Source organism: Blennius ocellaris (genome assembly GCF_963422515.1).
Source record: "Blennius ocellaris genome assembly, chromosome: 17".
NCBI classification, from domain to species: domain Eukaryota; kingdom Metazoa; phylum Chordata; class Actinopteri; order Blenniiformes; family Blenniidae; genus Blennius; species Blennius ocellaris.
In genome coordinates, this window is record NC_137666.1 from 9,688,920 (window position 1) to 9,829,483 (window position 140,564).

Genomic DNA, 140,564 nt, shown 5'->3' on the forward strand with positions numbered 1-140,564 from the left:
ATTCCAAATCGAAAGGAAATCGCAGAAATATAGATACTGAACCACACCTTTTCCTCGGGTCCCTGGAGGACATGCTGTTGCAACACTGTGGTGACTTAAAATCACAAAATTGTGATTGTCTGTGTGAAGGTGTAGCAAGTGTTTTAACAGATGCATGGGTTCATAGTTTGGAATCTGTCGCTTCAGCTAGATATAAGCTGAATTGTTGAACTTTTAATTCATACATTTTCTGGGCAGAACATTGGCCAGATAAACTTTTAGCTACATTTGCAACCATCGCTTCAGAAAGAAAGAGTTTAATCACTAATGTGACGGTTTGTGTGGCTTTCAAACCTCTAAGTAAGGTAACCATACATGAATCCAAATCCCGCTCCTATAGGATGGATTAATGCAGGGACAGACAAGAAGGACTTTTAAAGAAAACTTAGGTTAAAATAGCTACAACAACTAATAAGGGCTACAAACAAAAAAATATTTAAAACCACTAAAACAGTTTCATATTATTAAAATGTTGAGGGACAATAAGGCTAGACATGAAAAAAAACCTCGCTTGAACATCTCAAATGGTTACAATGAGCTCAAAATGGCTTGGAAGGCTCAAAATAGCAACAAAAAAAATTTGTATATAAATACAGCGGGTTCTAATCAATGTATATTGTAATGTAAATCACCATGTCGGTATATACGCCAAGTTGATTATAAGATATGTTGTCTTCACTTTTAATCCATGGGGTTTTGTGGCTTCAGAATATTTTTCATTGATAGAAATTTGGTCATAAAGCCTGCAGACCCCTGCACTATACACTGAGTATTCTCAAATGATGGGTTATGAGCATTGTTAGTTATGTTTATTCTACTGATATGAATCCAGCATTGTATGCAAGTGACACGCTCTGATGCAGAGAGAAGAAATGTGGGTTTTTTTCCCCCCCGTCCGTTTATCAGCGTGCATATGAAGAAGCATCGTCACATTCACGCAGCCAAAATCAGATCCAACAAAGGCTTGCCGATAAACCCATTCTGCAGGCTCTCCGCGTGTGTGTTTGCAGGTGTGAGCACAGTGAAGCAGGAGCGTGACCAAACGTGTGAGACTGAGGCAAAATTGTATAAATCGAGCCTCCGCGGTCTGCTAATGAAAAGGCCCGGGTTTAAAAAATTGCCTCGAAAATGTTGCAGATTAATAATACCTGTGGTAAAACACACACAGACGCGCTGTGTTCCGAGAACACGGGCAATTTTTCCCGCTTGACTGCACATCAAGAGACAACACATGGAGGGTCCACACGTCCAAGCCACGCAAACTTTATGCAGGCTTCCCAGACGTCCCAGCCGCCGCGCGTCCCTCAACGGCCAGGAGAGGGACAGAACATTTCAGCAAAAAAGCTCAAAGCGATAATCTGTTGATCCTGTCAAGCGCTCGTCGCCAAATAGCCGTGTATCCACGGAATTCCAGTGTGCGCCGCCTGATTAAAAACCTTTCTCTACAAGATACCATGGGACCGCTTTGTGGGTGTCTATTTAATCACGCTCTTGATCTGTTGAACGGCATTGTGTTTGATGTTGGTTAATGCGCTTCCTTTGTGCCGCTGCGTAAGTGGCTCTCTTGAGGGAAATTATGTGCATATTTTCGCTAAAGGTGACATTTCCTTGCTCGCGCTGTGAACTAAACCAGCGGCGAAGGCCGCATTGCTCGTGTTTTCTGACCGAGTCGAGAGGAGGCCCGTTTTGGCCATCGCCAATGCTATCCGCTAATGGGGTTTGGCTGCACTGCCACAGTAGCATTTATAGCGTGCCATTAATTCATTAAGGAACTGCACAGTCCTCTCGTTTCAACTAAAAGAAGGAGAAGAGCAGGTGAGGGGGGGGGGGGAAATGAGCGAGACAGCTTGCATTTGGGAGGAGTGTCATTAATCCCAAAAGGCCCGGTGTCAAGGACAAATGGTGATGGCGCGGAAGTACAGTATGTGTGTGTCACTGTGAGGTTGCACCTGTGTGCTCAGTTATAGCTGCTGACTGAGGGAAGGGGGGGTTGGCTAATTTTAGCTCGGGTGAAAGAAACAAGGTGGGAGGAAAGAACAATGATGGAAGAAGCACAGAGTTAAAAATCCACCTTCAAAAAAACAGAAAACCTAAAAAAATCAAATAAAACTCCAAACAGGCACGAAGCGAGGCAGGATGACAGACCGCCTGACTGACAGGGCCCAGCGAGACGAGCCCCATCGATTAAAACCACAGCGGCCTTAGTTTATCGATCAAACAGCGTGTAGACCTGCAGAGTGAGAGAGCGGGAGGCAGCGCGCAAACAGCAAGAGGGAGCTCAGGGAGCGGGTCAAAAACAGACAGAGTGAGACGGGCAGTTAAAAAGAATATTTGACAGGGTGTCAGTATCAATACCTGAAACAGATTCATCACCTTAAAATCACAGTAATCCTACCAGTTTGTGCATTTCTCTTCTAGATATTTCACTGATTGTGTAATTTGTAACTTTAGGAGCATTTTTCTTGCGGTTTTCTTGTTGTTCCCGATCGTAATACTGTATTACCAATTTATAATGTATAAATTGATAATACAGTATTACCAATTTATACATTATAGATTAAAAGCAGAACATTTCTCTGGACTTTTTTGTGTCATGATGGCATTTTCCCTTGTACCCAATCATGAAAATATGAAATAGTGTGTAAACACAGGTTTAAGTTATGAAATTCATTATCATCTACAGCCTATATGTCATTGAATAAACAGCAGGGGCATGTGACATGTTTATCAGACCACATGAATCACATTTCTTACACTATATTTTAAAAGACCGCCAATAACTGTGAAAGGTATGTTACATATATTACAAATGATTTTGAGAATGTGTAAAAAAAATAACCCATCAACACATATTCAAAAGAGCTGCATTGAGGATCGACTGGGCAGAAGCGACTCGCTGCTTCATGTAGTAAAGTGACATTATTAAAATCTCATGGCATTTAATGAGTCAAACTCAAAGACAAAGAAATGGGCATAAATACCTTTATATGTTTAATGAGTGTGTGACAGCCGCATCACTGCGACTTCTTGGCTGCGAAACTATGTGCCAAGCTGCTTGTTATAATCCTCACAACAATTTTTAGAGACCATTTTTCTTTCACGCAAACACATTTAACGCGCCAACCTTTACATCACCCCGTACATAAAGTGTTTGGGATATAACCAGCATATCTGCTTGTTTACTGTCTGGGGTCTTGGTCTCTCATGCAGCGACAAGCTTCAAGAAAGAAAAAAATAAATAAGTAAAGGAAAAAGCAAATGATGTCTGAGCAAACATTTGTGTAATTATTAAAAAATAACAGACAGGAAGCAACATTGGTGTTAATTTGGAGTCGAGTTTCTGGGGACGAAGCAAATCCAAGTTTAATATTTACCATCCTTTTTGTTTCGGTCTCGTCCAGCTCCGGAGGGGAATATTGTTAACACACTATTTGCTTCACTGTGGTGTTTACCAGCTTTGCACAAACACTGTCTGAACTCCATTAGGTATCTGCTGCCGCCAGAAAAGATGCGGATTAGAGTGGGCAGAGAGGGGAAACCGAAGCATTGTCAACGCTTGAACAATGAACTAAAAGATTTGTCTGAGCCGGACCGCAGAGCTTCGTGATCACTTTCTGTGGATTTGTCACTGCAAACAACACCTTCCACATACACTGAGTCACTTGAGCCATTGTCGGTATGAAAACGTTGATCGTAAGGGTGCGTCATCATCATGAGCAGAACTGGAGCAACGAGACTCGCATTGCAATAAACAATTAAATGTCCCTGGAGAGTCTCAATGACCAAATAACGTTCGTGCCTGATGTGGGTCTGCAATTGCAATGATTGTGCAAAATTTGTGATTGTGTGTGTGTGTGTGTGTGTGTGTGTGTGTGTGTGTGTGTGTGTGTGTGTGTGTGTGTGTGTGTGTGTGTCTCACATTAAGCAGGCCTAAGCAGAAATCACTGTGCAGCAGTCCTGGCAGCTCTGACCACGATTCTTCAGCGTAACTGAGGGCATCATTAGAGCCAAGAGCTTGAGGCAATGCAGATGACCGCTGTTTCGAGCAATCGTGGCGTTTCCTTAAACACTTTTACCTCGTCGGTGGTGATTTCACTTTTATTGTTTACGTTTAACCTGTGGCCAAGACTCTCATTACTGCAACCTTATAAAGAGACTCTCTTCCTTTGCACCAGGCTCATACCTCCGAAGATTTTAAAGCTTCGGGTCGCACCAGGAAGCGTTTTGACAGATTTGATGGCACCCACCATTTCAAGTTTTAGAGTTTATGATCATTTCAAGGCATCACAGGACTGTTACGCGAGAGTTTCAATCTGCTGGCAGGTGAAAAAAAAAAAAAAAAAAGCACAGACTCACTTGAAAATTAAACTACAGATATGAGTTCACTGTGGAAATACTCTTGCATGTCTTTCCATGCTTTAAGCTTGAGTCTGACTATAAAGCTCAAGAGACACTTGCTGAGCATCCATTTATTTTCAACTCCTTGACTGATATTATCTAGAACCCAGCAATGCAATTACAGGTGCCCTGCCATCAATAGAGGGTTTCTGCAGCGCAAGCGTGACAGAAATCCACTTATTCCGTATGGTATTGATGTCAATTTACTATTTCATTATGACTGGAGCTTAGAGAGCAGCGTGATCACAGCTCAAGGAGCGTCGTATTATGGTACCTTAAAGCTAAAAGTCTAGACCTACCGTGGATAAATAATGCAGCAGACACAATGCATAATCATGCACAGACGTTTACGGAGATTGCAATAGACTATTTGTGAGAACTTTGTTGAGATGCATCTGCAGGAGCTGCAGAAAGCAACTGCGGCACATTTATACAGTAGTTTCATGTCTACCAGCTCAGGTCTTACTATAGATTTGGACGAATCTTTGTGACATAACAAGAATCCTGCTGGACGTACCTTTTGTCGAGGAAAGAGAAAATCAGCAGCTGGTAGCATGACACTCAGATAGTACTAAGGAGGCTCAAAAGGGGCCAAGAAAATATTCTGCACATCCAGACACCATCAGCAGCTCGAACTACTATTATAAGACAGAATCGATCCAGGCTCCATAGTGACACTTCTAAGTGTCAGCAGAAATCTCTCGTCAGACCTGGCAACATCTTTCCAATCCGCTGTTGGGGAATTATGATGTAACTCATCTACATCCGTGTTTGACATTAACAGACACGTTTCTGGATACAGTACTCTGATTGTTAAAACTGGTTATGAACATTCTGTTCCGGCAGCAATCACATTCTATGTGGTTGTTTGTTTACGTCTTCATTACTTGATATGAAAAAGGTATGCAAAGTTTGCAAAACAAACCTATAAACTAAAGGCCTTTTCAAAATTAAACCCACATTTTCTGAATTGCAGGGCACAAAGGGGGTATTTCTAGCACATGTTTAGCTTTTTAGTGGTTGTTCATACATCCAGCAAATATTAATCAAAAAATCTGCTTTATTTCCATTTGTCAAGCTGGTAAAATTGCTTTAATTATTTAGATTGCTTAAGAAACTTGAACTCTTTCTTTAATTTACCCATCGAATGGTAGCACAACATTTGAGCACTGCAGGGAAGTTGACTACAATAAGATGGTATCATGGACACACGCATTTCACTGGACTTGTCCAACAGTTCACTGTGTTTTTCAGAGAAGCTATAATGTTCCGTTTCGTTTTGTTACAGAGGTTTGTAGTAAATTCTTTAAAGCTGTCATCTCGGTCTTTTGATGTATTGGATTCCTTTGTGTTATACGCATTGCTGTGTCTCCCCTCTTGAGGCTTTTCTTTCGAGCCGTCGGCTCACTGCTCGTGTCTTGCAGAGTTTGCTGCAGTTCGATGATAAATGAGGAAATGCTGGAATTGTTTTTTTGGGGGGGGGGTTGAAATTGAGAAACTGCGCGAGGCTTATTGATTAGGGAAATGTCTGCGTCAGGTGAAATGCTCGCAGATACACCAAACTCATCCTCTCTAATTTGTGCTCTGGCTCCGAGTCAGTCCAGACGTATTGAGTGTTGTGAGGCCTGTTGGAGTGTAGTTGAGTCCCTGCTGCACCCCCAACCCCCCCCTTGTTGTCCCTACCCCTGAACCGTATCTGCCGCATCTTGTCTGCATGTTATTAAAAACAGGTTCCGCATTTCCTTGAAATTATCCTGTAATCCTGACCTCGCATCCTTTTGCTGTGCTCCCAATTTATTTTTATTTATTTTTCCAATACCCCAGGTGTAACACTGTCTTAAGCCTGAGGGGGCAGAATGCCGGAGCAGAGCAACGACTATCGCGTGGTGGTGTTCGGCGCCGGGGGAGTCGGGAAGAGCTCCCTGGTTCTGCGCTTCGTGAAGGGCACCTTCAGGGACACCTACATCCCCACGGTGGAGGACACCTACCGCCAGGTGATCAGCTGCGACAAGAGCGTGTGCACCCTGCAGATCACAGACACGACGGGCAGCCACCAGTTTCCAGCCATGCAGCGCCTCTCCATCTCCAAGGGCCACGCCTTCATCCTGGTCTACTCCATCACGAGCAAACAGTCCCTGGAGGAGCTCAAACCCATTTACCAACAGGTGGGGAGTGTTCGCGTGTGTTTGCAGATGTCCGTGCTGATCGTGAGCGATCGTGTACAGTTCAGGGAGAGGATACAGTTGAGTGTATTTTATTTATAGGTCTATTTATGGTGAGTTACTTTGCAGCTGCAGCTTATGCGGTATGAACGTTCTGCTGATTTATTCTACTTGTATGTTGTATTGAATTTGAATAGGTGAAATGATGACTTTGTGCCAGGGGGTAATCTTTATAAGCTTCATTGAAGGATTTTTTTTTTTTTTTTAATTGATCCATTGAAGTGCAAGTCTTTAGGTTTTAAGCGTTTTAAACAGGGACATTTAAATCACAGAACAAATAAGCAAATAAGTATGTCCTGTTTCGGGCCTTTTTTGGGGGGATTCTGTTTTGGGATTTTCTTTGGAACTTGTTTACTTTCTGTGCTGCCAACAGAGACGCTATATAGAAAAGAGACATTCTACTGTTCTCATTCTCTCCAGGTCTTGGCCATAAAAGGCAACGTTGAGGCCATCCCCATCATGCTTGTTGGAAATAAGAGCGATGAAACCCAGCGAGAGGTGGAGACCAAGGACGGGGAAGCCCAGGCCAACCAGTGGAAGTGCGCCTTCATGGAGACGTCAGCCAAGACCAACCACAATGTAACCGAGCTCTTCCAGGAGCTCCTCAACCTGGACAAGAAGAGGAACATGAGCCTCAACATTGACGGCAAGCGCTCCGGAAAACAGTCCCGCGCCGAGAGACTGAAGGGCAAATGCAGCGTGATGTAAATTGAGTGGAGGAGGAGCGGGGGAGGTGGAGGTGAGAGAGAGAGAGAGAGGGAGAGAGAGAGGGAGAAGGAGAGGGAGAGGGGAAATACCAAGAGATAAAGACGGAAGACGAGAGAGACGAAAGACTCCTGAGGTGAATCAATGAGAACAAACAAAAAAAAAACGTTTTGAAAGGGTTGGGAATCATCATCCATGTCCTCCTCCGTTCGCAAACACAGCTCACATACAGGCAAACATTCCAGCTCGCAGCGTTCATCCATGTGCAAATCTGCTTCAAGAGGAGCGACGGCCGAGTGGGACGGGAGATTGAGAGAGTGGCAGAATATGGAGGAGCAAATAAAAAAAAAAACCAAGAAGCGTCCGAGTCAGATGGATTCAGAAACGGCGAGGGATGCGGGGATGCGGGGATTCGCGCGTCACCCGAGTGCCAAAAAAAAAGCAAAAAACCTGGCCGAGGAGCTCCTGGGAGAACTTGGACGAGAGTGAAGACCACAGACTGCCGCAGTCCTCGGGGGAAAAAAAAATAAAAGACCGAGCGTTTCTGATCAGCGCTACCCATTTAATATCCTCTCTCACTTCTACACCCTCCCTCTCTCCCTCGTTTCCTGCTCCGCTCATGCCTAAGCGCTCCTCTCAGCATCCCCCACCCTTTGCATACCCCCACCCACCCCCCCTTATTATAACAACTATAGAGAAATGTAATGTACATGTAACAGAGTCGACAATGTTAGCTAAGCTCACTCATCTGGTAGAAACAGTTTTAAGAGACTGAGGTGTCTGCCATGCTTGTACACACAGGACTCGGAGGTTTGTGACTGCTGGCATGAACAATACGAACTACAGCAGTTCAAAAAAATACAAAAATACAAAAATAAAACAATTTACAGCCACATCCTAGAGCCGCTCACTGGGAATCTCGTGTAAATACACATGGGACATTTGATGATGTTCCGTCTCGTCCAGTCGTTCCCCGTCTCAGCTAATAAACCAGAAACCGAGTGAAGACGACTCAAATCCGACGCGCTCGTGCTCACGTTTGCGGCTCGTCGGAGAACTTCATCCATCCGCTCCACATCCTCGCCCCCTCTTCGACGATAAATAAAAGTCCCTCTTTTTGCATTTATCGCGACATCGGTACGTTGAAAAGTCATCCGCGTTCACCGCCATGTGTCCTCGTCCGAGGTGGAACGACGTCCAGCGGCAGGGTATATGCACACGTGCCACTGGAGTGACGCAACAATCCTTTTAAGACTCATTAAGTGCGGGAAAAACAAAACAAACTCTGAATGAAACGAAACTGGACTCTCATGAAAACAGATGTACGTGTCTACATTGCCTACGCGGAGGTTACACTTGGATAATCACGACCAAGTTGTTAAAGATGTGAGGAGATGGTTTTTGGCTCTGAGGTCAGGAATGTCAGTTTGCTTTTGGCACTTTTCAAATGAAGGTTTCTATTGGGTTTTGTTTTTTTTGCCTTTTTCTTTTCTCTTGTTTTTATTTTTCTTTATGATGCTTTTATTTATGTCATGTGAAGGTAAAACAAAACAACCCTCCTCAAACAAAAAGCACACAGGGGGAAAACAATTAAAAAAAAAAGTCAGGTTGGGGGGGTTAGTCGATGTAAAGTTGCTCCATGCAGATTATTCCCCACAGTTAGTAAATCTGTTTCCTGTTTTTTTGTTTAGGTTTAGGTTTTTTTTTTTTTTTGGCTGTTTGTTTTGTTACGTTATCTCTCATATGTTTATTCAGGCACACATGAGTATACACACTCAGCATGCCAGCATGCATCCATGCAAGTGACACACAGACACACACACACACACACACACACACACACACACACACACACACACACACACACACACACACACACACACCCTCACATTGCACTTTATAGCATAGACAGCACGTACACACAAACTTTATTTTGCCATATTTCTGCCAACACTATGGTAACGCTTGGAGAATGGGGAGCTGCTGTCCAGCTCCACTGTATGTCCAAAGTGCATGGATACACATCTTTCCCAACACAGGAGCTCTTAATATTGTACAGAGTGTATACAGGACATCCAAAAGCACAATACTTTTTACCTACATATCTACTTGTACTTGTTTTTGTATTTTGTTTATGTTGTGTGTGTGTCTTTTTATACATATATTTCATTTTTGTTTTGTTGTGCAATGCCATCTTTTCTATTTATTCTCTACTGCTGTACGTGGAGGAACAACTACATGACGATATATATATATATATATATATATATATATATATATATATATATAGGTAGCTGTCAGTCTTGAAGCAGATGTACGGTGTTTTTGTTTGTTTATTTCCTCTGGTACATGGCACAATGAGGTTGTGGCTCTGCTGAACAACAGGGTATTGTGATGTGACCGGTTAGCTGTGGTCACGCAAAGCGTAAATGTGACGTAACCCCCGCAGGATCGCAGGTCATAGGACGGCAGAGGAGAGGCCAGATTGTTTGTCTACTTTTCTCCATCACTCAGGCGGTTTTAACGACGAATTTGTGTGGAGAGTAATCTGCTCCCCTACTGTTAAACCCAAAGACACAGACGATAACCCCTTTTAACTGTGTGTCCATCTCTCTCTGGAAAAGATAAAGCACAGCAAATGTCCTCGTCTGTCTCCCCCTCTGTGTTTATGTGTGCAGCAGGATCAACAACTGGGCACTTTAGGGTGACATTTTACTTGAAGACTTGCTTATTAATCAGCTATGCCTCATTTATAAGCACCATGTAAAATGTCCCACTTGCATTATACATGCCCGTAGACATACGCCACAATACTATTTCCAATGTGTAGGTATTGTAAATAAGCATATTGTACATCAATAAAATAGTAATCAGAGCTTCAAGTAAGATGTTACCCATGTAAAGAAATACTGTACCCACTGTCTTTCTGGGAGTAAGCCCTTTGTAACCAGGAAATGTTGTTACAGTAGAAGGTTTGGTGTTGCTATGTACTGTAATATACAGCTTAATGGTATACTGTATTTGACACATCCACTCTTCGGATCTATCGATAAGATAATACTAGCAAAATGTGAATATGTAACTAAAGGTTCCTCTTCATGGCTGTTACTTTTGATTTATTTTGTTCTTGAAGCTGAATTGTTATTGCTGTGTTGTACTTTGCACTAATGTGAGGTCCTGTTAAACTCAAAAATCTGCATTGTAAACATACCCTTTACCTATTAGATGGCAGGGATGCTCACTTGTACTCTTCTTCTTTTTTTAATATGTTAACTTGGAAAACAAATGTGTAAAAAAAAAAAAGATTTAAGTTATATTTGTTTCTCCTTATTTATTTTTTTATTAATTTATCTTTTGTTTGTTTTGATGCCAGATCGATGGAGTACAGCCTTTGTGTTGTGGCCATATGAAGTCCTGAAGTGAAAAGAAAATGCTTTAAAAAAAAAAAAAAAAGGGTTTTGTAATAAGTTCCTGACTGAGCTCTGATCGGATGTATAGCTGTCAGCGGTGGTGCACACACTGCATAAATATCAGCCTCACATATCTGGTTGCTCCACACAAATGCCAGATTGCGTGCGCATGTTTATGCAATCTGTTGTTGTGCTGACGTTAACGGGAGGCTGTCATTCTTCATGTCCCTGCACGGAATATGATAGAGCGGGGGGGGGGGGGGGGGGGGAAACAACAACAAAACAAAAAAACAATGAGGCGGTGGCGGCAGCGTGCGAGAGCGTTATGGACATCAAGCCGGAGTGAGGGAGGGAGCCGTGCTATTTATAGACGCCGTGTGAAAAGATGAAGTTCAACTGCAATTGTCATGGCCTGTATATGATTCAGCTTGTGCGTGTGCGAGAGACGACGAGGTGCGTGTAGAGCGTGTGAGCTCTGGTCTGAGTGAGTGAGACGCTGGGCAGGAATCAGGACGGACACCGCTGCGCCCGTCCTCCTGCGGCTTGTCTCGTCTCATTCATCGATAGAGCGGATTCATTGCTACCGCCTGTGTGTGCGTGTGTGTGTGCGTGCGTGTGTGTGTCTCTGTGTGTGTCTTTTTTTTTGCATTCCTTCACTCTGGCCTGCACGGGTGTGTGTATGTGCATGCTTGCGTGTTCTTGTTGTGCCATCCAATGACGCGTCCGTCAGATGTTTGAAGCTTTCCTGTTGAGAATGCCTACACATTCTGCATGAGTCATCCTTCACACAAGACGCCACTTTTAGACGCACATCTATACACGACGGTCGACAAAAATTGGCGAGATGAGGCAGTCGGCATGCCCTCGGTTGCCCACTTAACACACAGAAACAGCAAACTGGAACACATTTTACATTCACACAGGCCTTGTCGGTGAAGCCTCATTCTCTCACTGGCTGTTTTTGTGCTCTGCGCTGTTGTACAGTCCCCCCCTGTCAGCAATCACTCCTCTATAAATCTCCTGTCCACCCCCTCAAATCTCAACTTCATCCCATAGCCATCTTTTTTTTTTTTTTTTCCCTGTTTTTCTTTCTCACATCTTTTTGTACGTGTGCAATTGTGAGCCGGTTGCACTTGAACAGACTTAAAACCGACCTTGCTCACTTCCGACTGTAGATAGTTGTAAATAATGTTCAAAGGAATTCAGATTTTAGAGACGTGAGAGGAGAGCGTGCGGCGCGAAGGATGCTGCGGTGGCGTCACCTGCATTTTCCTCTTATTCTTATTAAAAACTAAGTTCAATCAGAGGCAATGACAGCAAACGTAAAGGTTTTTGTCACGTGAAAGCTATTTTGACTTTTTTGTTTGGACCTTTCAAAGTACGCCGTGAAAGAAACGCCCCGGAAAGACGAATGTTACATGTTATGAAATGAATAACAATGGAACTATTTTCAGACTAATGTGTTAAAGAACCATGAATTTGGAATAAATATCCCAAAAGTGCTGCAGGAGTTATTCATGAAATTAACCTTTTTGAGTCAATAACACCGATTTTATGTTTGATTGTTCATGGGTAAATGAGTAAATGATGTATGTCGCCCTAAATTAGCATGTTATTCAATTCCTATTGTAACAACCACCTATTAAATATGGCTGAGGAGCCTCCATTGGACATTTGCACAGGCACACAGAAAGATTTCACTGCAAACTTTGTTTGCCGCCAGTGAGGAAACAGGGTACTTACTGGTCATGTTGCATAAGAGCGAGTGTGGTTCACATGTGTTCTCCCATAGCAGGATGGAAAATCGAAACAAAGAGCAAGGAAGTTATCAAAGGGGGGGAGGGGGGGGGGGGGGGGGGAGCTGTGGGTCATTTCTAGCATCAGAGAGCAGGTCACAGTCACATCCAGTCACACTTCATGTCCGAGGATCTGAAACGAATCGGTGCCGGACGATGGAAACGTGGAAACGCCCCCACTAAACCTGCCAAACTCTCTGGCTCACCCTTTTACATCTGATCTCCTCTTATCCTCATGGGCTGTTTTCTGCAGACTGGGTGGGGGGGGGGGGGGGGGGGGGGGGGGGGGGGGGTAACGGGGGCATCCAGTCTAGACTTTGTGGGTGAAGCAGTTTGGTTCAATCCTGTCGCTCTGGCCCTTCATTCCTGCATGGTCCCTATTGGTGTTTCAGCCAGCATGAGAACAAGGACACAAACTGTGAATCATATTTGTATTTTCTAAATAAATTCCTCAGCAGCATTTACGGCTTCAGTTTTGCAAATGGTTTGTTTCTTTTACGCACTTATTTGTTTTGTATATGATTCTCTCGTTTTCTTTTATTCTTGGTTGGAACTTTTTTTTTATTTATTTAACTAATTATGATGTATAGATATTTATTCTAGCAATAGTCTTCCTATTAAAATATACTGTGCTGATGCATCCTCTGAATAACTGAAACTAATAAATATATATATATATATACATATATATATATATATATATATATATATATATATATATATATATATATATATATATATATATATATATATATATATATATATATATATGACAATAATCAGATCTGCAAAATGATTTTCCTAATAAAAGTGTGAACTGAGGCATGTTTTCTGTCCTTTAAATGTTCCACCTTCTGTGCAGCTGCTGCATTCAGAATCACCTCTGCACATCTACCCTGGTGTCTTCAGTCGTACACCCAGACACTCAAGGCATGAACTAATCCATTAACATAGTTGTTGAATACTGTTCCCGTTCTGCAATTTACAAACACATGTTATTACTGTTTAGCTTTGCTACATGCCACAAACATTTGCCTTTCTAAAACATGTGTATATTCATCAGATCAACTGCACAAATACAAAAGGAAGACTTTTAGCTGCTTTGTCCCTGCAGTGTTTTTTGTAGTTCTTTAAAGATGCAACTGTCAGGGTTTTAATTTTTTCATTTACAACTTAAAAAAAAAAAACAACAACTAATAAAGCAAGATAACTGCTCCGACCACATTGAGATCAAACTGGTGTGTATGGGGTCCCTAAATTGCAAGGTTTAACACTAAAATTTAATTTGCGCAAACTACACGTATTTCTTAACTTCAGTGGCCAAGTCAGAAATGATCAGCATTGAAGAGTTCACTGAAAAGCTGATTAAGAAAAAGTACCGTTGTGACTTGTGGGGGAAAAAAGCTGTTAAATAATATCACAGTAAAACTACCCAGAGGATCAAATACATTTTTAATAGAAGTTTCGTTACTGTATAGTTTTATTTAATGTAACTACATAAAATAAATGAGACAAACCTGTGCTGTTAATAGAAGAGATTTCACTTATTTAGGTGTATAATATATCTATGATCAAAGCACAATTCTTAGACGAACTATGGAGTATAATAAATATATATAATGGTGATCAAATCTTAATATAATAGAGGGATTTCATCTTTTTAGATAACAGACCAAATGTTAATCCACGTTGTTGCATAAATAAGTGCTATAAACTGCACTTATGTATGACTGAAACTACAAACTCAAAAAAGATCCTCACAGTGCAAGCAGCCTATATTGGTGTCTATAATTTGTTCTTGCAAATGAATGATGCCTTCCCATCATAGAGTATTGAAAATTAGCTTCTGTTACACTGCGACGTAAGGAAAGTCGTCTTCTCCTAACTACTCTAAGTATTTGATACTTTGTGCCGTATTAATTGCACAGCAATAAAATCCCCTTATTTGTAATTTCTCAGATAAACAATAAAGTATAAACAGGTAAAACTTGTAAAGAACTTGCACCATGGTTTAAAAAAAAAAGTGCACTGTAACTAATGTTTTTATAATTAATACACATGTGGGCCTACAGTAAGATGAGGGACAACAGTATACCTGCTTTTAAAACAGCGTCATCTCAGTGTTTCAAATGGGGAAAGTGTTTCTTACGAAGGCTGCAGTGACTGTACAGACCATTTTACAGTAGCTGAATTCACACCGAGATGCCGGCTTGGCACTTCCCCCCCCTCCTCTTCCTCCTCCTCCTCCTCCTCCTCCTCCTCCTCCTCCTCCTCCTCCTCTCTCTGAACCCTCTAACATCTGCTCAGGGATGCTGTGCCTGGTGTGGTTGCCATGGAGACTGTGACGTTGACGACTGTTGTCGCATCAGTGTGGTGTGACCCTGGCGGGGACAGAGATGCGTTACGACAGGCAGAGGTCTCCCAAACTGCTGCTGGGGCCGCACGACACCCAAAACTTTGCCACCCTGGACCTGTCAGCTGGATCCCAACGAGATAACCACAGACTCACACACACATGCACTACGTATGAGAATATCTGGAGGTCTGTGGGTCAGGGATGAAAAAGTGTGTGGGTGTTGGAGGGGGCTGCCACCTCTTTGAGCCCGGGAGCATCTTTAATAAACGGTGACTCATGGGCTTCCACTGCTGATTTCTCTGCTTCTGATCCACTGTAACCTGCTGCCTCTTCACCAGCACAGACAGGAGGGAGGGAGCGGGTTTGACATGGGAGGAGGAAGTGAGACAAATGAAGAAGGGAGGGGGTGGGTGGGTGGTGGGGAGATGGAGCTAAAAGGTGAGGAAATTAAAGTGAAATGTACTGTATGTGAATCAGCATGATTTCCCACGTCATTGGGAACGAGGCCAATGCGGTACTCTGACAGTTATAAATAGCTCTCCAACGGTTATAATAAGCAGCCAGAAAAGATGCATAGATGTATAGGCTATGCGTAAATGGTTGAATGCGGCTAAAATCCCACACCAACCTCACCATTTTCTTTCTTTCTTTCTTTTTCTTTTTTTTTTTTTGGTCAAAGATGGGGAAGTATCCTACACATCAGACCTCTTGTGCGCAGCGCAGCCGGTCCAAGTTCAGCCAATGATCGCGCAGCAGATGCGGTTCTTTTAGCTTCGTGTGGAGGAGGACTGGACTCCAGCTCTGTGGAAACGGAGCCTGCCAGGAATAGAAGGAGATGAGGGGAGAGGAGAGGAGAGGAGAGGAGTGGAGAGGCCCACTCCTCCCTGGAGAAGTGGGAGCCAGCGCGTGGAGCAATAGCGCCGCAGCGTGGCAGCATGATGCGCTGCCCTCGAATTGGGGGGGAGGGGGGATCCCGCTTTTTACGGTAAAATGCACGAATCCAGATGTGCATACGTGTTGTCTCTGAACTGTCTTTGAATCGACAAGATAAAGAAATACATTTGAGCGCACCGCGAGTTGAATTGGATCAACCGGACGGCAAGTATTTCATTAAAACACAGTATGCAAATCAAGTTGAATGCATTTAGAAGTCGTGCCTATAAGTAGAATATGTCTGCAACATTTTTAACAATGGAATCAACATTGCATTATGAGAAATACAAATATTTTTGAAAAAAGTACGGATTTTATGGCAGTTTTATCCAACATGAAGGCTGGAACCGAACCATTGATGTTCTGTGGGAGGTGAGAGCAGGCTTCCCCTGTTGCACATCGTTTACCTGATTTTGCTTGGAAACAAAAATGAATGACCCCGAACAAGCTTTCAGATTTTACCACGAGTCCACCTCAGAACTGGTGATTCACTTGGAGCCTGTTAGTTTTTGGGATTGTAACTGGAAATGCGTCCATTTCAACTGTGTCTTTTGGTTTGACGTGGCTTGCAGACCTGATGTGTGAATGTTTGACAATGTTTATTTAGGAGCCCCTGGGTTGAAGCCGCTGTCACCGAATCGGATGGAAGGAGGAGGGGGGAGGGGGGAGGGGGGTGGGGAGGAGGGGGGTAGAGGAGTGGACAGACACTGGTAGCGGAGGGGGAGGCGTTTGGCTCGGTGAAGACGGGGAGTGAACGAGCGGCGAGGGTGAGAAACCAGCGGATCTGGCCCTTTAAATCACCAATACAGCGCAATCGGAGGTGAGTTTGGAGATATTCGGCTATTTTTCTCACCCGTGTGTGATAATTCGAACGCATCTGTGCGCCCCTGTGCAAGCCCGGCTTCTCGTCACCGAGGGCGGCCGCGGCGGAGAGAGGGGCTTCATCAGTGTCACGAATCCGGATTCCCCCAGCCCTTTGCCGGCAGAGAGGGTGGGGAGGACCGGGGACAGGGTCAGTGGAAGATTTCCTCCTGCTCGACTGGACTCTCAGGACGCAGAAGCCACAGCTGCTGGCTCTTATATGCCAGAGTAGGCCGTTTCCCCACCATCATTTTTTCTTTTTTTTGCATAATCGCGGAACATAATGGTATGCGCTCCGGTCTTGTGCCCATTGCCGCTGGACGGGTTTATATTGGCTGTTGGAGCCTGCCTCCCTCCAAACATGTCACCACCCAGCTCCCACGACTGACAATCGGGGCCTATTTGCAGAGCTTGGAACAGTGTGGTCTGGTGTCTGCTCGGGAAAATATCTTTGATATTGTCCACAAGGTCTGCCTGTGCTTGCGCGCCCGTGCGTATGCGTGTGTATGTCGGCGTGTGTGCTTGTGTGTGTGTGTGCTTGTGTGTGTGTGTGCGCGCGGTGCGTGGATAGCCATGGGAGAGAGAGGACATGCTGTTCTATCCATCAAAATGCCCGCATTGTGTTTTCACACGGCAGAGCAGCGAGCAGGGCCTATAGCAGAGGACATGGCCCCGTACCGGAGGCCCGATCAGCGCTCGGGAGCCGCTGGGATCAATAAGGATTGATGCATATTTGCGCGTCTTGAGAGAGGCTCAGTGGGCTCCCTGGTTGGTTGGCTCCGCTGGTTGGACGGAGGCCTGTCTGGCTCTGCTTGATGTTTTCTGGTCCAAGCAGATAGAAGCCACTACCTTACTGTATATATTTGGGTTTTGTGCGCCTTGCTTTCCAAGAAGTGTTTTCCTTTTGGGGTGCCGGAGAGGAGAGCAGTGATCTGAGGCAGAAATTGGTGCTTCTCCTGTTTTCTGTGTTTTGATCTTGTTGGGATTATTATTTTAGAGAGAGAGTAATGGCTTTCTTCTCTCTGGTACATTCCAGAAAGTTTGAAAAATCAACAGGCTGAATAAATCACAGCACTTGTGAACTAGTAAGTGGTTTAGCTGTGCATGACCACTGCCCACTGACTCCACTGTATCCGGTTGTCAGTGTTTGGAAGCACTTTGTTTACTTCTGTTTCATGGAGCATGTTACATTGTGCATGCTGCACATCAAATGCAAGATAAGCTCACAGTGTTCACCTTTTGTTGTGGGATATACACACCTGCTGGGTTTCTCAGTAAAGCCACACGAGGGGTGAATTCGGGACATCCAGTGACGACTGACAAGATAATACAGGGTGTGTGTGTGTGTGTGTGTGTGTGTGTGTGTGTGTGTGTGTGTGTGTGTGTGTGTGTGTGTGTGTGTGTGTGTGTGTGTGTGTGTGTGTGTGTGTGTGCGTGCACTGATGGGACATCCATCCCTTCTCACACTCCAAAATATTTGCACTCATAGGAAATATGAGGGATAAAAGTCCAGTCTGCACAACACTGTGGGGTCAAAGCTGGTATTGTCAGGATTGGTCACAGTCAGGTCTGGGTCAAAGGTTAATATAGGTTAATATCATCCCTAAAATATAGTACCATCTGAGTAAACCCCAAATGCCGCCACGTTTCACTACTGATAATCTTATGTTGCCAAATATAAACACTCTGTAAATGTATGCGTAACATATGAGTCTTTTAGTCAAGCATGAACCTGATGAAGGTTCAAATGTAACCAATTAATTTCAACAATATCAAAACGCCATCCTGTAGTCAGACGGAAATATGAAATGTGTCTAGATCTGCATTAATTGGCGGGGGGGGGGGGGGGGGGGGGGGGGCAGTTGTTTTGAAATCTGGGATTGAGGTTTGAGTTGCAGGGCAGCTGAGTGGCTGAGTGGCCAGAGACAAAGTTTATGTCAGGTATTTGTCATTTGTACCGGTAACTCTCTCTCTCTCTCTCTCTCTCTCTCTCTCTCTCTCTCTCTCTCTCTCTCTCTCTCTCTCTCTCATGCACACAGAGGCACCGGACAAAAGCCCTAATTACTGACATGAATCCTCGAGCTACTCCACAGTCGGAGTAATTAAAGCAGGACTCTCCTCTGGAGAGAGAGAGAGAGAGAGGGGGGGGGGGGGGTGACAGACAGAGTGACACAGCGAGAGACAGAGCTGTAATACACACATAGTGATGTATGCGAGGTGTATTTTGATCATATGTGCTGACTTCTGTGTTTTGCTGAAGAGAGTCGAATGCCACTGTGTCCCCTAATGAATGAATTTTCCTATATCAGATTAGAAAAGGGGTTCTGGGTGGTGTTGGGTAAAATGAATTTATGGTGATAGATGATGGATAATGGGGGTTAAGATAATCGTTTAGCAATGACACAAATATCAATTTTTATCTGAGAACGAAGGCAATTGGAATTGTATTAATTCCCTCTTTCTAATGCACACTGTAATAATGTTTTGAAAATAGTTTTCTAATTTGAGTGTTATTGAAAAAAAAACCGTTATTGTTGTTTTCTCTTAGCAACCGCTCATCTCATTAAATTCGGGAATATGTGGAGCATGTTTTGTTTACATTTTGGACTTCCTCGTGGTTTTCACATTATAAGAGAAGTTGGGTTCCATAAAAACCACAACTCTTCAACTGCTGGTTCGATGCTTCTAATGCAAAATAGCTTGTAGGTTTTTATATATTGTCCGTCACTGCCGCAACTGCTCCATTCTTCGGGATTTGCCTTGAAGCCAGTTTTCTCATTTTGATTTGTCACAATATGCATATGTCAGATTATTCCTGCAGTTTCCTCCCTTCTTTTGCAAACTCCAGCATTAAACCATTAACGGCACAGAAAAAGATTTCTCATGTGAACATCTTTCAATTGAACCTCACCTGCTCTTCTCTCTTGCACAGAGACAAGCCGATGTAAGCTCGGCCGCCGCCCGGCTCCGTCATTCTGACTTGGCAACTGTGCTCCTGTTGTCCCTGCGTTGCTGAGGTCGTCTTCTCCATCCATTCATATTAGTGTTCAGAGGGAGTCCTGTCTGCGCACCATCAGTCAGGTAATGCTCTGTTTGTTGTGCCCACTGACTCATCTTTCATCTTCTCTTTCCATTCAGCCTGCAGAGCAAAAGTAAATGCAACTTTTCTTCAGCAGCGTGAAACATGCAGCCCGTGGGCTCAAACCGACCCACAGGAGGATCCAATCTGGCCCCCAAAGTATCACCTTATGATTTTATTTTCTTTTTTTCTTCTTTTTAACCAAAAATAACAGTTGTTCACAGGTTATCCACTATCACACTTCATAAGAGTGGGGTTTATGATGCAAAACAATCTGATAGAAACAGTCATTGTAATTGTTGGAGCATTTAAAGCTCGTACATCACATGAAGGTGAGTTTTTTGTGTGTGTGTTTAAAACCTGCACACGTTAAATCCTGCAGTCTGAGAAGCAAGAAGCTTTTGCCTGCATTAGTCGCAAAGAAACACTAAAGTTGATCAGATTTCATATCATATCTTGTGTTTTTTGAACATTTCAAGGACGCACTTTTATTAAAACTGATGGAAAAAGTTATTGCTCTTCTTACTTGTCCGAACCGTTTGAGATTAAACACAGGTAAATGTGGTCCCTGAACTAAAAAATAATTTACAACTCCATATTTAGATCCCCCCCCCCCAAAAAAAATCCATCAAAGGCATATTATTAACTTAAAGATGCACTTTTCCATTATCAGTCATGTTGTTTTCTATCCAGACGAAAATCACCAACAGCTTAAAGTAGTTTTACAAAGCTTCTGTATCAACTTCTGTTCCAATCTAATTCCTCAATATACTGTCAATTTATTTAAAAAAATAAAAATAAAAAAACTAATACAAAATAAAAAAAAAATAAATAAAAACAACACAGTGGAAACAAGGATGCTACAACGTTTCACAAATGATTTGCACCGGCATGTAATCTCCTCACAGTGGCGCTGTCGCTCCATCACTGTTGTTCACAACTGACCCTCACTGACTCAAAGTCTGATAAAAACGTTCTCGTTACTGTACTTTACTCTTCATGAAGCTCTCAGTTAGGGAACGTTGAAATATTTACCCACAGGGTGGGTGTTGGTAAAAGTTATTTTAAAACTAATCTAGAACTTTCAAATGTTTATTCTTTTAAATGCTGGTGTTAGAGTGAAATGCACAAAATGTCACTTACAATAGTGCTATAGTTTCTACATTTTTTTTCCCCAATATTTTTTTTTTTCAAATAGAGTTACACCTATTTGAATACAATCTATATAAGGCCATCTAATCTACTATCTAATCTAATCTACAGACAGACAGACAGACAGCGGTAAGCTGCCGTAAAGGGTGTTTTAAATCCTGATTTAAATCACAAGTCATGCTACTAAGTCACTAAGAAGTATTTCCATGATGTGTGATAGTACTTGCTTCCATCTTTCATCTCATCTGTTCATTTAAAAGAAGAAACCCCCTGATTTATACCTAAATCATGGCTTTAGTAGTGTTCCAGGGTAAATAAATCAAATGCCAGCAATAAAATGTTAACACAGTAAATTATAATAAGTAGTTTTTGAGAAGAATACTTTGAGCTGAAGAAATCAATGAGTATGACATAAATTATGTAATAGAAGTATTTGAGTACAATTACAGGATAAAACTCAGTGTTTTTCTCTTATTGTTGCTGTTTCCCGTCCATGTTTTTAGACCCAGCTCATTCTGCTCTCATCATGAATTGCACTCTGCAGTGTGAGAATTTTTTCCCCCTCTCTTTCTCACCCAGTTTTCTCCTGTGTTGGCGTATTCTGATGGATCAGTATGTCTACCACTAATAATATCGCCCAGGCCAGGAAACTGGTGGAACAGTTGAGGATTGAGGCAGGGATTGAACGCATTAAGGTAAGACACTCGCGCTCAAACCTCCAGTCGCATTTATCTGTCCTGCTCTTATACATTTATCATCACATCTTTCACTTCTTTTCTCCTTTCCTTTTTTTTTTTTTTTTTTTCAAAATTTACCCACCACACAACTGTTTCTTTGCCCCCTTCTCTGCCGCTTGCATCCCTTTCCTTCATTTATTCTCGCCCCCTTCGTCCCACCAGGTGTCCAAAGCAGCGGCAGACCTGATGAGTTACTGTGAGCAGCACGCTCGTAGCGACCCCCTGCTGGTGGGGGTCCCCACATCTGAAAACCCTTTCAAGGACAAGAAACCCTGCATCATCCTATAGCTGCACCCTGCTATTCCTGTCCTGCCCCCCCAACTACCCCCCCCACCCCCACCCAACACACACACACACACCCACACCCACACACACACACACACACACACACACACACACACCCACACACACACACACACAGGAAAAAAAAAAACTTCAAGCGGCCTAATCTGATTTTAAATGGCTGTGTCCAGTATTCACACATGCAAAAATACATACACTCCCAAATTGGCCACTCTGGAAAAGCGCCGTGTCCCAGAGCAGCAGCCAGAGGCGAGGGTGTCTTGTGCTCGCGGTGGCTGAAACCAGTATATCACTGAATATGATCCAAGGTGCTTTGGTAATATTCATATGTGCTGGTGAATTAACTACAAGTGTCATCTTAACTTGAAAAGGGATTTGGACATTAATGATCGGCAGGAAACTGGTATACATTTTTTTTTCTTCCTTGTTTTGTTATGAAATGACTTGATGGGGGAAGCATGGGCAGCCGTGCCATAGGCAGGGAGTAGGAGGATGCATGTGGGCAACAGAAAAGGAACGGTAGGCGCTCGGCCAACCGTGCCAAACACGAACTGGTATCCCATTAACAGCTCAGTAAATGCTCTCCTTTTCTTCTTCTTCTTCTTCTTTATATTTGTGGGAGTAAAAAACGTCTCAGAGCTTTGTCCTCGAGCCCGTCAGTGTAAATCACGGCAGGTCTCACTTTTGGAGCAAGTGGCCGAAGCCCCTTTGCCTTTATTGGACTCCAGCATGTTCCCACCCAAAACCTGTAACAGACCTTCTCTGCCTGTGGCCTCACGATGGCTGTCCTCAGCCTTCGGGCCAAGCCTCCAGCTGTGCCAACCTGTACAAAACGATCCCTCTGCGTTGTGATCTGCTGCCACTGACCACTGCTGTTGGTTCGGGATCACTCAGATCTGCACCCGTGAGAGGAACACAGTGAGCGGTCCACACTGAAGCTGTTAACCGCGGACGTTTACTGCGTTTTTCTTAAGAAATACTTGTTCGTGAACTCAATGTATGTTTGGATATTTTTGTTGACGGATAAAAACAATACTGTACTTTTTTCTTTTTTTTTTTTCTTTCTTTCAGTTTGACTGCACTTGGGTGTCGCACCTGGCTGATCAGGTTTGTTTTCTCGCTTGTGTTCATGAAATAAGAGGAGATCCGGTTGTAAGCCAGGCGTGACACCTAAACAAAGGTTTCTACAATATCAACCCAAGCTGTGCTTTACCCCGAGAGAGGGCGAGGCCGCAGCCTGACCTCGCCCACTGGAGGAGATGCCCCAAACTTAAAAAAAAAAAAAAAGAAAGAAGAAAGAAATAACTCTCCAATGCATAATTATTGGGTGCTATAAACCACATGTTTAAAAGCTGGAGTGTGTGCAGCGTAACAGCTGACCGAGCTTGACCTGGTCCTGGTCCCCCGCCTGTGTCCTCTCCTCCACAGCACTCCTCCTCTGGCAAACCAAACTTGATTGTAAAAACTGAAGATGAAGAAGAAACAAATGATGTTAAGAGAAACAAACTATATGTATAAACTTTCTTTCAGACATGTGCAGAAGTGATAAGTTGAAGAGTAGCTGTTTTGGGTTTATTTTTTGGAGTTTTCTTCTTTCTATGGAGTCCATGGAACTTGGTCAGTTGAGTATTACCCTGTACAGTGTTTGTAAGATACAAAATCTAAAACACAGAACAACCCTCTGTGGATGTTGGAGTTTTTTTGTTTTTTTTTAGTACCTCTTATTCTGTTCTGTCATTCAGGATCATGTCTGTCTTCTTCTCCTTCTTTCCAATCAGGCATTTGAGGCTTTTGATAGTGGAGGTTGGTTTTGACCACCGATACAAACACAACTGATGAGGACAACATAATGTAACAGAAACAGAAGCCCCGTCAGGCTCAGGATCATGTCCTGTTAGAGGATGAATCAACATCGGACCTCATTCCAGTGGTCAAAACCAACCTCCTGATCGGTCTTTCAACACCTGAGCCATCCACGTGTTTTACTCATTATTTTTTTGTTGGTTTATGGGCAACAAGCAACTTGGATGAACATGCACATACACACAGAACACACTCCTATACTCACTCTTGCAGGTGAGGGACGATTGTATGAGGCCAAAGAAGAACTGAGCTCTGAGGCCTGTCATTTATTGTTTAACACTGATGGGAAAGCAGATTGCTGTCATCACATTTAGCACCTACTTGGGACTTTTGTGAGGAGAAACACCTTGTGGCAGAGCACGTTGGGGTCAGGCCGACTGCGTGTCGTTGGGGTTCATTCCCATGCTTCATGACATGACATGTCACGAAGCATGTCACCAGGTCGATGTGACCCGGTTGCTGTGTAAACTTTTGGGAGTCATAATAAGTTGAGGCCCAGAGATAGCGGCAGGCTGATTTTGTTGTTTTTCGGACAGAGCCGAGCAATGTGCGTCCTTGTTTTCCAGTCTTCGGGCAAAGCTGTGGTGTCGGGAGCGTTCATGTTTTAAATGCTTAGGTAGAGCTCTCAAGATGCGGCTTTTGTGTTTGATGCAAATTGAATTTGCTATTTTAGCACACGTTTTTTTCCCCCGCAAGTCACGGCTTGTGAAACGAGGCAATTGTTCATCTCTTATTTAGCCCAAAGCAAGACAGCAGGCCTTTTCCCAGACTGTGTGTCTGTGTGCACGCCTGCGTAGGTGACGTGAGCTGAAAAGGATGATTTGGCAGAGTAGGCGGAAAGGAAAAAAATAGAGACGCACGCACACATTTGCGTGGTGTGTGTGTGTTAGTGGGAGGGACACAGTGTGTGAGAGAGCAGCGTGTCACTGCCGCGCGGCGTCACATAGTAATGTTACAGTACTGGACTCCTGTGGTTTCTGGGTCAGGGTCAGTCCGACCAGAGTACGGGTCATATGATGCTGCAAGCCAGAGCAGCATGTCTGGTCCCTGCTCGGCGGTTTTATGAGCTCATGTGTCGAAAGAAGACGAAAGGATTCTGTCAGAAGATATAATTGTTCAACTGTAGTGTGGGAAGATTGATGTGACCAACAACAAGTCAAACAATAGTCACGAGGCTGCTCGATTCACTTACTGATGGACTTTTTCTTCTTTTTTTTTTCGTCTTCTCAACTCTCTGCTTGCACAGACTACACGTTAATTCAGTCCTTTATCTAACCCCCAGAGACCTGGAGCAACGATTTCAGGTTTAATAAAATATACATATTTGGTCTCTGGCTGGGAGTCGAACGAGAATACACCCGTTTAGAATGAATATTTGTTGAAATCCCAACAGTTAGCTTTGCATGAAGACTGCAAACAGGTGGGAACTGGCACTGTTCAAACCTAACTTAAAAACTCACCTTCTACTTGTAATCAAATACTAAATGTAGTATTTTTTTTTTTGCTAGTGGTGAAGTTTAGCTGGCAACGTTTGTTTGCTTTTTACGCTGTTTCTGATCAGGCGTGGTAACTTAAACCGATGGTTCCTAAAGTGTCCAGCAACAGGGAAAATATGGAGAAGTAAGCGTAGGGTAAAACCGATTCATTGATGCGTGACAAATATCATTTTACCATCCATTGTGGCTCATCCCTCACATTCTTAGTGTGACATTACGCATCTGAACGTCACATTGAGAATGTTAGGAATGTGCGACTAATGGTGGAAAGATTATATTGTGTAACACATCTTGCCTGTGTGTAAACGTAGCATACATAAGCATTTATTCAAAACCATTAGTTTAACAGCAGTGACAGTCGGTACATTAAAAAAAAAAAAAAAAAAAAGCAATTCAAATTTGACAGCTTGTGAAAAGCACGAGAAGATTTATGCTTTTCATTGCCTATGGATCTCAACAGCCATTAACCATTATGTCTTAAGATGATAAGGAAATCTGGCTTTCAACCATGAAATACTGGAGACAAAGTATGCATGAGTGTTTAGGGGGGCGTGCAATGTGGTTCAAGCCTCGAGGGGGGTTGGGGGGGGCTCATCCTCCAACACTATGAGAAACCCTCTCCTAAACTAATACGTTAGCTCATGCTTTGAATTGAGCAAGCATCCCTTTACTGTATGTGTATAAATAAGAAGTGATGATATATCTTATTCAGACTGCTATGAAGAGTTTTTAAAATGTATAAAGGAAAAAAAAATTACTTTACTAACAGAGATTTCAACTAAAATCCCAAGGAAGAGTTCATTTTAATTATTGCAAAACTGAAGAAAATGTGATTCCTTATTAATTAAAAAAAAAAAAAAGAAGGAAAACGCATTCACTTGCAATCAGTTTTGCAAGAAAGCTGAAGATGTTAACACTTGCAAAGATGTGATCAAAAAAAAAAACAGAAAACAAAACAAGCATGCATAACATATCAGCACACACACATGCACACACTGAAGTTGCCCTCATGGTTTCTTTTGTCAATCATTCCATCCCTGGTTGGGCTTCGATCAGAGAAAAGCCGGCCCCAGGCGTCGGTTTGGCTGACAGTGTGTCTGACCGACTGGTTGTTAGTTTGCCTTATAGTGGCGTATATTGCGTTAATGCTGGTCTTTGGGTTATCGGATCAACAGAACGAACAGTCTTAAAAAGAGGAACACGCAGCTCAAGATGGACATCCATCGTTGTTGTGACTCAAAAGTGAGCCTGGTGAAACTTGGCTGAGGAGAGTTGCGACTCCTCGCTGGTGAACCTTCATATCAAGTGTCAATGAATTGGCTCCGAGCCCTTCCCGAGACTCATCTTTTGTGTTCTGATCTCCTGTATATGCATACAGTACGTGTATCTTTTTTGCCTTGATTAATTATGAAGAAAATATATCTATTTTTTGTAACTGTTCTCTGATGTGCCATAACTCATGTTTTCTTGCACACTGTTAATATTTTGTGGATATTGCTGTTAAAAAAAAAGAAGATGATATTGAGAAGTAGATAACATTAATAAAAAGATGATATAATAACTCGTATTTTTGTGTATTTTATTTCTTTGTTTTATTATTCAAGTGACCATAGTTAATAACTTCTGCTTTTCTTCATTTTTCTTTCACTCACTGGTGACAGTCATACAAGACATGAATTACTTGTCTTGCCAATCGTCACAGTCGACACACTAAACTATGAAAACCAATGAAAAACAGTGCTTGAGCAATGTAAATAATCCATTATATAATGTGAGACCGTATCTCAACCACATGCAGTTTGAGACTTTTCAATTGGCAGTGTGGTTCAAGCTCTATCACGGTGAGGGCTCACGCATTCTCCTACACTTTAAAACAGTCCAAATAGTCGTTTGGAGGAGAACACATCCACTAACCCTTTCCATATGTTTACGTCATCGTCGAAGCATGAGGTTGGAAAATGTCCCTTGGCCCCATGAATCTTCAATGCAGGATGTTGCTGATGCTTTCATTGTGTCACAAAATGCATTATGTGCAACACTCCGCTACACTTCTGGTTTTTACTTGTGAGACTTTCACTGTAATCTGTTATTAAATTTGTGTTCACTTGGAAAACATTAACCTTTGTCGATACATTGCAGGACACGTGCAAAAGGGAGCTCTTGTTAATTCATTTATTAAAAAAAAAACAAGAACTGGCATGCATTGCATAATTCTTTTGTCTTAATCCAAGACACCTGCAAAAGCAGCCTGGAGCATGCCATACTTGGTCAGTTCTCCCTTCCAGTTTCTCTTAACTGAGACGCTGTAATAAACATTAAAGCTGTAAATGTCAGTGTGTGTAATCCTGGGCAGAGCATTTTTACACACAGAGCGGGTAAAGCTGCAGATTTGACCTTCTTGGTAATTATTAATAACACTTTGTTGCTCTTTATTTGGTTCTTTTTTTTCTGTGTGAACAGAACACACTGCCACTAAGTTATAAAGTGCACATGCACACACACACATGCTTTAGTGGCTTAATGGGTACATAGTGTGCAGTGCAAACATGAAAACATGATGCACTGAGAAAGTAAACAAAGAGTACCGCCAGATACAACCTCTGGTTTAGGTCATTTAATAGGAATGTCCTTATTGTAATTCCTAAGAATCTGGTGTTCTTTTGACACTCTCTGCTTCAACACTCACACACACATACCCCCTCCTCAATCGGGCTACAAGTAAAATCCAATCAGAATTAGGGTGGCAAAACTGCAACCAATCACAGAGTCGTCCGGCTCACTAGTCACTCCTCCGCCCAGCTGATTGTAAAGAAATGGGAGGTCCATGTGCCTGAATGTTCCCCTTTCCCCTGCTCTGCAGTCTGAAGCTGTGAACAGACATGTGAGACAGACCAAAGGGAGGAGTGGAGCAGTAAACAGACTACCATGAAACACAGATACAGTGACATGGGTGGGGTTACAAGCACACACACACACATACACAGGGGTTTAGCTGCATTATATAATAAAACATGCAGACAAATGGAATCTGACTTGACCAACAGGTGATTTTGGATCCATCCTCTAAACTTGTTTCCTCCTTCCCAGACCTGTAGGGACGGTATGTCTGCATCAGCTTGTTTTGCCAGTTTCTCCCGGTGCAAAGTAGTTTCTATCTCCACCCAAATCAGGCTGCAAGGGCAGAGCAAACTCGCCCACAAAGGCTTTGCTTCATGTGCGCATGTATTTTCCATTACTACAAACCAAATACAAACTGTAGCTGCGTGATTCAGCGGTTTCCATGACGCATGCAGGCTGTTTTGAAATTTGAGCAAAGACTCCCCCACAAAAGCAGTCCATCATTTAGGAATACAATAATTTATTTGACTTTAACAGCATAAAATAAACTCATACAGTACAAGTAATAAATTAACAGTGTGGCCACTCAATATTAATCATCAAAAAAAAAGGCAGCATTCTTGAAGGCACAAACAGATTGTGGTTTCTTTAATAAGTTAAAGCTGACCTGCTCTGATCCGACAAAGCAGTCTTAACAAAAATACATTCTGTTCTGAGCCCTTTTTTTGCATTTTTTTTTTCCAAGCCCTGCAAAGCCAATAAATCCTGGGTATTGTGGCAATGATTCCTCTGCATGTTTAGCGTCTCATTCCAAGCATGTGCATACTGCACAGTACACCCAGTCTTTTCTAAAGGACACAAGTATTGCAAATGCATACCACAGTCACACACGCACACACACACATACACACACACCCGTTCTCTCCAGAGACTCTCCCATGTCAGAACATAGGAATGTTGGGCATAGTTTCACCGTTACAACATTCCTGTCCAGTCAATAACAAGCTTTCCAGGTACTCACTGGGGTGTGGACACATTTCAAAGGTACTACTCCTTCAAACAATTAATGTCACACCCCGAGAACATTGTCAGTACCCACACAGAGGCACGGGACAGATACGTAGATTGGGTTTTACTGACATTTTAAGGACAATGTCGGTGGAATGTGAATCTGTGTCTCTGTCTATTGCACAAGACTGATTATAGGTCTCCAGCCCGACTGTTTCACCCTTCATAAGGACTCCCTCTCGTCCTTAACGTCCTTCTGTCTTCAGTCGGGATGGTGGACTGGGATGAACCCATCCGAGGACATTCCTGCTTGAGCATCAAGATACTTCAGTTCAGTATCTGGACTCAGACAGTTTCCCGTACAATCTGGGGTGTCGGGACCCTTCAGCGCTCTTGAAGGATCAGTTCAGGCACCCACTGGTCAAGACGGCGGCTTTCTTGGCAGTAGGTCCCCACCTCTTGTAGTCTGCAGTGATCTGCTTGAGGGTTCTGCATGGAAGAAGAAGAAAAAAAACAACATTTTCAGGCATTGAGTTCAATTTGGCTGCAGACAACACCAGCATTTTACAAGTAAATTTAAAATAACAAAGAACGAGCGTGCACTTTTGAAAAGGTCTCGGTAAGTGCAGCAGGGAGATAAGGCCACTATAGCATTTCTACTGTGGCCTTGTAGTTATATAAGAAGCAGCTTGTAGCTGAGTCAACACACCGTAACCAGCATGCAGTGAAGGTCTCCACGCTCCTCCTGATTTCTGTTTGCGTCCACGGCTCCCAGCAGCTGCTGGAGCCGCTGAGCCCCCGAAACCCGCAGAATGGTGATGCCGTTGTCACAGCAGAAGGACTGCAGCAGCGTGAAGTGGATCTGCAGGGCGATGTCGTCTTCGTCGTCTGCTGCCAGGACACACAGGACCACACTGTCTGGATCACTGGGGAGGAAAGCAAAACATAGAATTTAAAATATATATAACAAAACAAAACAAAAGCACCAACATTTTGTGAAGAGCACAGAAGAGAAAAGTCTCCTCTTGTGGGTTATGAACACACTATGCATAATTTCAACTCACGCATTGAGAAGCTTGGCTGATTCATAAATGCCAACAGTCAGGCAGTCTTGTTTCTGGGCTGTTACCAGCAACTCCACCAGAGCCAGGCCTACAGACTGCATCCTGAGGGGAAAAGACAGAACAATCAACTTCTGTGCACAGGAACAAAATAAAACTGAAACCGTCACACTTAACGTTAGTGTGAAAAGTCACTGAAGTTTAGCCAGTTTTCAAGGCAAACAAATAAGCTTGTGATTTCTCTCGGTTATGTGACACGTGGAAGAGTGATGACGTAGGGAAATGCTATTAATATACATTGCAAATGAGCCTTGGGTCAGGCTGTGTAGCATGCATGCATGCCTGGTACTCTGCAAGGTTTCCCACGCTTGAATATTATCTATACATGCATTCCTAATTTGAACTCGAAATTACGTGTGCATGAAGTGAAATAAAGTCTACAATGGACATGCATGATGTAAATAATACCAAATTGTCGAGTGACATGCATGGAAAACTCTGTCTTGCAGGAAGCAAAAAGTCCTCAATTGGAGCATACTTGAGATTTGTGGTTTGATTACATGAAGGATCAGCAGCGCAATGATCAGTCCTTCCCGACAGGCACATGATGCCCACGCACATGTCCGGGACAGACGTCTTAACTGGCGCTTTATTCTGGCAACCATAGAATGAAAACGTAAGAAAAAGAATAAACCCATACCTGTTTTCGATGGATGCATAGCTTTCCTCGGGAATCATGATTGTGATTCAAAATGTAATTCCAGTGCGTAAAAGTTGTCTGCGGTTTTCTCTCTGAGGCGCGTCTGCAGCTGACTTGCGAAACTGGATTTATACCGAGTCTGACTGGAGGGAGGCACCGAAACTAACAGGGCTCTGCCATTGGCTCGGAACAAAACCCACGTCTTTCTTTGTCATGTGGGCTCCTGGGGTTTTATTTGTTTGTTTTTTAGGAGACGCATTTCCAACAGCACTAAGGTGCATCTGCAGTGTCACTCTGACAGTCTGAGTTGCATGATGCAAAAAGGCATGTCATTGGAAAAAAAACACCAACTCAACAGTATGGAAAAGTCATATGATCACCACAAGATAAGAGCTTGTGCAACACCAGATCCTCACCTTTTTATAACATTAAGTTTCCATAACAGGATCAAGATTGTAAAAACGATGGCTGACATCTAGCGGCTGACTGAGGTAACAACAACAAAAAATAAAAGTCGACATAACCTCTTGTGGTTAAACTATCATGAGTCACAAGCCATGCATGAAAAAATTGTCTCATGAGGACGAGCACAACCCGTCCAGACCGCATGTAACACTAATGCATCATTAATAATATTAGTGGATAAAGCAGAATCTTAATCACGCGCTCTATAGAAAAAAAATCTCAGGAGAAGTTGTTTTTGTAATTGTATCAAAAAGTAATATATATATAAACACTTTATTCTTTTACAGACTATGGACGTTCATACAAAGTAACAACACGCGTTAGTATTATTCATAAATATTTTATATTTTAACTTAACTGATGAAAAAGAATATAAAATAGATGAAATAGTAGTTGCTGGCAAGATGGCACACACACACACACACACACACACACACACACACACACACACACACACACACACACACACACACACACACAAAAGCATTTAAAAAAAAAATCAATTCATCAAGCATTATGCAATCAAGGAGGGGGTAATGTTTTATTTCAGGTTAATAGCAGATTATATTTAAACATTCATTTTCAGGCATGTATGTTGCTAAGAGGATATTTTGAAATATGCCACAATTATTTTATAGATATGGGAGGAGTCAAGACCTTCTAATGCCTACACTTGATGATTGTCTGGCTAACACAATATTTCCCCAACTTTCTAATGAGCCGTTTGGACGTTTTCATTGCACCTGTAGAGCTCCTGTTGGTCATTCTCATCCTGATCCTGGTTCTCAAAAAAGCTGTCGGCAAAATTGAGCACGTGCTGCACAGCAGATAGCAGCAACACGTCGACGTCGTCATCCAGGTCCACCTCATCACTGTAGTTCTTCACAGGCAGCACACAGGACAGAGGGACACCCAGCGCCTCGCTCAGCTCTTGAGCCTTTCAAGACAATAAAGACAAATGACACATGGGTGTCATAGAATCACAGTGATCATTCATTATGAGTGACTGATGTTTAAAAAAAAATATATAACCTCATTTTTAAATCAATTGCCAGCTTTTGTAGGTTTTTGTTTTTGTTTTTAATCAAATCAAAATATCAAATAAGCACTGAATTTAAGCTGCGACAACAGAATCAACTTGAATGTGACTTTACCTTCTTCTGGATGTAAATACTGCGGTAAACATTCTTGAGATCCTCGGCCACCAGTGGACAGGCCTCGTCGACTTTAGACATCAGCACAATCTGAGGAATTCCTATCAAAATGAAAAAGGGAGCAAGAACAAGGAGATGAAAACCGAGATAAACGAAGACTCTCACTTCCAAAGTGAAGTCGCCTACATCCACGAGAGAGTGAGGTAACGTCAGCATATGCAGGGATACGTGGAGGCAGAGTTGTATTGTACTTGTTTCTATTTAAATATCAAGCTCCATCCTGTTATAACCTTTCTGATAACATGTGTTAATGCTGACCCAGGTGGTTTGTCTTTTTCCGGATGGCTGCAAACTTGTCCAGCGTGTTTTGGGGAAGGAGAGAGATGTTGGAGGTGTCGATGACGTATATGACACAGTGGATCTTGTCACTCAGAGTCGCGTGTTTCCGGTAAGCAGGAGCGTCCGTTGTGAGAGGCGCCGCCGTGCTGAACTGAAAGCAAAGCGCCAAAAACCATCAGCTGAGCCTCAAACCGTAGTCAAAAGCAGTCAGATACAGCTGCGCTGAAGTCGGTTCGAATAGAATACTGCACCTGATAGCGATCTTTGACGTGTCCCTTGTAGATGCTGACGATGTCTTCAATGTCCAAGCCTCCATCTGCCTCGCCCTCCAGCCCCATTGTGTCGCAGAGGATCAGAGGAATTGCTCCCCCACCCTTCCCTGACTTAATGGAGTAGGTGCGAAACTGGAACGAGACATGAAATGTAAGTCAAAGGGTCTGAATGCACAGTAGGTGCATGTAGAGTCAGGTTCATTATCCGATAACCAGCGAAGGGACAAAATGCAAACTCCTGATATTACTTCTTCTTTTTACATTCTCTGTTGTTTTTTTTTGCCCACAAATCACCATATTTTTCAACAAAACACAGGTATAAAAGTGTTGGTTTTTTTTGTCAGTACCTGAGTGGTCACACTCTTCATCATTGTGCCAGAAATGGCCTGGGCCATCATGTTGCCTCGAAATATCGAATTGATGGAGTTGAAAAAGCTGGACTTTCCGGTCCCAATGGGGCCAACCAGCAGCGCTCGGGCTTGATGCACTGCTTTCATGTCCGGCTTGTAGCTCTGGATGGACTTCATCAACTCTGCCCTTCTCCTGCAAGGAAAAAGAACTTTTACAGATATGCTACACTTTGTGTCCAGAGGATATGGCCTCAACCGATTAAGGCTCAATGTAGTTGTACAGGCTACATCCCAAAGTACACTGCTGCGGTGGAATAACAAATAATGGTGGGAACTTCAATCAGTGTTTACATACTCAGATGTCCACTTGATGTTCCGCCAGGGTTTTGCCAAGAGATCTCCCAAGTCTGCATTATAACACCAGAAATACATCGAAATATTAACATCCAATGAGATCACTTATCTGGGTAGAGGTTAAGAGTTGGACTTTCCATTTTCTCATAGTTCCAAAGTGATTGTAAAACAGCCAGTCATGTATCTACAATTAGAATTGTTTCGTCTATGTTAAAATAAATAAATAATTAAATCCAAGAGACTTGTAAAGAAGACAATGATACACACCTTCAACTCGATACACCTCCATCTCTGTCAGTTTTAAATCGCTTCCGTGCATCTCTGTAATATCAAAGTTGAAGTCTTTGCCTGGAATGGACTCGACTTCAGGTTTGTCATCTTTCAGAAAATGCAGAGCGCCAAAATCTGGACCACCCTCCCCGTCGTGGAACGCTCGCTGCCCGTTGATCCCCGCCACTCTCAGTGGCTTGTCCCTCTGGGCAGTGATGCTGTAGAGGAATGCCTTGTCGTCATGGACGTCCTCGTCACTCTGGCTGTAATTGTGCGAGGTGTAAGCCCCGAAGACGAAGCCGGCTTGATTATAGGCGGCAATGACAGTGGGGCCCTGTTCGTCGCAGCGCTTGTGGAAGTCTTCAGCAGTGAAGTCGTGGACACTGGCTTTGTAGAGCAGGTGGAGTCTGACGTGATCGAAGAGAGAGAGCAGCTTCTTCTGCTGCTCTACAGACAGACGAGAAGTGACCGCTGACATGTTGCAGGGGGAGACGGTCAAAATCTCTTAGCGGTGCAGATCTTCCTGAAGAATTTCGCGGGCTTTGCTAAATTGGGAGAGAACAAAATTTGGTATGAATATCAGATTTATGAGCGAAAACCCACATCAAGAGGTCTTAAGTGCTTTTATTAGATATTTACATCAACATGCATCTTCTATACTGCTTTATCTAATGTAATGTTTCTCAGGACGGAACCTATCTAGAGGCAATTGACCACATGTTTTGTGGACGTTGAGCTGACAATGGTAGAACTTGTAAACTGCACAGAACCTCCTTAAGCACGAACTCAAACCAAGGACATAAGTACTGTGAAGTACTAACCACTGTATCTCCACAATAAAAGGATCTAAAGTCGAGCTTTGGACCGTATACTCTACAGTTAGTCTCTTTTCCTGTAGACAAACAGGAATTGAATATAATTGTATGTGAAATCTTGCTTAATCATGCTTACTAATTCCTTCCTGTTTTAGCACAGGCGCCAAACATTTGATTCTGTGACGTGCTCATTTGCGTGCACGTAGCACATGACATTCATTGCTTATGGATTTATGTCAAGTTCAGGGGGCGCATTATATAGTGCATGGAAATCACAGAAGACATTAAAAAACATACAATACTGTTTGGAAATGTGTGTAAGTCATATGGCAAAGCCTGATTCTTTATAATGCTTTAATCTTGCATGTGTTGAATTGTCACAGTTTAAACGTCACACAAAGGTGTTGATTTTCTTTTGCATTTAATGCTTATAAAATGCCTGCAGTAAAAACTGACCTTTGAAATGGCCTTCAAAAAGAAAGAAGCGGTGATTATAAATGTCATTGTTAAATGTTGTTTCAAGTGTCATCAACATGTCAACTGTTTGTGTGCTTTTATACAAAGCTCATAGCTTAGATCAATGGATTTACTAGAATTATGTTTGAGTCATATCTCTTTTTGAAATCATGAGTAACACATGGATAAAACGCGTAGATCAGTAGTGATTAATTTTTTAAATTCCTAATATTAATTGTTTTTAATATAAAACTGAGGTTTAAATTGCATATGGAAACTTGTCGTAAGAAACCTAAACTCTATTCTTGTACACAAGCCTACTGGAGTTCGACGTAATCATGGACCATTCAGAGTGAAGAAAACTGCAAATAAACCATTTGTTTCAGCTGAGACACACAATATCGCACAGAATGAGAAAATAGAAAGGATACTAAACGCAACGAAATAATAATCTTTCTGTCTTTATGGTGGCATTTCGAAAGTGATTGTACAAGAAGAAAAACGTGTTTAGTTTCACTCTTGCTCCATGCCGCTTCCTTTATTTCTGAGTTTTTGCTTGATTTGTTTATTTAATGTTATACCCACATAAATGCAGTGGTAGGATTTTTAGCTTGATGCCTAAAAAGATGTGCAACAGCAACATGAAAGTGAAATTACAATATGTCTAAGATGTGTTTTTTTTTTAAAAATGTATAAACAGATGAAGCAAAGGACCATTGTTGACGATTAAATATCACAGCAAATCGTTTATGGATAAGACACAAACCTCGAGAAAAAGGCCGGTGGATGATTGTTTCCATTAATTATATAGCGGAGATAAAGTTGATCCAAACCTGTTATTCCGTGAAGGTTGAAGCAAAAGTGAAACTATTTCTTTCTATGCCAAGCCCCAGTTTTTCTCGGAGTGTCCTCCAGGGGACGGGCATGAGAAGAACTTCCCTCCTCAGATAGTGGATGAGCTTATTCTGAAGTAAACAAGATATGCAAGTTCTTATCATAAGAACACATAAAAAACTGAAACATTCTGTCATTCATAATCAGTGGGTATTTTACAAAATGAAGAACGGAGAAATTGAGTGTTTTGCGAAAAAAACTGGAGGATGCGGGCATCGATCCCGCTACTTCTCGCATGCTAAGCGAGCGCTCTACCATTTGAGCTAATCCCCCGCCGAAAGCTTCTAGGTCACAACAACGGTTAAATCAATTTATTCATACAATCACACCAGTACAATCCGTATTTGTTGACATCGTTTTTAAATGTTCTTACAGACGATCACAAAGTGAAAAACTTCTCACGAGACATCCCACTCTGCCTCCACTGCTGAAAACAAACATTGTGAAGCTGCCATGGTGTAATCGGGTCTTCATTTGTACTAACTGACGTCAATCATTGAGTGTGAAGAGGAAGTGTCGGACTCCACGTACAATGTTTTTCATGGAAGAATAAGCACTATGCATGTTCTGGTTTTGCACCACCAACGAACACTGCTACCAAAAATAAATATCTAACCTATAAATACTCACGGTTGGGAAATGAAGAAGGAATACATAGACACTCTATACACAGAAAAAATTTAAAAAATTACACAGCCAACAACAACTAGATGAAGAAATAAATACACTAACTGAAGAGTTCAAAAGTTTAAATGGTGGTCTAAATAATCCATGGCAGTCTTTTTGGATTAAGTTTATTTTTAACCCCATGCATGTCTTTGTTGCATTTCAATGGTGGGATGCATGCTGGTGGATCAGCGTTATCATGCTGGTTGAGGAGATAAACAAGCATCAGACCAGCAAAGACATTATGAAGGTTTTTGTTTTGCTTTGTTTTGTTTTGTTATCAGCAGAGCTCACTCTCCCACAGTGCTTTGCTCACTTTCTTCATGAATATCATGAATGAAACAACATACAGTACATAGTTCAATACATGCGGGACACTTACACATAATTACAATTCACTCGGGTACTGTGGGCTTCAGGTATGCTTAACCAACGTTTACAACTCCATGACTCAACCCTCCATTACCGTGATAACTTTGCACATTCAAATGAATGATAATTGCTAAAAATAAAATAAAAACAGAAAAAACGTATCTCATGAATTATACAAATGAGTGCCTTTAAAGTGTCTTTTTACAAGATACCCTTCTGATTGTGAATTAAGTATTTGGATGTAGCATTCAAGCGCTGAAGAAAATTGTGTCTTTGTGATCTCATGCTTTGGTACTGATGCACATTATGCCACATGCACATTTGTGTGGCTGCAAGGCAAAATAACAGCAGAGGTAATCAGAGTTTAATTTATGGGTCATTCATGGATATTTTGAGGGGAGAAGTTAAAAGAAGGACAGCAAAGTAAACGATTTTGAATAAGTTACATGTGATCTACATGCAAATAAAGCTTGCCAGTATGTACATTTCATACAAAAAAAGAAAACTACTGAAGTTGGTTTTGCAAATCAGCTGCATATGTCATATATTGACCATATATGACATTTTAAAAAAATATTGAGTTTTGTGAAATAAAAAAAAAAAAACAGAAACATAACGAGGATAAGGGGAACGCATTCTCTCATCTATTTACTTCCAGCAGTTGTGCTGTATGGTTTTCAATGACTTTCAGTTCCCCTTCCAGGATTAGTTTCCCACATAAATACAATCAGATTCTTATGTTTGATTACATACAGGTCCTATTTCGACCCACTTTCGCCAAACTATGACTTAATGCTGTACAAAATACCTTTCTACAACATACTTTATGATTACTTGCACAATCACCAAATTTTTGAGTAAGACGGCGAGTGAACATTGATTTCTACAGAAGCGTTTTGCGGTGCAGTTCCTGATTGGCATGATTATGAGCTCTTCTAATGGATTACAATTACAGGGCGACATTAAGTATGATTGCTGTAATGCTATTAAATGTGATGTAGCACTCTAATCCCTGCTGACAGATTTGTATTTGCACACTCCATTTGAGTAATCTCAGACTCAGCGATTATCATCCAGTCATTGCAGACAGAAAGTTAAAAAGCATGTTTTTGCAAGTCGGTTAACGGAGTACTGCTCTTCAAGTTGATGCTTAAGTGACAATACTTTTTAAAGCAGGTATGACACACAGCACAGCCCACCCACCCTCATGTCTGTTAAAAGGAGCTTACAACAAACACCTGACCACACCCATGCATGTGTCTTCAATTAAACACACAAATCCCATTACAGGAAATGTCCCAAATTCATTAGACGAGACTTAAGTAGAAAGTAAAAGAATAATGCAAAACAATGCATTTTGTTTTCTTTCCAATTACCGGTAGCTTCAATTTGGTGGATAAACGTTGCGATAAAAGCAGCAAAATTAATGTGGGTTGCAGGCTATGTCACCTCAATGCTTTGGGGGGAAAAAAAGCCTGTACATGGCCCCTATGAGCCTATTTTCTGTACTCTTTCCTTCTTTTAAATTGACGTGTGCAGTTGACATGCTTCTGCAGTCAGAGTGAGCTCCTCTCCTGTTTTCCACAGGGTCATAGGTTAAAAAGAAATCATGCAGATGCCCAAAGGGATGAGGGTTCTCCTTGGTGGAGGAGAAATAAGGGTCTTTGGATGCAACAAAAATGCACCAAAAGAAGTGAGAATGCACGAGGGAGTGCAAACAGAAGCCGCACATTTCCCTTTAATCTTCTCTGACTCTGTTTAACTATTACTCATTCAGTTCTTGCTAACAACCTTCAACACATCACCCCTATTTCCCAGCCTTCCTCAAAATTCAATCTTGCAGGCGGGAAACGTCTCATCCTGCATGGCAACAGTGCTGTTGGATCCCAGGACGGTGACGCCCAGCTCCCTCTGTCTGTCCAGGGTCTGCTGGTACCACTCCTGCATAGGCACCGACTCAAAGGTGGGGATGAGAGTCACCTGGGGACAAACAAAATGGCATTCGACTGATGAACAACACTTACTTGTTGTTAGCCTTGTAGAGAAGTTGCAAACCTTTAGATGTGTGCATGTTAATCGTATGATTTCAGAATCTAAATTATATCACACACTATTCAGCGATTGGCATTCAGCAGCAGACCAGTTTTCCAAGTGACACACTTTTTTTTTTTACATCAATTGTTTAAATTCATTTGTGCAGCTGAATACCCATTATTTGATTGGTTGAAAACATTTTTGAAATCACAGGACTGGAGCTGCCGTTGGTTGTGTGAAAGAACAATGCGCTTTCGTAATAATGCCAAAGACAACAAGGTCACAACATTCACTGTGTCGTCGGTAAATCACGTTGGCAGCTGCAGTGTCCTCAAAAGCAGTGATGAAACACCCTGAGTTTGAATTTATCTGACTCGTTTATCACTTTTGGGCAAAAACTTTGCTTTAAACCTATTTTTCACTCTTTAATTCAATGCAGTTCAATTCGATTGAATTAAAGCCTTGACCTTTTTACTGTTGAGTTGGAGGTTTCTTGTGAATCCTATTTCATTGTTGGGTTAGAAGTAAACTTGTGGAAGTGTTCACACCAATGCACACCAAACAATAATATAAACATTATAACTAAAGTATGATATTTTTTTTTAATCTCCATCCATGAAATAAAAAGAGTAGAGTCATGGTATTACAGATTGAAGGTAGCTCAAAATACAGTTTGTCCATACTGGCAATAAAATTTAATCAGATTAAAAGACATTTGAGAAAGGAACCACTCTTCTGACTCTTTTGTACATTTTAATAACTGAAGGGAGAATTCTCAGAGAAAAAAAACAACATTATAACTCCTCCACAGTGGTATTGTGCTCAGTGCACAAGAACCAAGTGACAAATGTGACAGAATCCAGACATAAAATGCAATCTTTCCCTCCTTTTGTCTCGATCAAAGCAATCACACAATTAATGTGAATACAACTCAGGAAGCAGTATGATGTGACCGAGGGAAGAAAGCTTAAGACTGGAACATGAAGTACGTACACATATATTTATAAGTAGAAGAAAAGGTAAAACAATGAATGGGTTTATCAGGCACATCATTCATAGCACGAAGACTTGCCACTGAAGACAAGACGATAAATACGATTAGTCCCGTCTGTACAGAACTAAATGTTCGTAATGTTCGTACCTGCATGGTATCACACCACAATGTCTTCCCATCCAGGAGGGCATCCAGTGTCTGCCTCATTAACTCCTCGCGCTCCAGACTGTCGCCGCTGACGATGTAGCAGGAGGAGCGAACACACCTGAAGAAGTCAACGCCGACCGTCTGAGAGGAGACTCCAGAGGGAATATATGCCAGGTCCACGTACACGCTGACATCGCCAGCAGAGGTAGACTTTGAGCCTGTGACAGAAGTCGGAGATTAAACTACCGTAAGTTTCCAATCTCTGCTGACACCAAAAATAAAATGGATTTACATCCATGGTTCATACCGGCATCATTTGAGGGTTTTGCTGGTGCTGAGCGAGTGCTGGAGGAGGGCGTACGAGTCAAGGAAACGTTCCCCTTCATGACGCCACTTTGCCCCCCAGCCCTGGTTTTCCCTGAGCTGGTTTTTGGAGGGCTTTCAATAACCTGGTGTGAATAAAACAAAATGTTTCTCAGATACTGTAGTTTGTCATAAGTAATTCTTACAATCAACAGATATATTCTGGTTTCACTTATTGGAGGCAAGATTGACAAGGTGTGTCAAATCCTAATCACGATTACTAACAAGGAAATAGAAAAATTCACATTTCTGGATTGGGGAAAATGCATTTGACCACTGTTGATGAGCTTCAATAATTTAACGTAGTGTTTTCTATCTTCTATCTATTAACACAGCAGTATAGCCATAATTGTAGAAATTAAGTCTCCTGCTTCACTTAAATACATGATTACAAACATGTCTTGTATCTGAAGATGTTTAATGGACGTAATTATTTGACTATTTCCTGACATCTTGTAACTGTTCCCAACAGGAAAATAGGCACTTAGCAATGTTCTGAATTCTCAGTTCTATGAGGACAATATAAATGGTTTGATTTCGAGATGTAAATTCCACAGTGGTGACAAAACATGGATATTTTACATGTTAAATTTGAAATATAAGTGGCACTTCAAGTGTGTATTTTCATCATCTGATGTGATTTGTTTTCAATTAACATTTTAGCTGTACAATGATTGAAGAGGGGAAAACACTTCCTTTTAAAGACCAGAGAGAAAGAAACTGCTAACATGTTGTTAAAGAAGAGCTTTACAGTAGCTCCAAACAGAAAGACAGTCCAGATGTTCACCAGGTGTGAGTGTGAAAATGCTTGTCTACCATCAATCAAACAGTGTTTTCGTGAATATCAGCTTAATGGACATTTCAATGTGAACGCTCAGCAAAATGTATTAGAGGGGTTAGGGTTAATCTACATTTTCACCAAATTGGCCACATTAGCGTTACGCTACATCAAACTGCAACTAAAACAAGGTCTTCGTGAAGTGAAGATGTAGCCCACCTGACCTCATCTACAATGCACGGCTCCAACATGGATTTGATTTTCTCCATAAACTCACCCCAGGTGCTTTTTTCCCTCGCATGCCAGTGGATTTTGCTCTCTTCCCATGAGCATCAGTCTCAGACTGAGGAACTGGCATGGAGGTATCAGGCTGAGGCGGCAGGGGTGGACTGTCCCTGAGAGAAGCTGGAGGAGGGTCAGGGGGCAGAGCCTGGCTGGTATGGAGGTCATGTGGTGAGTTTGATGGCTCACTACACGATTCGTCCTCATCCGAGTCCAGAGCGCCGTCTGCTGTGGTGGACGGGCAGTCCTCCGTGCAGACAGGGGCGTTCGATTCACTCGGAGTTGTGTCCCTGTGGTTGTTGTTGTTGTTGCCGTGATGATGTGGAGTCAAAGCTCCTCTGGAGGCCTCGCTGGCGCCCGAGCTGGAGTCAGGTGGCTTGAAATGCTTGAACTCACAAGGAGAGACCAAGCATAAGTCCACATCATGAGAAGGTGTATCGAAATGAAGTGCGTTGGGACCCAAGGGTCGGCCCATCTCTGAACCCTGGCCTGAAGATCTGGGGGGTTTCTTCATTGGTAAAGACATTCCCACAAAATGACTCCCGTTGGAGTGACTGTGATGACCGCTGTCTTCTCCTTCTCTCTGGCTCAGAGACGTTGGTCCCTGCTCAAAGGACATGGACAGAGATTCATCGACTTCTGTTGACTGAGGGGAGCTCACCTCTGCAGGCATGGAGTGTGTAGTGGTGGTGGTCAGTGATGGGGAAGGGTCCGAAGACCCTTCTTTGAATGACCCCAGTGAAAGGAAGCTTAGGTGCTTTTCCCTGGGATTTGTGTGGCTCTCTGGGCCGCTTTGTTTGGGTGACTCTTTTGGCTGGTTAGCATCTGCAGAGTCTGAGTTGCTCATCTCGGCCTGCAGCCTGCTAAGAGTAGCCCTGTTGCACCACACATCATCTGGGGACAGACAGTAAGGAGTGTGGCCCGCGCTGTTGGGCCTTGAGTCAGGGGAAGCCTGCTCCATGGTCTCCTCATCAGGGGCATGGTTCTCTGGCGAAGACTGCGAGGGGGGGCTATGTTTCAAAGCCCCGTCCAGAAGAGTGTATTCAGTTGGAGTCAAGTCCAGCTGGTCTGAATGCTCAGTCTTTGGCAATGAGTTTAAGGGAGATGGAAAACCGACAACCTTTGCAGGTTTTTTAGTATTTTTACTCTGGTCCACGGGGCTTTTCCGTAGGTCCGCATCCGCTTGCTCTCCAGTCCCCGGCTTATGTTGTACGCCATTATCACCACTCTCTCCACACATTATCCCTGGAGCACTTATTGATCTTTCAGCAGTGTTAATGGAGGTCTTTGTGCTCCTCTCATTTCCCAACACACTGCTTTTCTGCTTTCCTTCACCTGCCAATTCAACTATTCCCTCCGCAACTTCAGTTTCCTCTCTAAGCCTGAGAAAGTCAGCCGTCATATCCTCAGGGGTCGACATTTTGGAGCTGCAGGGATTCTCCTCTGGCTCTTTCTCAGGCTTTTGATGCTGCTGCTGCTGCTCAGTAACAGAACACTCTGGGCTTTTTGACAAAGCTCCATTGCTGTGTTTATCTGAGTTGTTATTTGGCAGTTCACTCGTCGCATGTACCTTCTTGCCATCATTTGCTTCCTTTCCTGATGCCTTTCGTGTTTTCTTCACTCCCGTTTTTGAGTCATTTTTTGCTTCCTTTTTGAGCTTTGTTTTATTTTCAGTTTTTGGTTTGGATGGGGCACCATTCTTTTTCACCCTTTCACTTTTTGCAGCACCGTTCTCTTCTTTGTTGCTCGTCTTCTCCTCTTTTTTTCCATCCTTCGCGATAGCTTTTTTGGAGATATTCTTCTCTGACAGTGGTCCTTTATGCTTTGTGTTCATATCTTTGTTCCTCATTTTCTCTGCCTCTTTTGTACCAGTTCCATTCAGCGCTTTTCCCTTTTCCTTGGAAGATAAATCCTTACTCTCTTCTTTGCCAACTCGCTCTTTCCCCTGTTTCAGTGTACCTTCCTTCCCTTGTGACTTGCTGCTGTCCTGGCTCTCTGTCCTTTTAGCAGTTCTGTCTTCCCCAACCCTCTCCAAGTCCCCAGTTGTCACGGTAGGCTTCTGCAAGAAGGCCAATCCCTTCAGTTTCTCTAGCCCCTGCAGCAGCTTCGCTTGGGGGGTGACACCAGGAAACAGCACCCTGACCACCTTCTCTTGGGGGCTGGCTGGATGCCACACAAGCAGGGCGCACACTGAGGCCAAGGCGGTGAGAGGGAGGGTTTGGGATTTCGATGCCGATGACACTCCATCAGGCCAGTTTTGCATGAACGTCTGATACTCCTGGCTGTCTTTGCCTGGACTAAGGATGTATAAATCCAACTGTCCAACCCCCATCTTCTGAAACAAGGTTAGTGCCTCAATGGGGACCCCTTGTGGTCGAAACATTGGCTGTGGCCTGATGTCTAGCTTCTTCAGCAGCTGCAGGGTTCTGGCCGCCTGTTGAGTGCTCTTCAATACATTCTCTGAACCTGAATGAATGAAGAAAACATGTCAGTCCAAACTAACAGTATCATATTGCACTCTTGCAAGTATCATCAAGTTGTGTTAAACCATTGTACTATCAGACTGAGTTTTAAAGCAGCACTCACCAGGTTTTTGCTCCACCTGCAACTTGCTGGGTGCATTAAAGAACACAACTCCGAGCTCTGGAGAAATGAGCCTCTTGGACAAGTCATCTGTACAAACAAATATTAAGATCTTCAAAATCATGCAAGAGGAATGTTTACATATTATTTCATGAAACAGCATTATTATCTAACCTTTGACATCAGAGTTCAGCTCCAGCTCAGCCACCTTTCTCTCGAGGAAGGAGACGGCACCGGGCAGGTTCTCTGTCCCAACGTGCGTGAGCAGAATTGCATCGACCCGGTCGAGGTGGCGGACCAGCTTCCAGAAACAGGCCTGAGAGTCCGAGCCTCCGTCCACCAGCAACGTAAACCCATTAACAGCAAAGAAGGCACAATCACCACGGCCGGCGGGGAACACGTAGCAGCAGGGACGAGACAGCTTGAGGAAACCAACAGTGGTAGGAGGAGGCAGGATGTCGAAGGAGGAAGTAGGGCAGATGGTACCCAAAACCAGGGACGTGAATTCCCCCAGAGCCTCCATGACAGGCAGCACCTCTGGGGGATTAATATGGAGGTTGAAAGGACCCTGTAGGGGCCAGTTTCCCAAGAGAGTCTTGCTCCAATTGCCAATGTTGGGGCAGCTGATGGTCAAATTGATTTTATTGATGGAAAGAGAGGAGGTGGGGGTCTCTTCATCTGAAAACTGAAAACAGAGGTGTTTTTCAGAAGATATTCAAAAGGGAGGCATAAATATTTCTACGTTAACACAATTTTCAACCTTTCAACCATGTGTACCCCCCACATTAAAAAAAAAGCGCTCTCTCTTTCGTTCTCTCTCAGGATTAAAGTTTACGTACCTGCTCTATTAATATTTGTCTGAGCTGGTGTGGTGAAAACAGTCCTTTGTGAAACAGCAGTTCTCCGCTCTCCTCCACACTCAGGCCAGACAAGATTAACAGCTTATGAGCCGACTCCCTCGATAGCAGAGCGGACACCTGGCCAAGGCACAGAGATGGAAAAATCTGTTGTTATAAAAAGACCACTATCCAAATGAGCAAAATAGTACGTGAGAAACTTCAGAATATAAACCCATAGAAAAGGATGTAATTTGATCATCAGACAAGTAATACATCAGGGTTTTTTTTGTTGTTTGGGTTTTTGTTGGGAGATAACCAGTCATGACAAGATCCAAACCGAAATCTAACAAAATGTGATTTTAAATAATTATCCAAGCTTTTGAATATATGTCGGGTTTTTTTTCTTTCTATCATGTAGAACTATCTCATTGATTAATAATAGAAGACACAATTGTAACGCAGCATCACTGTTTTTCTTTTAGTTTAGTCAGCTGCCTCTCAGAGTTCCATCGCCTCACCTCTGAATGAACCTGTTCCTGAGACGGACTGATGAGCACCTGAGTGTCCAACACTCGGGTGCAGTGGCGCAGACTCTTCTGCCCTGAAGAGGCAGAGAGAACGAAAAGAAAAAAACAGAGATGGAGAAAGGAGGATGCACAGATAGACAGTTAGGATCGGAGGAGTCAGAGCTGAGGGAAACAAGCAGACAGGTCCGAGCGGCGAGCGAGAAGCCAGAAGCTAATGGAAAGGGAAAGAAGTCAAAGAGAGCGTAAACTGGGACAACCGGGCCGGTGATAGACTCGCCGAGTGAAAAAGAGGAAGGAAGGAGAATGGAACAGCTGAGTCAGATAGACTGTCTGAGGATGAGATGCCAAGTTTACTTAATCTACAGTGTGAACTGGATGAAAGTCTAAGGATCCAAAAACAAACCCAGTGGACAAAATGAAGTAGAAGATAATGGCCTAACTAAAGATAAGTTTGTGCTTATGGAAGAAAAGTGAGGCACTTTCAAATTATTTATTTAGCTTTACTTTACCAAAGTTTAGAACAATGTTATATATATATATATAGGGGTTGTGTAAACCTGAAAATGATATATCTCCACCTTTCTTCACTTCAATTAATATCACAATTTGTGCAGCACGTTGAAAATTCACCTTTCTGAGTTTTGTCACCGGTTTTTAGTGTTTGTCCAAAGCTAAAAGGAGACTGGCTACTGATTTCAGCTCTGCTGTTATCAGAAACAATAAAGTGTTATTGATCTTCTCATCACATTTTTGGCAAGACGAAATGGATTTTCCAGGTTACATCTAATGCATCATATACCTTTTAAAAAAAGATCTGATTCATTCACATTACAGAAGCCAGGCACCCAAAACAACCCACGTGCTCTGATTATAACAGCATCTTTATGTATTTGCTATTAGCACAGGCTACTTTTCTGGGTGCCATTTTGTCCTCAATGGACAGCTTGTTATTGAATGTGTTTATCACCTCACAGCTCAGATGTTTGTTTGCATTTTTTTTTTTAACCATTTTCACCGTGTTCTGCTGACTTTCGGACTGCATACGAGCTTCAACACACACACACAGCTTCTATTGTTTTCTGTACAGAGGGCCCACCCAAATTTAACAATCACATGAGTGCTTGTCCACTTTTCCTTCCTTCCTTCGACATTGACCCCAATCTGGCTGCGTTAGCACGCTTCCGTGCAGACGGGGACTTTCCTTATGGTGTCAAAGAGTTTTGGCAGGATTTGTAGCTTAACTTAGAATAAAGTATCTTACCCACGCCCTTAAAAGAGGCCGTATGATGGGAGAGGAACTCTTGCAGAAAGAGGTTCAGGTTGCATGACTTTAAGTCCACGTCCCATGATCGGATACCTGATGGCACAAATGATAAATGTTGTCACACGAGGGAATATCATAAACATTGGTCACATGATTACAAGTTAGTGGAACCAAATAGCCTAAAATACATGTTTCTGGACCGTGGTGAGGAAACCTCAGTGCCTGGAGGAAACAATAACCAGCCTCATCTGTGCCTCAGCTGCTGAATGCCTTGTGAAAAGTGCACTTGTATACCTTTATATTCTGGAAACTCCTGGAAACAGTGGACTCAATGTACCTCTAATTGATGTAACCCAATAACAAAACATCCTTTATTTCGTCTTGCGCTTAAACAGGTGACCACATATGAATTAAATCCTTTTAATTTGCATAAATGTCAGTTCTTTATATATCATTTTGTTCATAGAAAGCTAATGACACAATACTTTTAAACTGAATTAAAAATGTATCTCAGTTTAATGAGTGTCTTTGTGGATTGATATGACTTCACACTTCTCATATTATATGATTAACTCAAGCATATTGAAACAGATTGGTTGATCATATAAAACATTTTTACTTAAGCAAATTGGGCATAATTTTGCTGTTATTGTAGGAATTTTCTCAAACACACATGATATCAAAGTGCATTCTTTAGTATTTGGAACTGTGGAACACACATTTGGGAATTATATCTTTGCTCACATCTGTGTACAAATTAAATGATCCATGAGACATTATTGAACGATAATGACAACGATATGTACAGAAACCTTGCAGATTGCATTAAATCCATTGCAGAAGGGAAAAACAGAACTGTTCTTCTCGCATCATGAAAACTTAATGCCATTTTGTTTTAAGTCGCTCCATGGCTTTCACAGTAATGAAATGTTAATTGGTTCAGTTAGCCTTGGAGTATCTTTATGTCCATATCCCTTTTTTTTGATGTGTGTTTTTTTTTTTTTTTGCATTTATTTCTGTCTATAAATGTTCAGCACCTTCCCAGTGAACACGGGGCTGGGATGGTTTCTCACATCATCGCACTGTCTGCTGCTGCAGCTGTTGCTGCACAGCGATGCACAAAAGGTTGGAAACACACAGTGTTGACTTGAGCACGCCGCACCCTAAACCCGCTTGCATAACTTGAAATATTAGATAAAGCAGCAGCACAAACCAGCCGCTGCGGACTGTTTTCAATCATGAGGTGATGCTGCTGATGGTGAAAGAGTCGCCAGATGACGCATCCTCACTCAGCGGGATGCATGAAATTACATAAACACCGCAATCTGCTGCGTGGAGGAACATGAACCCCGCGGATGATGATTTTAGAAACTTACAGGTTTCCGAATTTTTATTTCGGCACGGAGGAGGTAAAAAAATAAAACATAAATAGAATAGAAGAAGAAGAAGCAAAATGGCATTATAGTGGGAAGCGGACCAAACCCACCTCGTTCAATCTCCCCGCTGATGTGCGCCGTCTGTCGGAGGCGATCCGTCCGTCCGATCACGATGAGCAGGGAGTATTTGTGGAGGCAGAAGTCGAGGTTTGCGGCCGCAGCGCGCCCCGGCTCCTCCCGGACCTCCCTCTCCAGCACCCGGCTGGACGCCATGTTAGAAACCTGCGCTTGGCTGTGATGTCATTGAGGGAGAGAGAAAAATCCTGACAGCGCCTTTTAATAGCGGGGAGATGACAGCTGGTGCGCCGGAATGCAGGCGTGCATGTGTAGGAAGAGGCTGAATTATTGATGACACGTGGCGAAAAGGAAACACGCGTAAAATAACCATCAATACATTTTTTTTTTGATTTATCATCTTTTAAATTGACTGTGTCAGCAGCCAAAAAGTGGTTACTGACGATCCCAAATATGACTTCGTTGTATATTAAATCACCATATCTTATTTTAGGGGGAGAAAATAAAAAACACTGCTGCCAGACTACAAATCCTTGATTTTTAAAAGTTTATTAACCTTTTAGTCTTACAAATAAAACATTTGTTTTTTCCCAGAAAACGAACAAACAAACAAACATATTAAAAGAAATTATGACGAGAAACAACAATGGCAGACTCATTTGTCCTTTCTAAGACATTAAGAACAGTCGGGGTTTATTTAAAAAAAAAAAAAAAAAACCTAATGGCATTTTATTCATTACGCATAATCACAGAGAGAGAAAAAACAGTGGCAGGCCTCCCTGTCATATCGCACATTCGCCATGTTTTCACCACTAACCAACACACGGCTCTGTCGTTTCTGGCGTCTTTGTTTATCTTTCACAAACATTTGAGAACATAGAAGTTACAGGACGTCCCTCGTGGGCAGCTGCACAGCGTGCCAATGCGCGCTCCTTTACGCACGGCGCACGGCTCCCCCGCGTCGCACTGCAATGGGAAAAGCAACTGGTGAAATGCACCGAGATATTTTTGGAAATCCCTCTAACATCAGTCGAAAGCAGAAACACTTCTAAAATCTTACTGGTGTTTGTGGATATCATAAGTCATCTCTTGTTGGTCTGGGGATACAGTCCCACACTTTTTTTTGAAGGCGTTTGAATGGTGTATTATTTTACTTACTGAAGGTAACCAGCCAAGCTTTTTCTCGAGAGGCATCTCTTTGCTTCTCAACTTTTCCAGAACTTCTTGCAGTGCATCGATCTAAAAAAAAAAAAGAAAAAAAAAAAGGAAAATACCAGAGGAAAAGTAAAAACAGCAAACTATTGATATTAGATTGAATCAATCATTGATGAATAGATTAACATTTATTTGTGGCACAATGTACTATCTGAAGGTGAATAACGGGAATTACAAGGAAAGAATACAATCAGGGTGGAAGTAATGAAGTATCCCATGACTGCAATTAAGTCGTTGGCGTATTTTGGTGCACTTTTACATTTTGAGTATTGCTCATGTATAGGTGAGTACAAATTACACCATGTCATCTACTTTCAGAATCATAACTGGTGTTGCAGTAGGTTCACAATTAGAAGCAATATCCAATGTTTTGTCCTCATTGTGTTTTGAATGGAGACAATAAAAATAATTCTAGTATATTTAAATGAATAGAATTGAGTAGTGTAATGAATCAATTACTTAAAGGTTTACTGATAAACTCAGGCCATCAGAGAAACTCAAATCATTTTTGGATGATTCTATTTAGGGCTGTTATGACTTAATGCAAGAACCCTAACAGTAGTTACAAATCAGAACTACGAATTATCACGGAGATTTCTCACCAGCTCTTTTTCTTGTTGGGTTTTAAGGGGGAAATCCATGGAGCGAGTCTCCAGAGAGGAGTCCTCTGCCAGAACCAGCCTCAGGTAGGCACAGCAGCAGGTGACCGCGAGGAGGAGCGTCTTCGCACCGACCATGGTGCTGAAACAAAAGCCGGCGGGATCCTTCGCTTCAGCAAGGAGGTAAAAGAGGTGAGAGTTTATGGGTGCGTGAAGGGCTGGAATTATTTCATCCAAAGATGCTCTCTTTATAGGTGCCTTGCAGGTGCTGTGACATCAGCCAGAGCTGAAATATTCATGGAAGTCTTCCCGTGGGTGACACTGCTCATCACCTTTGTATCTCTAACAGGAAGGGACTTGAAGACGTGGTTCGGGGTGAATTTGCTTTTCATTTAATGTGTTTGTCAGTGTAATCTTGGAAGCTCGCTCTAGATCAAACGTCTAGATCAAACTTCTCACACACTTTTAATTCCAGAGAGTTTCAGTTGTATTGGTGGAATAGACAACAGATGGGTTTCATCTGGTGTTGATATGTGGCTTACTGCATGTGTACAATAAGCCCCCTTCAACTTAATCAACTTATATGTGACTCATCGGTGAGTCATCTTGATGTGTCAGGATCACACTGTGATCACAACATGCAGACTGAGAATCTGGTCCTGTCATATCAACATGATTATAGTGTTGGATAAATATATTTAAAAAAATCATGCATTCGTTTCATAGTTAATTTGATCGGTGTTGAATTAGTAAGCAGAGACACATCTTCTCCAATCAATATGTTTTTCTGTTATTCTCTCTATCCCACCGCTGTTTAACAAAGCTGAGATCAGACCTCAGGTTAACCCACACTGACACCAATCTGTAATCAAGATCCAATTTCCTTTTGTAGAAATAACCTTAACCCTATCCACCTCTTTTATCCACACAAAGGCATCGTGTGCACATGTTGGAGGCGGACGGGCCTGCGTTTACGCAGCGAGCCCCACATCAACGACAGATCCCATTACCCGCGGGAGGCCAATTCATTCAGCACGTTGGAAAACAGATAGCAGAATGAGGACAGCAGTCAACATCAATTCTGATTCATGTAGATTACAGCTGATCAGATGAAACAACCCATTTCATACGGTGGTCTGGAAGTGCAAAACACGACAAACTTCAGAAAACACTTCCAAATCCCCCCCAAAAAACACTTCCCTGAATTCCTAACTGTGCAGTTAGGAATTCAATTCTGTATCAATGATTACATGTTCACCATTTCCTCTTTCGCTGCAGAGCTTATGTGACGATGTAATAAATGGGAGGATACGTTCCAATTGCATGTGGCACTGAAGCTAAAACCACATTTGAAGCTGACGCTGCTGCGTTTTAGTGACCAGCCGGTAAAGGGAACCCTCATCAGTCATGTGTATGACAAAATACATAACTGAAAGTTCAATTTATTCACCTCTACTGTTTTAAGTAGATCTTTGAGCTGCTACGGGTGACTGAGGAGGTGACAGGTGTCGGTGTAAGAATGACGAGAGGGGAGGTAAATCTGCTGGATTTCGTCTTTGACGTCATGCTCCCAGATGGTCCATCTTGCGTGCTTTGAAAATGGAAGGTCAATTATAAGGTTAGTGTGGTCAATATTTCACTCCTGTAGAAAACCATTAAAACACAATGAAGCAGCACCTGGACCACCACGAGGGACGATCGGATCACTTATCTGTTATTCGGGTCATCATCGGAATCATGCTAACTGAAGGACTAACCCGGCTCCAGGCAGAGGTTATCCAGGCCGGTGGGAGGCTATTTTAAGATTTCCTGGACAACCACACTGGGGGAAAAGGGATCACTGGCCTCAGCTACAGGTCGTTGAGGGCCAATTATCCCTCTTCCCATAAAGGGAGGAGCCGCCCAGGTGCACAGGTGACAAGCGGAGAACAACTAAATAAAGATGGTGATGGATAGAACCGAGTCTCAGCTCCTCTGTGAACCCGTGGGTGGCCGGCACGGATAATTGCCCCTCAACGTGCAGCTGAGGCAAATCATTCCTCTTCCAAAGACACACACACACTCTCCATGTTGTACACTGCTTGCTCCTGTTCAGGGCCGCTGGAGCCGTTCCAATGTACTATGGGCGAGGGCAGGATACACCCTGGATGAGTCGCCTGTCTTATCACTGGGCAAACACAAACACCTTCACACCGAGGGGCAATTCAGCATCACCATTTAGCCTCACATGCATGTTTTTGGATTGTGGGAGGAAACTGGAGTACCTGGAGGAACCCCACGCACACACGGGGAGAACATATAAACTCCACACAAGAAGGCCTAGGGCCACGACCTTCTTGCTGTCACTAAAATTGTTTCAATTGACCAGTTTTCCTTTTGTTTTGTGATGTTTCATAAACATGAATAAAATTAAAATGGAAAAACCAAGCCTTACAATATTTAGATAACAAATAAATTAGTGATACATTGGTTTTTGCAGATGAATCAAAAGACCCTCAAATAGGTCGGTGTGGAGCAGTAGGATATATTCCTAGCAGGGAAATACATTTTAAGAAAAGATGTACAGGCGATCGATCAGTATATTCAGTTGAGTTGATGACTATAGTGAATGGCATTGCAATATATAACAGAATTTGCAATAAGTAAGGCAGTGATGACATTAGATAGCTGGGCAGCCCTCACAAGCATATTAACAATGAAATCGTTCAAGCAGGAGTTGATTTTTAAAATACAGTTTAATATACAACATCCAGAAAACAGGGGCGTTGTCTGAATTCCAGCTCATGTTGGAATTGAGGGAAATGAACGGGGATATTTTATCTAGACAATTTCTTAAATCACAAATAATAGAACTTTCAGTTCAGTTGAGGGAAGAACACTAGTTAAGAAACGTATACGAAAAAGGTGGCGAGAATATTGGGAATCTCAAGATACAAGCAGAGCTCTTTTTACAATACAGAAACAGGTTGGTGAGGGTAGAATGATAGGAAGAAACCGGAAGAGACTATAATGACACAATTAAGGATTGGGCAAACTGGATTAAATGGGACACTTAATAAGTTAAGAAAACAGTGATAGGAAATGTGAACAGTGTGGGAGGTTTGAGTCCGTATAGCATGTTATGACATATGAGGGGGAGAGAAGAACATTAAACGAAGCAGTTGAGAAAACAAGGGGTGTCTTCAATTTAATTAATAGACTTGGAGCAGAAGGTAGTGAGATAGTAAGGAATGTATTTAGGTTTTTGCAGAGAACAAAATTAATATGAAGAATTTAGGATAAACTCTACTCTACACCGTAACTGCCTCGTCTCATTACAACTCCAACCCAGTAAGTGGCGGTAATGCTCTTTGGACCAGGTAGCAAACTGCCATAAAACACAAAAGAAGAAGAACGACGACTTACTTCCTGTACATAGATCACGTGATTCCGGTGTCGAAGGCGAAGTGTCGATACTCCATAATCGGTACCTCGCTAATTTTCAGCTCGCGTCTTCCAACCTTCCTGCGTTTTTGTCAGATTTCAAGCAGAAACAACAATGTCCGAAAGAAAAGTCTTGAACGTAAGTATATAACCTCCAAATATGGTTTTCAATTTGTTGTAATTTGCAACAGCATCGCCGCTAAAGTGAGGAAAGATGCTAACGTTAGCAGGAAGTTAAGTGGCTTGTTATTACGTTTGTTTACGTTTGTCTCAAATGGACGGCGGTTTTTTGTTTTTTTTTTGTTTTTGTTTTTTTAGTAAACTTGTCAGCTGTGCGGGCTCTCATGACTAACGTAAATGTCGGTGTTCTGTACAGAAATACTACCCTCCAGACTTCGATCCGTCTAAAATCCCCAAACTCAAACTCCCCAAAGACCGTCAGTATGTGGTGCGATTGATGGCTCCATTCAACATGAGGTGAGGCTGTTTGTCAGCGAATGTGTAGCTCCAGTTGTTATTTTGATGCTGCTGCTCTTCTATTATTATGTTATTATACTATTAACAGTTAATACTAAAATCGCAGACTTGTGCCTGTTGAGCAGTCGCGACTTATTTCCTTTAACTTAATTCAAAAGTGATGTTGTGTTTTAGATGACGTGCCAGGCAACTTTGTGCTCTTCTTAATACATGATCCAAACCTGTACTATGTGCTCTAATTAGTTCAGTTTCAGGAATTACCTTCATTGTATGATTGGACTGCATTATGACCCAGATTTTAGATCTCCCATCACCACCAAACCTTCCTCTCTGAAATCAATCTGCTTCTCAGATGTTATCCCTATATCTCATTTGGACAAGGTGCTTTTATGTAAAAGGTTTGACCAACTTACATTATTAAACACTGTTGTGGTATTTTACAAGTTGGTGCCGTCATGTTGACACTTTCCTTTCCTGGCTGTAAATTCAAATTGGTTACATTAGTTCTAGATTAATTATATTTCAAGGTGTTCTGTGTTCTAAGTGTATTTATTGTAGAATTTGGTTGTTGGGTCTGTTGTTTGAGTAAGCCCCGCCACCACACTATCATGAGCTTTACTTTTTAACCTCTTTGCAGGTGTAAAACATGTGGTGAGTATATCTACAAGGGGAAGAAGTTTAATGCACGCAAAGAGACGGTCCAGAATGAGCTTTACATGGGACTGCCAATATTCCGGTTCTACATCAAATGTACTCGGTGTCTTGCTGAGATTACGTTCAAGGTGAGATGGTATGCTGTTGTTGGTTCAAGCTTTAATCAGCCCGATTTTGTGCAATTGTAATTTCTCATGGAGATATATGTCTTACATTGGGATTATAGACTGACCCAGAGAACACAGATTATGCTATGGAGCATGGTGCAACACGAAATTTCCAGGCAGAGAAACTCCTTGAAGAGGAGGAGAAGAGAGTCCAACAGGAGCGGGATGAGGAGGAGCTGAACAACCCAATGAAGGTCTGTAATAAAAAATGTCATTTGAAAAAAAAAAAAAAAAAAATCATCATCATTCATTGGATTTATTAATTTATAGATTTACACTCCTCATTTAGGTGCTTGAGAACCGCACGAAAGATTCAAAGTTGGAGATGGAGGTGCTGGAGAACCTTCAAGAGCTGAAGGAGCTGAACCAGAGGCAGGCTCAGGTGGACTATGAAGGAATGATTGACCAGTACAGAGAGCTGGAGAAGAGGGAGAGAGAAAGAGAAAAAGAAGAGGATGAGCGCGAGACAAAGTGAGTGTGGAAGGTTCTCAGAAAAATGGAGATTAAAATAAATATTTAACTGTATTGAGTTCCACCTGTTTCACTAGAATCAACCCTCGGGGGCATTGACACAGAGCTGAGTATCACATAATGGGGTTCGCACAAGCATGGACACAACGTCGAACAAGTAGTGGCACAGAATTGCCAATGAAACCAGTGACGGATGTGCTCACCTCAGCAATAAAGCAACAAATATTTAGCTTCTTTGATTTCTGGCCAATCAATACATCAGAACAACAGTTTTTACAACATTTCATCAGTCACAGATCTTCTAATTCAACTGTTTTGCACATTTTGAAAGCAAGTTTGCTTTATTCAAAATAGAAATTACTTTGAAAAATCGCTGAACTCAAAACATCAATATTGCACTTGTTACAGAGGTCTATGCACTTCCTTTGACCCCCATTGTTTAGTGATTCCACCATTTTTTAAATTGGAGCCCCCCCCCCCCAGGTTCTCGGTTCATTGAACACACCCACATCTACTAACATAAAAGCAATGGGCAGTTTGCCAGGTCTGCTCTTGACATATAAAAAATGTGCCATTGTGGTTTTATTTGGAATGCACATATCCGAGCAGGCACATATTTGGGCCTTTATTATAACAAACCGAAGTGCTCATATATATATATATTCCACAATTGAATCAGATGTTGTGTACAGGGATGTGAATAACCAGATATCTCTGGGTTTCATGTCTGCAGAATATAAAAACTGGGAAAAATCTTCATAATTAAGATACTCAAAACCAGTGGAAATGCACTCCCTGAATATAAAAAGAAGTATACGGTGGCTCTCGGCCTGTGTCTGCTTGTATTTGTTGTGTGTTCTCTGTCAGTTGCTTAAAAGAATGGCTAACAGCCATCACTTGTTTTCACAGAGAGATGTTGGACCGTGTCCTTATAAAAAGACTCAGAGACTCCGACTCCGATTCGGAAAATGAAGAGGAGAGCAGCAGCACGCATCTAAATAAGACGAGCACGGACAAGCCAACAGATATTCTAACTACTGAAGAACCACTGGAAGCACAGGTATTCAGAACCTATCATGACAGCACCAAATTACCTTGAAATATTTCCCCATAAACACTGGTGAGACAGAAATCTGCAGACAATGGGTTCATTTGGCCACAGAGCACAAAGCTAATGTTACGGGCATCAACTCCTGCATTGGCTCATGTTGCATGTCGTGTGCCCAGGTTTCCTCGTCTGTGGGGGTGAAGAGGGCGAAGGTGGAGAGCTGGGGGAGGAGTGTTGGGATGCTGGGCGGCGGAGGAGTGCTGGGATCACTGGTCGTACGGAAGAAACCAGCAGGAACTGTCAACAAACCCACTGCAGCGGTGGCACCTGCCGCCGCCGCCTCACAAACGGGTAACACATCAGTATCTAATGTATTTTTACCATTTCGCAGTCTGTTAATGACCTGAATGTAAGTCTGTCCATTAGGTGAATGATTTTTTTTATTCCTCGTCACACATCTGTGCCTCTATATTGCTGCCTTTTTAATGTTTGCTTTTTATTTCTCCATTTTGGCTTGCAGACTCAAAAGCGTCGACAGCCGACCCCGCGAACGCTTCTAAACCCATCACCGCAAAAAATGGATCATCATCTCTCAGCCTGCTGGGGGCGTATTCTGACAGTGACAGCGAATAAGATGATTTGAGTGACACTCAATGATCTGATGCTGTTTATCGCTTTGTGGACCGTTTGTGTTGGTGGACAGTTATTCCCATGGTTTTACTGTCATCTGTCCAAATTCAATAAAGACACTCTGAACCAGTGAAGGACAGCCTTTTATTGGAAAATCAGATTTTTGTGTGGAAATATAGGCGACACATTTTGAGTGTTCAATAAAGATTTTAACTCTATTTGATTGACTTTTTGTGATGCAAGAATATATTGGCATTCCCTAACAGATGGTAATGTATTTAGATCAGAACTGCAACAGCATTTGCTCCAAACTAAACCAGGAATGTAAGAATCTGACAAAGAAAAAACAAACTTTGCCTTGGTGTCTTTTTAATTGTCACAATTTCTGTAAGTAATTCACTATAAATTGCTCCTTGGTGTTAATGTTGAGTGTGTGTGGTAATCTTTGTAGGTTGTACCCTGCCCTCACCCATAGTGAAGTGGGATCGCTTCAAGCACTTGAACAGGATAAAACGAGATGAATTGAAATGTTCTAATTTGGCCTGATATATAGTTTGGTGTCATGCTCTCACTTTGTGCAAATACCATCGACACCAGCTGTTTGCACTTCACATTATATAAGAGATCGCTGCTATTTAAAATAACCATTGTATTAGAGAAGCCTATGCCATTTTTAATTTTAGACAATCTATAAAACTTCACTTCCGATGCATACAGATGATGAATACTTTGAATATATTAAAGTTGCAAGGCATGTAAACATCCTGCACCAAGTGTCCTTTTCTTGGGAAATCCATCCCCAGTTGATACTGAAATAACCTTCTAATCTAATGTGTTGTTTTCCTACACTTCATTAAGTAGTTCTCGGTGCTCAGAAGCTGAATGGCCTTGACGATCTTGTTGACCAGGCTGCAGAGCGACAGGTGCGAGACAAAAGGATCTAGCATGCTCGGTCTCCCGTCTGCGGCTTTTACTGTCGGCCCACTGGAAGGGAGGCCGAGTTTAATACGTGAGCGCTTCCCCTTTAAGGCGGCGGGCAGACTGTCTGCTCCGCTCCGGTGCTGGGTCACCTCGCCTCCCCTTTAAGACGCCGTGCTGCCAGTGCTCTGCTCCGGCTAACATTAGCAGACTGACCTGCTTGGCTCAGGCTCAGCATTTCACCAATGCCGATGTGATTGTTTATGTTCCCTCCAGAGCTGGACGGCGTTAATACAAGCGGCGGATGGTAACCAGAAAGACGTGACTGGAGCGGGCTATGCAAAGAAACGAGGGTGAGCCGCCAGAAGTAACGTTAAAAGCGCCTCGACGTTAGCTCGTTTCCAGCTAACTTATTATTAGCTCACATACATGCATAGCAACTGAATGTTAAGTTGTTATAAAGTAAAATCCCCAAAACGTTGAGTTTAATGCTTAGTTTGGTGTCACTGTATAAGAATAAACCCTTACAGCCACTGTTGTGGAGAAGTGAATGTTGGGAACCCTTTAACTTAACCCCTGATGCTAACTAGCTATTGTCAGATCGAGCCTGAGATTTTCATTAAAGTAGTTCAAATGAGATTTTATCACAGCCAAATCGAGGATTCGTGTTGAAGAAGGTGGCAGAGTTATACCAATGTGTGGAGAAATGTTAGGTGATCTCCAGGACCTGTTGAGTATCAAACGATAGTATTTACAGGCGAATGAAGGAGGTATAACTTTATATTTTTTTAATGTAATGCTAGTTTTCTGCATTGAGATAACATTTATTAGATATCGGGATATTGTTGTACTCATTGGTACATTTCAAGCTCATTAGGTTCACCTTGCATCACTAAAAAAAGACAATGATCAAGAACGATGGAGACACTTTCTGTACATCCAAGTTGATTTGTCAGATGTAATGGACAAAATGCTAATCTATTGTTGATGATGATGATAATAAAAGTAGGAAATATATTCATCAGCAATAGGAAAGGCAGATGTATTTATTCAGACTATAATTGACACATCGATGTCAATTATAGTCATCAATGGGTTGGATTGCTCGTTTTTTTTGGGGTACCGGTATATGTTCAAAAATCTTCTGGACATCTTTACAGGTTTTTGTAGGATTATTGGATATACATCAATTCTGCAAGTCTTCCTGTTGGACTCAAAAGGCGTTTTGCCCAGCCTGAGAGAACATGTGATTATGAAGGATGGACATGTTCAACAGTGATACTAAGAGTTTTTGTGGTGTTTTCATGACTCCCTGCTGGTACTGAAGACCAAATCCAAACCAGCAGCCCAAATTTTGACACAGAACAAGATCTAGCCATGCTGTCATGCTGTTTTTGCACATTTCTGACTCCCACCATTCAAATATTGCTGCAGAAATCCCAATTCATTAGCTCAAGCTGCACTTTCCAGTCTCAGTGACCACTTTTTCTTACTTTCCGAAATGTCAGCAAGTGAAATTATAGCTTTTATCACACATACTTTTTACGGTCAGTTCTGTGAGGTTAATCCTATGCTTATATGGTCAGAGACAGAAGTGAAAGGTTTGGGGTTTTTTTTTCTTCAAATTATTGTTATTGAAAGGACAACAAGTCAGTCAGTTTTGTTCATCTCGGCTTTAAAAAATAAAGCTGCTGGATAAAATTTGTTTACATCAAGGTTCTTTGATTTACGTTATTCATGTAAAAATAAATCAAATAAACTTCCATGCAAAACAGCTTTTAGTGCAGAATTCACACAACATCACAACATTTGTATCCAATCAGAAAAAACTCAATAATATTACGATGGCAACATAACGACTTTCAGAAAAGTATTTCAAAAAGGATAAAGCTAGGCTGAAATTAGATTCTGCCCAACAAAAACAGGCTTGACTGACCCACATCAGATTAAACAAACCCCCCCCCCCACCCCCATTGTATGTGGGCATCTGGTGAAACAGTAAGAAAAAGTTCAATAATTCATGTCATTGTAAACATCACAACTCTTGACATAACACTGAGTTGCTTTGCTTTCATGTGATCCGTTGATGATGCATTACTTCAGTAATGATTTGTTTCTTGCTTCTCTAAATCGATCTGTGAACTGCTCCCTCCTCAGATCCATGGCAAAGTGGCTGAAGGACTACTTAAACTTTGGCAGCAAGCGTGATCCTCCGCAGCCCCCGAGGCCAGATTACACCGAGAGTGAGATTTTGAGGGCGTACCGAGCGCAGAAGGAGCTGGACTTCGAGGATCCTTACCAGCACTCTGACAAGGAGCACCAGAATGGAGGATTCGGCTCCTGTAGTGCCACAGTGAGCCTTCCTTCTTTCCCTGCGTTCGGTTCAGTCCTGCCCAATGGTGTCGAGGTACGACGTGTATGTTTGTTTGTTTTTTGTGCACCCGTTCATCTCGTATAGCTGTTGACAGTAGTCGCACGGCCTGTTCGCGCTCATTATTTGCATGTTCGTGGTTCATAAAAAGTCATCAACGCTGACAGTGGTTCGCTCACGTTATCATCAGGTGAAAGTCGTGTCTCCAAAACACAGACTAATCAAAGTGGACTCTCAGGAATTTGGTCGCTGTACAGTCCCTCTGAGTCCTGTGACTGTTCAAGAAGAGCCTGTAAGTATTGTTTTTTTTTTGTGGCTTTTCTTTGTTTTTGTTTTTCTTTGTTTCTTGGTTTCTATGACATTTACTTTCACGTTGACTCTTCTAGTTATATATATATATATATATATATATATCTTTTTTTTCTTTTTTTTTTTTGTAAAATGTGTCTTGTCTCTGTCTTTTCTACCCAGGTGGTTCCTTCTGCTCCAGCAGCGTCAGACACCGACACAGATTATTCTGATCCGTTTGATGCACGTCCAGACCCAAGGAACAGGCCAAACTGGGAGCCTAAACCTGCACCGACCGACTGCTGCAGCTATATGGAGCCATTCGAGGCTCAGCGGATCATTTCAGGTTAATTAGTCTGCCAAGCTCCCGATGACACAATTTCACACAATTTATAGGCGTCACACTGAGGCGGGAGCAACCACTCAACTTCTCGGCACTACATTTCAGTGAATATATGTCAAAAGTGTATTGAACTGAAGGTAGCGAATTAAATTGTGTCTTGAACTTGAGTGAGGAGAACCTGGCTTTGAATCCCAGTTGAAGGACTTTTGACATAAAAACGTCAGGTCTAACAGAGTGGTTTATGCCCAAACTGGCTTGTGGGTTTTTTTGGAGATATTTTGATGGGGTTTTTATTTCCCATCCAACCTGCGGAGATTTCAGATCAATGAAGCCGCGTCCGTGCTTTACTGTCTGCTGAAATGACTCCACAAGTGTTTCCCTACCGCTGCTCTGCAAAATGTGAAATGGATTTCCTGAACGGAGGCGGGCCTCAATGAGACGCGGTGTAATGAGTCAGGAAATCCGTTCCACAGTTTGCAGCCAGCGGGGAAACTAGGGAAGCAGCATTGCGGTTGTTCAACTTTTCATGACATCGTGTTTGGATGTATTTTACGCTCAAAACACCGCGAAGCATCAATGTGGATGTGTGCAAAGCCGTTGTACCGAATTAAAATTCACATACATTCTTCTTGCTGCGGGTGAAAAAAGGAGAATACGCTGATTCCATGTAGTTTTTATTTGCTGCATCTCGACGCGAGTTGAATCGGATGGAAAGAGGTTCTCCCTCATCCAAGATGTTGATTCTGTGTCATAATTTAAATTCGCTCTGAATGTCTCCTGTGCAGAACTGCAAAACAGTATAATGTCAAACAAGTCCGTTGGCGGAGATGGCGGCCAGTTGTACGACAACCCGTACGAGGAGAGGACCCGTCACCACCATCGAGCTGCTGCGCCAACACAACACCAAACCCCGAAGGTTGAGGCCGGACTGGGCCTGACGGACAGCCGGGAGAGCCGGCTGCCTCAGGACGACGAGCGGCCGGCTGACGAGTACGACCAGCCGTGGGAGTGGAAAAAGGACAATATCTCTAAAGCCCTTGCAGGTAAATGGTTGCGTTTATGTGACATTAAGCCATCTTGGAACTAATTGTTTGGTAAGGCGACCTGTTTTCCCTCGTGTGCGGCCGTAGTTCAGTTTGAGGGGGCCGAAAGGGAGCGCTCCCGCGCTCAGACCGAACAGACCAGACTCACCAAGACGGGCGCCATGCCTTCATCATCGGAGCCGACCACGCTGCGGCTGGTTGGCGACACGCCTCCTCTTCTGGGAGAGAGAGTGGATCCATTTCTGCCTCTGGAGAATCAAGTGTAAGTAGACGTTTGAAGGGCAAAATTGCAGTGCCAATCTTTCTCACGATTCCTTGTTCAGCCTGAACTTGAAAAGCGTAGCAGCCACACAAACCCACACTTGGAGACTTGAAGGGTAAAGAAGCAGTCAGATATTCACCTGGCAGCTTTTCCAACTTTGTGAATGTTATGTAAGGCATCGCTCCGCTTCCTCCCACTCGCCTGCAGTTGGTACCACGGAGCGCTGAGCCGCTCGGATGCCGAGAGTCTTCTGACTCTGTGCAAAGAAAGCTCCTACTTGGTGAGGAACAGCCAGACCAGCCGGAACGACTTCTCGCTGTCCCTCAGGTAGACACTCCCGTTTACACGCTGCACATCCAAATAAGTTAGAAATCATTCAAGCGTGACTTGCTGTCAACAATTCGCGTACTGTGTAATCAACTTCCATCGCGGTGCCAATTTTAGTTTATCCTGTCTCTGTATGTCTGGGAACGGGGGGGAAAAAAAAGATCCCGCTTTCTTCATGATGTCTTAATTTGAAATGCCACTGCGATCTCTTACAGTGGAATCTTTCCCTGAGTTTCTGCACTCCGTAGTTTCCGAAATAATCTGATCCAGTTTTGGTTTTTTTCCCTTCATTTGGGTATTGTTGTGGTCCGTGGGCGAGTCCCTTAAAGATGCAGTATGTCAAATTTAATTGACGCCATTTTCGTGCATTCTATGGTGAAGCACTGGACTCCCATCTTCAGTCCAGCTCTTAGGAATTTCTGTTAGTTTTGGAAGTTTGTTTGTTTGACCTCCAGCATCCATATTGCTGTTAGCTGTGCTGTTCTCCTTTCTGGAAGACAGACGAGACGCTGGAGCTAGCTGATTAGCCTGCTAATGTCAGTACTCACACTTGCATCAACTGAATGACACAATAACTTTTTGTTCTTTTAGTGGCTTGTTTCTCGATTGGGGGGGGGGGGGGGGGGGGGTTACATGTGTTATCTTGGAAAAAAGTAACAATATTGTGTAAATGCGAGGTTCACAATTCAGCTTTTTCCAGAGCTTTCTACCTCACACTTGTGCTTTTACCAGCAAATAATCGTCAGAACAGCATCAATAAGTTATGTTGTAATCGGAGTACTGTACCCCAAGCAGATGAAGGTTTAAAAAAAAAAAAAAAAGACTCCTCCAGAGGCTTTGTGTTCCCAGACAACGATGACGTCTGAAGTTCAAATGTTCCCGTCACTAACCTGCTTTGGTCTGGCCCGTCCGTCTCCCGACAGGAGCTGCAAAGGCTTCATGCACATGAAGTTCACTCAGTCTGCGGACGGCCGGTACGTTCTGGGAGAAAACAGCCCTCCGTTCTCCACCATCCCCGAGGTCATCCACTACTACACCACGCACAAGCTGCCAATCAGAGGAGCCGAACACATGTCACTACTGTACCCTGTCATAGTGCAGACGCTCTGACACACACAGACACACACAGACACACACACACACACACACACACACACACACACACACACACACACACACACACACACACACACACACACACACACACACACACACACACACACACTGTCTTTCCTGGTGCTACTGAAAACAATATATACTCAATAAATGCCAATTTCTGACTCTGTCCTACATGCGTATTCACTGCCATCCTACCTGCACTGCTTTCAAGAGATTAGACTGTTTGGTGCCATCCTCCCTTTTATTTTTTATTTTTTTAATAGTAATCCCAGTATTTACACTGGCAGCTCAACGAGAGAGTTCAGTGCCTCATGAACCTATGCCTGTGAAATGGTATCGTCACTGAAATCCCCGTATTTTCATTTCACGGATCGATGAAAAAAAAAAAAGAAGAAATTCCTCTGTTGGTTGTAAGATTTCTTGCTTTTTAGGTTGAGGAGAAAAAAAGAGGAACGCGAGTCTTGAGCCGCCTTGAGACGGTAGAATTGATATAATATTGCATGGAGATTTGTTCCTTTTTAGTCATGCAGAGTCAGATGTGAGGTAGACGTTGCTGCTGGGTTACCTAAAGGATAATAGTAGCAAGACTTTTTTTATATTGGGCTTAAGCTTATAATTAAGCTTATTAAGCCATAATCAAGGAGGCGTTTTTTTCCAGAAGCAGCTATTTTCATGTGAATTTATCAAACTGACAGGTGAAGGTGGTTGTGTAATGATTTCATCTAGACATAGATATCGCAGACGCTCTCGACGGCGTGCTAGGATTATATACGTTGCTGTTCTTATCGTTCCATAATGTTATTTACTAGACAAACCAAACGCTACATAATCAGCCCAGGCCATGTATCAGCTCTGGGGGTTCCTCTCCCGCCTGTGAATGTTCTACGATGCTGTAGCCCCGCCGTGTTCTCGGTCCGTCGTGTTAATGTGCGAGCGACACAAAGTGACAGTGTTTATGTCAGACAGACATAACTTGTTAACGTCACACAACGACGCTCTTCCTGCAATACTAGTTTAGAGAATAATGACGACAGTATTATATCGAAAAAGCTTGTGGCTTTGTGATCATGAATATTACAGATGCTTTGTTAGTTTATTTACTGTGTACTGTTTTATAAGATTTTAAATGTTTACAATAAAGGTGTTTGTTTTCAAATGGTGTGGGTTTTTTTTTTTTTTTAAGAATCTTTGTGCGGTATCCGTTGTTGTATATTCCATCCGGTGCGAACCACGACGCCACCGAGAGTTCTTCAGATTCCCAAGTGATTTGTTTCATCTTACCTCAACATTAAGGCCATTTATGTGGAAGGAGGACTATCGGCTCCTCCCACTGCTGCACATTGTGGCTGTGTGTTACCTGATATCATAGCAACCGGGTGTCACCAAGAGAAGCAGCGACTGCAGGTCCACAACAGGTAAAATAGAAAGTTTCCACTGTAAGCTGAGGAGAAGCATGTATGGGTTGTTTGTACTTATCCATGTCGCCTGTTTTATGTAGGATTGAATGCGTGGTTAATTACTGTTGGGAGTTTTAAGAGGCGTTACGCCTTTATGTGTTCATGTCGATAAAACTGGCGCAGGTAAACCAGAGAACGTTCCAGTACATTTAGGCACAATCAATTCATTTGTCAATTTCTAAAGCAGCTGTTGACGGATACAGCTATGCAAAAAATAAATGGGGCTGAAGTAGTTGAGGTATAACTGTCATTTCAATTACTTTAGTCTGTCTTCTGTCCAACACCTTTAGGAGCAGTAACAGTATACTGTATGTGTATAATTGTAGAGAAAAAAGTCATTGAGATAAGTTCCTGCCAGACTTTCTGATCTTGAAGTTGCACAAGTTGGTCTTTTGGGTCAGTTTTGAAGGCGACAAAGTAGATGTGATGCAGTATCTGGTTAAATTGTGTCAAAACCATCTAAACATTTGATTTTTTTAAAGGTACAACTGCCATTTCCTGAAGAAAAGAAAGCTTTTACCTAAATCGGCTACTGCAAAAACCAGTCTGTGAGTCGCTGGTGTCGCTTGGCATTCATGACCAAAAAAGAAAGAGCCCAACCGATCACATGTTGCTCTTCCACACTTTTAATGGTTAAACATCTGAGCACACGTGTCTTTCATGAATCTTTTCAGCTTCGCGTCATCCCGAACAAGTTTTAAAGCATGATCTGATCTCTTCGGTGAGTCTCGTCTCTCTCTGTAATGACAAGGGTCACGTAGGTGTTACTGTGACGACGGGTTTTCATGGCGACTCGGACACAGCAGCTTGCTCAACCAAAGCCAGACCGACTCCGATTCCCTGACCGGTAGGTCTGACTTGACGCCCTGTGACGTTCCTGTGAGTAGTGCCGCCCAACCCGGAGTCACTCTCCTGTTTATTTTACAGTCGCTCTGTTTACTGGCTCGATAAATTGCCACCGGACAGGACTGGATCCACCACCAACATTGGTAAACGCTCACCTTTTTTTTCTTTTAGCTCACCTCTTACGTCTTTGTTTTTCTGCTTTTTGGCTTCTTTTAAGAAGTGACATGTGGCTCTTTGACCCTTCAGACTCTTGTTTATTGTTACATGAATTGAAAGCTTGGTCATTTATATTGCAGTAACTGATCACCAACAGACATAAAACAGTGCAGCTCCTAACTGCAGTCACTAAGTTTATTAGAGTTTAAAGATTGATTAGGAGTATGTGCTGCCTGTTCGGACATGTCTTATTTCGCGTGAGGAGCGAAAATGCTTCCAATGAATTGTTTTTGCTTTGGGTTTTTTTTTTTACCAGAGTTAACCCCTCGTTGGTTGGATTTGTGTAAAAGCAAAAGATTCTGCTCTCAAGTCACGTAACTATACTCTCATATTTCACTTATTTGCAGAGTGTGCTCCCTTTAATATTTTTTGTCTTGTCGGCACGTTTAAAGGCATTCCTCCCAAAGCACCAGCCCACTTTCTCTCAATCCTGGTCAAGTGACTTTAACAATTTCCTTCCTCAGAGGTTCTCCAATCTGGGTGGTGAGTGAATGTGCTCTCAAGGCCGTTTCTTCACAAAGGTTGACCCTTCTTGCTCAGCCACGGGCCCCTGTGATTGGCTGGCAGCGAGCCCGTCAGCTGCCGGTTCCTGTGCGTAACATTCCTGCGTTTTCTGGCAAAAAAAAACCTTGTCACTGATATCATTTTTTTCCAGGGTTAGTCTTTTATTTCACAAAAAACAATATTTTAAACCAAACTAAGGCAATTGTGGTTCACGCTACGCCCCATTTAAACGACTTTGCCCTTTTAGCCGAAGCCTCTGGAATTTCTCCAGTTTTAGGTTTTCTCGGGTGCAGAAGTGATTTTCTGTTTGATGGTTTCGCATTCTGCAAAGTCCAACAGATGTTGACGAGAGTAACATCACAATCACGGCAATTCACTTGTCAACCAAGTTATTCAACAAGTAGAAATAAACGTATGGTTTATTTGATATGAAGGTAGAGCTCACCCAAGTCAGTAAACTCAATCATCCGATAACCATCAATGTCCATGATGACTTTTATTGTATATTTAATTAAAAAATGTTTTATATATTTGAAACCAGGGTCAAATTAATCAAAATATGACTTTTGTAAGACTGAAACTTAGAAAAATGTGCATGTTTCTGTGCGACATTGTGTGGTTTGTGGGTTTTGTTGCAGGTGAGCAGAGGGACCCAGACTGCAGTCGCAACTCCACGGATTTGCCAGCTTGCGCAACCAAAAATAAGACGGGTTAATGACGGATCCGGCCAAAAGTGTCAACCTGGACCTTTGACCCACATTCCCTGCAAAGCAAATGCACACATAGAGCTACTCGCAAGTGAGTCAATTATCTACTGTTGGTAAACGTGTCCGATTTAGCCTCTGCAACATTGTTTTTGTTGTTTGTTTTTTTTGTTTGTTTTTTGCCGGTTGGCTTTGTTACGCTCTCCCCAGCCCCGAAGCACGACCATCCCATGTTCCAAGGGGAGCGCTCGGTGTGTTGGCCCATCTCCAGAACAGCAAGACACCACGTAGCCAGCCCGAGACTTCTTGATCTGTCCACTCCTAAAGAGAGGAAGCCTCTGTTTGAGGGATACGACCCGTACGTTGTGAGCCGGGCAGCTCGCTCCGCAAGGCCCTCGCCCCGGATCCAGCAGCTGTGTTTGCCTCTGCCTCGCAAATGTGTCTCACAGTAGGAAAGAAGCCTGGATGGGGTTTTTGTTTGTTTGGGGTTTTTTTGCTCTCTTTTCTGAGAGATAGGTCGGTTTAAATCCGATTTTGTATTTCCTAAGATGACGGCAGCATGTTATATCCAACAGCTACATTCAAGAAATGTCCATACTTCCCTCACCTTGTGGGGAAAAAAAACCAAAAACCTTTCACAGTGTGTTTTCCCTGAAAAGACAGAGAGCCTCGGGGGAAGTTGCAGAAGGAATACGTGGTTGAAAGTGGGAGTCTTTATCAAGCACGGTGTTGTTTGTTTTGGATTCGTGAGAAGAAATCATAATAAAAAGAAAAGTCAGTGAGTTTTATTACTAATTCTGCTGTACATACAACACACTAGAATTGCTTGCCCCGCATACGGTGTAGACATCTATCACCCAAAATGGGGAATATAGACAAAATATATCACCCAAAGTAGACTAAAATGAGAAAAACGGCAGATATGAGCAAAAAAGTGCAACAAGAATTATTGTGCAATATATTTGTACAATACACATGTCTTAGAATGACGAGAATGCATTTTACTTGTGCATGGAAGGTAAAACGATGGATCCAAATTGGAAAAGAAGCTTTACAGTTGTAAACAGTTTATAGTTGTACCTGATCAGAAGCCTGTAACTCTAGGCTTATATATGATGATGAATGAATCTGCCATTCAACTATAATGTGGTTTTAAAGGAGTGTTGGTTTAGGACTGGGAAATGCATTACCTCAATGGAAAGATTTCACAAAGCGAGTGGTGTGTGCACATAATTCACCTTCAAATGTGATTACGTGTGGCAGTCGCGGACGTCACAGGATCAAAATCAAATATTCAGATAAGGTAAACAGCAGAGTGATTTCTCTGCACCTGAAATTGCTTGGAGAGAGGGAAAGACAGTGAGTCATGGGAGAGAAAGACAGTAATGGGATGAATTACCAGGAGGGAAACCAACATTCAAATCATGGTTATTATTCGTGTCACGATCGCTGATGAATACAAACTGTTGTTTTCCTACCGTGAAACTGTCACCACCAGATAGCCTTTAATTTCCCGGGGCCCCCCGGGGGTGGGGGGGGGGGGGGGTTCGCACCTCAGTAGGAGCCACGTGCTGAAGTCGGAGGCGGGGCAAAGTGCAGTGGCGCACGCGAGTCAGAGGGAAGAGAGTTTGTCTGTACTTTTCTCCACAGATCAAACTCGGCGGCTTTCTGACAACTCTGCAACTGAATCTGAGCAACTTTCCTGCAGCAGCGTGAGTATTTAAAAAAAAAAAATGTATTTGTATTTTACCGGAACAGGTAAAACCCTCCACTCAGCAACGTGTATAGGACATGTCTCTTGCTTGATTAAATGCTAAAATCTAGTTAAAGCGATTGGGCATTAATAGTCACAGTTAGTTGACTGGTGTGCAGCAGTGGTCTGTAGGTATATACTGTAGTTGAAGATGCATCCATTTCACTCATCCTGTGAAGAAGGGAGACGCCCGAATTGAGAGCTAAGTACATTTAATTTGAAACAAAACAACACTTATCTTTCACCTCCAAAGTAAAATCCTATGATTATGGCTTATTGACTGCTGTGTTTGAACAATTACAGGCAGTTCACACGTTTTAGTGCTTTAGACTATAATTTTGTATTATTCTCAACTCATTTGTTTCACTTCAATCATCAATGGCACAATTTACCCCAGTAAATTCTCTCTAATGGCACAACTTACCCCGCATTTGGGGGCATGTTGTGCCACAAAACCACTTTTTTTTATAAGCTATATTGTTTATTAAATATCCAAAGTGACTGATCCCAGGGATGCACAGCATCCTAAACTATATGCACATACTTTAGTTTAATTAATGACTGTAAAAATGGGCACTACTTGCCCCACCCTCCCCTGTGTTGCATGCAACATAGGGCGGCATATGTTCTGTAATCTGCACTGTTCAAACTGAAGTGTGCCGTTTAGATAATAAATAAATAAATAAATAACACCCACCCAAAAAAATATATGTGTTTGTTGGGTTGTGTCATGCTTCTTGGCAATGAACATTATAATTGGAAATCCTGTTTATCCTACTTTAAGATGGTGTCATGTTTATAAGGAACGTGTTTGATTAGTCTCTGGAGAAATGTCTAAGTTACTAATTTATTAAGTCTTGGTAAAGTATATTTATTCCTCTTTTAACCAACAGCAGAAACAATCTCAAAGGAAAAGAGTAACATATGAAATGATAGCCATCACGAAGCAGGCTGACTGGAGGAAGACCATTAGAAACGTTTGGCTCCACATTTCCAGGAACCTGCAGGAAGGTACAGAGTGAGAGAGCCGACAGGAGCGAGCGCAGACTGACCAATTTGCATACTCGTGTGTCTCAGCCACATCTTCAAATAATCTCTACGTGGAAAAACTGCACTTATTTCCTGTATTCTTTTGCGATTTTTTGTTTTATGAAGTCCTTGTTCTCCTTCATACTCGTCAGCATTCTGTAATAACGAGCAGCTCCAGGATCTTTAACCGTTGGCCCAATAAAACATAGAGTCACTCTACCAGTGTCTTAAAATAATTTGCATGGCTAAAGATATCTATATATCTTTGGCTTTCGCTTTTGGTTGAGTCATTTTCTTGTTGAAGATTGTGACACAATTTAAGTGTGTTGAAGTTGTATAATTCATTTCTGGTGCTGATGTCTCTGCCTAGCCATTCCTTACAAATGAGAGTTTCCCATTGCGCCTCTTGCTTATTTACCTTGGATTCACTTGGGTGATTTCCGTTATAACAGAGCAATAACTTCTTCAATATTCTTTGGAAATGGTGACAAACCAGTTTTGACACAACCGTTTTCGTCTCTCCTGAGGCATCCCCATGCTGACACCCAGCTTTATTCTCAACGTTTTGTCACAGGACCGTCAGGCTGGAAACGTCTCTGGAAAGTGTGTGAGACAGCTGGGCGGCATTTATGGAGGCGAGCCCGGCGGTGGTGCTGATCTTCCTGATGGGGGTGGGACTCTCATCAGGTAATGGCACCTCGAATCCAGGTCGTCGGAGAACGTAAAGACGTCAATTTGATTGCCACTTTTCGAACTTTTAACACCACCATTTTACTTTTTCAGCGCCACAATGAAGTGAAACATGCATGCTTGTTGTATATTAGCGAGCAGAAAAGATCACTAGATTCACTGATGTAAATACAAAGATAAGGGTAATACTTTTCATTTCAGTGACTTTTTCCATTAACATATCAGTTTCACAGTGTAAACCTGACCAAAATCACAAGCGTTTGAGAATTTACAGCTATAATATTACTTGTGAAAACAAACAAATAATCCGACTCTTACTTGATAGATGTAATTGTTGTTAAAGTACCACAGTGGACCTGATCAAATAATTGTAATAGTAGCCTACTTATAATTTATCCATCTTTTAAACCAGCTATGAAGCACTTCCGTCAAAGCAAAAGGGGCCAAAACAAAACAGTAATGGTGGGATTATGCAACTTTAAAGCAGAAATTGTTTTTTTTCATACATGTGGGGAAGCCGCCTAATGGGAACCTTTATATAAGCTGATATTGTTGCAGGATAACAAACAGAAATCGTGGATTTCTCATTAAACCTAAACGCTATTTGTTATTTCACTGCTCTTCAGACACTACTGTGAGTCATTTGCACCATTTATCCTAAAAAGGTAATCACAAGTTGAGTTCCAGCTTTTCCAGCACGATGTGAGAGCAATTATCATGTACCTACTTGCCTGAGCCTTCGCGTTGCTCCTCAAGGGACCTCTTAGCTATTATCTTTTTCATCTATCGTGTTGTGATGGATGTAGCATTGCTATCATAGCTACAGTGTTTTTCACGTGAAGCTACGCAAGTGCTGACATGCTGTTGGTTGCTATTTACAGTCACGGTCCTAAATGACTGTGGAGCCGCTCATTGTGGTCAGATATCATGAAATGGGGGGGTGCAGTAGCCGAGCAGCACTGCGACGACGCATGACGTAGGGGTCCCACCCCTTCCCTTTATGTCCTTGTTCCATCCATTCAATCTATTTCCCGCCAAAAAAGCACGTTTGAGATTAAGTCATCGACGATGTTTCATAAATTGCCTCCTTTTGTACTATTAACAAAATCTCAACGCTCTGCTGCTGTTTCTTCAGCTTGAAGGGATTTATATTATAATGGCAGCCATAAAACTCCAGCTTTTCCCTATTTTCTGCACCCCCCCCCCCCCCCCCCCCAGTTTTCTCCTTTGCGTCATCCAAGGACTCCCTGCAGCCGCCGCAGCTGATCAACTGTGTGTTTCATGAGCGTGTGAACGTCACCTGCCGCTGGAGGCACAAAAATGCCTCGACAACAAACTACACTCTGATGATCTGGGAAGCCATGAGGTACGAAACAACAACGCGCACACACCGAAAAGTCATTGCTCAGTCTGAAAGGTCGGCGCAACAAAGGTGACGAGAACCTGAAGGACATCCTGCAAATCGATAGGTCATTTGACCTGCGATGTAGGAAGGTAATGATGACACTTAAGTAACCAATATGACAAAGTAAAAGCATCAGAGGAAAAAAAAAAACTTACTACTACAACAACAAAGTAGTAGGTATTTGTCTTGATTGGACAAATTGATCTTAATCTGAAGAGGTAATGTGAAATCTGAGGATGGAGAGGATGTAACCATGTCGTTTTGGGGAGATTTTTTTTATGTTGGATTAGTTTGTTTTGTATTTAATTTGAGGGATTGATCTGAAGGGTATATGATGTGCATATAGTTGTCAGCCTGTTATTCAAACCGATTTATCAAATTATTTTGTCAGTGTTTTCATAGGATGTGCGCTTACTATCAAAACTGGTTCTATCAAATAGGATTTCTTCTTTCCGGGCTTTTACCTGACTTTTTTTTTTGATTTTCTTCAGTGATTCACTCACTCACATGTTTTCACTGCTTGTGCTGTTCATCTCCCCAATTTTACATTTGACTCTCATTCGTGCAAAGTTTTGATGGTATGCTTGATACCATCTGATTGTGAAATTTTGATAGGGTCCACTTCCTCTGTGTGTGTGTGTGTGTGTGTGTGTGTGTGTGTGTGTGTGTGTGTGTGTGTGTGTGTGTGTGTGTGTGTGTGTGTGTGTGTGTGTGTGTGTGTGTGTGTGTGTGTGTGTGTGTGTGTGTGTGTGTGTGTGTGTTTGAAGATCCTGTCAACAACCTAGAGTTTCAAAATGATGATAACCACAAAGATGATAGATTATATATATATATATATATATATATATATATATATATATATATATATATAGCCCCTGGGGACTCATGTTACAACTTTGACAAAACGTGAGGCTCCCATCAGGGTAATCAATCACATTTAGAATTTTTATTACACGTAAGGTGAAATTTTAAATAAGATAAAGGTTAGAGTAGAGAACAGAGTTTAGAGGAAGCTTGCAGGAAACAAGTGTCGATTTGAAAATTCAAGCAATGTCCACCGAATAAAGAGAAACGTGTGTGTGTGTGTGTGTGTGTGTGTGTGTGTGTGTGTGTGTGTGTGTGTGTGTGTGTGTGTGTGTGTGTGTGTGTGTGTGTGTGTGTGTGTGTGTGTGTGTGTGTGTGTGTGTGTGTGTGTGTGTGTGCGTGTGCGTGCGTGCGCGTGTAGGCAAGAGCATCAACCTGACATCAGTTTGCTGAACTGCACTACGACCGGCACCAAGTGCACCGTGGAATTGGACGGGCTGACCTCCAGAGAAGTGTACTGTATCGCGGTGACGGCTCACACGACTCCCAACATTTCGTCACGTCCTCGATGTCAGAACGGCAGGAGAGAAGGTGACGACGTTACACAACTCATGACGCGCACTTTCATAACGTGTCATTAGCCGCCCCTGCTTTTTCCTTCACTTTGCTTTCCTTGCGTTTGTCAGTGAAATTGTCCCCGGCGGTTTTGAAGTACGCCGCGCCTCTCCGTGGGTCGTCTGAGTGCCTCAGCTTGGAGTGGCACCACCCGAAACCAAGTGAATTTCCGCTGTCAAAGAAAGACATCCAATCTGGATTGTTGAATTCCCAAATTGAGTTCAGAGCACAGGGGGAGGTGAGCCACTGCAAAAAAAATATGCGCAGACCACAGTATCACACGTTGGGATTTGTAATGCACACAAGATCCTTGGTCTTATTTTGTTCTGTTCTTCTGTTCCGGGCAGCACCACGGTACGGTGAAAAACGTGAACGTGACAAGTCTCTGGTTTACGGTTTGCGGTTTCAGACCTAATACCTTATACGCCATCAAACTTCGACATCGCTACCAGGGTGAGGCGAGCCCGTGGAGCGAGTGGAGCAAACCTGTTGAGGGACGGACAGGAGAGGCTGGTAAGACATAATGACATAATGCTTCTGCTCACCAGTTAAATATGGGCTGTTTTTTGTCGCAAACATTCACGTGAAGAAAACAAAACAGGCCTAAAAGATGCAAAAACGCAAGAAGTTCTTCTATACGTCTTATTTCTTCCCACTTTGTAATAATCCCAAAATGTCCTAATCAGCTTATGATTTTAGGAGAAACAAGCATCTCAAACACGATAGAAAGCCCACAGGACAACGGCAAAAAGCCCTGGAGAGTCCAAGAGACCCCACGTAGAGAGACGAGCTGCTGTCGTTCCCTGAGATGCCGCCCCATGCCCATATTTAGAAAGTGAAGATGTGGCAATGAACATTAGCGTGCACAAACTTCTTCCCCCAAATACGATTACATCTCTTCATCAGTAGTGGTCAACATCTTTTCTTCCCTTCCTTCTTCTCAAAGCGCCATCTGCTGCTCCAGTGTTCTGGAGGCGAGTGAGAGAAAGTCATCAGAGCGGGTGGAGACTCGTCACACTGCTTTGGAAGGTGTGTGTGTGTGTGTGTGTGTGTGTGTGTGTGTGTGTGTGTGTGTGTGTGTGTGTGTGTGTGTGTGTGTGTGTGTGTGTGTGTGTGTGTGTGTGTGTGTGTGTGTGTGTGTGTGTGTGTGTGTGTGTCTGTGTGTCTGTGTGTCTGTGTGTCTGTGCTTGTTTAGTTTTATTTGGACTCTTTATAGCTGGTGATCATCATTCTGTGCCTCCGGATTCAATAAACATGTGAATGTGATTAGTTTTTCATCACCTCTTCCGAATGTGTTGACGCAAAGCAGTTTTTTTTTTTTTTTGTCTGTTATTACTCATTTATTGAATTGCATTTTGATTTATATGGAGATTGTCTCATTAAATCCTTCACGTTACAACAGCAATCCACTCTCATTCCTTCCTTTCTCTTGTCAATCCACTCTTTAGCCTTTGCCACTGGCCAACGGCAGAGTTCTCTTCTACAATGTGACTTGTGGGACAGATGGTGGCGCCGTCCCGAGCATCCTTGATGGATGCAGACATTTGGACATGACGGAAACGTCCTGTAGCTTACATCTCCCCATCGAGCGATGCTCCTGCACCCTGACAGCCTCCAACTCTGGGGGGGCTTCCCCAGAGGCCCGCCTGTGGCTCCCTGAAGCCTCCGAACGAGGTAAAACCTCACTTCAGACGCTTAATTGACAGGAAAATGCTCAAAAATATGCACCAATTTTCCCTTGCCAGTAATAAATCACATTGTGGAACAGTAATATTTGTTGGTCTGGAACAAAAACAAGCAATACATTCTTTTTGTCCAGATTAATATATCATAAACTATGATACGTATCGAATTCTCTAACATTTTACACTAGATTTCACTACATACTGTATTAATTACATTTACCTGTTTAGCGAAAGACAAGAAGAACCCAAGTCTTTCCATGTCCAAGTTACAATATGAGAATAAACTTGCATGACAAAGCAACAAAATAAAAATGCAAGTAGTGGAAAAAAACTGTAAAAAACAAAAACACATTTAAAGAATTTGCACATACCAGGAATCTATAGCTACATGTGAACTTTTAGTCTCCCTGTTATGGCTACATGTACGTTTGACAAAATTACCTTAGAAACACAACATTTTTTTTATATAATGTTGTACTTTGAGTCAATTCAAGGTGCAGGTGAATAATGTTGAGCTCCTGGTGAGCTCACAATGGAAAATCTCTTTTCACAGCTTTTATTTGTTCGCTTTGTTACACCATATTTTTCTCTATTGTACCGTAAACTTTGACTTTGTGGGTTGTTTTTTTTTTGTGCCAAATTCTAATTTATTTTCTGTAATATTCAAGAATGTCCTCCACTAACAAGTTGGCCACTCTCGTCACACACTACTGTTTAGGTACACACGCCAAGACTCCCTAAATATGTCGATGTTTTATTTTCTTTAATCATCATTTAAAGCTATGATAATCCATTTGTCCCGTCTCGATGGTTAAATCACTATTCTCTCACAGGCCCGACACATTGACAAGTAAATAAACAGAAGAAGCAACCATTCCAGTCTTTCAAAAAGACATTGTCCTCATTTGCTGTGTGTTTATGTGATGAAAGCTGAGGAGACAAAGCGACATCTGCCACACCCACACGTCTTTCTGAAAGCCGGCGCTTTCAGGGTCTCATTTGACGCTTTGCTTTTTCACTCCGGCGTCCAAGATTGTGAGTGACATCAAGGAGGAAGAGTCTGAAATGCTCGAAAGATGCTTCAAAACAAAAGACAAGTTGTTTTGAAGACAACAGCAAAACAGTAGACAGCTGGAAGGACAATGTGGGGGGGGGGGGGCGTTAAATTGTTTTTCCTTTTAGCTGTAAGTTCCTCCAGTCATTCATTTGGGACGCTAAATGACTCCCATTACCACCGTGATATTCAAAAAATTAGGTTATAAATAATTACCCAGCTTATAGAGTTTTGATAGTTTTGCAGATCGACGTGTGAAATCCAACATCGTGCATGAAGGTTTCCTCTCGAAACAATAAAAAAAAAATCTAAATATACATTTGAGATTAATTGTTCACAACGGTTTCCTGCAGTCGTGATGAACACGGAGGGATGGATACATTTGATGCCTCCTTAATTATCCTCACAATTTTTTCCCGTCTCTTTGTTGTCATTTCACGTTTCTTCTCTATCGTCAGCGCCAATGCCGCCGAGCCACGTCACTGCGAATCCGCTGAACGGCAGCTGCTTGGAAGTCGGCTGGGCGGCGCCGGCGAACGTGTCGGCGAGCGGCTTCGTGGTGGAATGGCTCGCCGTCGGTGGCACCGCACGCTGGGAAAAAGTCGGTCAGTCCAGCAGGAGTCTGGTCATCACAGGTAACGGGCGAGAAGCGCGTCCGCACAAAGGCGACGGCCGGTCGGGGGTGCAAACGGGGGCGCTGGACTCTGTCGTCAATATCGTCTCGTTTCAGAGGGATTGAAGCCAATGGAGCGTTTCGCCGTGTCGGTCAGAGCGCTGTGTGGAGAACGGCAGGTGGCGGGGGAAAACAGGACGCGCCTCATTTATACGCGAGAGGGAGGTACGTGAGGCCCGACGTCCATAATGGGGGGAGGGGGTTCATGCCGAGCTTAAAAAAAAGCAACTTTATTAAACACCTTGCTGTATTGGAATAACCGCAACTGAAGCTTTAGTTTTAAATTAAATATTGAATCCCCCCCCCCACCTCCTCCATACAGGTGAAAATACTCTGAATAGATATGAATACAATCAGAAGAGACTTTCATTTCAATTAGTTTACTGATACATTTATTTTCTTCACTTATTTATTCGAATAAAGGAGAACATAACAAAAAAAAGTTGTTGTTTTTTTATTGGGAATGCTGGAATAGGAAAAAAAACAAGTTAACAGAAGCAATACCTGCTTTATTTAATTAAAATAAGGTGCAAAGTGCAGAAAATTTGTTTAAATGTTCAATGATTTCCTTCAAATCAGACACTCTTGCATTTAATTATAACTTCTGCGCTATGCAATGTGCATGAAGTTAAAAGATTGAAATGAACAAAACAGTAAAAAAAAAAAAGTATTTCATTTGATTCTGTTTTAAATTAAACTGTATGGTCTGTTGCTTTAGATTAAAAGTAAAGTAACCGCATACTTTTGAAAATAAATAATCAGTAAAGTTAAAGGGATTATTTTCTCAGGGAAGTAATCAGTAACTAATTACTATTTCCAAGTGTCTTGACCAACACTGGTGGTGGGAAATAAAACTGTTAAAAAATTTAAACTTTATGGATCATTAGACGAGGACAAGCTGCTGGGCGACACCAGAAATCGATTTTAAACTTTGGTCGCAAACAAGAGACCAAAAGTGTAGCAGGATGGCAACTTCCTGCCAAGCGAGTAAATAAATAAAAAACAAAATCTCAATCTGACCATTTTCACTGTATTCATATCTCATCAAACAATCACCCAATCTTCTAATCTTGTTTCATCCACAATTCATGTCCAACCTGATATTAATGCTCACAAACATGTAAAACATCATTTTGAACAATATGACTGAAAAGACACATTTTAGAAGATTACAACAAAAATGTGTAAAATTATTAAGAGAAGAGAGTTATATTTGATGACTCATCATCTTCACCATCCTGCTCACACTGCCTGCTTTCCTCTCTCTCTCTCTCTCTCTCTCTCTCTCTCTCTCTCGCTCTCTCGCTCTCTCGCTCTCTCGCTCTCTCGCTCTCTCTCTCTCGCTCTCTCTCTCAGCGCCCTCTGCTGGCCCTAATGTGACGGTTACCAAAACTTCCAGCCACTCAGTGGAACTCAGCTGGAATCCTCTTCCTGTCGATCAGCTTCGTGGTTTTCTTCAAAACTACAGCCTGTACATCACAACCAGTCATGAACCATCTAGAAGTGAGTGACGCTCACACGCGCTCACACACACACACACACACACACACACACACACACACACACACACACACACACACACACACACACACACACACACACACACACACACACACACACACACACACACACACACACACACACACACACACACACACACACACACACACACACACACACATCGAGACTCCCTCTTCGATGATTCAGCTCTCTGCAGCACCTTTTATTCTTGGGCTCACACTTTGTGAATGATCCCTGCAGATCTCACGGTGGCCTGCGGTTCTGACACACTCCACACTCTGGAGAATCTGTCACCCGGAAACTACAAATTTTCTGTGGGGGCGAACACCGGCGGCGGCTCTGGACCCGCTGGGACCGGGGTCAATGTGCACATAGGTGAAGAGACGGCACACACACACACACACACACACACACACACACACACACACACCCAAACACACGCTTCGCATATTGGATTCTCTTTAACGCTGCTTTTTTCTTTCTGTGCATGAAGCCTCTGAAACCCCGACGGTGACGTACATCCTTCTGTCACTCGTTCTGACTTCGCTGCTGCTGGCGTTGATGGCCTCCTTGACACGCATTAAGATGTAAGACGTTTATCTGTCTCATGCAAGAGGAAGCTCTGTGTAACTTAAATCGAGGATTCAGACTAAAGGATTACTAAAACGTCCACCTGTCTCTGTCTCGCTCTCGCTCTCGCTCTCGCTCTCGCTCTCTCTGTGATGTTCAGGATGGACAAGAAGCTGTGTAAAGCCGTCCCGGATCCGTCACGCAGCTCTTTGTCCCACTGGATCCCCAAAACTGACTCGGGGGTAACATGATTCATTTTCACGCTTCACTAAATGTCGGTCATCAGCAGTCTGATCATCAGTCAATCCGCAAACAATTTCCCTCAAAACTCACTATTACTTTATCGGTTAATTACAATTCTATGTGGAGTAATTCCATTAAGAATTTCATTAGTAGCGCATCTATTTTACATTTTGTTTCTATACTTAGGTCAGCCTTGTAATGACTAAAGTTGCATCATCAATAAATAGTTGTCACACAAGGTACAGGTTTTTCAGACGCTTCAAATAATTTAGACTTTGACGGAATATTAACGGCTGATATCCTTCAAAGAAAACCTCAAATAAAATACTTTGTTGTTTTTTTTCTCATGGTCACAAATTATATATATATAAAAAAAAAGCCTATATATTGTTCAGAAAAGCTTGCATTGCCATGAAGCAATTTTATTAAAAAAAAAAAAAAGTTGAAAAGTGTCAGATTTTCTTTTTAGAGAGTGGAACTAATTTAGACTAGTATTTATTATGGGGAGTTTAAGTGACCAATGGACCTGTGTTTATGTTCCCTCTCTAGCGAAGGCAGCAGTTTGTTTTCCCAGATGAATCCAAGGTCAAGTTTTCTGAAGTCCTGCTGCTCGGCGAGTCGGAGGCGCCCGATCCGGATCGGGACCGGAGCTGTCGGAACGTCGGCTACGTCTGGACGTATTCCTGCAAACAGCCCGGGAGCGCCTTACCGACGAACCCGAGCCGAGTCGAGACGTCGTCCATCCCGAACCTCTCGGCACATCCTTTCATCTTATCCAACGTTCTTTTATCTCACCCTCCTAAAAATGTGACCCTCCCTCTCATCGCGTCCTCCTGCGGCCGGCGGTCCGGTGACCGCCGGCGCAACACTCTCAGCGTCGGAGACGCGACGCCGCTGCCGGGCGGCGCCGAGGAGTCGTCCCATCTCCCTCCGGCACACATCTTCTTCCACCGACTGAAGCAGCACCAGAGCCTAGGCTCCTTATCTAACCTCGGCAGTACGTCTCATTCCCGCTTCTCCCGACAGGCCGGGGTCCCGTCATCCGAACCGCCCGTTTCTCAAAGCACCTTCTACTCATTCCCGTCATTCCAGCACAACATTTTCAGCCCAGCCATTGCTCCTTGCAACACTTTTGCGCCGCCGTTTCCATCTTTTTCGAGCTCTATTTGTCTGGATCCTTCCTACTGTCCACTCCAGTGGGACCCTTACATCCCCTCTGATGCTTAAAACGCCTCGCAGTGTCGAAACCTCGCCGTCGTCGGGAGTTACGATGAAAATGTGTTGTGTTTTATGATTTTTGTTTATTGTACTTAATCTGAGCCGTCCATGTTATAGATGCAGTCGGCGTGTTTCTCCAACAACATCTTCGCTTCTACAAAGTGAGACTTTCTCCATTAAATCCAGATTTGCCTCATCTTTGCGCTTCTATACAGATATCTGGACTTGACTTTATATTTTGGAGAACTTCTTGTTGTTTTAACCTCTTTCAAGACGATTAAGAGAAGAAATTTATGAATTTTAAATCATCATCTTAAAGATGATCAAACTACATCAATAATAACTGACTGCAGAGATTTTTTGCTTAAGTCAAGTCCAAACAGATTGTTTGTTTTTTGTTTTTTTATTATTATTTATTTTAAAGAAGTCAAATCGGTATATTTCTTTTTACCAATGTCCAGTTTACAAGAATACGTATTTCAATACCAATATTTGCTCTTCTATTCAAGTGCTTTTGCCATGTCTGCTTTTGGACTGTGGTACAACAACGGAAATTAAAGCGGTGAATATTTCATGAGTAATGTGAACAAATGGCAGACAAATATTAACAATAATGATAAAAGATTCTAAATATACACAAGCAACAATACAATTGATTTAAAAAAAAAACACCCAAATGATCGAAATATTTTTATATTTAGTACATGCGCTGAAATTTGACTTTTTTTTTTTAGACTACTTGAATGTGTACGAGGTTCCTTTATGTAAAGTACATAAAAAGTTGTGCCTCGCATGTGAAGCTCTTATTTGATGTTTATTGGATGTATTGACACTGCAGTAACACCGCATGAAATGTGAATATGATCGGTTTACGGACGCCATTACACCTGCAGGTGTTCATAATAAACTGACCTGTGAGTTGCTGTCATACATATTGAAACCAGCAGAGGATGCTCCTGCAAGCCATACTTGTGGATTATTGTCGTTGATGTGTGTGTGAGTTCGAAGAACACCAGTGTTACTAATTGTTGGGAGTTGGATGGAACGCACCTCCTTGACACATGACTGTGGGTTTGTTCCAGATTTGCACAGGACAGGGACTCGGGCCTCGAACTCTGAAGACCGAAAGCCCATGGTGCTTTATTTTTTTGTTTGTTTGTTTGTTTTGTGATCCGATCTTCAAGATCTTGGCATTACTTTCATAACTTTCAGTCCTTTTTTCCCCTCCCCAATAAATGTGGATATGTTTTTTGATAACTCGGCTTCTGACCTACATTTCTTTCTTTCATAAAACTCATGAAGTGCTCATTTGTATTTTTTTTTATGACTGGTGATTATTTTAACTCTACATATTGGAGAGAGAAAATAAATTACAGTACTTATTTAATGTCAAACTTTTCTATTAGTTCCTATGCTTTTCTACCACAAGCACAAACATTTTAGACTATAGACACACAGAAAGGACGTACCAGCAGTTTGGAGTCTTGTGAGGAGTTTGCATGTTCTCCCTGTGCATGCATGACTTCCTCCTGCAGTCCAAAAAGATTCATTTGAGAATAACGTGAAACTAAAAAGGCCCGTGGGTGAAAATACCTACAGGCCATGTGTGTTACCTTTGTGACTCTCTGCGTGTATCCACTGAGTCATATTTATTGTAATGTTCAGGACAGAAGTATTGATCTTGTTGAGGATGTTAAATTAAAATAGTATGGACATTTGCTGGCTTTTTTTTTTCTTCTTTTTTTTAAAAAACTGTGTGTACAGAAGTGTACAGAAATGTCATATACTGGCATCCTCATCCTGAATATATCCCGCTGTTTATCTCTTGCAGTGACACTTTAGAGGTTGATTTTTTTTTTTTAGTTTTGAAGGGAAAAAAAGTAAAAATTTCAAACATTTCATTATCTAACAGTACGTTTTTTCTCATTGTGTTCAGCTTTTGATCTTTGAACATTTTCTCCTGATAGCCAAACCAATGCATATTTGCTGACACGTATTCATCTCCACACACTGACACCTAAAACGCAGATTCTGAAATGTATTTCTTACTCAAATTATAACCTCTTTCCCAATAATGACGCCTTAACTCCATCGTTTAAATTATTTTGTAATTGTCACGCCTGAGTATTAATTTCCCTGTAGCTTCACATTGTATCCCCCTAAAAACTCCCCTGCAGCTGTTTTTGCCTCGATGCCTTATTTGGAAGCGTTTCTGCGCGGTGTTGTTTGGTGCCAGAATTACGCACAGCGCCTTGCCTTCCATCCGCCTCACGGAATAAACAAACTTCCACTACCGGTGTAGATTCGGTGTCCAACGTGCAATACATTGAAAGAGAAAGCGCTGGAGTAGGGTGTTCCCTCGTGTACAGCGAGACAATTCCAACAATGAGCCTGCGGACGCGCCCCCCTTCCGTGCGTAAAAAGAGGCAGGACTGACAGAGGGAGGGCCGCGCGCGCTCACCTGCAACAAGCAGCGCAGACACGCCACACGGACAGAAAGACAGACACCAGGAGGAGGGCAGGTACACCTCGGAGCCGGAAGAGCCTGCAACGTCGATTTGTCCTGATAGTACCTGGTCCAAAAGTCACACCAGGTGTTTTTCCCCGACAATACGAGCGCTCTTTTTCTATGTTGAACAACAACTCCGTGTATTTTACGAGAGAAACGGAGGAAACATGACGGAGCAAGGAAAGAAGCTGATTCTGATCGTGGTGGATATCCTCTGCGTCTTTGTAGGTGAGTTATTTTACTGCTTCCCCTCGTTTTCCCTTCCTCCTCGTCCTTCTCGCAACATGGCTGAAAACGTGAACACGTTAGAGTTGTAGCTGATTTACTTTAAAAGAAAAAGATGTTCAAAAGAAGCAGTTTTGCGCAGTGTCGTACAACAAGCATCTGGTTTGTTTATCCAGTGGAATCAATCCCACTTGTTGCTTCAGGTGTTCCCCGCGAGATTCCAAGTAAATTAAAATGAAACGCGCTCCCAGTGTGTTTTGAAACTCTTGCAATAGAAAAACGAGGAGCAGCTTTTGGTTTTTAGCCCGTGGAGCTCAGACTAAACTTCACAAGTCATCAATGGCCTCTTGTCTTGTTCAAACAAGCCAGAGGGAATCTTTCCCAACTCTGATTAAGAATGCTGCTGGCTGATCTGTGAAATTCACCAGAAATTAATGCCAGCAGAGATAAAAAACAGACAAACGCGTGTTTGGATCTCATTCATCAGCCTCACGGGTTGGAATTGATGCCTGGAGCTCACCACAGGAGCAGTTCGGCTGCATGTGCGCATCTTTGTCACTTGAGCTCATTTAATTCAAAATGTCCAGTCCCCTGTGGGACAAGTGCTTTCTCTGCGTAACCCCCCCCCCCCCCCCCCCCACCAATGACCTCTGTTTTTAAAGTGAGGTTAAGAGGAAGAGCAGAAGATAACTGTCAGGGAATCTGCCTGTATAATCATATCTCTTTGTAACCTTTAAATTCCTGTTTTGGAAACTTGGTGTGTGTGTGTGTGTGTGTGTGTGTGTGTGTGTGTGTGTGTGTGTGTGTGTGTGTGTGTGTGTGTGTGTGTGTGTGTGTGTGTGTGTGTGTGTGTGTGTGTGTGTGTGTGTGTGTGTGTGTGTGTGTGTGTGTGTGTGTGTGTGTGTGTGTGTGTGTGTGTGTCTTGAGTCCTCTGCATAGAACAACAGGACTTGTTGCGACTTGCTCTGCACTCTTGGAGAAGACACAAGTTCCCATGCAGTTTGTGTCACATCTTGTCACTTTTCTGTGACGCAGTCGTCAAGAAGAGCGCGTCACGCCGAACGTTCATATTTGGCTTTGGGGTAACTCTCTGCCCCCCCCCCCCCCCCCCCCCCCCCACCCCCACCCCGGGTGAGAAATGTGCGGCGTTAAACCCACAACCTGGCTGCAGAGTGAAGGCATCTGTGTCCGTCTGTGTGTGTGATGAATGTATGTGTCCACAGCAGTTGTCGATGCATGTGGTGAGTGAGAGAGAGGAATGATAATGACAGTTCTTCACACTCCTCAATGAGCCCACTGCCAATATCTTGCTCAAGATGAGGCGGGGACCTTTTCTTCTTGTGACAAACACTGTTGTGGGGCGATAATGGATGAATTGGAAACAAAATAGCGGTTCATTGAATAACACACATGTGGAAATGAACACCCCCCCCCCCCCACGAAGTGCTGACTCGGCATTTTACCCACGCTGTGCTGGAATTGGGGATGACACATCATCGTGAAGTAAATCTTACAAGTTTACTGACGAATCCTTTCAGGTTGTGAAAGTGAGGCTTGTGCAAATCAGTCATGAGTATTTTCTATATTGGTTTTTAAGTTGACGTTCTGAATGTGGGGAAATGTGTGTTCGTGCAGTAGTTCCACCAGTATTTGCATAAATTGCCATGGATGTTTGCCATACTTTTGTTCTCCCTGATGAGACGTGCGTATACACTCAATCTCAGAAGCTTTACTAAAACGGGACAGTCTGGTTAAATATGGAAATATTTGACAACTTCACTTTATTTTTTCTAATCGTCACCTGCCGGTCAGTGTGAGTGAGTGAAGTAGCATCAGGTTTGATCTCTTATCACCTACCAAAGACTGTAATTGTGTGACTGTGGGCGAGATGCTGCAGGAATGTGCTGAATGTCCACATTGTAACTAATCTGCCCAGTGTTTTATTCCTCCCTCTTCCTCTCTGCAGTCGAACCTTCATCCTGCCATTATTTCTTACTGAAACTTACTAGAAAGACACTTCCTCTATCTCACACACAGTAGATTATGTTTTGCCTTAAAGGGTCTTCCTCTAACCGAACTTTACTTTCGTGTTTCCAGCATCTAAGTAAAAAGAAACCGAGAAAAAAATAATAGTGCAAATTAAACATTGTGCCGTTTTTATTGATGCTTCTTGGTGCAAAACGATGAAAAGTCAAATCTTATTTGTGCATCATTACTTCCTTTCTTCATTTTGCTGCACCCAAAGTACTTTACTGACTGGACAGATATATTTGTTGACTGATCAAATAGTATTGTCCAGTGCCGTGTTTCTCTTCAGGTCATATGCTGCCACTTCTCCACACTGCATGATGTAAAGGGGTAATTTTATGAAAATTCCCTACCTCTCTCATCATGTAGAGAATCCAGAATGACGCTTTCTGGTGATTCGCCAGCCGCCTTCGTGACGGCGTGAATGCTGCTGTTGTGGATGCCCACTCCAGACACTGTAAATCTTTATTTCCTGTAGACTTTTAAAAGTTTAGCTTCATACTATTGAATTGATGAGATATCTAAATGAACAGACACACAAAAAAGAAGTTTAATTTAAATTCAGGGTCATTGGTCACCTAGCAACCGTGATAGCAGTCATTTAGTATGGTGTCGAGTTGAAAACAAAGCAGGAGGAAATGTTTTGGTTGCGTTTCAATCGAACTATTAATACACCATAGATTAAGGGTTATTTGCATTTGTCTTTTTCTTTGAAGTTTTCCTTAAGTCACTTTCATTCAGGTGCCTTTTGCAAAGTTCAACCTTTTGAGTTGAACCTTGAGTGAAGCGTGTGCACAACCACAGTGAAAAGCCATCATCAATGGAGCCCCGAGATCACGAGTCACTATGGCAACGGACCCGAAAACCGAGTTATTCTGCTGTAAAAGTCCCGGCGCTGCAGCAGCAGAGGAGACGACTGGGAGGAAGTCGCTGCCAGAGTCTACGCACATGTTTGAAAGCATTGCTCCACTGACTTAACATTTAACATTTACAGGTCGAAATAATAAATAGGTGTGAAATCTGAATTTCAATTGGGTGCAGTTCAACAGGAGGAAGGCGACTTGGAAGAAGTTAAAAATGAAATATATAAACATCATTCAGAATAAAAAGGCTTATATGTACATATGCTCTGAATGTACCTCATTTTGATGTTAATTTTAGTATTTGAATTGATGTAGGCTTTTGCATTTGTTTTAAATAGTAATTTAAACCAGTGACAATGTTTAAACTCATCCTCTGCTAATGTCCTACTTCGTAGATTAACAGTGTTTAGATATTTTTATGAAAGTGGAGTCATTTGAAATGTGATGTGTACCTCAAAACTCAATAAATTAATAAAATACTACACACACATTTATAGGCATTTCTTAATTTATATAACTCCCCAAAAGAAAGTCATTTGTTTCAGTGTGATGGAGATTCTGTCGCCGCTCTACACACTGTTGCTTTACCAGTGTTATAAAGAAAACTACTATTAAAAGAAATGTAATACTGTGCATCAAATGTGCTCTCACGTGAAGCACGGGTCGATTCCGGAAGGAATTAATACAGTCACTAAAAAAAAAAAAAAACTTCAAATCTGGGTAGAAGACTCTTTTGTGACATAAGTGATCTCAAATTATGAAGTCGGCTCTCTTTCTGGAACCGAAAACTCTTGCGCTTCCCCTCATTTCAGGGTTAACTTACTCCTGAATTTTCACATAACCCGCTTCCTGGAACGGGGCCCTGCTTTTCCCCAACTTCCCCACACTCGCAGACCTAAAACAAGTCCTACCCTAAGACGACTGTCTCTTAATTTGCTGTGCAAACAAGGGAATTCAAGCATTTCCTCATCCGAATGTGAATGAACCCATTTTCCAAAGGGCAAACTCCTCTTTTAATTCCTCACCCTTTTGTTTAGGAAGTGTTCCGTTTCCACATGTTTATCTAACAAAGCTCAACGGCTCCATGCCGTGATTGAACGTTGTTTGTCCCGATGCTTTAAGAGACGTTGAAGCGCTGGACCGTCGACACGATGGAGTCCAGCTGCTGCGGTGACTTCATCCGACTCCTCTTCGTCTTATCTTGTCTCATTCGCAGAAAAGGAAAAGAAAAAAAAGTCTTGAGAAATAACATCATTTCAAACAGTCCAGAAGCTTTTTCTTTTTCTTTTTTTCTCCCACTTCTACTTGGTCTTACAAGAATCAGCAAACCCAAACCACAGTTTAGTTGAGAAGAAATGCAACACATTGAATCTTATCATTTATAGTTTCTTTAACTTTGCTCAAGCATCCATCTGTATTGTGTTCATGCTTGGAGTGTAAAGTAATCAACATGAATGAATTTGAATGAAATGTTAGATTTTTGCTTGACCAAGTATGTATGATGGAATAAACTGAGAACTGCAGTATTATTATTATTATTATTATTTGTATGCCATTTGAAATATATATGGCAAATAATTGTTTAATGCTATAATTGTATAGACACACACACACAGTATCGTCTGCAAATATGTGTCAGAGTCAAGTGGGAAGTGTTGACCTGTGCTCTCTGGCATTCCTGTGTGAAAAGGGATGTGTGTGTGTGTGTGTTCACATAAACTTTCCATTTGCAGTGAAACTTTATTGTCCTTTTGCGGTTTCAGGAGTTTCACTTTGTGTTTTGATGGTTTCATGTGACTGAGCACTGGATCTGTTTTATACGTTTGTGGGTTTATAAAAGTAAAAGTAAAACTCTCGCGCAATATTTATTTAATTTGACATAAAACAACATCCGGAGGAATACGTGAGTCTAATTATCTAGATTTTCACTGGAAAGGAAAGGTGATATTCTCCAACCTGAATGGCTTTTATCGAGTGTTTTTTCGACATGAGGAAGGGATTTATAATGAATATTAAACGTTTTGTTCATCAGTAGAAATGGAGGAAATAATAATTGGTGCCTATAGATGCATGTTTGCACAAAGATGGAGAAAGTCGTTTGTTTTCTCAAGGTGACAAAAACAAAGTTGGTTACTTTCCTTGATATTTCATAGATCACAAGAAACTGACTTGCAGAACTCCCTTGAGGAAATGGGGGTTAAAAAAAAAAAAGGTGAATGTAGGTGGTAAGTTAATTTTTCTGCCCCCTTCAGATCCAAGAGTGTTTGTTGTAAAGACATTGTTTATGATTACATGTCAGACACAAAAGGAAATCCGCTCGCAGCCATATCTGATTTCACTTCATTGTGGCTTTAAATCGCGTGATATGTTTATCTCCAAAACATGATCGATTGATTTTTTTGATTATTTTTAACCTCACTAGAGCGTCAAACATTTATGCTACCGTGAAGGAATTCTCCAGATCAAATCTGCAATGCAACGACAGAAAAAAAAAAAGACTATACTCACAAAATCGAGGCAAATGCAACTCGCCTATGAAGTTACTGATGGATCCGCCCCCTCGTGTAGTTTTGCAACAAAGCTTTTTCTCAGTGTTGTGGTGGACTTTCCCAGGAAAAATCCCCGACCTCGCAGGAAATGATGCACGTCGTTTGGAAGTCAAAGAGTAACTGTCCTGAACAATGATGACTGTTATAGACAAACTGGATACAAACATGTGAAACTTCAGGCCGTTGTTTCTGAGGTCTTTTTTTTTTTTTGTGGGGGGTGGGGGGTGGGGGGGATGCAGCATAGATAAGAAACCCCAAAGTCTCCAAAAATCAACCAGTGACAGGATTTTGAACCGGTTGACTATATCAATGTATAGTTTTATTTAGACCCACCCTGCTGCCATGTGAAGCGCCAGTAACAAACCCCTGTTAGCCAACAAACCGCCCGGTCGCTCAGATCTCACAGTCGTCTGTTGAGACTCAAACACGCAGCCTTCAAACAGACGCTCGCACATCACTGTCACATGTTTCTGCTTCCGTCTCCAGCTTATAGCGTGTGTGTGTGCTCATCTTGAGCTCTCAATAACAGGAACACTTCCCCCTTCCCGCAGGGTCAAAGGTTAAGGGGAAGTTATACTTGTGTCTGATCCCAAATTCCGTGATGTTTATTTTCTCTAAAGTGGAATCGGTGCTGCGTTCTAACAGGAGATTATGAAAGCGTAAAATAATACTTTCTCTTCTTCCTTTTTTTAAATGTATCTGTCCGGTGAACATTTCGGTACTGAATACAAAGTCAGCAGAAAGTTTGTGTGACTCTGTCTCTTTCACATACAACTTCTCAAAAGCCATTATTACATTGTTTGCTTTTAAAATGCCAGAATTGGACAACATGACCTGATGCGTTTCCTCTGTTGTACTTGAAAGTGATAAAGGCCTTGTTAAATCATTTAACATTTTCCTAAAAAGTCATGCTCAAAAGCTGCTAAACTCTTGTGATAAATATCTTTTGGTCTCATCAATTCGCCGCAGTTCTTCCAGTCCTGCAATACCAGTTTGAACCACAAGGCTGTGCATTGAGTTGCTTAGCAACGCAGCAACACTTGTCTCTATAAATTCACCAACAACGCTGTCGTAGGGTGTTTGTACCAGTCGTTACAGAGTGGGTTAAGTGTGGGTTTTTTTTCTAGGCATGTTACTAAAATATGTTCTCAGATTTTGTCAAACGGGTATTTTAGATATATTTATGACTCATTTTGTGTATGATGTACTTTCAACAGGAATCTAAATTTGATTTGCAATAATGTTCACATCTCATCCGTTTGGTGTTCAATGATTGTTCAAGATTTTACTTGTTTAATTTTGAGAGAATGTCGTTTTTGTTTTTCAACGCCTGGGTGCTCGTTCCTCTCGTGAGATGCCTGGAAAAATGACCCCAGCAAACGACGTTTTACCTGCTGATATACATAGTTTGTGATCCCGTTTCTCCCACATAAAGCCACATCAGCTCCGACGCCTGCTTGTGAAATAAATGGCGGAAAAAATGAGGAAGAAAAACGTCACCCGTCAGGAGAAGGAAGTCCTGCTGGTGATCAAAATCCAGCATAAAGAACTTTGAGACTGAAATAAGTGAAGCCGATTAACCTACTTCTTGCATCGGGTCCATTAAAACGGTCTCTTGATAAAATAGACTAATAAATTCCTCATCGGCTCGTCATCCGACTAAAGAGGTGATATCCATTACATAGCAGAGGAGAGTTCACGAAATGAGACATATGAATATCTCGACACGAGTAGATCTGTGTCAATACCGGGAGTCTTTTTGGAGTTTGAAGTTTTCCGTTCTGGGTACATCATGCGACTACAAACATTTCACATGTTGTAATCCACGTTACGCAGAGGAGAATAGATGATTCAATAAGTGAAGCGAGAAACGATCTGATCCAGAAGAAGAAAGCAGGAAAGATCTTCAGAGTTTTAGGAGATATTTCAGTTGCAAGTTCAACACCCCCCCCCCCCCCCCCTTTTTCTTTTCGGCCTCTGATAGAAGAGCCTGCCCCACCAGCACTGGCCTACAAAAACATACCAGGCCTTCTGTCATAATAGAGGAGATAAAAACTGCCCGGATAATAGGAGCTCTCCATAGGCCCAGCTCCCAGAAATGATGTTTCATGCGAGTACGATGTGAATGGGGGGGGTGGGGGGGGGGGGTTGACTTCCTCGCTGATTTTGTGTCTAAATAAACTTGGCCGTGTGTTTTTGGAAGCCATTGCCCAACCCTGGCAGTGTGTAGTCACTGGAGAATTGTGTCAAACAAGCAGTCTCTTATCTAAATGTTATCCTTGCACCCTGCAGAACAAACACTGGTTGGGCTTCACTTCAAAGGGGAGTTGAGAGCACGCTTGACCTGCTGGAATAATGAAGGCGGGGATGTGCAGAGGGGTGGTGGTGGTGGTGGTGGGGGGGGGGCTTCCTTCTCATGGAAATACATTTCCTCTAATGAGGAAACTTTGTCATCAAGGATCATTAGTGGCACTTGTTCAGACATGGAGATGAGTATCACACCAGGCTGACTGCAGGTCCTCCTCAGACTGGGATCTCAAAAGTGCCGCAACGGTGACAAAGTGCAGGGCGTTTCCTCCTGATGGCGTTCTCAAAAGACAGTTGAAAGAAAACTGAAAGTGCAGCTTCGTACAAACAGTGGGGGTGGGTCGGGGGAGCAGCACTTTACATATTAAAGTAATAAAAATGCACCATCAATCTGCTGTAAGTAAGTCGATGGTGAGTGTGTGTGTGTCAGACACTATGAGTTAAGAAAACAACAAACATTCTATGTACTTTTGATTAGCATATTTTAGGGTGTGTGTCCTTGTTACATGCCTGACAGATGAGTAATGAGAACTCTGTAAATATAGTCAAAACCGTCTTCTGAGTTGTCAAATGAGTGTTTTTTTTTTTTTTAAGTTAATCTGGTCATAGACCAGCCATAGCTGTCCCTACTACCAACAGTTTAACGTTAATCAACATTTGGTCGGCTTGTTTAAAATTTCTGACCTTTGATGCTTTGGAAAACGTGTGATATTTCACATAATCGCTAAGTGAATAATAACTGACTTGGTAGGAAAGTAGGAAAGCTGGTTGTGTACTTTGTTTATTTTGGAGGTTCGTCCTGTACTTTTAGGCATTATCTTCCCTATGCATCAGTCTTGCAGTTTTCTGTCCTGTGTGATGAGTTGATCTTTACTTGATCCCCTCGTGGAAAAGGACTTTTCTGCATTTAACTCATCCTACTCATAATTAACCTTAACTATCCATACGGAGCTGGTGGGGGCTTCCCAGGGAGCCGCAGGGTCAAGGGTCAACATTTGATTTTGGTAGATTATTTCCCAATAGATTTGACACCAAATGCAAAGATCATTTGTCATTTGTGCCACTTTTGTAAGGGACATGCATTTTGGGGGGCCGAGTGGCAGAGCTGATTTCGGGTTAAAGCTTCCCTGAGCTTTTTTTGTGCACCAGTTTCCTTCCACCTCGTGTTTTTGCAAGTAGATCACAGTAAGATGAGCTGTAAGTGGCCGTTACATCAACAGTCCACAAATAGTTGATTCCACAATGGGAGAGATATCATTTTGCCTGCACATGCCAGCATCAACAAAAAAAAAAACAACCTGTTAAAATATGTAGGACCGTTTCACCCTCTCTCGTGTGGAAGCAGGAACCAGAGGAGAGGAAACGCCGCTTGTAAAAGTTTCCACCCGATAAGACGCTTGAGTGTGCACAAGAACACTCTTTTCTGAATTACATGTGTGCAATATGTTTTTTTTTTAAAACTTTTTATTCTGTCTGTGCTCGTGTGTCTTCATGAGGTTTAATTTCATCCTGTTGTCGGCAGAAACACTCATAGCAGGAAGGAAGCAATCTGTTGGTGAAGAGCAGCTCTTGCGGCGATTCCCAATAAATAGGCAGCTCCTGCTTGGGAAAACAAACTCCATCCATCCATCCCTGGCTGTTATTAGCTTCAGCGGTTCAGCAGGAAGTTCCTGAAAACAGGAAAACAATTCAAAGGTCACAGAGCGAAAGTTTGTGACATGAGTCCGGCAAGTTGGGACTATTGTCCGGCAGAGATTTAGGAGACAGCTTTATGTCCTCTGGCTGCTGCGCCTTCGCTCTTCTTTTGTTTTGCACAGGCCAAAAGCCGCCGAGGCCAAACCTTCCGTCCGTCACAGAAAGGCAGACGCAATCCGCCTCACATTATAGTCCCATGAAATGTGTTTTTCTTAAGATGTCTGCCTGTTAAAAGGCTGTTGAGGTTCCGACAGGTGCTTGTGTGGGTGTGTGTCCTCGTCCAGACCTCAGCTCCCAGGCCCCCGGCTCTATAAACCGTGACCCCCCCCCTCCTCCACAATGTCAAAGGTCACGGCTGTCACGTTCTGCGCATTTCCATTGCGACAGGCGGTTCCTCTGTAGCGAGAGTGTGAGCCGTGGAGATTAAGCCGCCTCTGCTGATGACGGATTCATTCACTGGACGCAGTCTGGCCGTGTGTTTTTAGCTGTTTCCTGAGCGTTCTGCTCCCGCTGCCACTCACTACAACCGTAATGTTAACCTGGGACGCTTGAAATAACTCGTCTATTCTGTTTCAAATGGAGAAAGCCTCTTTCTAGTACAACATCTTCAGCTTGAAATAGAAACCTTTGTTATTGAACACAACCAATGACCCATTTAAAGACATTTAATTCATTTAATACACCTCTTGGGACAGGAAGCCTGGAGGTTAACAATTAACAATTGGTTAATAAAGGGATTTGTTACGTAGGATCACTTTCAACCTTTACTTGGTACGTACTCGGATTCTCTCACGATGTGCATTGACATCCATCTTGTTCGTCTGTGTGCATCGTCGAGTTGCTTGCAGCAGATTGCAGGATGTCGATGCATCACGGAAGCCAATATTGTCTCTGTCTTTGTGCAGCGGCTCTGCCCTCGGCCATCCTCACGCTGATGTTCAGGCCTTACCAGAGAGGGATCGACTGCGACGACAAGAGCATCAGCTACCCCTACAGGAGGGACACCATCTCCCACGGGAGCATGGCTGCAGTCACCATCACGTGCTCCATCGTCATTGTGAGTCCCGGTGTCTTGTGTGTGTCTGAGCCCATAGGAGCTCCGCCATCATCCGGTGAACGCGTCTCACGAGGGTGCCTTTTGTTATTCACCGAAGCGCCTCTCACATTTCCTCCTCCTCACAGATCACCACCGGAGAGGCCTACCTGGTGCACACCAACCGTCTGCACTCCAACTCCCATTTCAACCAGTACCTCGCCGCCCTCTACAAGGTGGTGGGCACCTTCCTGTTCGGTGCGGCCGTCAGCCAGTCGCTGACCGACCTGGCCAAGTTCACCATCGGCCGCCCGCGTCCCAACTTCCTGTCGGTGTGCGCGCCGGTCACGTGCAACGGATACATGCCGCAGATCAACTGCACCGGAAACCTGCGCAATGTGACGGAATCCAGGTGAAGGCCATCGACGCCGTGTGGCAGTATAGCACTGTGGCGGGAAGGCGTAGCCACACTTTTTATAACGGGAGCCACATAAAGATAAATATTCGAGTCAGCAGTTGTTAGCAGTAAGTGTTTGGTTTGGTCCGATTGGCCAGAAAATGTGTGTTCAACGAAAAGAAATCAAAACCCAAGTCATTTTTGGGTGTTCGTTGTTGGTACACTTGTTTACAGCTTTTGTTTGCTTTGAACATGCTGCAAGTGAAAACCTGCAAAACATTAATGTCAAATATACCTTGAATGCACATTATATACGATTGTAACTCAGGTTGTCATTCAACTACATCTTAAAAAAGTAAAAAAAAATGTTTATGTACTTTTATGGTTGTTCTATTTCAGAACTAAGAAAAACTGATTTGTTGAGGCTTTTACCACCAAGACTATTGCTCTATTGCAACTTTATTCTAGCTCACATTCAACACTCCAAAATCTCTGGTATACAGAGATATGCTCCAGAAGAATGAAATCGGATGAATGAACATTTTGTTATTGACACGATGCACGTGTTTTTTATGACTGAAGACATCACATAAAATCTCTGTAGTGAAAAACAATTAATGACCCAAATATCAAACTCTCAGGCCTCATTCATGATCTCTTATGTCAATCCAGAGTGTAAAATGTCTCATGTTACCTTCTGTTCCACAGGTTATCGTTTTACTCCGGCCACTCGTCCTTCGGGATGTACTGCATGCTCTTTCTCTCGGTGAGTGTCTGTCTGTCTGTCTGTCTGTCTGTCTGTCTGTCTGTCTGTCTGTCTGTCTGTCTGTCTGTCTGTCTGTCTGTCTGTCTGTCTGTCTGTCTGTCTGTCTGTCTGTCTGTCTGTCTGTCTGTCTGTCTGTCTGTGTGTCTGTCTGTCTGTCTGTCTGTGTGTCATTACGTGAGACTTCGTGTGACCATGAAATGACTGTTTACCTAAAACATACACAAGCGAGCCAAAACAGAAGAAGGTGGTCGACACGGACGCAGGGTTCCGCTTTAAAAACACCATTGTTGAAATACTACACACGCTACAATGGGCGGAAGGTGACTCATTTAATGGTTTAATCCCTGTTCGGGATTTTAGATGTGACAGACGAGCTGCTGACGCAACTATTGCTTTGATATTATCGCAGAAGTCAGAATAGTTTTGTATGAAGACAAGTTTGTGTCATGTCATCTTTTTTTTTTTTTTTTTTTTTATTACTAAAGCTTGCAGATTTAACCATTTATATATATATAAAAAAAAGCATAAATCATCGTACATATTGTTTGGGAAATTACTTACTGCATTAATTCACATGATTCCAGTTCACAGGTCAGCCGTGAAGTGATTTTTGAAGGCGGTGTCTTTGTGCTGCGCAGCTCTACGTCCAGGCCAGGATGCAGGGGAAGTGGACCAGACTGGTCCGACCCACCATCCAGTTCTTCCTGGTGGCCTTCTCTTTATATGTGGGATACACGCGCGTTTCCGACTTTAAGCACCACCCCACTGACGTGCTGGTGGGCCTGCTGCAGGGGGCTCTCATCGCCGTGCTCAATGTGAGTGTAAATACACTGAATATCCTTTTTTTTTAAAACATGGAACCACTTTCAAATGTTCATCCTGGAGGATGAAGTCAACTTTGAAGATGCCATTGAGTCCATTATGAGCCTTTACTTCTACCACAGGGTAACAATACTGGAGGGTTTTCCTGAAATTTTAATTAAATGGGAGATTATAAGGGTTTCTCATGATTTTAAAGTCCTCAGCATCACGTTTACTGAATGGGAGTTAAGTCCAGGATACATGAAGTATTTGAAGTAGAAATGTCTCGAAGGTCAAGGCTGATTGATTTTTAAAGTGGACTATGCTAATGCCCCAAGGCTGCGCGTGTTTATAATCCAAAGAAATTTCCAGTACTCTGCTTGGTCATCGTCGCCCCGTCTTCCTTTCAGGTCCGCTATGTGTCCGACTTCTTCAAGCAGCGGCCCCCCCGCTGCGCGCGGCCGGATGCCGCCGAGACCGAGCGCCTGGAGCGCAAACCGAGTCCGCAGCCACCGGACTCGCAACACGGGAACCACTACAACTGCTCCGGACCCGTATGAGGGGGTCCGGCGAGCTGCACACGCTCACAGCTGCTCTTACTAACCAGGACCCCCCCCCCCCCCCCCCCCCCCCCCCCACACACACACACACACACACACACACACACACACACACACACACACACACACACAGCTTTGTTACAAGAGCACATGTACAGAAAGCAAAACAAACAGAAACTGGGGCGACACGCTTACAGCTCTGAAATTGGTGTCGTTGAAACCTGTTGGAACAAAAGCTCCATCTTTTCAATCTGGGGGTGTGTGTGTGTTTAAAATGTGTCTGATTGATTCGTGGTGTGTGTGTGTGTGTGTGTGTGTGTGTGTGTGTGTGTGTGTGTGTGTGTGTGTGTGTGTGTGTGTGTGTGTGTGTGTGTGTGTGTGTGTGTGTGTGTGTGTGTGTGTGTGTGTGTGTGTGTGTGTGTGTGTGTGTGTGTGTGTGTGTGTGTGTGTGTGTGTGTGTTTTTATCTTTTGGTGAGGGGGGGTTGTGCAACACTGTGCAATGGTTTTATATAGATATATATTATTTTAAATATAGTTTTTTTTTTTAAGTCCATCACGTCTGACAAAGTGAAATATTTCAGATTTGTGGGAGATGATTTATGCTGTGAGCTGAAGCGAAAAAGTGACTGACGATCTTTTAATTCTTTTATTTTTTATTTTTTTTTAAACATTTTTCTGTCCTTGAGAGGTGTGACAATCCTCTCGGAGGCTGAATGTTTTCCACGTCATTAGTCAGATAGGACTGTTGCCATGTTATCTACACTGGAGCTCGATTTATCCCGCCTGTCCGTGACGGAGTCGTTTCGGTGTCTGCAGGCATCTCCACGTTCTTCCCGTCTTCGGAGGATGTGCAAGTGTAACGATGGACTGCTTTCACTGCCATATAGTATATGTATGTGACCATGTATAAAGCTAACCTTTTTATTATCTGTTTATAATTACTTTTATCTAATAAATTGTATAGCTTTGTAAGAATGTATTACCACTTATTTTCTGTGACTTCATTAGGATTTACAGCTGATGGGGGTGGGGGACAAAAAAAAAAGAGAGGCGGGGATGTCGTCGGGTCACATGTGTCCCACCAACTTCATGTTTTTATTTTATTTTTTTTTATTATTGTTTTGAAGGGGAAACAGCATTTCAAGTCTGAAAACGAGTAGATACACCTTCCTGAACCTCTTCCTTCCCCCCCCCTCATAACAAAGTGTGTCGCCTATTGTCAAACTGTACATAATGTAATCATAACTTTCCCTCGGCTTTTGTATTTTCTGTAGGTTCTTCATAAACACTAGCCAGCAGCTCTCTTTTGTCTGTGTGTGCTTACTTCAACACTTTAGACACTATGCAGAAGCACTTTTTAATGGTATATGGAGTTCACATTGTATGACGATTTTTCCATTGATTTACCAGCCCCTAAAGTGCTTTACAATGTTGGTCACATTCACCCATTCATGCACACATTCACAGTGCTTTTTATAGGCACTTTATGGAATGTTTATAGGCTCCTTATATATACTTCATTCCCACGACATAGTCTGTTTACATGCTACTTAATAACAGTTTAACAGCATTTAAGAATTAGCTGTTCATGCACCATCGTATAGTCTCTTTAATGACGTATATAATCTGCTTAGAGGTGCTTTTTTGGCCTTTATATTTACATAAATATATTCTGTATATAGGCACATTATTGCCCTACCTGCTGCTCTGTACGTGTTTTAAGCAACGTCTGGGTTCCTTATAGCAACGAGACAAAAAAATGCAGAAGCGGTATTGACGGTGACGTCCAGTGAGGAGGGGAATACTCTCGACTTTCTTTGTTTTCATCGAGCGTCTTGTGTGCTCCTCCTGAAAAGAGCGAACACACTGACGCAGGGTTCATGTCTGAGCCTGCCAGCTGACGGTTGTGGGATTCCTCACCGCCAGAGGAATGGGGCTGTGGAGCCACGTCACGACTGTTTTACGAGCGTTATCGCAGGAGGATGATCCGTCCTTTCACTTTCCATGTATGCTTTAATCTCTACATGTGAAACTTGAAACTTGGATACTTTGAAACGGAAACTCAAGGTTTGAATCTTGTGACGCATTCACGGTGTTCGTCGGCACATCTTCCAATCGTGACCCTTGAGAATATAGTGGCAGATGCAGGATGAAGAGATTTTGCACCTTTAACGTGCTTTTCATATTTACTAAAGTCAAAAGGTACAGCAAGATACTCAGAGATTCTGGGCTCATCAAAACCATGCAATCCTTTTGGGTTTTTTTGGCCCAGTTCTCAGAACCTAAGGCCCTCAGCCAAACTTGTCCACCCCGGTTCCAAATCGAGCAGCTTTCAGTTTGACGCAAGACACCTCATCCTGACGGATGTGACAAAGGAGGGAGGGAATTTGAACCCGTCACTCCCCTAAACACTCGTATCTGTCTGAAACAACAAACCTCATCCCATCGAGCTGCAGAGGAGTGAACTGACGCACCAGATGTTTCTGCTCGAGATTGTTGCATCCTCCGAGGCCGTGCTTCAACGAGAGGTGGGAGCTGGAAGTGATTTCGACACGCTTGACCACCTTGGAAGACCGAGCCGCTGTCAGCATTTGCCGAACCAAAGTAATAACCGATCTTTTTCTTCTCAGGACGGACTTCTGAAGTGTCCATTAACCCGGATACTACAAGACCAGTGAGCGCTCAGTGTTTTGAGTGATTCAAAGAAAACATAAGTTTGATAAGTTGACCTAGTGAGATTCTGGAACAGTTCATTCAGTGTAATCTTTAAAAAACAAAAAACAAAAACAAAACACAGATGGACACTCTCAATCACATCTTTTATTTGTAAGGCACCAGAGAAGCTTCCTTACTGCTAAAAGTTTGATTCATTCTCATTTGATTACACAGTTGCTTGTTTACATTTTGTTGTGTGTGTTTTTTTTTATACATTTTGTTGTTTTTTATTTTTTTTTATTTTTGCCCCAGGTAATTTAAAATGAGACCGTGTTCGTAAACATGTTTAACTGTTTTTTGTTTTTTTTTTGTTTGCACAAAAAAAAAAAAAAAAAAAAAACATTTACAAACCTAGAAAACAAAAGTTAAGTGTTTCAGCCTACTGAGAGAATGAATGGGGGGGACGAAGGAAAAACGACATGGTATACAACATTGTGCCTCTCGTACTGTAGGCTGGTAATGCACACATACAACACCAAAGTCTTCCATGATACACACACGTTAAAAAGCAGCTTTGAAACATACAAAAATGCTTTAAAAAATATGTATATTGATATATTCATATGTATACAAATTGGCCCTTCACAGCAAAACAAACACACATACCATTCACGTGTCTGAGCTTTACCGGGGGAGGTTTTCTGCGGAGGCTGACGTCATTATAAAGAGTGCAAACTGATCTGTTCTCGCACTCCGTATCAGAAAGTCAGGCCTCCTGGGAGGAAAACCTGTCGGCTCTCCGGCACCAGCACAGACGAGAAGAAGAAAAACAAAAAGAGCACTGAACCACAACTTAAGTGCTTTTCAAGTTAAACTACAGAAGGGAGGGTTTCTTTTTTTTTTTTTCCTTTCTTTTTTTTAAGCTCCGGTTTCCAAGGTGTCTCGAAGGTGGGTTGTCAAAGCTCTGGAAGCAAAAGTGAGTCAAAGCTGCTGTCGGCAGGCATCGTGGAAATCTGGAGCTGCGGTTGAGACCATCTATATTGTCCTTCTGTGTCAAACCTTTCCTCTAAACTAACAACTGTAAACATTAGAAAAATAGTTATGCTAATGATTGAGTGCTGATTGAACAGATGCACTACTGCAAGTATTTAGTTTCAAACGCCCCAATAAGTCTACTATTTAATATTTTGTGTACTTCTGTTCATAACCAATCCACTAATTGTAGGATAGTAGTATTGGATAATGTGCCTTTAATGGAAAATGTCTGATTGACAGTTATGTGCCACGATATTTTATTCTATGATTGGCATGTAATAGTAACGCATCTTTATCCTGACATTAAAGTATTAAAGTTTATGGTCACAATGTTACAGTGACACACATTTGAGTGTGTGTGCTGTAAAGGGTTAAATGCTTTGTGTGTATGTCCATGTTCAGTTTGTGCTATTGAGGAGTAAAAAAAAACCCCAAAAAACGCACTGCTGCCCCCTGCTGGCTCAACCTCAGCTGTGACTGGCTGCTCTGATTGAAACTCATTTTTAACACTACTGTTCCACGATACGACGTAAGTCACTAGTGGGATAAAACATCATTGAGCTGGACCTTGAAGGTGAGGATTGATTTAATAGTGTCCACCGAACATCCATTTAGTTTACTATGCCGCTATGTGGTGTTTGAACTGACGCTTCCAGAGCTTGAGCAACCCACTTCGTAGTCACGTGTGAATCTACCAAGACAGGAAATGGCGGGCGCCTGAAACCGTCTCAATAATGAACTAAAGATCTCTGCTCACCTACACGGGTACTTATCTGTCTGTCCGTCACAAACCCCCCCCCCCACCCCCGAACCCCAACCCTTCCCGTTGTGAAAATAAGATCCTGTTCAAGTCATGTTAAGGAGTGGGACCAGCGTGGGATGAAAGGACAGGAGCTGGTGGATGAGGAGAATACAAAAAAGGTGCTTAAAGGAAAAAAACAAAGTTAAATTAAACAAATATTTTCTTCTTTCCAGTCACATTCACTCAAAAACACAGACACCTTTTTTTAAAAGTCTAATTATAGCCTGTTTCACTTCACAAAAACAACATGTCAAAAATAAAATAGTTTTTTTTTTTTTCTTCTTTTTTCTTTTTCAGAGCTTTACTTCTTGTCATGGTCCGTCCCATGCAGCGCGCACAGCAGCAAGAGCTAGGCCTACGAAACAATAACGACCTCTAAACTGGGCATCTTAGCGTCTGTACATACTAGATTTTGTAATGGAATAAACTCCCATGGTTCTGGGACTGAGGTACGCAGCTTGGGTAACGCATCCATTGGTTGGTCTTACAAAAACACGAAAACAGTGATAAGATAAGGTGGTTTATGTTTGAAAGCCTTGAATGCACCCGTTAAGTGAAATTTCCCTTTTAAAAAAAAACATTACACTTAACAGCAGATCAAGCTTTAGTTTGGCTCGAGAGCATTGTTCAATGGTGTTGCTTATCTAACAGCTTCAGTCTAGATTTTTCAATGAAAAAAAAAAGAAAAGAAAAGAAAAGAAAAAGGCGGCGGTGGTTTTTGCACACGATTACTGGAGCAGAAAATTTACAGGAGATGTTGATAAAGCTGCTAATTGTGGCTCACAGACAGCAGCAGAAACAATCAAGGGGTCTAGAGAGGACATGGAGAGACGCTGCAGACAGATCTGCTTTAAAAAAACAACAAAACAAAAGCAAAAGTACAGGCAGATCCAGGAGAAGGCTGCTAGGGTTTGTCCTCAGCAAGAAATGATTTATCTTGGTGAAGCCTTAGAATGGCTTGCACTAAAAAGAAAAAAAAACCAAAAAACCCCAAACAAACAAAAAAAAAAAAAGCATCTAAGTCTAGAAGCCTGAACAGAGTCGATTACCACTAAATAATATGAACAAATAACGCTCAGCCATCCAGGAGTTTCATCCTCTGAACATCGGAAGTTTAAGCTCTTTCCTCTTTGCTCGTCATCGTCATCCCTGCAGTTACTCTCCGACACACAGCAGACAGGCAGCCAGACTTACATCAATCTCCATCTACGGTTACAGTTTAAGCTTTCTTTCTCTTGACACTAATGACTCCATATCCCCCACCCCCACCCCCCCACCCCCTCGCCTTGCCTGCACTAGTCGGACTTGTCCCCGTCCTCCGCTCTGGGCGCCCTCTCGGCGGCGTCCCTGGCCTTGTCCTCCTTCACCACCTGGGGCTGGCCGTGGGAATAGTTGGCCAGGATGGAGGAGAGGGAGAGCAGGCCGGAGCTGGAGGACACGGCAGGCAGTGAGGGAGGGGTGAGGCCGAGGGGAAGCGGGGTCACAGGCAGGGCCAGGCCCTGGAGCTGGGACAGGTGTTGCACCTGGAGCTGTTGCTGGAAAGACACACAAGACGGTAAAGGAAGAGAGAGTTCAGACGGAACCGGGCTGGAAAACTGTCCGTTTGTTTGGAGCGTTTCTGGAAACAAACCAAAGTCTCATCAAGCAACGTCCAGGCTTCAATTTTTTGGGTCGTCTCATAGAAAGGATTGGTTTTTTTTTTTTGTTTTTTTAACAACTTCCTGGTTTTCTCCTCTTCAGTCTCGATTCTGGCCACATAGCAGGAATGACTAACGAAGAATTAAAATAAACAACAAACATTGCTTTGATACTTTTGGATCTCGGTGATTCGTTCAACACAGTTGATCACGGACCTAAAAAGTAATTATGAATCCGAGTGAACTCGGATCACATGTGGGGTTCTTCTGGGATCGGCCCTCAGGCTGCATCTATTCAGCATTGACATGTTGCCTTCCATTAATATAAGGTGAAATTGGCTCCAACGCCTCAGTGTCCTTAATTTAGATAAAGTGGGAGAAGAGAATGGAGACATTGAGAGGGGAAAGGCACCGGGTTGCTCTGGTCAGGGGTCTTGAGCCTACGTTGTTGATAAGATTGTCACCAACGGGTCCACAGAGCCAGAAAAATCAGAAATTCACGAATTTACGCCACTGACCCGTATGATGGAGTTCATCTCCGGAGGTGTGACCTGCTTGGCCCTCTCTATGGCGCCCATGACTTGCTGTTGATGCTGAAACAAAAGAGATTGGACAAAAACAAAACCTCAAATTATCAAGGTACTTATTGTACAACAACTACAATCAGTATCAGAATGTAGCTACCCAATAATACAATATTGCAAGTCTGTAAAGGACAAATTAACCAGACGATCTACAGACTTTTGGGGGAAATTGTTACGGTTATTACCTCCTGCGACAGGTAAGGCAGCACCTGAGCACAGATCCCATTCAGTCTCTTCACTATTTCAGCCTGTCAAAGGAAAGGAGGAAATAAACATTAAGAAATAATAACCACGGCTTTAACGTGATGATGGATAACAGGAGAGAGTGATTACCTGTTTGTGCATTTCTATGTTCAAACCATAGGACATTTCGTAATACTGCAAAGAAAACACAAGACGGTGACCACTTTCAAATCCAAATGAGTGACAATAGTCTTGGTGAACTTCACAAAGTATTGACAGATCCAGATGTTTTATCTACATCAGCAGGTGAAGGATCAATATGTGATTAAACACAATTTGAAAAAAAATCTTTGACAGTGTTAATGTTGTAAGTGACAAGAGACGGAGAAAGATAAAGAGCGGTGGAGAGAATGAGAGAAACACACAGGGAGAGACAGGAAAAAGGCGATTGACAGAGATGGTTGAGGGAAAAACAGGGACCACATGGGGCTCTCCAAAGAAATTAGTATTGACAGTGAAAATAGAGCATTTATTGCAAGAATGGACAGTCATTTCTGTTCATTCTTATCCCACTGGCAGCACTAAACATGCGACTCTCATTTGCTCGCAAACCGTCGCACTTATTAAAGTGCCAACGTAAAACTGCATTAAGATAGAAAACATAAAACTCAGATCAGTGCTGAGATCACAGAGAGTCCAGTATGACCAGTCCACCCGGATCCAAACACACTCATTCACACAGATGTGTCTTCTTTTCTCAACTTTACGAATAAGCCGACTGTCAACTTCAGCTAGCATGTCGACAGCAGCTCATCATGTGCATTCAGATTCATTTCTCTACGCAGACATCGGGACACTCTAAAAGGAAGGCACACAGACTTGAAATGGGTAAATGCCGGGCCTCTGCCGGTGCTAATGGTTGATCTCGAAGCAGATGTGGCCCTGAAAGAGCACTTAGTGAGAACTGACGCTTCCACCTTTTGAGTCCAAAAAGTCCCTGAGACACTTTCCCAGGTTTGAGGACATCCTGACCTTGTTTGGCAGCTTTCTCAGCAAAGAACATAAACGAAAACAAAATAAGGTTCCAGGCTCGCCAGGGAGCACCTCCACCTGTGTCTGACAAAGATTCTGAAGCCACTGAAGCTCTGGGTGAAAATCTGTGCAGGACAAGCAAGAGTGGCTTTCTCCAGAAGCTCGCATGTGTTTAGATTGATCATCTGCAAAATGTATTATTGTTCTGCAGTCAAGCGCTGCATGTTCACATTTGATGCGTTTCATCTTTCTAGATACTCCTTATGATTCGTAAGCAGATATCACAGAACTAAAAGCTTTTCTTATACTGATGTCCACTCAGAAATAAAAGAATGATCACACTCACCATGATATAGTGACGCTGCATCTCTGACTTTTCAGAAGCCAGTTTATCACACTCCAACTTCAAACTGGGAGGAGGAAGAAAAATAAACCAAGTTATTACTTTGAACACATTACATTTGTGGTGTCATGCTCACATTTATTCATTGTTAAACGGTTCAATCATGGGGGTGATACTGATTAAGAGTTATAAGAAGAGCAGGATTAATTAATGCATTTTGCCATCTCTTTCTCCAGGTTAAATTCAACTTTTAATATCTGTGAGTTTTTGAATGTTAAAGTGTGTGTTTGACTGCTTATTGCCAATGTGTAGCATGCTTGTGAATCTCGATTTGTTGCACTCAGATCACTCTTAATGTTAATTGTTTGGGCCTGAAGATCCATGTCTTTGTTTTAGGTCTTGAAATGCATATCATATCTGGTCTAACAGGTTTGTTGATCAGAAAGTACATACGGTACATCAGAACCTGCCAGGATATAAACAAGTTAATGCAGCTGGCAGTCGAGAGCAAATGCTGAACTCGAACCTCTTTTTTTTCTCCTGGCTTTTATCAAGAATGTATGTACAGACCTCTGTTCTTTCACAAAACACCCATATAAACATATCCCACTCAATTCAGTTCTGATGCTCAAGTTTAAGTAGGTTTTCTTTTTGATTTCATACTTCATCCATGATCTTGTCTCCTGATGTTATCGTTTGCATTTACTCTAAGTCCCTTAACCACACTGTCTTCTCTCTATGGCATTATTCCCACTGTGTTTTGGTGATTAGAAAACATAAAGGGCCTTTCAATTTAAAGGCAACTTCGCTCAAAGTTCCCATGATGGTTGCTTGTGCCTGGGGAAAGTTTCAGTGGTATAAATGCCACATTGAATCATAAAAAAAGTGTGTGTGTGGTTGTGTCCATGCATACCTGTGGTACTGTGCTTGGAGGAACTGGAACTCATCCTTGATGCGATCACAGGAATCAGAAGTGGTGAACTTGAGAGGTTGACTGGATTGAGAGGATGCCTAAGAAAAAGGATTTTTTTTTTTTTTTTGATGAGATCCATAAATTCTCTTCACACATACACCCCTACAAGACATAGTTCTCACATCCCGCATTGGTCTCGGTCCAACCCTGCTGGCCTTGATTGACCACTGTCCTCTTACGCATCCAATTTAAGATAAGGGATTGCGCTTCATTCTGCTGGGGTTTTAATGAAAGTGTGTTTGGGTTTGTTTTGAAACAGCGGTTTGACCCCTGGGATTAACCCTTTGAGAGGATAGCCCAAATGAAGGTCAGCCTGAACTGGGCCTCGTGTCTGAGCGAGCGCGGACGGCCCAAAGTGACATCACGACGGAGGCGGCGAGGTGATTAATAGCGACCCGTTATCAGCCGGAGCTCAACAGACATCCGCAGCTGTCCTTAAACTGATATGGAACATCTGTCGCCACAGAACCACGTGCTCAGACCTCAAAGTGTGCCCGATTGAGGAAATGTGTTTACAGAAGGCCAAGTGTGCCCATGTTGACCATATGCAAGAGGTATTTAGATGCTGCATTAGAAGTCGGGTTATGTATAGCTAGACTATACTTAAACCATCAGCCCAAAGCTGTAATCCAGGGTTTATCTGGTTCCCTAAACCTCATTACTCTCTAAGTAAGTGGCACAAGGGCGAGAGGTTTCCAGCTGGATTATGGGATTCAACAGAGAGGATGGGGTCACCCGGTTACACAGAAGGGTGAGAATCGGCATTACACACAGAAAGAAACGAATTAATGGGGAAAATGTGGAGGTTAAAATACTCATTTCAATATTTGAAAGTGGGAATCGAAGCATCCTTGACTTCGGGCTAATTAACTAAGATGAGAAGGTTTTACATTTTTCTCTTTACATTATAGATATTTGATTAACTGTCTGGTAAGGATACAACCCATTCTCACATTTAGTCGGTAAATTGGTTGTTGTAATGACAATTTATCACATTCTGGCATTCTTAAGACATAATGCTTCGATGACTGAAACAACAGAACAGTACCACACATCAGGATTTGAAATCAATAAAGTTTGAGTAGATTAGCTTGTAATCTGGACTTCTTTTTCCCCATTATTTAACAGAGGATGAACAAATCACAGCTTATTTCAATTAACCAGTTCAACTTGAAGGCATTGCTCAGATTTATAGATATGAGTGACAGTTCAAGCAAGTGATTCACAGAATGCAAGACTGAAATAAATCAGTAACAATTTGTGGGAGTGTTTGTTGTAGCACCCCAGTTAAAATCATACCCTGTATAGACTTTGGAAAAATGGTTTAACAGGTGATCATCTTCAGTTGGCAGTTGTGAATGCATTTCACATGACACTTAATTGTTCCCCCTTGAAATCTCATCTTGCAGAAGTACTTGACAACTACAAACCAGGGCAGTATAGTTTTGGACAATAATCAATTAAAAAAGAAAAAAATTCTAGATATTCACATCATCATGTACATTTGATTCTTCTTGCATTAAAAAGGTGAAAGAGAACACCTTATTGATAAAATAATAAATGTTTGAGGCTAAATCACAATTTTTTAATCTGCATATTATCAGTAGACGTAATAATGTGCACTTCAGGAAAATGTTTTACTTTGTAATTAGCTAACCACAAAAGAGTAAAGACAACAGGATCATCATAATAAACTGGCCTAATGGGTTGTACAGCATCAGTTAAAAAAAACCAACAATATCCAACAGTGATTTTTTTGTGTTCTTAATGTTACAATTAGCAGGATTTTGTTGTAAACACTATCGAATGTGAATGGGAAGGCTAACCTGTTCCTCCATACCCATTAGAAGAAGATATGCATTGTGGTGGATTATGAAAATATTAGCCCTTTAAAAAAAGTCAACAGATACATTTTGCACAAACACGTGATAACAATGAGGACACGAGGCTCATTTTCAAGCAGCAACTTTGCCGCTGATTATATCCAAATCGTTCCCCTCAGCCTTCCGCCTGTACTTGCATTCGTCGGGATTTGTCTGCAGGCAGGTGGAAGAGCGGCCACATGAAGCTAAACAGCTAAACTTGCGCTCGCCGCCATCAACTTAAATTCGCTGTTTTTCTTGGGGACGCTAGCTAGCAACACGGCGAGTCCGGGGGCAGACGCGGGTGTTAGCTTCCATTTGACGCCGCCTAAAAGTTTCAAGCCGTCGTGGTTTTCGACGCATAACGTTCGTGCGAACGCGGCGAGGAGATGCTGGAGCGCCGCGGTGCTCCCGAGCCGAGCTGACAGCTACCTGCAGCCGAGCAGCGGCGCCGCGTATCAGCTGCTGTCGGTGCTATAGCTAGCCGTTAGCTCGGCTCCCACCCGGGACAAGTTGGCCCGGACAACTTACCGAGTGCCTGGATTGAGGAAACATCATGTCAGCAGTGTGTTCCGTCGTCTTCCCTCGGTCTGCTCGTGCTGCCGGGCTAGCAGGCTAAGCTAACAGGTCCCCAGATATTACAAAATGATCGGAGACGCTGCTCGCACTTTGTACTCTGTCATCCTTTAAAATAACGTTAGCTAACGTCAAAGCTGCTGAAGCCCGAGATCGTGTTGTGGCGCGTGCAGTCCGAAAAACCGACGCCTCCGAGGATGGACGCGCGAGGCGAGGGTTTGAAAAGCCTCTTCAAAGGAGCACGGGGCTTTTTTGGGATATCGTTAACGCTGCGCCTCCCCGGGGAAACCCTGGATGTTGACACATGAGCCCCTGACTTTCCTCTGCTTTGAAGAGAAGAGCAGCATCACCCGGAAAACAAACCAAGCCGCGGAGGAGCGGGCGCCCCGTGTGACACACCGCTGAACTGACCGAGCCAGGGCCGGACAGAGCGGGGGCGGGGGCCGTCAGAGAGACCCCCCCACCCACTCTGTGATCATGTTGTGAGACTATTCCCCAAAATTATGGAACACGATATCAAGAGGTATCTTTAAAAGAAATTAGCTTTTTTAAAAAAAAAAAAAAATTTTTTTATTGTGGCCCCTGCTGAACTTACTGTTCATTAATACACCTTCATATTTCTGTAAGTCTGGTTTGATTTTATCTATCCTCTGTCTTTAACTCTTATTTGTAACCTTCACTCATCTCGTCAACTGTAATTGACTAATATATAATGCAGTCAACAATATAGTTGTATTTTATTCTTAATTCTGTTTGTCATAAATTACATTTGAATGCAAACCTATTTTTGTGTCTCTGTAAATGAATTAGCAAGATCACTTGTAGAAAAGCAAATTTGATTATATTAGAAAATAAACAGTTTTAAAATAATAAAACACAATTGGTTTCTCTCAATTAACAAAGTTTTGTTTTGGGTTTTTTTTTTTTTTATAGTGAAAGGGAATTTCTATTCCAGTATCCAATGACAGAGACTTTGCCCAACTCTGAATTGGTGGGCCTGTTTTTTTTTCAGTTCAAAAAGAACAATAACTGCAGTGACGTCAATTCACACTCCTTAACACTAGGTGGCAACATTGCATTGTAATGCGAGTTGGTGACCACAATTCTACAATGTAGAGGAAGGCCCCAAAGTTCGTTCGTTTTGTTTTTTTTGTTTTTTAACACCGAGGACATTGGAGGAGATAATACAGATTAAATATTAATTTATTTCGTATCTGTGGAGAGATATGAGTTTTGATTTGAAATTGTGCTTTTAATTGACAAATGAAATATTTCATTCCATCTCCATTTGGACATTTTGTTTTTTTATTAAAATGTGTGTGCGTGTGCATACTGTAATACTCAAGCCAAGCCAAGCAAAAACCGCTGTTTTAGTCTGTAGGCTCAACTTACATATCTGAAAGTGTACATATCTTTGATCAATTGCTCTATTTTCAGATTTGTTCTGCACTTCCACCTAACCAAAAGGATTTTTTCTATGGGAACAAGAACATAATCACTTCAAATGCAGACTCATTCATATAGAGTTCATTGAACATGATTTTCAGAAATGTCTTATTTTCTTACAAGTCTGTTGTCATAGCCAAACTCCAGGTTTGTGGTCTAAAATAACTTTATACAAGCACTACGTTTCATAGACAAACTTGTTCTTCCTTTGCCAATTGGCTTAAAAATGCATCAAGTAACCATTAAGTGAAGAACTTCTATCTTTTACAATTGTTTTTGTTACTGTAAGTTAATTAATCAACTCTTATAAGCGTGTAGACGGATCCATGATATAATATATATCACGATATATCAACCAAGATTTAAAGACAATTTTCTTGTCTGAGCTAATTATCTTAGTGGTTCACGACCTTTTTTTAATCACCCCTGGCATTCTAAACAAAACCAATCTTTTCAGACACTAATGAACACGGTGATTATCATAGAAAAGAAAGGTAGACAAAAGCACTGTGCACTTTCCAAGGTCTGCTGTTAATGAGGAAGTCTTTTAACGTATGTGGAATCTATTCATTCAGAATCTTTGACAAATGTTGGCAACTTCAGCGATGGCAAATTCTGTTCCCCTCCCAGGATGAGAGTCGAACCTTCACAGAAATTCATGAAACCAACTCAACACGCACAAATCAGCAAGTATAGGAACAAATTTATTTCAATTTAAAACAGATACCTTGTCATTATGTTTCTCTCTTAGAAGGCGGCAATGATCGTAAGTCATGTTTGAATGAGGATCAGGCAACAGTGGTTGAAACAAATACATGAAACACATAAAAAAATATGGCAAGAGTTATGTAAATCAATAATCGATAATAACCAACTGATTGAACCCCTTCATCGAGGGCTCTGCTTCAGTGAAAACATCCAGGCCCTCACTTCCAACACAAAATAAACAGCACATGCAGTTATAATTACAGTTTCTTAAAAAACAGCAGATTATCTTTTAAATCTTCAATCTTAAATACAGAATAAAGTCTTTGTGTGAACTTAATCATCTATCCTTTTAGTCTCTGGTGCATTTTATTTAAAAAGGGGGACCATCTCAGGTGGTCCTTCTGATGATGACCACAGCGTTGGCACTTGGAGAGAGCCTGGCTCTAGAGAGAGTGGGGTTGGCACACTCAGTATAATACATAATTTACATTTGGTTTACATAAAAAATAAAGAAAAGAAAAAAAAAACATTTTATACACACCACTACACAATTGACCTTCAGGTTTCATTGGAGTGAGAGAAAGAGAGCGAGAGAGAGAAAAAAAAATCAAGTGGTCCTAAATATTAGTGTTCTGGTAATGTTTTCTTATCATACAGAGGGGGGGAAATAAAATCACAAAAAAAGCGGAGGGGGGGGGGAGCTTCAAGTTGAATATGCACCAACTTCATACTGATGTCCAAAAGATAAGTTTGATTCCACTTGGTTCAACCTCCAGCCCACATGAAGGGACGCGACACAGCCGTGGCCTCTCACAGGTCACACAACATGCTGCGAAACCACCGAGAGGACCAGTGACCCCCCATCTTCAAGGCAATGAAAGGCAATAAATACTTGTTGTAGTGAACAACCGTCCCGGACGACGATGAAAGGAGACTAGAGTTTTATACAGACTGCCTTCCTTCTTTTCCAGCTCGTGTACATGTCGAGATAAAAAAAATGTGTCGAAAAAAACACATCGTGCAACGAAAACACGGTACCGAAACCCACACGGACAGCTGCTCGGCCCTTCACCATGTGCCAGAGTTAAGTTAAAAAACAAAACAAAAAAAAAACAACCCCATGGTTCATACACCATTAAAGTGAGCTGCACTCAACACTCAGTAAATAGTAACAACTACTGATAAAACACTTGGGTATGCGTACTGGTTTACCGCTCTGCTTTAATACTGGCTTCCTCATCCACTTTCTGACGGCGCCCTCCAACACTTGGCTGCTTTCTCGCCACAAGGTTAGCGTCCCCTACGGCAGACTAAATGGAAGTTAAGGACCAGACTGGTGTTTGGAAACTAACACGATTGCCCGCATTTGTAAGTTGACGGAAAATAATCAGCGGGTTTTTTTGTGTGTGAATTGATACAAATCCTATTAAATCCAAGCGTCCCATAATCACTGGATTCATCATCGAATTGCACATTAGTTTGGTCGATTCCTACCAGATTTGAGTCATTGTGACAATATTCCCATGCAGAAACCATTAAAACCTGCTTGATCTCTTCCACAAAATGCTTTTTTAGACCACAACAGAGTAAATTGGTGCGTATGCATAGGCTTAAACACACCAGCGTGGTCTTTAACAGGCTCTCAACTTAAATACTGGGGGAAAAACATGCAATACTCGCCATGGTAGTTAGTGTCTTTACTGATAAAAAAAAAAAAATGTCTATACTGCCATTAGGTCTTACAGCAAACACTGCCATACCAATGCAGAAACGGAAAACGTGTAGTGAAGATCAGAGAGGAGCCACAAGGTCAGTTACCGAAAGAGTATATCAAGAAAAAACGGTTTAGTGTTGGTAAACTCTTTACACACACTCACGGACACATACGCGCACCTTACATTTGCATTAACGCCCTATACTCCTTATAGCACATACTGCAAGTAATCTCCATTTACAAACAAGTATTAGTAGTGGGTGACTTGGTTCACTGTGGTCCTGTAACTCCACTCCCCGCTGTCTGATGCACTGTGATAGCCCTTAATGAGGATGAAGGGTAAGTCACCTGTAGAAAAGGTCAGAGACCAAAAAAGTATATCTGCACTTCACTGGCACTATTCAAAGCAAGCCTAAGAAAAGAAAAGAAAAAAAAAATATTGGGGAAAATAATTGATGCAAAAAAAAAAAAATAAGAAAGAAGAGAGAAATGAAATGAAAAAAGAAAAGAAAAATTGTGTTAAATTACAAAGACCAAGCATGGACCAAATAGGTCTTCAATCACCGATAAAAAAAGTCCACCTATTTTTGTACTGTACATATTTTCTAGGTATGCGTTACAGCGCTGCATCTATAAACCAAGAGGAAATACGACTTTCTTTATAAAATAATGTGAGGGCTCCTAAAGAAACCAAACAGGATTAGCATGGATGAAAATGTGATGGCAAATACAAGTGGAAATGTTTCAATAAGAAAGAGAAAGCAGAGATAAAAGTCCTTACTATACCAGACATTCATTTTTTTTTTGTTTTGTTTTTTTTGTGAGTTTTTTTGTTTGTTTGTTTGTTTTGTTTTTACAGCAGTTCAGACTCAAGTAGGCTCCGCCATGAGAAAAGGGAGCACTTCAACATGACAGAATCAAAAGCAGTCAAATTATCAACACCTTCAAACCTGGTCCATAAATTATATAAATAAAAAAAAAAAAAAAATCTTTAATTACTCTTAAAAATAATCTTGTCGTCATAACTGTGAAGATTACCAGCCCTAGTTAGTCTTACTCTGTAGACAGAGCTGCTGGGGCAGTGTGGCGCCGAGGCCAGTTGGCAGTCGCCTCTTTTTAATCGCACCATTGCCCCTTTTTCTGATTGTTTCCTCAACACCACCTGGCTCCGCATAGTCCTATTCATCAAGTGGAAAAAAAAAAAATAAAAAAAAAAATTTGAATCACAGTATTAATACTACCATAAATTCAGAAGAAAAAACTGTATGCTAATGAAAGAGGTCGATTCTTTTTTCTTTTTGCCAAAGATGGTGTACCACACAGCGTTTTGTTTTTTTGTACAGGAGTGTTTTGTGTATATGTATTTACAAACAAATATACACAAACGTTTTGCGGACTTCAGAGTGCGTTTTCTGTGAAAGGTTCGTAGCCCCTACCTCACCCCCCCCCTCCTCCCATCACTTAAGGGCAAGCATTTTCTTTTTTCTTTTTCTTTCATATAAACAAAGTGACTATACAGTTAAAAAAAAAAAAGAAAAAGAAAAAGTAAACAGAAGCACACCCGGATGGGAGTAGTGTGTCTGATTGGACAGCTGAGTGGTGCAGGCGAGACGTTACTGCGTGGATTCTACTCGCCCCCCCCCCCATTGCGGGAGCTGAAGTAGTGTCATTTACATCTTTCAGTTTTTTTGTCGAATGAGCAACTCGTGGTTTGGCAATGAGGGCGTTTTGCGTCGGTGGAGGCGGGTGACGCGAGGGTCACACTAAAAGATTGTCCCTGTGAATCCATACAGAGGAGCGCATGTGTGTGATTAACAATGGACTTTAAAACAAAAAACAAAAAAGGGGGGGGGTATTTATGTCAAGATTTCTATATTTAGCTAAATTTTGGAGTTTGACGTAGCCACAAACCGCTATCATTAAAAACATTTTTAAAATTATCTGCAATTAGCATATTTGATTAGCTACGTGTAACACCCCCGCGCTGTTATTAAATTTTTTTGTCTTTAGTGTTTACATATACACGTCCTTCATTGTATATTTGTCAGGTTTTTTTGTCGCGGGTACATTCAAAGTTGTGAGGAGGAGACAGAACCCTCAGCCCCATCTCCTCGCGTAACCCCCCCGAAGTTTTCCTTCTGCACGGGGGAGGGGGGGGATCTGATCTCACACGGCCGAGGGTCAACTTGGAGGGGCGGTGGGATTTGATGCTGCTATTCACCAAAAAAAAAAAAAAACCACAGCTCCTCGCTAATCAAAGCTGCCCCAAATACACACACACGCGCACGCACGCGCACACACACACACACACACACACACACATGCTCAAATACCAAAAATCCCCCTCCAGTCACTGTTCAGCCCGAGTGAAAGGTTTGTGTGCCAGATAAAATGTGCCAGAGCCGGCAGCCGGAGCCAAATCTGACAACACGGAGCAGCTTTTGGGAGGACCGGAGACTCTGACACAGCAAGCTGCCGAGAGAAGGAGGAAGAGGCTTTGGTGAAGGAGGAAGGGCAGGTTTTCCGGGTGGGAGGGTCTGTGAAACTACTACAAAAAGAAAAAAGCAACGGTTCTGTTGGGTGTCAGTGTGTGTGTGTGTGTGTGTGTGTGTGTGTGTGTGTGTGTGTGTGTGTGTGTGTGCATGTGTGGGCTGGAGCGGCGGTGTGCTGTGTGATGCGTGTGGAGTTGACAGCACGCTCCCAAAGAGGTGTGCATTTGTGCAATGGGGAGGAGATGTGCGTCGCACGTGAGCCCTCACACCAGGTTGTACTCTTTGAGATTGAGCTGTAGGATGGTGTCTTTGACGGCGGCAAACACAAAGCGGATGTTCTCAGTGTCCGTGGCACAAGTGAAGTGGGAGTAGATGATCTTGTCGCTGTCTGGGTTTAAGTCCACAAACATCTTGAGGATGAATTCCCGCGCCGCCTGTGCATCCCTCTGGGGACCTGAAAGCCAGACACAGACGTAGAGATGTGAAGACGACGACACTCCCGCCTTTTAACGGTGTCCGATATCCAGGAAAACATCAACGTGTACCGTCACAGCAGCAAAACTGAATTAGGAAACTACTTGGTGTACAAAAAACAGCTTTCAGTCAGAGATGTGTAATCGAAAATACCAGTAAATTCAAGCACTCGGAGGAGATCGTCATTGTGAATCACATCAGTTAAAGAAAACTTTGAATATTCCACAATAGATTTGGTATATGATTTAGAAAAACAAGATCCTGTACACTTCTCGTAGTGACTTTCCGTTGAGATCCATCCCCCATCCAGAAAAACCCTATTTCACATATTAAAATTATTGCCGTTCTGTTGCATTTTTATCTATATAATTTAATGCCGGTACTAGTTTATTTTATGCAGCTTATCCATTAATATGTGCTGATGCACAGGAACGAGGATTCAGGAGTGTGCATTAGCCTTCACGTCAGCTGAGCAGTACAAACTCGAGCAGCCTTTGCAAACGCATGATAGAAAATGTGATTTATCTCCGAGTGAAAATTTGAAGGGGGAAAAAAAAGCAGATAAGGAGAGAAAACAAATGAGAAAATTATAAAAAAGCCAACCTTTCCTCATGACTTCATTAAAACATACATTTCTATGTATCAAATATTTATATATTTATTTTTTAATTGAACTAATCTAAACCAAGAACGTGGTATCAAAGCATTACGATACTCCGAAGATAAGACGTTCCTCCCATTTCTCAAGGCAGAGGCCATAATATCACCGTAAATGTTGAAAAGGTGCTCGAGAACAAAATAGATTTCGACGTAAACGTGTTCTGTGATGGGACTGGCGTCCCATCCGAGGTGTGCATATATACGATAGAAAACCCGCAGCAGACGCAGCTTCAGTCAAAGGAAAATATTCTCAGGTGATTTGATCGCCGGGCATAAAACACGGATCTCACCGTCGAACTCGGGAAAGTAGTCCACCAAATGGGAGTAGGAAATCTTCTCCTCCAACAGGTCCTTCTTGTTGAGGAAAAGGATGACGGAGGAGTTTTGAAACCATGGGTAGGTGATGATGGTCCTGAACAGAGCCTTGCTCTCTTCCATGCGGTTCTGATGGGCATTAGAGGGAGGACAGAGGCATCAGCACTCAAGAAATCATCACACTTTCATTCCAAGTTAAATTTATTTGAGGAAAAAAGGAAAAGGAAAAAAAAAAGAAAAGAGCAGTACTCCTTTAAGGCCACTCACCTCATTGTCGGACTCCACCAGGACCTGGTCATACTCACTCAGCGCCACAAGGAACATAATGGAGGTGACGTTCTCAAAGCAGTGGATCCACTTCCTCCTCTCTGACCTCTGACCTCCTACATCAACCATCCTGACAGTCACACGAAGGTGAGGAAATGAGAAATGTTGCACGCCGGCGTCGGCCCACGACATGTTGTGAACCAAAGATTACAATAGTTCCAGACGCTTTTCACAGGTTTCAAATCCATCAAATTGTGATCTCGTTGGCGTCACCCAATGGTGAACCCCACGTCTTCCGCAATACGAAAATAACTGCATTACAGCACGAGTTTGTCAGCAAGATGCCAAATAGTTAATCGTTTATGAACGAATAGAAATGCATCCAGCCTATAAGGAGGGACTGATACCAGCATTGTTTTATATCAAGTAAAGACTGAGTGTTTTAATATAGTAAACAATAATTTAGCCTCCACCCTGCGAGGCGTCAACCTGACTCTAATGTCCACATTTTGAGAACCACCGATGCGAGGAGGCTTTACAAGTTGTGCAATTGCTTCCTTTGGGTTCCTGCCTTATTCATTTTAAGCGTGCTTCTAGGAAGACAACACAATCAGGAGTTGATGGATTCGGCACCCCCCCCCCCCCTCCCAAATGTGCGCAGATTGCTCTATTCGGCAAGAACGACACAACACTCAATTTTGCAGGGTGACGATGCTTAAAGTCCTTGTGAATGGGTGAGTCATGCATGCAACCATGAAAGCTTTCCGAGAAGCAGTTTTGAAAAAGGAATGCCACCCGGGTTTTAGGAAATCATGCCATTTAACATCAATTCTACATTTGCAAACAAAAGAACTTCCCATGAAACGATCACAATAAACAACCTGACATTCGACAATTTTTAATTGAGCTCTTTTTCACCGAGTTTTCCCATGCCTCGTCAAATTGTATTCCCATTCAAAAGGGCTGCATTTTTAATAGCTACTCGACAGATTTGTAGCTGTATGCCGAGTCAAGTCTGCTACTGTCAGATGCATAGATTCTTTAGAAGCTTCAAAATATAGATAGATAAAACTGAGGGGCATTCATCTTCAAGTGCTTCATGGTGATATCATGAGTTACCATCATGTCTGATGTGGGATCAGCTTCTTCGGCTAATGGACAGTCACAATGTCATAACAGTTTTTCCCTCAGAACGAAACAAGAAGACACGCCTCAAATGGAAGAAACTCAAATGAAGGACAGTCGAAGGGCTGGTGAGGGGTTATGGACACAGGAATAAAGAACTTAAAGATGACAGGAGGCAGTCAAGGTGTTAAAGTTGGAGGGGGGAAAAAAACAACATGAATTCCAAGCAAAAACAAATTGTTTAAGCTTTTCGTGGCCACCACTCTTTAATTAAATACAGAGTGATGATAGAGGGCTTCATAACACGTATGGTTTCCAAGGATTCTAAGCTTCTCCTTGACAAGGTCATCCTTCTTTTCTTTAGGGACGACGGATCCCAGTTTCATTAGGCCTTCATTTGAGACAACTGACTCAAGAAAATATTTCTAACTTTCTACATGTTGGTAGTGCATAACTATAAAAAAAATTATATATATATATATATATATATATATATATACACACGACTCCTCACTTTGCATATTGTTTGAGGTCTCTGGATGGACAGGCGCTTCAGACCTGTGCAAACACAGTCCACAGAAAAGCTGCACAAATCAGCTTAACTCCAGAAGAAATGTCGCCCCCTGGTGGTGGCCCAGTCCACTGCGATCCACAGAGACCCGGGGCCAATATAGGCCCTGCAGGACCCGCGGCCCAAAATAACATTCCTCCACCGCGGAGAGGACGACCTCGTTTCTTCTGCCAGGCAAGAGAGGAGAGGAGAGGAGGAGGAGAGGCGGAGGAAAAGAGGAGGTGACCCATTTACAAAGACCGGGCACCAGAATGTAGGACTTCATGTTCACTGGGGGGCTGTTATGTGTGGTACCACCGTTCTCAGTGGCAGCAGGTTAGTGCATGACACGGAGGCGACCTGAACATTGTCGATGGCTTTATCGTTTCGCCAGCTTGACCAAGTTCAGAGGAGAGCAGGAATGGGATGGAGACAAGAAGCCAAAGAAAAGTTCTCACAAGTTATTTTCATTGATGATTAAAAAAAAGGATTATTTGTTTATGGGGGGGGGGGGTACATCGAATGAGTTAATGTCGGCATGAGAAAACATGAAGGGACCCAGCCAGGTATTTTTCTACCTGAAAATGATGCTCTGCAAGTCGAAGGGGTACTCTATGATTCCTGTGGTGGGGATGCGCACCCTGAGTACATCCTGCTGAGTGGGGAGATAGTTGGAATCTGCAATACGATCCAAATCCGTAAGATAACTAAAAGCAGACAGGTTGGGTGGGAGAGACATAAAGAAAGGGGGGGTTGGGGGGGGGGAGAAGAGACAGGGAAACAGTTATATAAAGCGTGACAGACAATTACCGCAACCCCCCCCTCTGCCATTCCAGAAAGTGTGGAGCAGTCCTGTTGGGGAAGATTCACAGAGAAGGCCACAATACCGAAAACAAAAAACAGTGTTAGTTTGTGCCACGACTCCACCAACACTCTTTTCACTCAAACGTATAGTGAATTTGACAATAGCTCCTGATAGAAAGCTTTTGTTTGACTCTCTTATCAGCTGAAGACCATGTGCACTTCAATAGTTGGTGGATGACAATGCAGACAGTGAGGTGGCATCGGTGAAAATAGCAGTGACTTCACTAGCAGGAACGGCAGCACTTGTATCAGGCGAAGCGGGACCGGACACGCTGGACATCAAAGACTACAGGCTTCATTATCCAGACGACGGGATTGCAGAAACACCCCTTCGTTTTTGCCAAGTCAAAATTTTGTATTGTCAGAATTGTAACTGATGCACAATTTCTGACAATTTTCCCCCCCGGAATCTTTGATGCCACCATCTGATCCTTCTTCGGCTGGCGTATCGGTTGCCGTTCCTCACAACGCTTTCAAGTGCAGCATGTCTGGCCTTTGGGTTTATCCAGGGGTCAGAACTGCAGCAAGATCGGAAACAAACCACTGATGCCCGATCAAGTTCGCACATTTGCTTAATTCAAACTTTGCAAATTCGTCCTTACAATGAGTCCGATTTGTTTCTTGGTGGAATTGCTCCCTCTGAAAAGGACTTTTCGTGCCCCCCCCCCCCAATGACTACACTAAATCTGTCACCTCTCTGAGGTCGTGCGCCTTCACACTGACAGTCATCAATGGTTTATGACCTCTTGCGATGGTAATACTGCAGTCCCGGTACCTGAAGATGACGTTCTCCAGGTCAAATGGGTACTCTATTATACCCGTGGTGGGAACGCGGACCCTCAGAACATCCTGCTGGGTGGGAACATATCCCTCCGCAGTCACACGGTCTATATCGCTAAGGTAACTGGAGATATACATGAACAGTGTGGATTGCACTGAAATTAAAGCATATTCAATTATATTGCATTGTTTCAGACACTGGGCAATAAATACAAAAACCTCAAATACTTCAACAGGCATTGCATGCACGCAGGCCGACGGAGAAAATGGGTTTCTGCAGTACAGCAATAGCACAACCAGGGGGCACTGTAAAGTGAGTCACCTGCCTTTGGCAGCCTGGGCTTGCATATTGCAAGGAGGCAAAATTTGTCTAACAGGAAGAACAGGATGCTGACAAACTGCTAACCCGTATTAACACAGTGAGATTCCACCTGTTCAACTTGGATGTAAATAGAAGAATCAAACACAAAGCTTAACATTAATAACGATAGGTTTTTAGAAGTAAAAATATATTTCTAAATTGTAGACCTCAAAATCTTACCTAAAATGTTAAGATGGACCACGTCAATGCTTGTGTAAACAACATTTGATATTCACTGAGATGACAGCACAGTTTATGCACATATAAAATAAGAGGCTATTAAAATCTTTTTTTTTTTTTTAAATCACTATTTTCCTCAATATTAGCTGGTTGAGAACACAGTGACTCTGGCTCAAGCCTTACAGTGACAGAAACATACACAGTAAACTATTAAATAACATTGCTTGTGTCCGTGTCTGTGCTTTTTCCATCCATGTCTGTTAAACTGTGTGCCGTAGGTGGACAAAACCCTGACGTTGATGCCCTGCCCAGCACACACTGCAAAGAGTATGCACACAACCTGACGGCATTCACACACCCAAACACAATATTGGATCTCTGGAGACAACTCTGTATCTGCTGCACAGAATATTAAAAGCTCACTCCAACCAAATGCATGAAATAACTCACTTCTCAACTCATCACACGCAGCAGGTACTATTGATGACGTGAACTCGTGGTTTAAATGAACAAACAATCTCACACACCCTCATAGATGCTCGTAAATACCAATTTTACACCTCAGGCATCATAGGAAGAGAAAGACGCAGACGCGGAGAGATGGACAGACGTACTATTTCGTGGAGTCAGAGAGCTGATACTCTCTGCGGCGATCGTAGGCCTCCTGGATCCCGGGGTCGGCCCACAGGCTTTTAATAGCTACGATGTACGGCTGGTCAAACGCACTGATCTTCTCGATGTCCACCTCCTTCACAAGCATGGCATTAGACTGCAAAGACATGTGTGAGGGAGAGAGTGAGACACGCAGCTAGAGACGACTTCAGAACAATAAAGAGGGAGGAGCGACTTTATTTCTGTCAAGTAACATTAAAACATTTTTAATTTTTTTTGGGGGGTAGGTGGGGTGACCCACTGAACTAACTGAGCCAGGGACCCCAACATATTGTGTATTCAGTGGACGTTTCATTGTTGAAACACGAGTGCTACTTTACTTGTCAGTTGCTTTAAACTGTCATTAGAAGTAACTAAATTACTGGCTCATGTTCACACACACATGATTAGAGACAACTCTCTCAAATGTTGCATAATCTACCAGTTACCGTGTCACCTCTTACCCGGTTCTGTTCAAACTTGTAGGGGATCTTAAGGGTCTCGGTGGCCCGGATCATGGACTGCATGGAGGTGAAGATGTTCTGGTAGACGAGCCGAATGAAGCCTCTCTTATCTTCGTCGGAGTAGCCGGCCCCATGGATGATCCGCATCTGCTTGATAAAGGTGCTTTTGCCGCTTTCGCCCGTACCTGAGTCGAAGGCAGAGATAAAAAACAGCGTTACACTGTGGCCACCGTGCAAAAACCGGATCCGTTATATGAGGTGACAAACTGCAAACACAAAAAAAAGGTCAAAAAGCTAGAGATTACAGCTGTGACTCTGGACTATGCATCTATTATCACCTCACCTTTGCACCAGGGTGAAACAATGCACGTTTACGCTCTATACGGAGTAATGAATGCTACAAAACCATCCAAAGCAATAAAATAGTGAAAACTGATTTTCAGGCTAAGATGGGGTTTTTGGTATGCACCCTGGTGAAACATCAGGTTAGGGCATCACCTTAAATGTGGGGAAACCTGGGTTTGAATCCAGGTTATAGAATAAAGGGCAGCCTGTATGAAAACTAGCAAATACAAATACAAAAACTGTATTTAAAAAGACTGAAAATTGTCAATGACATTATGCAAAAATCTTATTTTAATGCTGTAAAAGGCCTGAGAAAGCTCGTGAAAACAAGGACAGAGAAATTGACTCAGGTTACAGTTTCCCTGGTCCAGTACCTATAAGCAGCCCAAAGCTTTGTCAAAGCTGATCACATAATCACTTCAGTTACATATACAGCACTTATGTGTCGAAGGATCACTGCACTTTTGAGTTTTCAGTATGAAGCACTACCATCAACTAAGAAGAGCAAATGCAGAAAATGCAGAGGGAGGCAGTGAACTCGACGCTTTCCTTCGATATTCCATGACAATTTGCTTGATTTCAAACTAAACATCAGAATAGTAAAAAGCACGAGGATTAGGGCGACTTTGAAGGAAGCCGTTTGTGCCGGGTGGGCTAGAGTTTTTCCACAATAATCCCCCCCCCCCCCAAGATTTAAAAGAGAAACTATCCAGTGAGCGTCACTTTTTTGGACGAAGAAGCCTTGTTGATGCCACAACACACAGGAGAATGGACAGGCTGGCTCAGGATGACAGACACCCAGCAGTGATTCAAGTCGCCGCTCATTCCAACCAACACACAACTCCTAACACCTCAGATGGGCCCTGGAAACACAGAATCATCCCGGCTGAAGATCTTATCAGCTAATAATGAGATGCCGATGCTTCAATTCACACGGGCTCAGAAAACGTGTACAACAGAAAAGCAGGAAACGGTTGCATGGTGGGATGAGTCACTATTTCTAGTGCGACGTCCGAATGGTAGGGTCTGAAGTTAACAGTACGAAAGTATCGACCCAAACTGCCATAGTTTACAAACACGACATGTCAAAGATGTCAGTGAACATATAGTTTCCGATCTTATGGAGTTATCTCATCCCAATCCAATAATTTCAAAGCAGTACATCATATTTATAGTTTTTGTTATTTTGTTAAAGTTTAAATATTGAGAAATGAATATCTTGAATTGGATTTTTGTGAGATGTTATTATTAAGCAAATTAACATTCATTACCACACAAACACCAAAAATTGGTACCGTTGAGTACTGGCATCGATTCCCATGTACCGGGTATCGGTTTTTATGTGAAAGGTACCCATCTCTACCAACTACTGCAACCCACGGCACATAAATAGCATTACTTTGATCTTACATTTTAAAGGAAATTACCGCCACATTTGTTTTGAGAGCTGAATCTGAAAAGCCTTGGATGACTTGCTTGCAACATTGCAAGAATTAGCACATCTGGCCAGTGAGTAACTGATGGTTAATCAAAAACAAACGTTAAAAAAAAAACAAACCCCAACAAAACATTCAACTTTGAGTTTTTTACGACACATATCATCACCAAATGCAATATTGCAATCTTCAAATCAATACATTTTATATCACTCCAGCTCTAAATCAATGGTTCGGGGGTGCTGCTGCAATGGTGTTGAGAAAATATAACCTCTGGGCTCCTTTGTACTAAACATGTGGTAGTAAATCACCACATCCTGTCAGAGTATTGCTGCTGACTAGGTTCAAGGCTTCATAACCATATTGCATCACCCACTGAAAGCGACGTCCAGCAGGGTAATCTGCCATATCGCAAAGCTCCAATCATCTCAAACCGTTCTTTTTTTTTTTTTTTAAACACGACAATGAGTGCATTGTACTAAAATGGCCTCCAAAGTCACCAGTTTTTAACCCAATAGATCTCTGCAATGTGGTGAAATGCCAGATTGGGATCGTGGATGGGCAACAGACAAATCTGAAACAACTGCATTACGCTATCAGACTTGTATGATCAAAAATGTCTGGGAATATCTGAAGCGGCGTGTGGAATTCCTACAACCACAGCAATGAAGGAGTTTCTGGGAGCGGAGGACGGTTCAACTTGGTTTGGCTCCAGAGACAAAAATGAATGTAATATCGGCTCTTTTTTAATATAAAATCATAAAAAAACATTATGTCAAGCCTGAATGAAATGTTATTTCAAGTTGTAAAGCATTGCATATATAAGAATATAAAGGCCGTTTCCGTTTATGCGCTTGTCCAATTTAACCAAATCTTATCGCGTCCAAAGTATTTTAAAATCACACTCCTCATTCTTGACAAGATCATCTGTAAAAGCCAAATCCAACAGTCCAGTAAAAGCGAAAAAAATCAATAAAAACCTTGATGCCAGTGGAAGTGACACAATACAATCATTTAATTTCATTATCAGGCAAGATAACGCTGTACAAATTCTTTAATGCAACAATAATGTCCCATAATTTATCAGTCGGCACATCAGAAGTATCTCTAGGAATAAGGGGAGATGTGAGTGGGAGTGTGTGATGTAACTTATTAAAAGATGATTAAGACTACTTGCCCCATATTCGGATTCTGACTGAACTGCCAAAACGTGACAGCAGGGGTTGTTTGCAAAGGGCCGTTTCCTTCGACGCTCCTCCTCTGCCCTCCCGAGTCCATATCAGGATGTAAGATCTTTGCAGTATCTCAAGCGGTGTCAACTTTCCACATTTAGCTGATGTGAAACTCCCAGAAAAGACGTTTGTGTAATATGCTTCTAATCATGCATTATCACCTTTTGATTGCAGAGTAAAGATGATTCCTGCAATCAGTAAAAAAAAAAAAAAAAAAAAAAAAAAAAAAAAGGGGGGGGGTGGGGGGGGGGGGGGGGGGGGGGGGGGATTTTAAGCTTAAAGATCCACGGTGATTGGGAAATATACCGCATCTCGCTGGGGGGGATCTTTTGGGGGGCCTAACCCACATTTCACACAAGCCCTCGATGCTCTACATACTGCCCAGAAACCACACTCCGGGCAAGATCCCCCCCCCCCAAAAGCTGATGGCATTTCAGAGCTCTGTGGTATCGAAAAGGATCCAGTACATCCATAATATCTGCAAAACTGAAAGGGAAAGACGAGGTGGAAAAAAAAAAAACACACACATACACTCATCTCACCACCACCTACATTCAAGGTTTTTGAAGAGCAGCCATATTTCCGTTGCCATAGAAACCCCTCCTCTGTCTCGCTCTCTCTCCCTTTTTCGTTCCTGTGTGGTTTTTTTCCCTTCTTTTTTTTTTTTTAACCCCTCCCATCCACCCCTTTTTCTCTGCTCTCTTTCATAGCAGACAGTAAATATAACTGTGAGCCCCTCAGGCTCACTCTGTGCTCTTCATCTTTTTGGTGTACCACAGAGAAGAAGGGTCTCGGCTCGACAAGAGTCTGAGAGGGCCAGAAAGCCGGTCAGGGGTCAGTGGCAGGGGGCTTTAACACCCAAGAACTGTGAAAAGGTGGGGCCAGACTGTCGCTCCTTCAATACAGAACGTAATGTCTAACCTCAAATTCAAAAATTGAGGTTTCCATATCTGTCCATACAGGGTGAAATAACCCTCCTCCAGCCACCCTCTTCTTACAAAATGTCCAATTTTGGACAAAAGAGATGAGACCCAACTCCTCCACTGTTCAGTAAAGAGGTATTATCTCCTGTAGGAATCAATGCACTGCAGGGAACGCTACTCACTGGTCCCTTAAAGGTAGTCGCCTATTAAACAGATTGCCAAGCTGACAAAAGGAGTCAAATCCAGAGTGTGGCTCTTTGAAAGGGGCTGCGGTGCGAGGGACTCGCACTGCTACAGCAAAAGGAGCAAGATCACTCTTCAACTTATGTCTGATTTATTTCTTGTGACCCCCGTCACAAGATTCCCCTCCGCTGTGTTCTCTTAGCTATCGTGTCCCTCTTTCACCAGACACACTACAAGGCTCTGTCTTCCCCCTTCCCCCCCCTCCCTTGATTGTACGAGCGCCAGCCACAACCGTTTCCATGCCCTGACCAACTCCCAACCCCCCCCCTCCCCACAAATGTTCTCCCTTCCTCTCCCGTGTCCTTCCTTTCATCACAGCCCCTCCTAACTTCCCCGAGGCTAGAAATATGCCTCTCCATTCTCATCCCTCTCTGTCAAGAATTTTGGATATTCATAACTAGAATCCATCCATTCTTTTTTGGTAATGACCTAGAAAAAGGAGGTCACCTTTTAATAGCTCACACACGACTTCGGTTTGATAACGCTTTCTGTTCTAAGTAGCTACATGTGTTGGGAGAGGTGAAGAAAAAAGAAAAAAAAAGAAGATAGCTGAGATTATGTCCCATTGCAACAGTGCAAGGTACACTACTCAACCCACACACTGACACTCGTCTTTAGCGAAGCTGATGTCTTTCTTGATGCAGAACGAGAAGTCTCTGTCAAGAGTAACCAGATGACAATGAGCGTACGCATAAAACTCGTTTAGACCACCCAAATCAAGAACCGGCAAAATGAAAAACATATGGAAACAATTCATCACATTGAAGGCGCTAAGCACTTCACCTGGATCCTCTGTTGCCAGGTTTGCTTTCATAAGCCTTTTACATAACGCGCCTGATGTCAGCTTGTGACACAACACCTGATGGATTTGACACATTGCCGTCTTGGTGTAGGAGTTTTCGGTGAGAGCACAGGTCACCGCACCATCGCATCGTCTCCTCCCATCTTGTCCTGCAAGTCTTCAATCATGCTCCCGAAGGCCTCACTCACAAGTATCCCCACTAAAACCACAGAAAGCTACCCATCAGGGGATTCAAAGCATCATTGGCAAATATGTGTCATGTAAATTCACAAGAGAATATAGCTTGTTTTATACAAGGTCTCCAAGGCAGTGTATGACAATCTGATCCTCATCCATCTGTCTTCTATACCGATTTAAACCAACGTAGGGTCACGAGGTACTGTAGCCAATCTTGGTGGGCTTTGATTGAAGACGGGGTGAAGCCTGGACAGCTCACCAGTACAATCCAATCTCAGCGGTGACAAAACATTTGCGTGGACGCTGCATACTATAAACAATTATTAAAACTCCCCCAAATGAGGCCCAGTACAGGTGTTTACCTTTTTACTATCACTCGGTGAGACTTGTATATGAATAAGACAAACACGGGCCATCATCATTTTACTAGCATCATGTGAGAAACTGATCTCTTTCAGGCGCACAAAGAATATGAGCTGAGCCAATGCAGCCCAGAGCTACACAAGACACACACCACCTGCCTAACCAAATGCGGACACACACACATCCTGTGGTCAACCTCAAGGCATGGATATTACCTCTGCTGCGATGGCCCATTTCGTCCCATTTCACCCTGATTTGGACTGTGCAAAGTGTAAACAGACGGAAGAATATTCACACGTACACACTTCAAATTAATGAAAAAAAAATTTCATATTAAAGGCTATTGCTGCTTGTTGCTGGTGTCTATTGTGTTTCTTCCTTTGTGCTGCCGTCTCTGCAGTGTTCACCAAGCGTGGGCGTCTGAGCCATAAATCGAACATACATGCTCCAGCATTCACAGCGCGCACGCACACACACACACACACGCACGCACACGCACACACACACACACACACACGATACCGGCAAACTCGCACAACTTCGTTCGACCAGCTCAGGACAGCCTTGTGTGTTTACCAGTGAGTATGTGATGAGTGTCGTTCTGGTTGAGTGGGAGTGGGTGAGCAAAATATATGAGAGAGAGAGAGAGAGAAAAAAAAAAACTACTTGATTTACAGAAGATTCAGAGCGAGCGGCAGTATTTTTGTCTGCAATACACATAGTGCGCTCATCTGTTCAAACCAAACACAGCCAAAGCCTTGATGTTGACATTATTTCTTATACTTATTTTAGGAAACCTCACCGTGGAGATACAGAGCGATAACATCCAACGTGTCCACACATGGGCAGGAAATGCATAAGCTGGAACCGAGCGACGGTGCTTCATTCAAATTCATGAAAGATTTTTCTAATGAAAAACACAAAACAAAAAAAAAAAAAACCTGCCAAATCTATCGTATCTAACCTCTTAAATCGAAAAATGAAGCGACAGAAGTGAAAATGGTGAGATTAGTGAGGAGTGTGGGCTTTATTGTACACGGCAGCTGGTGGGAGTAAACAGGGACGAACATGCCATCCTGCTGAAGATACTGGCAGTGTGCGTCCTCGTCCTGTCTGGGGACCTGGGGTAGTGGCAGTATGTGGGACAGTCACCATCCAGCCTGGTATCTCCAGAGAACCTGCAGTGACCCCTTTTAAGTGTGTGTGTGTGTGTGTGTGTGTGTGTGTGTGTGTGTGTGTGTGTGTGTGTGTGTGTGTGTGTGTGCTCGTGGCAAAAAAATTAACAACTGTTTAAAAAGACACTGTTTTGTAGACAGGAGACAAAAAGTGTGTGAAACACGGGCTGACAGCAGGGTGACTGCCTGATCTTTACTGCAAACAAGCGGAGATGAAAGAGCAGTTTGGTTGGAGACACTATGTTCCGTGAGGGAGAACAAAACTGTGCGAGTGGACTTCGCTGTGGCCACAACTGCAACGGTGGGCTTCTTTGACTTTAACCAATGTGGAAAATTATTTAAGGCTTGCTACCTTGATGTCCCGAAAAGCCCCGTGTTAATTCCATTGTTAGAAACAAAATCAAAATGTGTGTGTGTGTGTGTGTGTGTGTGTGACTCCAATATAGAACATGGCATAAAATACTTCATCACTCAGTATGAGCTCAAACATCAACAGTAAACAAATTCAAATTGTCGACAAGCTCACTGCATTTTATAGAAGGCCTCATTTCAAATGAATCTCAAACTATTCTTCAGCATGCAACCAAAGGAAAACTATTTCTCAGAGCCTATTAAAGCACACATTAGTGATAAATGCAGGCCAACCCAAAGCAGTGGTTGATGTCTACAATCTGGCTGAGGACCTTTGCCATTGTGTCTTTGCACATGTATCCTTTTTAAATATCGAACTGAAAGACACTGCCACTCTACAACAATTCTTGGCAAAAACAAATAGAAAAAGACAAGCCTTGGTGAGCGGCGTACTGAAACTCCCCATGGGCCAAAGATAAATGTAGTTCATCTTAAAAATGTTTCACCAGAACAGAAAATTGATTCCCCCCCTTCTCAGCAACGGTGAACCATATCAGTGCACACCTTCAAGTGAAATGATGTGGTTTTTGCCAAAAGGGAATACATTACTTTCCTAATATCACCTCAAACATTGAGGAAGACGGACAAGCTCTTTGTTTTATGATACCTAATACCAACTGAAATGTCACAGCAGTTTATTTCATTATCATTTTATTGAGGGGTGAACGTGAGAAAATGTTTCATAATGATTTACATATTTAAAAAAAAAAAGATAGACATGACAACGATGAGGAGAATATCAAGAATAAGTACACACACACACACACACACACACACACACACACACACACACACACACACACACACACACACACACACACACACACACACACACACACACACACACACACACACACACACACACACACACACACAGCGAGAGAGGAGTGGAGCTAGAACAAGAACATCCCTATTGCCATATATGATCAAAATAAGACGGCTTGGCAGGAGGAGTAAGGTCAGCAATAAACATCCGAGCCTAACCCTTGATCCTCTCCCTGGTTCAATCAGTCTGCTCCTCTAAAGGATGTTTTAACCTGGTAATAAGAGCTGCCGGCTGACACGGGGAGGATCGGCAACAATTACATCAGCGACAACTGAGCAAACAGCTGAACATTAAACGGATGTTGGGGGATAGTATGCAGCCGACGACAATGCTTTTACATTTCCTGACGATCAAGCTCACCTTCTGCATACTGCTATACTGAAGAAGACTTTCTCATGTCTCGTCAGACAATAATGTCGAAGTAAACTGAATGGCCACTTGAGTAGGAGCTTAATGTCTACCTTGGGCAGTGCTTGCAGAAATCCTTCAGCATCGTCTGGCCAGCTCACTTTACTGACCGTTCGCTCGCTCCAGCAGTTCGGTTACCCCGGTGCAGCAAAAGGCCAGAGCTCCTGGCCCGGCGGTGTTTTGACCAAGTAGAGGCAAACCACTGGGCTGTGGAGCAGGAGGCTGGAGGTATGGCCTGATATGGCGCTCAGTGACAGGCAGCCAGACTGCGGGCACTGCTGCAGCCCTGGCGGCACTGTTATTTTCTGAAGCAGTAGCGGAGCTTAACGTAGTTATAACATTTACTGACACAACCGAACCCAGCATCACTCTTTCAAGGCATTCTTGGTCTGGAACGGTTTCCCATGTGCCTGGTAATAAATGTTGTAACCAAACGCATTAACTGTTTTGTTAAGACATGCTGCTTTTGGAAACATGCACCGGTCATTAAGTAAATTGCGATGGAATGGGAGAATAGACAGTTACGGAGGGTGGACCTGAGTCAGGCAGAAGAAAAATCTTGTTGGTGAAGGAATGCAGACAGCAGCTGTGTGTCACATTGAGATGGAACTGAATTGACCAACAGGCCAGAACAAATTACGAGTGGTCCAGCATATTGTGGCAATGTGTTCGTCTTTGCCGCTTATGAGTTGATGGAAGCGTGAGAAATTGCGGCTTATCTGGAGAACAAATCTTTAGACTTTCGCGGCAATGCCTTCAAAAGTTAAATATGTTGCCGATTTCTTGTGACAAACCGTGGATTTTAATCAATTTAGTCATCGACGTACAGTGCTGGTGTCTTCAGAAAATAAACCGAGTTTTTCTCGTATGTGAAACGATGTTGATCGTCTGAAAATCTCCTATTCTACAACATGAGAACGGCGCTGTTTTTTTTATTGTTGCCACAACCAGAGGCCAAAGTCACATATATAGCCTTTAAGCAGTCCTGCTTAAATCCAAAAGAAAACTAATCAATCTCGTCCTGCATTTTCAACACGGAAGCAAAAGGTATGGACAAAAATATCTGATGCTACATTATTGTGCAGCATTTCTACCAGCCAATGACTCACAAAATGTTTTCTAAAATGTATATAAAGGTGTCAAAACAGTGGTAGAGCTATTGTGTTGAGAGCTCAAACTGCACCAGAGTTTGTTTGGCAGCAGAGAAAAGAAGAAAGGCAACGATTACCGACGTGGCGACGAGAGAAGAGAAAGTAATGCAGATATTGAAAAAGAGGCACGTCACACAGCTGCTCTACCAAGACTTCTGCCATTTTTGTGATTCTCTTCTAATTTCAACACTGCCTTCATGATTCCTAGTGTTGGTCCGTAAGCTTCCAGGAGATATATAAATTAGGCATATTACTGCCTACAAGACAAACATCTTAACCGAGACTCCTTGACTTGTATAAAAAAAGAAAAGAAAAGGAAAATGCCCATAAAACTGGAAAAATTCAGCACAACTTAGAATTTGGAGTTTTAAGCATTGTTCCAAAAATATAGAATGTGCATGAGGACTCCGAGTAATATCCGTAAATGAGAGGTTCTCATTTTACGTCTCAACTTCCTGAAACCGCAACCTTCAACAAAGTTATGTGGAAGCAGATTTTGCAAGGTCATTTATCTGCGCTATCATCTCAGACTGTGTAGGACGAGAGCTCCAATGGTGTCAAACTACCCTGAACGTGGTTATCTGGCACTGCTACCAGCAGCAGTAGTCGTTCGGTGCAGGTTACACTGCAAATGCTTCAGTTGAATGTGATTGTGCATTTCGCCCCACGTCGAGCATGCCATGTTGTTTTTACATTCTGACAAACCACGCTGGTTGAGCAAGATGATTTTAGAATTGCAGGTTTCGCCAAGCGACTAATATTTCTGTTGCCACTTCAAGTCAGAATTGGGGCCAAATGATTGTATTTTCTAACATACTGCATTGCAGTCTGCATTAACACTGTGTATTAAAGCAAAATGTATATATGACCAGATTGAATAGCTGCCAAGAGAGTGCAAAATGTACCATGCATCATCTTGAACATGAGCTACTGTTATACCCCTTTCTTTTTTTCCCATTGCAAATTTCTCACTTTTTGCGAGATGAATAAAGGATCAATCAATCAATGAACTGCTGGGTTGGTATGGACAGAAAAGTCACACTACATTCAAATGGGATGGAGCTTATCATCATTTACCGAGACAGTAAAATCCACTTGACAGGATGTTGAGGGGTGGCTGTGGCTCAGTGGAGCTTTGATTCTGCCAACTAGAGCAGTCAGAGGTCTTCCTCGTGTCTTCAACCATGACACCAAACCCCAAACCACCCCCCCCCCCCCCCCCAAATGGTGAAGGAAACACCCTTGCGTAGTAGGCTGCGTCCATCATGGGGCTATGATGGGCGACTTGTCGAGTAGCATGTAAAATTCAGTTGCTTTGAGACAAGAGGCCGAAATATCCGGAGCAGAAATGGTCTCCCTGCGGTGAGGTGTGGAGAGGCAGGGAGCGCACCGAGTGCTCTGGGCCACAGAATAATGCCAGAAGATAATAGGAGTCAGTGACATCTCAAAGCCTGAGCAGCAGATGTGTTTAACCAAGCCTATTAAGACCTGGACTAATCCTGCCTTACACGTCCTTATCCCGGCATCCACCGACGGTCTTAACTCACACAGGAAAGTCCACTTATAGCATGACTGATTGCAGCTCTTTGCACGCTCTCCGTCTTTCGCACTGACAGTTTGATACATGTTTTTAATGTCCGCTGTAAAAACAGGTTTGCACTTACGACAGCGAAAGAGGAACTCGGAGAGCCCTAATGAAATAAAACAGCTAGTGTTTCGAGGGAGTGCATGTGAGCATTTGAATCTCTAAATGTCTTGCCATCATGTCAGTCAACCCAGTCCTCCGCTGATCATCCCACATGACAAACATGATTGCTGCAAAACGGTAAACCATTTGGAAATCACGGCACAAAAAAAAACAAACACCGCTTTTGAACTAATCACCTTGACAGTGATGTACGGGAGAGGGCGGGTGCGATTAAAATGCATGGCGTAGAATAGAAAATGTCCCATCAATGGTATGGCTCTGGTGTGGCCTACTTTACCGGGGCGAAGGTATTCAGCGGGGAAATAAAAGGAGACACATGTCAAATAACCAGGGCTGCTTTTAGTGGATGAGAAATGGGAGCAAACGTTTTGAAACCGAGGATGCAACCTAGATAATTCCGATTGTCGTCCGAGGATGCAACCTAGATAATTCCGATTGTCGTCCCTGCCCCCCCCCCCCAAAAAAACATACACTTGCTGTCATTCCTGCAAAATAAAATGTTTTTTAAATCCCAGCGATTTGAGTAGCTGCAAGTGTGCCATTGTGCACAATCAGTTCAACATATCCACAACTACAACATACATTTCAAAGGCGTGCAAGTCCATTTGAGATAAAGCATGGCCTACTGTTCCTTTTGTGTGTCCACAGAACTATGAATCAATGCAGTGCAGAGCAACTTATTCAACAGCAGCTCCCCACCTGCCCACACACCAGCTGTAAAAATAGCTAACCTACTCAGCTAGACTCCAGGATGAGGGGATAAATCCCTCAGTATCCTTGCCCTGTTGGGGAGGGAGACTGATTTCTAAAACTGGGTGCAAAACAAGATCCAAGAGAAAAAGAAAAAAAAAAAATGCCATAATGGAATGAATGGACACCGAGCGAGCAGGATGTGGCTGGAGCACCTGGAGGATCTTCCAGTTGAGCAAATGTTATGCAACCTGCTGAAAAGCTACACTGTACAGCAATGCAACGCTGCCTCCGCTGCTATTAACACGTATTCACCTCTTGATCGAGATCAGTTAACCAAACACGGTGGTTAGATTTGAAAGGCTTGGGGAGTCAGCTGGAGGATTGGTCAAATTATGTGTGCCCCCCCCCCCCCCCACAACTACAACTAGCATGTGGCCGCCTGTTAACGGTGACATCTTAACTTCGATGCCAACGAGCTGCCGTTTGCACACTAATGCCAATGCACGGAACGAAAAAAAAAAGAAGAAAAGGACATAATATCTGCATACATTGTACATGTACATACGCATCTGGACGCCCCAGATAATGTGTTTTAACACGGCTGGATGCGAGACGAGCCGCGGATTTCGCAAAAAACATGTCATAACGTCCAGCTAGCTGCCTTAACTAGTAGCATATTTGCTAGCACTCCCAAGAAGGCCCAAGGAGGCTGCTTGGTCGTTTAGCGACAGAAAACACGGGAATGGGTGGGTGTGTTGGGGGGAGAAATGGCATGCTACATACCGAGAAGTAGTAATTTCAGCTCTCTCCTGGAGTCTCGCTTGTCTCGACGGAGTTGTTTGTCAATTTCTGCATTGATTCGTTTCGACTCCTTCGCCTCTTCGCTCAGGCAGCAAGCCATCATGGACTCCAGAGTCATCCCCTCTGGTTTTGGCAGCCCGGTTTAAACGGGACCCGACGAACACTTGCCCACGGTTTCAGCTTTATCCCGGATCCCCGGCTCCTCGTTGGCGATCTCGGGCGGGGAGGAGCTCTGTCGTCGGGCTGGTCGGCCGGAGAGATGGATGGATGGATGGATGGATGGATGGATGGCCGGGACTGGGGTGGTGGTGGTGGTGGTGGTGGTGGAGGAGGAGGGGGGAGGGGAGAGACTAGCCAGGGGCCTCGCTGTCAAGTTGTCCCCCCAGCCGAGAACAAGTGCCACTCCGCCCGGGGGTAAGCAGGCAGATCACGGGAGATTCGGACGAGGGCGGGAGCAAAGGAGACGGCCTCCCCGTGATGCACGTCTTTTACTCTTAAAAAAATAAAAATTCACCACCACGGATTTAGCCGCTCAAAGTGCCTGTTAGGCTATTTTAACCCTTTGTGCCAATTAAAAACGGTCCACTTCTCTCTTTTCCGTCCGTCACTGCGGTCCAATTCAATCTTCACGGTCCGAACAGAAGTGGCTCAAAGCTGCAGTGTCCCGCGACATCCGAACCCAGTCACAGCCGAGGTCTCGTGCAGCCGCTTGTACCTTAGCTGGCTAAAATGCAGGCTAGGAGAGCACAGCAACACCCGCTGGCCAACGAGGGACGACTGGGGGAAAAAAAAAAAAGAGAGCGATTTCCGTTATTGCGATATTCACGCTGCAGCTATGCGCACCTCCGCTGGGTAACTACATCGGCTAACGTCGGCTAAATGCGACCTAAACAGCCCCGGGGAGGAGGAGGAGAGGGGGGGAAGCCGCCCCGCTAGCCCGCTAGCTCCCTAGCTCCCAGAACAGCGCCGCGGCTAACGTGTGGAGCCGCAGTGATTGAAGCGGCGGCGGGGCTGGTCGAAGGAATGTGTCCGCCTAGCTAGCGATGGTAGCACGACAGCACATCACATCCCGACTCATTTTGAGATTTGAGGCTTCTTATACGACAGCCCGGGGATGGAGGAGGAGGAGGAAGGACCGGCGGCTGTGGCTGCAGATCGCTTCAAAAGAGACGGCTTTTTTTTTTTTTTCCTCTCGGATGGCTGGGAACAAGGTGGGCACACAACCGGGATGATGCCAAGGAAGGAGGGGGAGGAAGAGGAGGAGGATACCGTGGTGCTGACTGACAGACGGCGGATGGCGTGAAACGGGCTCATCGCAGACCAATTGAATGGCCGAGGCGGGTTCCTGGGTGGGATCTGACTCCCGAGCATTCAAGTTAGGTGGATGAGACGCATAACGAAATGTGTACGAACTGGTACAAGATGTTTTAATATAAACATATATGCAAGGGGCGCAGCTTGTGCACGTGTGCAACACCTGCTGCGTTGCAATGCTGCATGATCTCAAGCAAACGATCGTCAATGTGTTAATGAGTCGTCAGGACATGGAGCATTTCAGTATGTAGACCTCACCTCGTGAGTTTTTTTTTTTTTTATCAATGTCCTGCAGTTTTAATGCAAGCAAGCAACACAAGTCATTGCCCCTGTGGTGGCACTCTGCTGGGCTCGCAGCGACATCTTGTGGCCATGCAGTATAACTGCAAGTAACGTCTGCACACGGTTTCACTCACAGTAAATCCATGTTGCAAATGAGGAGGCCTTTGCATTCATAAATATGCTGAATGTGTGGCCTGAGCACAAACTGTTAAAGCACCATCACCACCCTGATCCTCTGCGAATGGCTACATGCCTCTCTCTGTTGTCAGATTCGGAGTACTTTGACGAGCTTGCCAGATTGAAATCTTTCAAAAGGCGTTCAAAAGAGGAGGTCCCTCTGACACGTGACGCTATCCCCGACCATCGGAAGCATCCAATTACTTTGTGCATGTACTGATCTTCTCTCGTGATCACGTAACGTAGTGCTTTGCAAGTTGGTCCCAAGCTGACAGTATGAACGCACGCAGGACGCATTGACTTTTTAAGCATACTTGTGCATGTTGAAATGTGTTCTGAGGCATTTTGATTACTCTTCAAGTGCGGTAACCCAAAAATCCTTTCATTCTGCTTTGTACTCATTGTATTCAGTTTTTTTTTTTTTTATTATTTATTTATGGTGAATGACAAATAAATAAGAAATAGAAATACATTTTTCTGAGCAGCCCACTTCTATTTTCACAGATGATATTGATACCTGTATTTTTCAGTGTTTTGGGAAAAAACGGATGGAGGCAAATAATCAATTATTTCAAGCTTATTTTTTAATGGTTATTTGTTTATTCTTGTGCAATATTACTGTTGGGCTTTGGTTCACAGGTATATTATGTTTTCTTACAGTTCCTGATTGGATGAGAAGCTCAGCCTTCCAGGATAGCCTGTTTAACGTTCTCCTTTTTGGTATCTAATTCTTCTGAAAACACAATAAAAAAAAAAGCAGATCCTCGTGTTGGTTTTAATAATGACAACTCGTGTCTTTTATGATTTAATCAGACAAAGCAATAAATCATTAAATATATACATTTTTTGTTAGTTTTAGGCTCCTTCCATGTATCTTTTCATGAATAAAGGGCACAAAATGGCAGGAATTTTCAGTTTTGTTAGTATACATTGACAGCTGATGTGTCCTTTAAAAAATTTACAGGTTTGCCGATTTGTACTTGTGAGGATTTTACCGATTCCCCTGTAACAGATCACTGAAACCAAGCTGAGATTTACAATAACACTCAAGTAGATTGAAGCTCGACTCCAACTTGAGATGCATATATACATTACCATCCTTTGATGCGTTTTATGCATCTAACATGTGAAAGACGTACATTAATGCTCAGGATGCAACAAACAAATGTAACAGTGCGAGAAGGATTTTCACTCAATATGGTCTTTGATCAGCTGTTTTGCTGGAAATAGTCACAGTAGAGGCGCCTGACCTCCTCTGCATTACTCTGGTCCATGCTGGTGGAGAGGAGCTGCTTGTGGCTGGGTTGGGGGCTCTCGGCCTCCGACACCTCCTCTTTCCACTCCGATTTGAAGGTGTCCCCGTGGGACTCGCACACATTGTGCAAAATGCAGCAGGCCAGGATCATGGTGGGCACCACGTCCAGTCCACAGTCGTTCCTCTTGCTCAGGCACTGCCAGCGCGCCCTCAGCCTCAGCAGCGCCTCCTCGGACACGCGCAGCGCCCGGGCGAGTTGCCGATTGAACCTCTGCTGAGGCTCCGTTAGCGCGGCGGGGCCGGCCCTGCGGCCCTTCTCCTCAGGATAGGCCTTCATCAGCCAGCTCTGGAGTGGGTAGCAGGCCTCCCCAAGCAAGACGTACCTGAAGATGAGAAATGTTTCATTGCACACTTGTTTGTTAAAATCGTTCAAAATTGTGAAAACTGCATAGTTTAAAAACCTGCAACCTTTTTTGTAATATAACTAATGGCATAACTGTTAAGTCTACAAAAATAAAATACAAAGTAAATATGACAAATGAACATCCCACAACCAGATTTAACCTCTTCAAATGTCTAGTTTGTTATGCGAGTTTACAAAGTAATGCTGAAAATCACATATTAACAATTTGTGAACTCTATAAAAACAAAAACATTTTTTACACTGTTTTGAAACTGGAGCCAACGGGTCAGCAGAAGGCTTTCTTTTGGCTGTAAATTTAATCATCTTCCACTTACAAGTGCAATTAATTCCACAATATTTTAGGAATAATTGCATTTGACATTGGGTTAAAAAGGAGTTGATAAACTTCCCTCCGTGCATCACAATGTCTGGAAATGATCTCGTAAAGAAGACATCAATTGCTAATGTCAATTCAAGTTGATCCTTATTTGAAAATTGGAAAAGCACTTGAATCGGTTTGCTTTTCCTTTTTTATGAGTAAAAACATTTAAGCATTTTTGTTTGATAATTAGGCTTATGGTTGAATAAAATATGTAAGAAAAACACCCGAACGTAGGATATATTGGCTATAAATCCTTCAGGATAAAATGAGAAGGAGTCTATATGTAAGAAATATAAAATATGAGGAAGTTCAACAGTTTGAATTCAATTATTGGGAAAAAGTCGTTTTTGTATTATGGTCAGATTTTATGAAAGCCTTATTGTACTTACTAAAAAAAAAAAAGGAACAAATACTGGATGGTATAACTGATGTGTTTGTACCACCTGAGTGATTTTCCCATGAAGGTAGGCGGAGAGGAAGGAGACAGTCCACCCTCTGCAGCCGTGGCCCAAAGCGAGGAATTCTGCAATATGTCGGCTGGATCCGTCCCACCTGGGAAGCTGGCACATACGTCCCAGAAGTGTCCCTGACCACTAACGGCCACCTTAAACAGCAAAAACAATCAAAAAGGGACCAAAACAACAACAACCACAAAAAATATAAAAAACTGACAGAGCAACCAGCGAACCGAGTGCCGCAGCATGAATGCTTCGTGGTCTACCTGGGACATCACGGAGAGCCAGCCGGCAGGGTTGGCGTAGTCAGACGCGTTGTTCGATGGCGTGATGATGGCCGTGTGCAGGCTCCCGATGGCGGCGACACAGTGAGGGAAGCCCCAGTAGGACAGGAAGAGCTGCGCCGAGTCCTCCAGCTCCTGCTCGCCGGGGAGCCGCAGGTAGATGGAGCTGAGGAGAGCCACGATGGCGTGACACATGTCTCGAACGCACCTGCACACCGTCGACTTCCCGACGCCGAACAGGTCGCTGATGGTGCGGTATTCGACGTTCGAGGCCAGCCGCCACAGAGCCACGGCCACGCGCTTCTCCACCGGCAGCGCCAGGCGGAAGCTGGTGTCCTGGCGAGCCAGACGGGGCCTCAGCTTGTCGCAGAGGTAGAAGAACGTGTCCCGGCTCATACGGAACTTGTCCAGCCAATCGGAGGGCTGGAACTCTGTCATTACCACACGCTCCCACCAGTCGGTGCTCCGGGTGGTCGTCCAAGGTCGCGTGCGGATGTGGACGTTGGAGCGGATACCTCCCGCCATCATCATCTGCAGATAAGGCAAAGGTGGGTTGAAAGCAGCTGAATGACACTTTGGAACAGGTAGTATTATCATGTTTTTGTCTTAAATGGTAACAGGCTTTGATCTTTTCTTCTTTTTTTTTTTTTAACCGAAGCAAAGAAATGTAATCACTCTGTCAAAATTTGGGAGGAGCCTATAGCCATGGAGGTGCTGTAAAGGTGCAGCAGCAGGAAAGATCTGGGGGGGGGGGGGCATTTCATACAATATGACGGCACCAATTGATAAATTAAATGAATGGAGAACAGATATACAAGAAGACGTCGATGAAATAAATCAGTTTGACGCTCATCTAAAGGCACAAAAAAATTTGTAAAAGAGTAAAACCTTAATCCATATGTGATAGGTGCCAACATTTTTGGATAAAGATCCTAAAATTACATGTTTCCAAACTATGTGTGCTTGGAAAATCCCCCTCAAAAACAATTTATAGAAAGCACTGAACTGTAGAAAGCTTTAGGGGAGCTATTACACTATGTCGGGAGAGTGTGGACCCTCTCACATTAAAAGTGCGAAAAGGGAACTTTCCAGGATTGACAATTATGAGAATCTCTTAGACATATCCGTATCTTTATTATACATTTGTTTTACTTTAAAAGAAAATTACAATAAATATATTATGGGGGGGAAAAAATGAATGCATAGAATTTAGAAACAATTGATCAGTTTAGTCTGAGTTATGTGACGTGTATGGCGCATGTTGATATCACCACAATGACAATATGTTATTTAACCTTTGAACAAGAATGTGAACACGTTTAAGATTATGGGGAGATTCGACCACGTCTGACACACAGCTGCTGGATGAGACAGAGGCAGAAGGTAAACCCACCATGAGCATCCTCCTCTGCCTCTGGAAGAAGTACTGCCGGTGTCGGACGCGTCTCTGGATCTCAGCGCGTCTCTGCACGTTTGCGTCGTTCGCGTCTCTCCTACGCTTCAGCAGCAGGTATGTGACCAGGAACATGAGAGATCGCAGCTGCTCGTCTTCTTCCATACCGACAGACTCACCACCACCGCCGCCACCACTTTCTTCACTCACCCACAACAAAGCTGCTCCACTTCCGCTCTCTCCCCGTTGGTGCTGCCATCTACCGGCCGCAACCGAGAAATGATTTCACACCTCTCGTACTGTAACTAAATAATCAGCAGTGGAAGTAATGAATTCAATTACAAATACAATCCTCTCATTACTGTGATGCCTATTGTTGTGCACATGTACATTCATGTCTCATTTATGCCTTTTGCCAACCAGCTGATCTAAAATTAATGTTCTCCTCAGATACGTTTCAGAGGTTTAAAATACCATCACTTTGGATTTC

General features: G+C 42.8%; 13 protein-coding genes across 15 annotated transcripts; 7 read left to right on the forward strand and 6 right to left on the reverse strand.

Annotated features, from left to right (window-relative positions):
- Positions 1-6,293: 6,293 nt before the first annotated feature.
- On the forward strand, positions 6,294-7,367 carry diras1b (DIRAS family, GTP-binding RAS-like 1b; the record flags this gene model as incomplete). The annotated part of the gene is made up of 2 exons (XM_080512922.1): positions 6,294-6,602; positions 7,080-7,367. The coding sequence occupies 2 exons, from the start codon at positions 6,294-6,296 to the stop codon at positions 7,365-7,367; spliced, it is 597 nt and encodes a 198-aa protein (XP_080369048.1).
- Positions 7,368-16,875: 9,508 nt separating this feature from the next.
- Positions 16,876-26,894, forward strand: gng7 (guanine nucleotide binding protein (G protein), gamma 7). Its single transcript, XM_080513067.1, has 4 exons — positions 16,876-17,006; positions 19,653-19,801; positions 21,531-21,646; positions 21,851-26,894. The coding sequence occupies exons 3-4, from the start codon at positions 21,566-21,568 to the stop codon at positions 21,974-21,976; spliced, it is 207 nt and encodes a 68-aa protein (XP_080369193.1). The 5' UTR covers positions 16,876-17,006; positions 19,653-19,801; positions 21,531-21,565; the 3' UTR covers positions 21,977-26,894.
- Positions 26,895-28,694: 1,800 nt separating this feature from the next.
- gadd45bb (growth arrest and DNA-damage-inducible, beta b) lies at positions 28,695-31,054 on the reverse strand. Its single transcript, XM_080513242.1, has 4 exons — positions 30,958-31,054; positions 30,261-30,362; positions 29,906-30,122; positions 28,695-29,685 (listed from the first exon to the last, which is right to left on the reverse strand). The coding sequence occupies exons 1-4, from the start codon at positions 30,993-30,995 to the stop codon at positions 29,581-29,583; spliced, it is 462 nt and encodes a 153-aa protein (XP_080369368.1). The 5' UTR covers positions 30,996-31,054; the 3' UTR covers positions 28,695-29,580.
- A 931-nt stretch (positions 31,055-31,985) lies between these two features.
- LOC308142537 (interferon-induced protein 44-like) lies at positions 31,986-36,331 on the reverse strand. The gene is made up of 8 exons (XM_080513009.1): positions 36,199-36,331; positions 34,159-34,706; positions 33,893-33,944; positions 33,535-33,730; positions 33,167-33,319; positions 32,895-33,066; positions 32,577-32,677; positions 31,986-32,359 (listed from the first exon to the last, which is right to left on the reverse strand). Exons 2-8 carry the CDS (start codon positions 34,637-34,639, stop codon positions 32,135-32,137), a joined length of 1,380 nt encoding a protein of 459 aa, XP_080369135.1. The 5' UTR covers positions 34,640-34,706; positions 36,199-36,331; the 3' UTR covers positions 31,986-32,134.
- A 291-nt stretch (positions 36,332-36,622) lies between these two features.
- map1sb (microtubule-associated protein 1Sb) lies at positions 36,623-48,824 on the reverse strand (the record flags this gene model as incomplete). The annotated part of the gene is made up of 10 exons (XM_080512622.1): positions 36,623-39,344; positions 40,540-40,757; positions 40,847-40,988; positions 41,958-44,428; positions 44,549-44,635; positions 44,720-45,230; positions 45,385-45,522; positions 45,903-45,985; positions 47,173-47,268; positions 48,662-48,824. 10 exons carry the CDS (start codon positions 48,822-48,824, stop codon positions 39,189-39,191), a joined length of 4,065 nt encoding a protein of 1,354 aa, XP_080368748.1. The 3' UTR covers positions 36,623-39,188.
- A 660-nt stretch (positions 48,825-49,484) lies between these two features.
- On the reverse strand, positions 49,485-50,578 carry LOC308142648 (cocaine- and amphetamine-regulated transcript protein; the record flags this gene model as incomplete). Its single annotated transcript, XM_080513159.1, has 3 exons — positions 49,485-49,592; positions 49,785-49,865; positions 50,444-50,578. The coding sequence occupies 3 exons, from the start codon at positions 50,576-50,578 to the stop codon at positions 49,485-49,487; spliced, it is 324 nt and encodes a 107-aa protein (XP_080369285.1).
- A 3,298-nt stretch (positions 50,579-53,876) lies between these two features.
- yju2 (YJU2 splicing factor homolog) lies at positions 53,877-57,522 on the forward strand. The gene is made up of 8 exons (XM_080512309.1): positions 53,877-54,002; positions 54,240-54,340; positions 54,978-55,122; positions 55,221-55,355; positions 55,451-55,632; positions 56,542-56,692; positions 56,860-57,031; positions 57,201-57,522. The coding sequence occupies exons 1-8, from the start codon at positions 53,979-53,981 to the stop codon at positions 57,311-57,313; spliced, it is 1,023 nt and encodes a 340-aa protein (XP_080368435.1). The 5' UTR covers positions 53,877-53,978; the 3' UTR covers positions 57,314-57,522.
- A 923-nt stretch (positions 57,523-58,445) lies between these two features.
- Positions 58,446-65,087, forward strand: LOC308142634 (SH2 domain-containing adapter protein F-like). The gene is made up of 8 exons (XM_080513143.1): positions 58,446-58,581; positions 60,386-60,635; positions 60,790-60,891; positions 61,071-61,233; positions 62,016-62,273; positions 62,361-62,535; positions 62,743-62,862; positions 63,786-65,087. The coding sequence occupies exons 2-8, from the start codon at positions 60,390-60,392 to the stop codon at positions 63,970-63,972; spliced, it is 1,251 nt and encodes a 416-aa protein (XP_080369269.1). The 5' UTR covers positions 58,446-58,581; positions 60,386-60,389; the 3' UTR covers positions 63,973-65,087.
- A 1,078-nt stretch (positions 65,088-66,165) lies between these two features.
- LOC308142915 (sperm microtubule associated protein 2-like) lies at positions 66,166-69,289 on the forward strand. The gene is made up of 6 exons (XM_080513530.1): positions 66,166-66,285; positions 66,366-66,427; positions 66,757-66,814; positions 66,965-67,091; positions 67,643-67,802; positions 67,919-69,289. The coding sequence occupies exons 1-6, from the start codon at positions 66,224-66,226 to the stop codon at positions 68,158-68,160; spliced, it is 711 nt and encodes a 236-aa protein (XP_080369656.1). The 5' UTR covers positions 66,166-66,223; the 3' UTR covers positions 68,161-69,289.
- On the forward strand, positions 69,283-82,225 carry LOC308142914 (interleukin-31 receptor subunit alpha-like). Its single transcript, XM_080513529.1, has 16 exons — positions 69,283-69,420; positions 70,355-70,472; positions 71,065-71,177; positions 72,399-72,546; positions 73,811-73,980; positions 74,076-74,242; positions 74,352-74,517; positions 74,951-75,033; positions 75,453-75,678; positions 77,202-77,378; positions 77,474-77,581; positions 78,773-78,919; positions 79,178-79,312; positions 79,431-79,524; positions 79,668-79,749; positions 80,300-82,225. Exons 3-16 carry the CDS (start codon positions 71,120-71,122, stop codon positions 80,975-80,977), a joined length of 2,439 nt encoding a protein of 812 aa, XP_080369655.1. The 5' UTR covers positions 69,283-69,420; positions 70,355-70,472; positions 71,065-71,119; the 3' UTR covers positions 80,978-82,225.
- A 1,260-nt stretch (positions 82,226-83,485) lies between these two features.
- On the forward strand, positions 83,486-96,743 carry LOC308142633 (phospholipid phosphatase 2-like). 2 transcript variants are annotated; one of them, XM_080513142.1, is made up of 6 exons: positions 83,486-83,705; positions 94,050-94,201; positions 94,327-94,589; positions 95,283-95,340; positions 95,979-96,155; positions 96,552-96,743. In XM_080513142.1, exons 1-6 carry the CDS (start codon positions 83,645-83,647, stop codon positions 96,699-96,701), a joined length of 861 nt encoding a protein of 286 aa, XP_080369268.1. In that variant the 5' UTR covers positions 83,486-83,644; the 3' UTR covers positions 96,702-96,743. The 2 variants fall into 2 exon arrangements, with proteins under 2 accessions (XP_080369268.1, XP_080369267.1); XM_080513141.1 differs by having other exon boundaries at positions 83,585-83,701.
- Positions 96,744-102,489: 5,746 nt separating this feature from the next.
- On the reverse strand, positions 102,490-108,724 carry LOC308142710 (TLE family member 5-like; the record flags this gene model as incomplete). The annotated part of the gene is made up of 7 exons (XM_080513237.1): positions 108,340-108,724; positions 105,887-105,984; positions 104,977-105,040; positions 103,749-103,793; positions 103,601-103,663; positions 103,350-103,424; positions 102,490-102,729 (listed from the first exon to the last, which is right to left on the reverse strand). Exons 1-7 carry the CDS (start codon positions 108,364-108,366, stop codon positions 102,490-102,492), a joined length of 612 nt encoding a protein of 203 aa, XP_080369363.1. The 5' UTR covers positions 108,367-108,724.
- Positions 108,725-115,007: 6,283 nt separating this feature from the next.
- On the reverse strand, positions 115,008-134,453 carry LOC308142889 (guanine nucleotide-binding protein G(q) subunit alpha-like; the record flags this gene model as incomplete). Of its 2 annotated transcripts, none has more annotated exons than XM_080513495.1 (7): positions 134,112-134,453; positions 121,436-121,620; positions 120,935-121,089; positions 118,714-118,842; positions 116,461-116,590; positions 116,169-116,322; positions 115,008-115,198 (listed from the first exon to the last, which is right to left on the reverse strand). In XM_080513495.1, the coding sequence occupies exons 1-7, from the start codon at positions 134,245-134,247 to the stop codon at positions 115,008-115,010; spliced, it is 1,080 nt and encodes a 359-aa protein (XP_080369621.1). In that variant the 5' UTR covers positions 134,248-134,453. The 2 variants fall into 2 exon arrangements, with proteins under 2 accessions (XP_080369621.1, XP_080369622.1); XM_080513496.1 differs by lacking the exon at positions 118,714-118,842 and adding an exon at positions 119,775-119,903.
- Positions 134,454-140,564: the final 6,111 nt, after the last annotated feature.

What these genes read in the sequence shown, in the direction of transcription:
- gng7 (XM_080513067.1), top strand. Translation starts at nt 21,566, where the DNA reads ATGTCTACCACTAATAATATCGCCCAGGCCAGGAAACTGGTGGAACAG. An exon ending in CAGGGATTGAACGCATTAAG is followed by an intron (nt 21,647 to 21,850) that starts GTAAGACACTCG and finishes TCGTCCCACCAG; the next exon opens with GTGTCCAAAGCAGCGGCAGA.
- gadd45bb (XM_080513242.1), bottom strand. Translation starts at nt 30,995, where the DNA reads ATGATTCCCGAGGAAAGCTATGCATCCATCGAAAACAG. An exon ending in TATGCATCCATCGAAAACAG is followed by an intron (nt 30,363 to 30,957) that starts GTATGGGTTTAT and finishes TTTTCCCCTCAG; the next exon opens with GATGCAGTCTGTAGGCCTGG. An exon ending in TTCACTGCATGCTGGTTACG is followed by an intron (nt 29,686 to 29,905) that starts GTGTGTTGACTC and finishes TCTTCCATGCAG; the next exon opens with AACCCTCAAGCAGATCACTG.
- LOC308142537 (XM_080513009.1), bottom strand. Translation starts at nt 34,639, where the DNA reads ATGTCAGCGGTCACTTCTCGTCTGTCTGTAGAGCAGCAGAAGAAGCTG. An exon ending in TGAAGAGTGTGACCACTCAG is followed by an intron (nt 33,320 to 33,534) that starts GTACTGACAAAA and finishes GTCTCGTTCCAG; the next exon opens with TTTCGCACCTACTCCATTAA. An exon ending in GAAAAAGACAAACCACCTGG is followed by an intron (nt 32,678 to 32,894) that starts GTCAGCATTAAC and finishes TCATTTTGATAG; the next exon opens with GAATTCCTCAGATTGTGCTG.
- yju2 (XM_080512309.1), top strand. Translation starts at nt 53,979, where the DNA reads ATGTCCGAAAGAAAAGTCTTGAAC. An exon ending in ATGGCTCCATTCAACATGAG is followed by an intron (nt 54,341 to 54,977) that starts GTGAGGCTGTTT and finishes ACCTCTTTGCAG; the next exon opens with GTGTAAAACATGTGGTGAGT. An exon ending in AGCTGAACAACCCAATGAAG is followed by an intron (nt 55,356 to 55,450) that starts GTCTGTAATAAA and finishes CTCCTCATTTAG; the next exon opens with GTGCTTGAGAACCGCACGAA.
- LOC308142634 (XM_080513143.1), top strand. Translation starts at nt 60,390, where the DNA reads ATGGCAAAGTGGCTGAAGGACTACTTAAACTTTGGCAGCAAGCGTGAT. An exon ending in TGACTGTTCAAGAAGAGCCT is followed by an intron (nt 60,892 to 61,070) that starts GTAAGTATTGTT and finishes TTTTCTACCCAG; the next exon opens with GTGGTTCCTTCTGCTCCAGC. An exon ending in GACTTCTCGCTGTCCCTCAG is followed by an intron (nt 62,863 to 63,785) that starts GTAGACACTCCC and finishes GTCTCCCGACAG; the next exon opens with GAGCTGCAAAGGCTTCATGC.
- LOC308142915 (XM_080513530.1), top strand. Translation starts at nt 66,224, where the DNA reads ATGGCGACTCGGACACAGCAGCTTGCTCAACCAAAGCCAGACCGACTC. An exon ending in CGACTCCGATTCCCTGACCG is followed by an intron (nt 66,286 to 66,365) that starts GTAGGTCTGACT and finishes TTTATTTTACAG; the next exon opens with TCGCTCTGTTTACTGGCTCG. An exon ending in ACACATAGAGCTACTCGCAA is followed by an intron (nt 67,803 to 67,918) that starts GTGAGTCAATTA and finishes CGCTCTCCCCAG; the next exon opens with CCCCGAAGCACGACCATCCC.
- LOC308142914 (XM_080513529.1), top strand. Translation starts at nt 71,120, where the DNA reads ATGGAGGCGAGCCCGGCGGTGGTGCTGATCTTCCTGATGGGGGTGGGA. An exon ending in GGGGGTGGGACTCTCATCAG is followed by an intron (nt 71,178 to 72,398) that starts GTAATGGCACCT and finishes CCCCCCCCCCAG; the next exon opens with TTTTCTCCTTTGCGTCATCC. An exon ending in AGTTCAGAGCACAGGGGGAG is followed by an intron (nt 74,243 to 74,351) that starts GTGAGCCACTGC and finishes TGTTCCGGGCAG; the next exon opens with CACCACGGTACGGTGAAAAA.
- LOC308142633 (XM_080513142.1), top strand. Translation starts at nt 83,645, where the DNA reads ATGACGGAGCAAGGAAAGAAGCTGATTCTGATCGTGGTGGATATCCTC. An exon ending in TCACGTGCTCCATCGTCATT is followed by an intron (nt 94,202 to 94,326) that starts GTGAGTCCCGGT and finishes TCCTCCTCACAG; the next exon opens with ATCACCACCGGAGAGGCCTA. An exon ending in CGCAATGTGACGGAATCCAG is followed by an intron (nt 94,590 to 95,282) that starts GTGAAGGCCATC and finishes TCTGTTCCACAG; the next exon opens with GTTATCGTTTTACTCCGGCC.